The 137,472-nt window shown below is 43.4% G+C and overlaps 2 protein-coding genes, 1 long non-coding RNA gene and 1 other non-coding gene across 7 annotated transcripts; 1 reads left to right on the top strand and 3 right to left on the bottom strand.

Annotated features, from left to right (window-relative positions):
• Positions 1 to 72,307: 72,307 nt before the first annotated feature.
• Positions 72,308 to 86,573, bottom strand: LOC139182171 (uncharacterized). The gene is made up of 4 exons (XR_011565762.1): positions 85,867 to 86,573; positions 77,035 to 77,108; positions 75,524 to 75,572; positions 72,308 to 75,399 (listed from the first exon to the last, which is right to left on the bottom strand). It is a non-coding gene; the product is annotated as an uncharacterized lncRNA (long non-coding RNA).
• A 182-nt stretch (positions 86,574 to 86,755) lies between these two features.
• RBM15 (RNA binding motif protein 15) lies at positions 86,756 to 115,088 on the top strand. Of its 4 annotated transcripts, none has more exons than XM_070785954.1 (4): positions 86,756 to 89,813; positions 93,849 to 95,406; positions 102,225 to 102,384; positions 114,623 to 115,088. In XM_070785954.1, exons 1-2 carry the CDS (start codon positions 86,948 to 86,950, stop codon positions 93,869 to 93,871), a joined length of 2,889 nt encoding a protein of 962 aa, XP_070642055.1. In that variant the 5' UTR covers positions 86,756 to 86,947; the 3' UTR covers positions 93,872 to 95,406; positions 102,225 to 102,384; positions 114,623 to 115,088. The 4 variants fall into 4 exon arrangements, with proteins under 4 accessions (XP_070642055.1, XP_070642053.1, XP_070642054.1 ...); XM_070785952.1 differs by having other exon boundaries at positions 114,231 to 115,088; XM_070785953.1 differs by having other exon boundaries at positions 102,225 to 114,383.
• Positions 103,458 to 103,530, bottom strand: TRNAY-GUA (transfer RNA tyrosine (anticodon GUA)). The gene has a single exon. It is a non-coding gene; the product is annotated as a tRNA-Tyr (tRNA).
• SLC16A4 (solute carrier family 16 member 4) lies at positions 107,753 to 135,510 on the bottom strand. Its single transcript, XM_019956876.2, has 8 exons — positions 135,425 to 135,510; positions 123,710 to 123,842; positions 122,932 to 123,075; positions 122,590 to 122,751; positions 120,823 to 121,338; positions 117,834 to 118,045; positions 116,666 to 116,759; positions 107,753 to 107,913 (listed from the first exon to the last, which is right to left on the bottom strand). Exons 1-8 carry the CDS (start codon positions 135,503 to 135,505, stop codon positions 107,753 to 107,755), a joined length of 1,503 nt encoding a protein of 500 aa, XP_019812435.2. The 5' UTR covers positions 135,506 to 135,510.
• Between the last annotated feature and the right edge of the window lie 1,962 nt (positions 135,511 to 137,472).

Below are 137,472 nucleotides of genomic sequence, written 5' to 3'. Positions count from 1 at the left end.
AGTTCTTGGTTCTTCATACTCTCCATGCCTGTTCCAGCTGCCCCTATCCTTGTCTGACCCGCCTCTTGTGAGAGTGAGAGACAGCATCTTATAGCAGGCCCATCAAACTCTCTGGGCTTCTCAGATGTAAGTGAATGTTGCTCAGTTCAGTTCAGTCACTCAGTCGTGTCTGACTCTGCGAGCCCATGAATCGCAGCACGCCAGGCCTCCCTGTCCATCACCGACTCCCGGAGCTTACCCAAACTCATGTCCATTGAGTTGGTGATGCCAGCCATCTCATCCTCTGCGTCCCCTCTGCTCCTGCCCTCAATCCCTCCCAGCATCAGGGTCTTTTCCAATGAGTCAACTCTTCGCATGAGGTGGCCAAAGTATTGGAGTTTCAGCTTTAACATCAGTCCTTCCAAAGAACACCCAGGGCTGATCTCCTTTAGAATGGACTGATTGGATCTCCTTGCAGTCCAAGGGACTCTCAAGAGTCTTCTCCAACACCACAGTTCAAAAGCATCAATTCTTTGGCACTCAGCTTTCTTTATAGTCCAACTCTCATATGTATACACGACCACTGGAAAAACCGTAGCCTTGACTAGACGGACCTTTGTTGGCAAAGTAATGTCTCTGCTTTTGAATATGCTATCTAGGTTGGTCATAACTTTCCTTCCAAGGAGTAAGCGTCTTTTAATTTCATGGCTGCAATCACCATCTGCAGTGATTTTGGAGCCCCAAAAAATAAAGTCAGCCACTGTTTCCACTATTTCCCCATCTATTTCCCATGAAGTGATGGGACCAGATGCCATGATCTTGGTTTTCTGAATGTTGAGCCTTAAGCCAACTTTTTCACTCTCCACTTTCATTTTCATCAAGAGGCTTTTTAGTTCCTCTTCACTTTCTGCCATAAGTGTGGTGTCATCTGCATATCTGAGGTTATTGATATTTCTCCTGGCAATCTTGATTCCAGCTTGTGCTTCTTCCAGCCCAGAGTTTCTCATGATGTACTCTGCATAGAAGTTAAATAAGCAGGGTGACAATATACAGCCTTGATGTACTCCTTTTCCTATTTGGAACCAGTCTGTTTTTCCATGTCCAGTTCTAACTGTTGTTTCCTGACCTGCATATAGGTTTCTCAAGAGGGAGGTCAGGTGGTCTGGTATTCCCATCTCTTTCAGAATTTTCCACAGTTTATTATGTCGCTCAGTTGTGTCCAAATCTTTGTGACCCCATGGACTGTACATCCATGTAATTCTCCAGGCCAGAATACTGAAGTGGGTAGCCTTTCCCTTCTCCAGGAGATCTTCCCAACCCAGGGATTGAACCCAGGACTTCTGTGTTACAGGCAGATTCTTTACCAGCTGATCTACAAGGGAAGCCCTCTCAGATGTAAAGGGCAAGAGAAATCAAAGCCAGCTCTTTCTCCATCCAAATGATGGGAATCAAGCCCGTGCCCTCTCTTGCCTCAGTTGGCCAGTGGCTGAGTTAATTCCAGGCTGAGATTTCTCTTACCTTGTACTATGGAGAAGTAAATGGCAAGCCACTCCAGTGTTCTTGCCTTGAGAATCCCAGGGACGGGGGAGACTGGTGGGCTGCCGTCTATGGGGTCGTACAGAGTCGGACACAACTGAAGTGATTTGGGCCCAAAGACTATTAAAGTGTCTGCAAGTAAGTCACCAATCCATAAAAATCATCTTGCAGCCTTCCTCAGACCCAGAGGCATTTTTGCTGCATCCCTGCCCCCCTTACCAATGCTTTCTTCACTCTGGATTTGGGCATCACATCTGGAACTTGATATCTAGGAAATATTTTTGGCTACCAACTATGACTTCTTCCCTATTCACAACTGGGGCAAATGGAGAAGATTCTGCCAGCCACAGGGCCAGAAGCTCCTTGATGTGTCTTTCTAAAAGATGAATCTGGACATGTCCCTTCTTTTCTGAAAACCCTTCTATGGCACCTTGTTGGATAGAGGTAAGATGCCCAAGACCCTTGATTAAGCCTGGCCTAACTTGAAGCTCATTCCTTGCCCTCCCTGCTTACACACCCAAGCAGAAGGGTTCTTTGACCTTATACACTGTCCTGCTCTTGGCTACATTCTTCCCTTTGCTTGGAGTGAAGCCCACTCATCCTTTATGAAGTCTTTTCTGATTCATCCCATCCCGCTAACAAAACTAAGGGCCCTCACGGCCCCCATACAGTTGTCCAAGACCGTTTGTCACAATGGATGGTTATACGGCTGCCTTTTAAGAGTCACTGTTTGGACTCACCTTTCCTTTACCCCTGCCAACTAGGTCACAGGTACTGTAAGTAGGTATGTTAGGGAAAATTATCTGAAATTTAGAGGCCAAGAGGATGACTGTATTTTCCTTCAGTGTCATACTGAAGCTTTGTTTAACAGACCTATGGGAAGATCATTTAATTCTCTGTAACTGTGCTATCAACACATGGCTATTGAGCCCTTGAAATGTGGCTAATGCCACATGTCAAACTGACACTGTCTTGGACATACTTAGTTTCACCTGTTTGTTTTTAGGGTGGCTACTAGAAACACTTAAGTTACACACCTGACTCATGTTACATACTACCAGATGGCACTACTCTAGGAGGCAAGTTCATTGTCTGACTTTGTCATTTGATATTATTAATGAAGGACTCAGACTGTGAAATACGTTTTAACTTGCAGATTTTTTCTGGTAGAGATTCAGATGGTTTCTGTCCAGTAGGAGAGATAATCCCTGTTTTATTACCCTGTAGGATATTTACCAGATTTGTCTCTAACTTGAAAACATTATTTTGGTGTGCTTTTCCTTTAAATCTCTGTCCTTAAATGCTCTTTGAACCAGCTTTGTCATCTTATTGGTTCCCTGGTTAATTAGTGAGTTCAAGAAAGTCTTTGATATATGTTCATTCCATATCTGTATGAGAGTCATGCTTTTAACTTTTGGGAAATTTTACTTAGATCTCTTATCTGGTATACAGCTTAAGTACAGAGACTGTATCATTGACATGTCTGGTATTAAGTAGGGGCTCAATAAATGTTTGTTGAATTAATGAAAAGCACTTGCATGGAATTGGGACCTTATGTTTAAACTGTTTACACTTTGCAGTGGGGGTCTCCATCTGCCATATGCCAGGAAACTGAGGATATATGAAAGATGAGATCCTCATTCTAGGAACTTGAAATAGTTGGGTGATCTCCATGAAGATTTTTGATTCTTGAGAGCCTGAGATCTCAAGGGGTTGCTGACCAAGGCAAGTCCCTTCAATCAGCTCAAGGGGAGGTCCTCCCGGCCACACCCACCCAGGGGGCTGCAGGAAGCAGGGCCCCCAGTAGGTTTCCCTTCTGTTGCTGCTTCATGGCCTGGGCTTTTACCAGCCTTGGCAGTGTGATGATCCTCCCTAAACATCTCTGACTACTCCTTAGGGTCTGGACACAGAGGACATGACTTCTAAGCTCAGGAGCCAGGTCTTTAGAAAAATCTGAGACTGCTGGAAAAATCTCTGAGCCCGAGTCCAGGAAGAAAATTGCAAAGCGGCATGTCTTTCCTCTTGCCCTCCTTGCCATCTCTACAGTGGGGAAGGCCAGCTGGCAGGTAAAGGTGGAAACTGTGAATTCCTTGAGGGCAGAAGCTTGTCATTTGTATGCCTGGCACCTGCTAAGCGCTCTGCCCAGCGCACAGTGGACACTCCATGAATGCTAATCTGCATCCTCTCCTTTTGCCCGACTTTAGGCAGGTTCCTTCCAGTGAGTCTGATCTGTAGACTCCTCAGCCTTCACTGAACACTGATTCATCAGTCCCTACTCTGGGAGTCTGGGCAGGATCCCCTGAGAATTAGGCTTCAGGTGACCTTCCAGAAGTGTCACACCACGCCTGTCCTAGTCCTCTTTTCTTAAAAAGAGAAGAGAAACTGGTAAAGGTTCTGCTGCTGGAGAAGAAGAATAAAAGCAACATGGCTCTTTTAAAAATTGTAATAAAATATGCATAACAAAATTTATTATTTAAGTGTGTTGTTCAGTGGCATTAAGTACATATGCATTGTTGTACAGCCATCACCACCATCCATCTTCAGAACTTTTCCATTACCCCGAACTGAAACTCTGTACCCGTTAAACAACTCTCCATTCCCCCTTCCCTCCAGTCCTGGCAAACACCATCCTTTCTGTTTCCATAAATTTGACTATTCATGTTACCTCATATAATGGAATTATGCGGTATATGTCCTTTTGTGATTATCTTAATGTAATGTCCTCAAAGTTTATCTGTATTGTAGCCTTTGTCAGAATTTCCTTCTTTTCTAAGGCCGAAAAAATTCCATTGTGGTATGTGTGTGGGGGTGGGTGGGTGGGTGTCGCACACGTGATATCTCTCACATTTTGTTTCATTCTGTTTATCCCTTCATCCGCTGGAGAACACTTGGGTTGCTTCCACCTTCTGGCTCTTGTGAATAATAAGTGTACAAATATCTCTTCAACTTTCAGTTCTTCTGGGTATATGCCCAGAAGCAGAATTGCTGGATCATATGGTAATTCTGTATTTAACTTTTGGAGGTAAAAGCAAGATTTCTGAGCACCTGTGTTGCGCTGGCTCTGAGCTAGGCCCTTTCCATGTGACATCTCATTTAACCCACAAAACAACCCTGTGGGGTGGAGATTATTGTCTCCACTTTATAGAAAGTGAAGGTTCCAGAAACTAAATGACTTGCTTAAGATTATAGGTAGTAACTGCACTCAAATTCTGAGCCTAAGTTGGCTCAATTCTAAGGCCACAGCTTCCCAGGCAGTAGGTGATGAAAACAAATACAGTTCTCGAAAGGAGTGTGTGTGCATGCTCAGTCGCTTCAGTCGTGTCTGACTCTTTGCAACCCTATGGACTGTAGCCCACCAGGCTTCTCAGTTCATGAGATTCTCCAAGCCAGGACCCTAGACTGGGTTGCTGTGCTCTCCTCCAGAGGGTCTGACCCAGAGATTGAGCCTGAATGTCAATTGCAGGTGGATTCTCTACTTACTGCTGAGCCACTGGGAAGTTCTCTGCACCTCCCACCCCCTACCCCCGCCAAAGTGCGAGGCCCACACCTTAAAGCTTAATTCACAATTATGCCTTTAATTAACATTTAACACTTTCTGTAATGAGCAATTAGCACCTTTGGAGGAATCAGTTGCTGACAGAAGAATGGGTCATCACTCCCCCTTTTGTCATGTGAAATGAAACACTGGCTTGCAGATAGATGGTTGCCAAACACAGCTCCTTTTTCCCTGGTCTCACCCTTCCCCCTCCCACATCACTAGACAGCCCTCATTCATTGCCTAGGCCCACACGACCCCCCAACCCAAGTCTCTTCTTGAAAGTCTTTCCAGATACACCCCCAGGAGGGGTCTCTCCTCCTTACTTCCCTAGACTTCTGGGCCTCCCTGGAGTGGGCAGCCCTGCACTTTGCTCTGTTCGTTTACAGAAAGACTCCTTCCTGGCCGCACAGTCTACTTGGTCCCTTTGCATAACCTGCACCTACCAGTGCCTGGTGCTCTGCAACTGAATCAGTGATTCCAAGAGTGACTCACTCAATCAACGACAGTGGGGAAGACAGGAATGAAGAAAGGGAAAGCCAGAATCATCCTCCCCTACTTCACTATTTGTGTAAGACCAGGCTGTGAGTTGCTCAGAATAATTTTTGTGCCACATTTGGCACCACTGCGCAAGCCTGAGCCATTTTGGGGTTGGAAACTCCCAGGAAAAGCAATGGAATTATCCTCTTGGAGAAGAAGGCCCACGTGGCCGGCCCGAGGAAGGGGAGGAGGGACTTTCTGCGTTGGTAGGGATTTCACGTCGGAGGAAAACCTAATCCCAAGGGGGAGGAGATTTCTTTGTGAGGTGCATGCGTGCTCAGTCATGTCCGACTCTTTGCAATCCTATGGACTGTAGCCATAGGATACACAGGACTGTAGCTCCTCTGTCCATGGGATTTCCCAGGCAAGAATACTGGAGTGGGCTGCCATTTCCTCCTCCAGGGCCTTTGTGAGAACTTCAGCCCAATTATTCATTCACCTACTCATCCCACAGACACACACTTCCTCTGAGTGAGGTACCCAGCTGGGCACCCTACTCAAACCTGAGGAGAAGGAGGAAGGTAAGACACACTCCTGAGGGTCTGTGTGCTCAGACACAGCTGTGTGGCCAGAGAAGAGAAGCCATGTCCTCTGGGAGGAACCCAGGGCTTCTCTTGGGAGGATGGGGGGAGGCTCAGCCCAGCCTCCAGGCAGAGGCAGGTGGCTGCTCCTGAGGCCAAGTTCCTGGACTGTCAGGACACACTGGCCTCACTTGCAGGCCTGGCTAACACTCCAGCCTTTGAGGTCAGGACAAGTGGACGATTAGCACGCACAGCAGGCAGAGAGGGGAGGCGGGGCGGTGAGCAAGGAGAGAGAAAGATCCATGTATCTGGGGTAGCAGCTGCCCACAGCCAGAGGGGGGGGGGGAGTGCCAGCAGGTAGGGGAGCCCAGGCCAGGCAGGACCTCCACGTGAAGCCATGCCCACCCACCACCCTCAACTGTGCACTAGTCTAGCTTGGCTTAGAGGACTATTTGTAGAGAGCTTCAAGCTCCACAGGCCACGAATTTGAAAATGTGTTGCAGAAAGAGAGACAGGATTCAAATTTGATCAGTGGGCTAGGATTTGGGATTATTTGCCCAAGAGAGAAGGAAGCACTTAGGTGACTTGGTCATTCATGATTACTTGTAAGGTGTTAGGATGACAGATGGAGAAGGCAATGGCAACCCATTCCAGTACTCTTGCCTGGAAAATCCATGGATGGAGGAGCCTGGTAGGCTGCAGTCCATGGGGTCGCGAAGAGTCGGACACGACTGAGCAACTTCACTTTCACTTTTCATTTTCATGCATTGGAGAAGGAAATGGCAACCCACTCCAATGTTCTTGCCTGGAGAATCCCAGGGACGGGGGAGCCTGGTGGGCTGCTGTCTATGGGGTCTCACAGAGTCAGACATGACTGAAGCGACTTAGCAGCAGCAGCAGCAGCAGGATGACAGACGGGCTTCCCCAGTAGCTCAGCAGTAAAGAATACACCTGCTATGCCGGAGATGCAGGTTCAACTGCTGGGTGGAGAAGATCCCCTGGAAGAGGTCAAGGCAACCCACTCCAGTATTCCTGCCTGGAGAATGCTATGTAGCCTGGTGGGCTACAGTCCATGGGATCGAAAAGAGTCAGACATGACTGGAGTGGCTGAGCATGCAGGCAGGATGACAGACAGCATTAACCCAAACGGTCTCCATATCAACCGCATGAGATGAGCAGTGAGGGACAGCATCCCATAGCACAGGCAAAGAAAACACGGCGCTGAAAGGTTAAGGCTCTCACTGGCAACTCCATATTTCATCAGTAAAGGAGATTCGAGATCAGCGTTTCTGGGTTCAGGGTCCTTATTCTCCTCATGCTGCCTTGCAGACCCCATGGGTGAAGGGTGGGCCCTATTAGGGGGACCTTGAGACCAAGCCCACTATGGTGAGCTGTCTGGCTACTCTGGGTAGGTCTCTGAGGACTGGTCACAGGAAGGAGCGGAGGGTCTCAGGGCAGGCTCTGCATCAACCTGGGGCCCGTGCAACCCACTGCACCCACCCTTGCTCTTGGTCCAGGTGGCCAGAGCCCCGTGGCCCCAACAGCTTGAGTGCACTGCCTTTCCCAGGCCTCAGTGGGGGCGTATGGTGAGCCCAGCGTCTTCACTGCTGGGAAAGGCTTCCAGGTTCTGTGATTCAGTGTGGTGGCAAGCAAATAAATCCACCGAAATGATTCCTTTTTTTCTTCCAACAAAGAAATGAGGCTTGCAATCCACCAGACACTGCCAGAGGACAGCCCTCTCTGGATTCTTTTCCTGCCTTGGTTACAGTCATTAAATTGGTCATTTGAGTTCGGGGATAAAAGTCCGCTCTGTAGGTCTAAGGCTGACCTGGTTAACTCGCTGGCTTAAGCCTGGGAGGGGGTGTAGAGAAGCTCTGCTCCCCACTGGGCTCTTCCTCTTGGGTATATGGAGTACTCAGAAGTGCTCTCCTGGAGTCCAGTATACAGAGTAAAGTAAGTCAGAAAGAGAAAAAAAAATGTCGTATACTAACACATATATATGGAATCTAGAAAGATGTTACTGATGGACCTATTTGCTGGGCAGCAATGGAAACGAAGACATGGAGATCAGACTTGTGGACACACTGGGGAAAGAAGAGGGTGGGATTAATTGAGAGAGTAGCATGGAAACATATATATTACCATATGTAAAATAGACAGCCAGTGGGAGTTTGCCTTATGACGCAGGGGACTCAAATCCGGTCCTCTGAGACAACCTAGAGAGGTGGGAGGTTCAAGAGGGAGGGGACATATGTATACCTCTGGCTGATTCATGTTGATGTATGGCATAAACCAAAACAACACTGTAAGGCAGTCATCCTCCAACTAAAATAAAAGCAAAAAAAGAAAAAGAAAGAAACGCTCTCCATGGGTAAGAGGGGAGAGGGCAGACAGCTCAGTTCAAAAAACTCTGCTTTCAAAAAACTTCCCAATAGCCCACCTCCCTGGAATGGATCTGACATATCATCATATTCACTGGGCATTTACTCTGCCAAATATTTCATGGCATTAGCTCCTTTAGTCCTAACACCACCCTTTGGAGGAGGTGTGATCCCTTCTCTAAAAACCAGAAGTCAGGTTCAGAGAAGTGATCTTGTGTGGGTCAGACAGCTAGTGAGCTGCGGCCTGGCTCTAATATACTCCTCACACTGGTCATTTCAGGCAGGTATTGTTATCAACCTTTTCATAAGTCAAGAAACTGAGACTAAGGCTAATTAAGCTCGTCTAAGACAAGTGACTGCTGATGGACAGACCTGAAATCAGAGCCAAAGCCCAGCCATTATAGTCTGCTGAGCAGGCTGTCCTCCCTCACAGCACCCTTACCTCTGCTCACCAGGTCCCTCCACCCTCAGCATCCTTGCCCACCCACATCCTCTCAGCCAGCTCTCTGAAGCCAACACTGAGTATCTCCACAGTCCAGCTTCAAGCCAGTTTCTCCACAGAATATTCCTTGATGTATTGGGCCATGTCCATCTCCCCCTTCCTCTTGCAATTTCCCAATGTTTTTATTAAACATAAGGGCACTTCATTATGGCTTTGGTTTTCTTCACATATGTAGGCCTTCTTCCTACCCCATCTTGGCTTCCCTAAATGATAAGGATAGAGTAGGATAATAAAATAGTCAGTTTAGAAATCCCAGTAGGGAGTTAAGGACAGAAAGGGAATTTTAAGGGAGCTTAAGTGTCTTACATTAATGTAAGCTAATGACCACTCAAGAAAAGAATCCAGTAACCTAGCAACAATCTATAGTACCTTGAAGGAAGACCGGGCACATCCAAGCTCCAGACACACTCAAGCCACCAACACTGAGAGTTGAGACACAAGACAAAAGATATGGTGTCTGAATCTTTCTTTATGACATGACAGATTTAATAGCCCTTGAAGAGCTGCATTTCTGCATGTAGCCAGAACAGAAATATAGGTGAAAGGGGACATTATACCAAAACCTGAGATGAATTACCATATTTTAGTTTACATCACCACACTGTTGCTAACTCATGTGCATGCTAAATCACTTCAGTCATGTCCAAATCTGTGTGACCCTGTGGACTATAGCCTGCCAGGCTCCTCTGTCCATGGGATTCTCCAGGCAAGAATACTGGATTGGACTGCCATATACTCTTCCAGGGAGTCTTCCCAACAGGGATCGAATGTGAGTCTCTTACGTTTCCTGCACTGGGAGGTGGGTTCTTTACCACTAGCACCACTTGGGAAGCCCACTTTTGCTAATAAACTAAGATCATGGCATCCAGTCCCAATATGTCATGGCAAATAGATGGGGGGAAAAGGAAACAGTGACAGACTTTATTTTTTTGGGCTCCAAAATCACTGCAGATCATGACTGCAGCCATGAAATTAAAAGACGTTTGCTCCTTGGGAAAAAAGCTATGACAAACCTAGACAGCGTATTAAAAAGCAGAGATATCACTTTACCAACAAAGGCCCATATAGTCAAAGCTATGGTTTTTCCAGTAGTCATGTACAGATGTGAGAGTTGGACCAAAAAGAAGGGTGAGTGCCAAAGAATAGATAACTTTCTAACTCTGGTGCTGGAGAATACTCTTGAGAGTTCCTTGGACAGCAAGATCAAACCAATCAATCCTAAAGGAAATCAACCCTGAATGTTCATTGGAAGGACTGGTGCTGAAGCTGAAGCTCCAATACTTTGGCCACCTGAAGTGAAGAGCTGACTCATTGGAAAAGACCCTGATGCTGGGAAAGATTGAGGGCAAGAGGAGAAGGGAGTGAGAGGATAAGATGGTTGGATGGCATGACAGACTCAATGGACATGAGTTTGAACAAACTCAGGGAGATAGTGCAGCAAAGGGAAGCCTGGAGTGCTGCAGCCCACGGGGCTGCAAAGAGTCGGACAGGACTGAGCAACTGAACAACAGCAAAATGACAGTCCTAATTAAACCACGCAGGGTCCAAGGAGGAGCCAATGATGTAAGCCTCGACATCTGCCCAAGGATGAGGAAGAAGGTGGTCCTCCCCACTGCCTGCTTTTCATTTGTTTATACAAATAAATTCCTCTTAGTACTTGGGGCAGAGCCTTCTCACCTGCCTGTTTGTATTTCTCATGAGCATCCTATTCTAATAAATTCACTCTTCACTTGCCTCTTTGCCTTTTGCTGTTCTTTCTGTACTGAGACAAAAGAACCCGAGCTTCAGTAAGTCCCAACAGGGGAACTGTTTCAATTAAAAAAGACAGTGGGTTTGCATCTCCTAAGTCGGGGATGGTGGTTTCAAGGAGTGCAGTTTCATAAAGAGCAACAGCCAATCATCTGAGATGTCATGCTGCTTGCAGACGTGAGATGTTAACTCTAGATATTACAAATATCTGCCATATCATCCAGCCAACCACATCCAACTACAAAGCAGGTATTGAATAAATGCCACACATTTGCGTGTTCTTGTTCACAGTAATTGGATAGCCATTGTCTTGATGAATCTTCCTGAGAACCTTGCAAGGTGTGTATACAGGTTCTGAGGGACTAGCCATAGCTCAGGTGACTAGCTGGCTAGTTGAAGAGCGAGCTGGATTGGGACCTGGATTTTCTCTTCCCATGTGGAAGGCTCTTTCCTCTGCCAGGCCACAGACACAGGATCATCTGTTTCCTGGAGTGGTATCCTGGGTCAGCTGAGGTTTCTCTACTGTTTCTTTCTGCACCCCAGGAGCCCCAGCCATGAGAAGGGTCCTGCTAATGTCTTGCTGAGGGTGTCATTAGACTGGCTCTGAGGGCAGCTTGAGTCAAAAGTGGGAACTAGCTGGCTAGTTGAAGAGCTGGATTGGGACCTGGATTTTCTCTTCCCATGTGGAAGGCTCTTTCCTCTGTCAGGCCACAGACACAGGATCATCTGTTTCCTGGAGTGGTATCCTGGGTCAGCTGAGGTTTCTCTACTGTTTCTTTCTGCATCCCAAGAGCCCCAGCCATGAGAAGGGTCCTGCTAATGTCTTGCTGAGGGTGTCATCAGACTGGCTCTGAGGGCATCTTGGTAAGAAGCAGCTCAAGTGAAGCCCCCAGTGAATCCAACAAAAGGCAGGCTGAGGTCCTGGTCTAAGATGGGACACTCCCTACAGCCCTCAAGCGTTCATGCCAGGTCTTGCTCTGCAGAACCCTGTGCCACCTCCCTGCAGGGAGGTACCAGAAGAGGCAAGTGATCAGTTCTAGACCAGTCCCCAGGGAGCCACAGGATCCTTCCTTCAGCAAGAGGGGAAAGGAAAACCATCTGAGACCTGCTCTCGCCAAATACCAAGGCAGAAGGAGATGCCTTGGCAGCTTTGCCCCTGGAATTGCAGCAGGGAACCAGGAGCACAGCTGCCTCAGGCAGTGGGTGCTTCCACTGGGCATATCCAGAGCGGCTTTGCCAGAAAAAGAGAATTAAGTTACACGGTTACTTTTTCAGCCAGACAGCCCGAAGGATGTGGCCGAGGGTAGGAGGTGGGGAGGGCACCCAGGAGCCCCGCCCCTTCTCTCTGCTCCAAGCCAACCAATCAGCTGCCAGATCTGACCCCCTGAGGCTCAGGAGGGCGGTCAGGGTTATGGCGGCATCCTCACATGACCTGGTGCATCTCTTGTGGGCTCTTCATGTCCCTGCTTAGCACCTACTGTATATCCAAGAACAGCCCCCAAAGAGTGTGGTCACTTTCCATTTCTCCCTCCCTCTGAGGCTTATCTGCCTTGTGGAGGGGCCCGGTGTTGGAGCTGGGACCGTGAGCTGAGTGTGTGACACCTGCTTTTTAAGAGCAGCCCTGGCATGAACTGCTTGCTCTAAACACTATACAGCTTCCTGCTTTGGGAAATGCAGGAAATTAACTGAGTGACATGTGCAGCGATTACGGGAAAGAAGTGGGGTGAGGGGCCAAGCAGACCAGGAATGAGTGTCATTTGCACTGAGCTCCCTTAGCAGGCGACAGTGGCGCAGTCCACCTCCTCTGTCCCCAGCACAGGGCCTCACAGCCTGAGCACAGGCTGCAGACCTGGCCAGCGCCTTGGGGAAGCCCACGACGAGGGCTGTTGCAATCCGGCAGAACAGGCCATAGTTGTGGCATCAGCGCCGTCACATTCCATCCTGTTACATTTGGTCCAGTATTAGCTCACCATCTACTATATTGCTGGGAACACTGCCAAGGTTACGTGTAACACAGTCTTCAAGTTGAAGAAGCTCACTGCATGGTAGAGAGGGCATCCGGGTGTATATGGAGTATGTCTGCACTTTCCAGGATAATTTCAAAACATTCTGTAAATTCTGCTAAAAGCAGGGAACATATGCATTCTTTTTCACACCTGTAAGCCCTGTGCCTGGCACAGAGTCTGGAACAGAGTGTGACTTAATGTATGCTTGTTGAATGAACAGAAGAACAAATGCCTGACTCATCTGAGTCAGACCAGCAAGTTCACCAGCGCTTTGCAGAGTCAGGATTCAGTGTGCTCTGCTGGCTGTCCCTCTCCAACCCTTTGGTTTCCTCTCAGGAGATCCTTCTTCTCACTCCTTTACCTTTTTTACTTCAACATAACCCCTCCTTCAGACCTGCGCTCAGCACTTTTACATTCAAAGCTCCACTCTAGGTCTCCCAAGCCCAAGTTACCAAAGATAACCAATATTAGCAGGTCAGAGTCAGCACAGACTCACTTTAAGATGCTTAGCCTGGCTGGAGAGCCCTAGACAGAGCCAGATGTATTTTTAGCTCTTTGGGTATCTGGAAAGGTATTGAGAAGCAGTCGTGGTTACAGACACCCTGGCAAATCAGTATTCTGCTACTGGCCTCCCCACACCAGCAGTTTCCATTCAGTGTCTCAAAAGCAAGGGTTGCCATGGAGATTGAGCGCCAGGGCAAATGAACTTCCTGTTGGAAAACAACGGCACAGGTAGAGCTCTGGGCCAATGGGAATCAAGGAACTCCATGGATGGCCACAGCTTCCTCTCCTGAAGGCAAATGATGGCAGAGTTCCTGGTATCCTCAAAAGGGGTCAGCCGGGAGATGCAGGATGCTGTGTCTGGAACTTCACTCAGGCAGGGATTGATATTGATTCTATTTCTTCCTCACACTTGTCATAGGACTGATTTAGTTTTCTCTCTGTTCCTTCACCCAAGGACTTTGGCTATCCAAAAAGCTGCTTGGGGAGAACGGTGGCAGGGCCATTTTGTAGTAGAGGCCAGTCTTGGCAAATGCCTCAACCAAAAGCTCTGCTTGGGGCTGGGGGAAGACAAGTTAACCCAGTCCTGGATCCAGCTGAATCATAGCAACCCACTCTTCGAGTTGGCACTGTGTAGGATTATCTTACTATATCCTTGCTATCGCGCAGGGAGGCAGCCAAGATAGGTAGCATGGTCCCCTATTTTCCCATTGATTCAGCAAATATTTCCTGTGAACCTGATATGCTAGGCAACTGAGATGAAAAGCTTGAGGCTCCAAGAGGAGAGATGACCCACCAACAGTTACAAAGCTGGTAAGAGGTAGAACCAGAGAACACCCAGTTCTGTCCAATCCATAGATTCAGAAGGATAAAAGCCCAAAGAAGGTGAGAGCATTTAACCTGACACTCAAACTTCACAGAAAATAAACTGAGGCCCAGAGAGAGCATGAAGCTTGGTCTCTCAGAGAGCTGATGATAGAGCAAGGGTCAGGATTCTTTGCCCACCCTTTTCATCACCAGAAGTTCTTTCTAAGTTTCTCTAAGCTCTTTCTAAGCTATCCCAAACTTTTACAGGACACTTACACTGTGTCAGGCACTGGAGCAGCTAAGAATCTCTTTTAGTTGTTAACAGAGATGTGACCACAGACATGACTTACACAAACTCGGGGTTTATCTTTTTTCACAGAAGAAGTCCAGAGGCAGTTATTTCAGGGCTGTATGATATCTTGACAAGTTATCAGGCATGCAGGTTCTCTCTAGCTTTCTGCATCACTGTTGTTAGCACACAGTTCAACCCTAAAATATCCAAGATGGCTGCTGGAGTGATAGCCATCACATCCACATTCCAGGCAGGAAAAGGGGGATCAGAAAGGAAAAAAAGAGCATGCGTGCAAGCCCTGTCTGCCCTCCTCTCTCCTTTAAGGGTCTTCCTGAAAGTTCGTCTAATTCCCACATATAATCTGTTTAGTTCAGGTCAGTCACTCAGTTGTGTCCGACTCTTTGCGACCCCATGAATCGCAGCACGCCAGGCCTCCCTGTCCATCACCAACTCCCGGAGTTCACTCAGACTCATGTCCATTGAGTCAGTGATGTCATCCAGCCATCTCATCCTCTGTCATCCTCTTCTCCTCCTGCCCCCAATCCCTCTCAGCATCAGAGTCTTTTCCAATGAGTCAACTCTTCGCATGAGGTGGCCAAAGTACTGGAGTTTCAGCTTTAGCATCATTCCTTCCAAAGAAATCCCAGGGCTGATCTCCTTCAGAATGGACTGGTTGGATCTCCTTGCAGTCCAAGGGACTCTCAAGAGTAGCGCTTGCTAATTGCAAGGAATGTTACAAAACGTCATCTTTTATCTGGTTCACTACCTTAAATAACATTGAAGTGACTGTAGGAATTAAGAATGGGAGAATGATACTGGGAACAGAATTTTTCTAGGCACTGTATAGGGATAAAATGTACACACAAACATATGCAAACAGCATATCATATATACACACATATATATGGATATACATATGTGTATATACAAGATACATATGAGTCCTAAGATTTATAAAGGGTTTTTATTTCCTGCTTCTCAAAACTTTTCTGTATTTTCTAAAGTTTTAACAGTGTGTATATATTTATTTGACAATGAGAAAAGCACAAAACTACTCATCCACCCCTCTTCTAATCATCCACAGAAGTGATTATTAGCCCTGCTCAGAGTCACCTATGTTATGCCACTTTCATGAGAATGGAGCAAAAATTCTTAAAACAGTGTTTGAGCAAACTTAATATCAATTCAGTTCAGTTAGAGCAAAATCTACAGATCTTATAGTTAGTTATCACTCTTGGAAGGGGCTTGGAGTAGAAGTGTTGATCCACCAAGAAACTGGAGAAAATCATAGCTTTATGCAAAGCTAGGTCCTCAGTCCTAAGCCTCCCACTGCCAGCTTATCTTGTCTGGGAGCACCTCCCACACACAGTCTCTGGCTGCTGAAACCTAATGCCCTTCGGGGCTGCTGGGCTGCAAGCCTGCCTGGAGTCTGCCGAATAGCAGGGGTGAACACTGTTGGTTCGCCAGCGAGGCTCAGCCTTTGCCCAGCCTCTTGCAGATGGCTCCTGTTATTTATGAATTGGAGCCATCCTCCTCAAGAACTCGCAAGGTAGGTCAAGGACATGGAGGAGCCCCACAGTAAACTGACGTCTGGGCCCAGGCAACCTGACTCCTGCCACCCTGAAAAAACTATTTTAGGAGTGATTCAGGGGCCAGCACAGGGGCATGACTGGGCACATGGGGAGCCCACTGCAAGACTTTCTCCTCATGTAGTGCTTCCTGACAATATTTTAAAGTCATATGTTGGGGACTTCCCTGGTGAGAATCTGCCTGCCAACACAGGGGACATGGGTTTGAAGCCTGGTCTGGGAACTAAGATCTCACATGCAGCAAGGCAATCAAGTCCATGTGCCATGACTACTGAAGCCTGCGAGCCTTAGAGCCTCTGCTCTGCAACAAGAGAAGCCCCTGCAATGAGAAGCTTGTGCTTGGCAGCTAGAGATACTCTCTAGCCCCTGCTCATCACAACTAGAGGAAGTCTGTACACAGCAACAAAGAGCCCATGTGCTGCAACAAAGACCCAGTGCAGCCAAAAGTAAATAAAGTAATAGGTTGTCCGAGGCATGCTGAAAAGGATTTTGAAAGGGGACTGTGACAAAGCAAGTGTTGGTTTATTCAACATGAAACTGAAGCATGGGTGGTTCACTCATGAAATAGCCCAGACTCTAGAATTCTTTCTCCCCTTAATCTTTGGTAAATGAACACCAATTTTATTTGGTGGCAGTGCTCAGTTGAAATATCTGATCTCTCAGGCTTACTTGCAGATTTACACAGGGACAGCTAGTAAAATACAGGTAAACATCCCTGGGAAGGCTGTCCATCCCTTAATAAAAGGCAAATGCCCAAGAGGAGAAGACTGCATGTGGGCCTCACCCCTCCCTTTCTTCCTGCCTGGGAAGAGGAGATGAGTGGGAATGGAGCAGCCGGCTCATGACTCTGGGAAGAAAAGCCTCATGCTTGAACGGAGAGCAGGAAGCTAGAATGCTCTAAGGTACTTCAAGACTTTGTTAACAATATCACTGGACTCCCTACCTCCTGACTTCTTGTTATATGACAAAAAATTAAAAATTATTCAATTGGGTAAGCCAACATAAGTTTCTGTTACACGGGAAGGCAAATGTAATCCTAAATGATGCCTAAAGATTGCCGGAGGGCTATGACATTTTGCGCATTCAAAACTTTGTCAAGCTATATGCAGTTCCTGTCTTGGTTCTGTCCCCAGGATCACTTCCTCTGCACTTAGAACCCAGCCAGCTCAGATCAGCTCACCACATTTGTCAGGGAAGAAAACTACAGCTGAATTCTCCCAGCAGAATTCCCAACTGGCTTGGGCGTGCATCTCGAACTCTGCTGAGCTCTTCCTCCATTGTTCACCTTGTATATGTCACTCAGGGGAAATGTGAAGAATTAAGTTCCATGAACTGCTTTTATTCTTCCCAAGGGAGAATGGGGCATCCAGGAAAATGCTTCTAGGCTAAAAAGTCCCTGAGAATTAAAAACTTGATGTTCCTAAACCCAGGGATAGAATTTTGTCCCTCCCTGTTTCAAACCATTGAAGGCATGAGATTGTTCCCCACTGATGAGTCCCTAGATCATGAATCTCAACATCTTGGGATCTGTAGGTACTTAAGATTTTTTAAGGAGGAAACGATGACTTCATGATTGTATCATCTGTCAGATTTTTCTCAGTTCGACCACCATCTGAGTGTTTACTATGTATCTATATAATATTCACAAAATGAGCAAATGCTTTAAAAAAGATCTGCAAAGAAACCTGCTTAGAGATACTATCAATAAAGCAAATGTAACTTGAGTTTGGTTGAACTCCAAGAGTTGGTGATGGACAGGGAGGCCTGGCGTGCTGCAATTCATGGGGTCACAAAGAGTCGGACATGACTGAGTGACTGAACTGAACTGAACTGAACTGAAGAAACAATAAGAAAATATCTGGAATGGCCTTTCTCCTCCTGGTTAAGCTCTTTATTTGTTATATTATAAGGCAAAAGCAGGGACAACTAATTGGATATGAAACAATAAATCCCCGAAATATGGTTGACATTATTGGTAATGAGGTTACTGACCTAAGTTTTTGCCTTGAGATATTAACTAATGATAGAAGAAAGCTTTCCAATCAGTAAGATATTTAAAAAATGAACCATCTAGACCATGAATACAAGCTTCCTTAAATATTTCACTGATGCTCAAAGTTATTACAATACTTACTCCAGTACTTAACAAAATTTATTTAAACGTAATGATTAACATATATAAGAGTCTTTTGGTCTTTCTCAGTAATTGCAAAACACAAAAATCCACATGCCCTTAAGGAAACCCTTGCTTTTTCTACCATGAAAAAATTGACTGAAATCATGCACAAAATACAGCACGGCAACAAAAAAATGCAATCTTTAGTCAGGCATTATTGAAAGATGCATAGATAGCAGTAACATTTTTAACAAATAAATATTAAGGCAAAATATATCATCTAAGAAGTTTGCTTTATGTTTGATTAAAAGTATAGAGATTTCTGGGACTTCTTGGTGGTTCAGAGGTTAAGACTCTCAACTTCCAATCCAGGGCTGTGGATTTGGTCCCTGGTCAGGGAACTATGTGCTTCCCTGGTGGCTCAGACGGTAAAGCGTCTGTCTACGATGCGGGAGACCCGGGTTTGATCCCTGGGTTGGGAAAATCGCTTGGAAAAGGACACGGCAATCCACTCCAGTACTATTGCCTGGAAAATCCCATGAACAGAGGAGCCTGGTAGACTACAGTCCATGGGGTTGCAGAGAGTCGGACACAACTGAGTGACTTCACTTTCACGCACTGGAGAAGGAAAAGGCAACCCACTCCAGTGTTCTTGCCTGGAGAATCCCAGGGACGGCGGAGCCTGGTGGGCTGCCGTCTATGGGATTTCACAGAGTCGGACACGACTGAAGCGACTTAACAGCAGCAGCAGCAGGGAACTATAAGAATCCCACTGGCCACGCACACACACAAAAAAAAGTAGGCTTAGTCAAATCCACTTTGACTATGATTGGTGTGCCTCACAATTCAGAGTAACTTTAAACCCACCTCATTCAGGTTGTGTGAGGTAGACAGTGCTCAGGGACTTTCACAGAACCACAGAGATTTCTAAACTCTCAATTAATGGTATTTGCTAGATTTTGTTTAAAAACTATTAATAGAAATACAGGAGAAAGAACTAATTTCAAACCACTAAGGGAAAGATGTGGGAGAGTAAATGACTTCCTTTAAAAATGTTTTACTAACTATTGTTAGTAATAATAACTATTAACTGGAATAAAAAGAGGAACTTGGGGCATTGTTACAAAGATAGAAATACACATGATATTCATTTACTCGACAGCAAAGAAATTAAAGCCAGATGTGCACAGAACTTTTCTAACTTGTTTGAAGATCTTTTAAATGAGAAATTGCCATAGGTTTTGACTTCATGCTATTAAAATTATTGCCTGTGTGCATGTTCAGTCACTCAGTCATGTTTGATTCTTTTGCAATTTCACGGACTATAGCCCACCAGCCTCCTCTTTTCATGGGATTTCCCAGGCAAGAATACTGGAGTGGGTTGCCATTTCCTTCTTCAGGGGATCTTCCTGACCCAGGGATCTAACCCGCATCCCCTGCATTGGCAGGCTGATTCTTTACCACTGAGCCGTGTGGGAAGGACAATTAAAATTATTAAAGTGTAATAATTATGTAATATATAACAAATAATTTAGATAATGTTTCTGTTTGCTTAAAAGAACAGACTGTGAGTGTTAGAGCAATTATGTGATGCTTTTTGAATACTGCCTTATACTGATGATTGTCTTATCCCACGGAAGTGTTCTTTGTCTTCTGACCTAAGTAAAAGCTCGGTGTTTCTTATTCTTTCCTGGCCCCTCCTCTCCCTTGACTCCTTCTGCCTTGCCCTGGTGCCTACCAGTGTTCTGCAGGTGCCTTCTCTGTAAATGTGAATGTCAAGTTCAGGCCAGCAGGGACTGCTTCACTCTTGCAGCCTACATTGTGAGGCCTGTGTATTTAAGTCACTCTGGCGCCCTGATGGCCACAGGATAAACTCTTAGCTTCCAAGAAGCAATTCTGTGCTTCTGCCTCACTTGGTCTTTATCAAATTCAACATCCCCGCCTCTCCTGATTCTGCTTGAGGCACTTTCCTCCGCCTGCTTATTTGAGGTTTAGGTTTGCACCAGGACCCCACTCAGATCCCATTTCTTTCTTGCACCTCACTGGCCCTGCCCCCCCGCAGTCCTCCGTGGACTGCCCCTCCTCTGAGAGCTTTTCTCCAGCACTGCTCTGCACAGTCGGGCACTGTCAGCTCTTATTGTGACGAGGATGTCTGGCCTCTTCAACTGGACCGGCAGACCTGCGAGCCCTGGACCGTGAGCTTTCGTGGAGCCTCAGTGCCGAGAGCAGAGCCCTGGGAACAGCGGCAGGTACAGTACCCAGGCCTCACGACTCACTGTGCGTGGCTGCTGCTGTATGCAGTAAGTGCACACTGGTGACAGTGTACCATCCGGGGTCTGTGCAGAGACCTGTCTGCCTCTGTCACTTGTACATTCGTCTAAGATGGAAGGAGTGGCTGTGTGCTGTGACTTGAGAATCGCTGCCTGTCTGGGGGCAGAGGGGACATGTGGGGTCAGGAGACGTGAGCTGCTCAATCAGGTTTGGGGACAGCTGCCTGCCCTGAGGCCAAGGAACCGAGGGCTGGATGCTGGCTCGTTCCTTGGGTCAGAGTTATGGTAATAACTGGTGTTTGGGCCAAAACACATTTAGTGACACCCTGGGAGGTTTTGGGTGCAGGCATCATGCTTTAAAAATACATGAGAACTTAAGGGTTTTTTTTCCCCCACACCTGTTGGGGAAACATGTCCACGTGTCTGGGCTAATATTAGGGCTGTTTATTTTCCAAGGCTGACGCTTTCTTGTCCATCTAGCATTGCTTCTGGAGATAGAATGAATGATATTTACTCTGGCACCCTTGGTCCAGAAAGGATTACCAAGGGTACGTAGGAGCACGTTTGGGCAACACAGACAGACAGACAGACAGACGCCCTGAAATATGCAGGCTATGCCAACCAGGCCATCATCTAACCCACAGTTGCTTCTGGGGTTCAAAGTGCCCCTACACAAAGGAGATTAGAGGAGGACATTTCAGGAGGGGGACTGATAGGTTCAAAATCTCATTTTAGATGTAAAAGAAAAAGCAGCTCTTTCAGTGGGGAGGGCTATTCTTGGGGAAAAAAGGAGGTCGGTAAGGGAACAGTCTCTCTTCCTAAAACAAAACCAAACTCTTACAAGCTTTGACTGAGGGGAGGTGAGGAGGGGGGAGGTTCGGGGTTTTATTTTTATTTATTTATTTATTTTTTTGAGATTCGGGGTTTTAAAGCATCTCTTTACCTCTGGGCTTTGCTGCCCTTTTGAGTACAAAGCTCACCCATTCTTCTGGTCAAATGAATTTGACTCAGTACAACGAGGCTGGAATTCTAAAAGGGATTCGACAAAAAAAAAAAAAAAAAAAAGTAGAAGAGAAAAAGAATAAGTACAGAAACAGTTGCAATATCCAAATATAATTTATTGATGCTATATTAGAATTTCTTCTACCCAGCACCTTCCTCCCCGGTCCCGCCCCGCCGGCCCCCCCACTCATTGAAAATCCCTAGAAAAATCTCTCCTTTGTAGTGTTTAGGCTCTTCCTAATCTGGAAGCCTTGGAAAACTGATTTGCAAGTGGCCAATGAGTAAACAGGAGTATGGCCAGGTTTGATGGGTCTCCAGCAGAAGGGAAAAGAAAAAAAGGCATCCCACCCAGAGGACAGCCCTTAGCCAATAGGACTGAAGGCTGTTGGAAAAGTCCAAGGGGCTTTTTTTTTCAATATACAAAAATCTATTTTATTTTTATAATACCAGTAACCAACAATAGCAATAAAATTATTTAAAGATGATACCACTTACAACAGCTTCCATTATGACTACAGTCAGTAAAGAATCCACCTGCAATGCAGGAGACCTGGGTTTGATCCCTGAGCCAGGAAGATCCCCTGGAGAAGGAAATGGCAACCCACTCCAGTGTATTTGCCTGGAGAGTCCCATGGACAGAGGAACCTCGTGGGCTACAGTCTACAAGGTCACAAGAGTTGTATACAACTTAGCGACTAAACCACCACCACCACCACTACTTACAAAATAAACGTTATATAAGTAAGGATCTATCTGGAAGTGATGTAACCTGTGGATATTTCTGGTGAGTACCTAGCAAAAGATATGCACATTCTCTACAAAGACTACTGCTGCTACTGCTAAGTCGCGTTATTCGTGTCTGACTCTGTGCGACCCCATAGATGGCAGCCTACCAGGCTCCCCTGTCCCTGGGATTCTCCAGGAAAGAACACTGGAGTGGGTTGCCATTTCCTTCTCCAACGTGTGAAAGTGAAGTCGTTCAGTTGTGTCCGACTCTTAGCGACCCCTGGACTGCAGCCTACCAGGCTCCCCCGTCCATGGAATTTTACAGGCAAGAGTACTGGAGTGGCAAGACAGTATTTAGAAAAAGCCCTGGATATGACAGGGCTGCCCAAGAGGCTCATCCCGGCCCCTCTCCCTAGGCAGCACTAGGCATGATCACTCCACACTGTTGTGGATGCTCGAAGCCCTTTGGATTACAATATGCTTATGTCAAAATGTTAACCTTCACAGTTTTAGGGAGAGAGTCCAAGGAGACATCATTTTCCCAATGAGCACCAAGGAGCCTATCATTGTTGTTGTTCGGTCACTAAGTCATGTCCAACTCTTTGCAACCCTGAAGCACACCAGGCTTCCCTGACCTTCTCTATCTCCCTGAGTTTGCACAAACTCATGAACATTGAGTCACTGATACCATCCAACCATCTCATCCTCTGTCGTCCCCTTCTCTTACCTCCATCTTTCCTAGCGTGAGGGTCTTTTCCAATGAGTCAACTCTTTGCATCAGGTGGCCAAGGTATTGGAGTTTCAGCTTTGGCACCGATCCTTCCAATGAATATTCAGGGTTGATTTCCTTTAGGATTGACTGGTTTGGTCTCCTTGCTGTCCAAGGGACTCGCACAAGTCTTCTATAGTACCACAGTTTGAAAGCATCAATTCTTTGGTGCTCAGCCTTCTTTATAGTTCAACTCTCACATCCATACATGACTACTGGAAAAATCATATTTTTTACTTTCTCGACAAAGTGATGTCTCTGCTTTTTAATACACTATCTCGTTTGTCATAGCATTTCTTCCAAGAGCAAGTGTCTTTTAATTTTGTGGCTGCATCACCATCTGCATTGATTTTGGAGACCAAGAAAATGAAATCTGACACTGTTTCCAAATTTTCCACATCTATTTGCTATGAAGTGATAGGACTGGAAGCCATGATCTTTGTTTTCTTAATGTTGAGTTTTAACCCAGCTTTTTCACTCTCCTCTTTCACTTTCATCAAAAGGCTCTTTAGTTCTTCTTCTAGCCTGTGCTAGGCCCCCCAAAATAACTCAGAGCAAGGAGAGATGCCCTGGCAGGTGGGTAGGACAGGTTAGGTCCTGCCCAGACCTAGACCCACTCCTGCTGAACACATAGCAGTGCCAGGCTGTGGTATAGGGGTATTAGCTAGGGACAGAATGGGGACTGGCTACTGAGCTCTGCATGAAGAAAGAAGGAGCACCGATGAGCGAGTACTCTTATGGTACACATGGACATCACCAGATGGTCAACACCGAAATCAGATTGATTATATTCTTTGCAGCCAAAGATGGAGAAGCTCTATACAGTCAACAAAAACAAGACCAGGAGCTGACTGTGGCTCAGATCATGAACTCCTTATTACCAAATTCAGACTTAAATTGAAGAAAGTAGGGAAAACCACTAGACCATTCAGGTATGACCTAAATCAAATCCCTTATGATTATACAGTGGAAGTGAGAAATAGATTTAAGGGCCTAGATCTGATAGATAGAGTGCCTGATGAACTATGGAATGAGGTTCGTGACATTGTACAGGAGACAGGGATCAAGACCATCCCCATGGAAAAGAAATGCAAAAAAGAAAAATGGCTGTCTGGGGAGGCCTTACAAATAGCTGTGAAAAGAAGAGAAGCAAAAAGCAAAGGAGAAAAGGAAAGATATAAGCATCTGAATGCAGAGTTCCAAAGAAGAGCAAGAAGAGATAAGAAAGCCTTCCTCAGCCATCAATGCAAAGAAATAGAGGAAAACAACAGAATGGGAAAGACTAGAGATCTCTTCAAGAAAATTAGAGATACCAAGGGAACATTTTATGCAAAGATGGGCTCAATAAAGGACAGAAATTGTATGGACCTAACAGAAGCATAAGATATCAAGAAGAGGTGGCAAGAATACACAGAAGAAGTGTACAAAAAAGATCTTCACGTCCCAGATAATCAGGATGGTGTGATCACTGACCTAGAGCCAGACATCCTGGAATGTGAAGTCAAGTGGGCCTTAGAAAGCATCACTACGAACAAAGCTAGTGGAGGTGCTGGAATTCCAGTTGAGCTATTTCAAATCCTGGAAGATGATGCTGTGAAAGTGCTGCACTCAATATGCCAGCAAATTTGGAAAACTCAGCAGTGGTCACAGGACTGGAAAAGGTCAGTTTTTATTCCAATCCCAAAGAAAGGCAATGCCAAAGAATACTCAAACTACTGCACAATTGCACTCATCTCACATGCTGGTAAAGTAATGCTCAAAATTCTCCAAGCCAGGCTTTGGCAATATGTGAACCATGAACTTCCTGATGTTCAAGCTGGTTTTAGAAAAGGCAGAGGAACCAGAGATCAAATTGCCAACAACTACTGGATCATGGAAAAAGCAAGAGAGTTCCAGAAAAACATCTATTTCTGCTTTATTGACTATGTCAAAGCCTTTGACTGTGTGAATCACAATAATCTGTGGGAAATTCTGAAAGAGATGGGAATGCCAGACCACCTGACCTGCCTCTTGAGAAATCTGTATGCAGGTCAGGAAGCAACAGTTAGAACTGGACATGGAACAACACACTGGCTCCAAATAGGAAAAGGAGTACGGCAAGGCTGTATATTGTCACCCTGTTTATTTAACTTATATGCAGAGTACATCATGAGAAACGCTGGACTGGAAGAAGCACAAGCTGGAATCAAGATTGCCAGGAGAAATATCAATAACCTCAGATATGCAGATGACACCACCCTTATGGCAGAAAGTGAAGAGAAACTCATAAGCCTCTTGATGAAAGTGAAAGTGGAGAGTGAAAAAGTTGGCTTAAAGCTCAACATTCAGAAAACGAAGATCACGGCATCTGGTTCCATCACTTCATGTGAAATAGATGGGGAAACAGTGGAAACAGTGTCAGACTTTATTTTTTTCGGCTCCAAAATCACTGCAGATGGTGACTGCAGCCATGAAATTAAAAGACACTTACTCCTTGGAAGGAAAGTTATGTCCAACCTAGATAGCATATTGAAAAGCAGAGACATTACTTTGCCAACAAAGGTCCGTCTAGTCAAGGCTATGGTTTTTCCTGTGGTCATGTATGGATGTGAGAGTTGGACTGTGAAGAAGGCTGATCACTGAAGAATTGATGCTTTTGAACTGTGGTGTTGGAGAAGACTTGAGAGTCCCTTGGACAGCAAGGAGATCCAACCAGTCCATGCTGAAGGAGATCAGCCCTGGGATTTCTTTGGAAGGAATGATGCTAAAGCTGAAACTCCAGTACTTTGGCCACCTTATGTGAAGAGTTGACTCATTGGAAAAGACTCTGAAGCTGGGAGGGATTGAGGGCAGGAGGAGAAGGAGACGACAGAGGATGAGATGGCTGGATGGTACCACTGACTAGATAAACGTGAGTCTGAGTGAACTCCAGGAGTTGGTGATGGACAGGGAGGCCTGGTGTGCTGCGATTCATGGGATCACAAATAGTTGGACATGACTGAGCGACCGAACTGAACTGAACTGAAGTGCAATTCACTTGATTCCCCTACCAGCCTCTGGAATAGGGGAGAAATAACAAGCTGAGAAAGTTGCTTTGGTCTTCCCTGGTGGTCCTGTGGTTAAGAATCCACCTGCTAATGCAGGAGACACAGGGTTCAGTCCCTAGCCCAGGAAGACCCCACATGCCACGGAGCAACTAAGCCTGTGTGCCACAACCACTGAGCCTGTGCTCTAGAGCCTGTGCTTTGCAATAAAAGAAGCCACTGCAATCAGAAGCCCGTGTTCCACAACGAGGAGTAGCACCCACTCTCTGCAACTGGAGAAAAGTCCACACAGCTACAAAGACCCAGAATAGCCAAAAATGAAATAAATAAATAGTTTTTAAAATAATGGAGACTCAGAAATGTTAAACAACTTGCCTAGGGACATTAGGGGCACAGAAACCATAAAGGGCAGGGCTGGGGGTTGAACTCAAGCAACCTAGCTCCAGTCTGCTCTCAGCTATGACTTCCACAGCTGTGGCTTCTATTTCTTGGCCTGATTGGCCCCTTTGCTAAAATTCACTCTTGGTGACGGGCCCCAGTTCTTCCCTTGAAATCCTTGGCATTTGTACCCCCAAAGGACCTCACTACCAGAAGATACCTGACATTGCGGGTTCCCTCAGCCCCTGAGGGCCCCAGGCCTTGTTGCACTGTTGTCCATGAGGGCATCTGCTCCTTTTTAGGTCCCCTCACCATCGTCTGCTTAGTTTCTGCGGAGCACCCCACTTTCTCTTCTTGGCTCACTAGGCAGGCTAAGCAAACAGCATCCGCCAAGGGGATTGCAGCAAAACAAACGGCAGCAGCCCCAGGGGCCCCTGAAGCTTCCATTTAGCAAGCAGCCTGCAAGCCTCCGCAGGCAGTGCCCTTGGGGAGTGTTGCTGTTCATCACTTGTTTGGCTGCAGTTGGTTCAGGTGCCATGTGGACTGGACTCTGCTTGGAAAAGAGGATAGCTTTCTGGGAGCTGAGGGGGCAATTTGCGGGGGGCGTGTTGGGGAGGAGTGGGGATGGCTGCTCTTGGACCCCTTCAGCCTGCCTCAGGGCCAACATCTTTGCTGCATTCTGATGTGGAAGAATGTGTTTGCTTGTTTGTTATTTAGACTGCAGTTGCTGTCCAGGGGTTTTCTTTGAAGCACTAAATTCTGAGGCTCGTAAGTACATTCCTGGCTCAGTGCTGTGCTCACAACACATGGGTTCAGCTGATCCAAGGCCGATCCTTAGCCCCCCACCCCACCCCCGACTGCTTATAGACATGCTGCTGCTTAGTCGTGTCAGTCTTGTCTGACTCTGTGTGACCCCACAGACGGCAGCCCACCAGGCTCCTCTGTCCCTGGGATTCTCTAGGCAAGAATACTGGAGTGGGTTGCCATTTATAGACATGGGTCCTTCCCAAATCTGTACATTCCAGATACTACCACTGTCCCCACACCCCCACAGAAACACATTCCTATATACATTTAGGGGACTTCCCTGGTTGTCCAGTGGCTAAGACTCCATGCTACCAATGGTCAGGGAACTATTGGTTTGGCCAAAAAATTCATTTGGATCTTGCGTACCATTTTATGGAAAAACTGGAATGAACTTTTTGGCCAATCTAGTCCATCCACGTGTCTCAACTAGGAGTTCGCATGCCGCAGCTGAAGCTCCCACATGCTGCAATGAGGATCGAAGATCCTATGTGCCGCAGCTGAGACCCAGTGCAGCCACATAAATCCGTAAATCATTTAAAAAATAAATACATTTAGAATCTGGGTCCCTATTCTTTTCCTGAACAGGGAAACTTCATTTCAGCCTCTCAGGCTGGCCATGCCCTTAGCCATTGCCTTGTTCTCTTCCTTTTAGTGGGATGTGACCCTCTAAATTCAGTCACCATTTTTCATCCCCATTACCATGCTTCCCATCTACCTCACCTCCAGGACAGGGCCACCTTCTGAGGAAGCAAATACCCTGTAGACCTTTCTACGCATAGTATCTAAACCACATCATATTTTTTTTCTAGTCAGTTTTATTGGTATGTAATTTACACGGAGTAAAATACACCCTTTTTAGAGTACAGTTGTATGATTTTTGGCAAACACAAACAATTGTGTAAACACCAACACAATCAAGATACAAAACAGTTCCATCGCCCCCAAATGTTCTCTCATACACCTTTGTAGTCTGCTACGCTGCCCACCCCCAGCCTCTCACAACCGCCAGTTTGGGCAGGTGTTTTTTCCCTTCTAGTTTGCCTTTTCCAGAATGTCCCATGAATGGACCCTGGAGCCTGACTTCTTTCATTCGCGTAACCTTTTTGAGATTCATCCATGTTGTTGCATGTATCTGAAACCCTTTCTTTTTTAATGCTAGGTCGTATTCCAAGGTATGCATGTGCCACCGTTTATGTGTCCATTCGCCAGTTGAAGAACATTTGGGTTGTTTCCAGGTTTAGACAATTATGAATAAAGCTGCTATAAACATTCAAGTAGAGATTTTTACGTGGACATATGTTTTCATTTTTTCTGGGGTATATACCTAGGAAAGGGATTTCTGAGTTGTAAGGTAAGCATATATTTAACTTTTCAGAAACTGCCAAACTGTCTTCCAAAATGGCTGTAATATTTTGCATTTCTACCAGCAGTGCGTGAAAGAGTCAGTTGCTTCACACTCTCACAAGTGTTAGGCATCTCTAGTTTTCCCAATCCACCCTCCCTCCATTCTAAAGATGTGCTTCATGATACTTTAATGATCTATTTCTGTGTTTCTTTACTTCAAGTGGCAGCCTAGATGGCAGGAGATGGGATTTCTTTATTTCAATATTGCCTACACAAAAATACATCAGGGCAGGAGCTTAGGAAATCTTGAATGAATGAGTGAACACTTTCCAGGATGCCTGTAAGTTTCTAGAGGGCAGAGCTATTGATGCTCCACCACTCTCACCTGGAAACACCATGATTAGACCACCTTCCCACCAGTGATGGGGCCATATCTGGCTCACCCCTTCCTCACCTCTTCTTGAAGTCATGCCATCCACAGTCTCCTCCTGCTCCCTTTCTCTTAGGATACTCTGCCCACACATTAGCCTCATTCCTTGATAATAAACTGAATGTAGACAGGCCCTCCCCTCTAGTCCCAGGTATGACCAGTGAGCTCCCCAGAAGGCAAGCTACTGGGGAGATCGAGGATTATGGAATTAACAGGGAATTATAATGAAGGACAGACACTTCTGCCTGAAAAGTTCAAACCAAAGCCAAGAAGTTGGGTGAGGATATACTGATATCTCAGTGTGGACTGAGCGAGAGGCAGCCCAACAACCTGATAACCCCAAATCCACACATTCCTGTGAGTCATCCCATAGTGTGGCTACCAGACTTCTTTAGTGAGTCAAGCTGATAGTTGACGGATCTGAGCACAAACTGTGAGCATGAGCAAATTAATTCCCAGAGAAACAAGAAGACAAGCAGAAACATTATGTGAAGAGGGTTCCAAGGCTGCAAGGTGGGGAGGGATTGCCTGCCAGAGTTGGCTTAGAGGTGAAGAATCTGAGGTCCAGGGTGGGGAAGGGACCTGCCCCTGGTCACACAGCTAACATAATAGCAATCACACTGGAACCTAGGTTTCTGGACTTTTTAGAGACAGTTTTGAATCCAGAAACCTGGCTGTTGGTCAGGAAAGTCTAGTCTAGAAAACTTATCTTTAAAGAGCAAAAAGCTATAAATAGGAAGCAAATCTCATCTGAGCTCAAATCTGTTTGGACTGTCTCATTCCTACCCCAAATACCTGTACTTGCCCTGTCTCGGGCTGCTTGGGTTTAACCCTGGGAGTGTGGAGCAAGAGGGTGGTTTCTCCTTTAGAGGCAGACATTGCAGCAAAAAGAGGGCTAGCTGTTCCTGGAAATATTTAGGCTCAGTTTTGCCAGAAGGCAGACAACCATGTGGGGTTGTTTCTAGTTTAGGATATGGCAGAAGGGGGGTGGGTTATGGGGTGGGGGAGGACACTGTCCCTGCCACATGCTTCAGGAATCTTCCCTCTTGCTGACAGTTGTACAGTGACTCAGGCAGGCAGCTGGTGGTGGAGGAGGAGGCTCTGAACACACGTAAAAGTCTAAGAGTGACCTGGAGCCAAACCACACAATCACTCACAATTACCTTACATTTCTTTAAATTATTAACACCACGACCTGGACACATCCCCTCTTCTGCCACGAATTTCCCCAGAGTTGTTAACTTTGATGACCTCAAAACTGATCTAACATATAGTAACTTTTTTTTGGAGACCTCCCCCCTGCCCGCCACCAATCCCCTTTCTCCAAAATCTTTCTTGATCTGAACTAAACCCTACTGAAGGAACAGGCTCAAGCTGTCCTATTTGTTTAATGTGACATCCCCCGCCCCCCCTGCAGCCGACTGGACTAGAATCAGATCCTGTCTCAATGCTGAACTATGAGTAAAACTTTCCCCTTTTTCCCTTCTTGGTTCTTTGACTAGCATGTTAGTTAAATTGATACAATGACTGGCATGTTGGTTAAATTGATACAAGATAGATGAACAGGAGAAAAAACCCACTACAGTTTTGTGTATATAGGAGCTCACAGAAATATGAGACTCAAAGAAGTGACCAAAACAGGCAGCTTTTATACCTTTTAGACAAAGAAACAATACATTTGAGAGGAATTGCCAAGACAAAGAAGTTGGAGTTTGGGGTAGTAAAACTGGTGAAGAAGAAGCAAAGTTTGCTCATATAGGCTCCCCTGCTATCCAAAGGTAGAACATTCCTGTGAAATCTTTCACAAGCTGAACTGGTATAAAGCAAAGAAACCATTACCTAAGGAAACATCTTGCTAATGGATACACAAAATAAATGGAGATACAGCACAGGTGCTCACAGACACAGTTCAAAGCTGTGGGGGCTTGATGCTGAGATGTTGAGTTTTTGTGGGGAGGAGCTTGGCGGGGCCACTCCTGCCACATGGGGTGCACGCTGTCTCTAAAACAGCACTCTGCAAAACAATTGCTGAATGCTATTTTTGCTTTTCACACATTTTTATAAACCTCTTCAGATTTCTTTCAGTTAGCAAAAACAGGTGCAAATGTAGGTTTTTTGTATAAGTGAAGCGGCACAAAGCAAACTTTCCAAAAGTGGAAGATACCTGTACATCCTTCTCAGCTCTAAATTCCCTATCTCTGGTGATAAGGATGCTTTCTGTCTCCTGGCACAGGGACGGTACCTTTCATGTGGGAGATTTATTTCTGCTTTCAGGGAGCAAAGGAAGGTCAGGGTATTGTTCTTGCATTGGCTGCTTAAGGTAATTTTGTTTTTAAGATTTTTTTTATGTGAACCATTTTAAAAGTCTTTATTGACTTTGTTACCATATCACTTTTGTTTTATGTTTTGGTTTTCTTGGCCATGAGGCATGTGGGATCTTAGTTCCCCAACCAGGGACCAGGCCTTCTCTGGTGGCTCAGACAGTAAAGAATCCGCCTGAAATTTGGGAGACTTGGGTTCTATCCCTGGGTTGGGAAGATCCCCTGGAAGAGGGCATGGCACTCCACTCCAGTATTCTTGCCTTGAGAATCCCCATGGACAGAGGAGCCTGGTGAGCTACAGTCCATGGGGTCACAGAGACCTGGACACAACTGAGTGACTAAGCACAGCACCAGGGACCAGACCTGCGACCCTTGCATTGGAAGGTGAAGTCTTAACCACTGGACCCCACCAGGGAAGTCCCCTAAGATAACTTTAACTCAAAATAATCCATGCGTCAAAGTGGCATATGTGGGGCAGCTTGCCCTGAACCTCATTGCTTGTCAATAACCAATCAGTCACCCTCTCAATAATTTAAAACACAGAGCCAGAACTCAATCAGAACTCAAAGATTATTGCAAGGACTTCACCCACAAACCACAGGCTGAAGTTATCAGGAAGCAGAGAAGCTTCTTGAGAAGATGAAGAGAGGAAAATGACACCACATGTAAATAAACAAGACATCATGGAGGCTTAAGAGAATCAAAGAGAGTGTCTACCTTGAACTCTTATGTATTCAAATTTTCCAGATTCAGTTTGCAAGAAACTGGGCTGTACTTTATTTCCATGAGCTGCACTGTAACTTTATAATGTTTTTGTTTGTTTTAGTCCCTCAGTCATGACTGACTCATTTGTGAACCCATTGACTATAGCCCACCAAGTTCCTCTGCCTATGAGATTTTCCAGGCAAGAAAATGAGTGGGTTACCATTTCCTTCTCCAAGGGATCTTCCCGACCCAGGGAATGAACCCTGGTCTCCTGCATGGCAGGCAGATTCTTTACCACTAAAGCCACTGGGGAAGCCTCAACATTGCAATAATTTCCTTCTTTATTTTGGCTTGCATGAATGCTTTTCTATTCTTTGCATCTAGTAAACCTATCCTAAGATGCCTCCATCTTCGTGTTATCTGGTTTCACGTATTATAAAAATGATCATTCCCAAATCTCCAAGGGAGGGCCCTGGAATTGGTAGTGGTGTCTAAGTCTCTACAGTTCCCATGACAATTGGCTTGGCAGAGTGAAAGCCCATTAAGAAGCCAAGCAAGGAGAGAAAGAAGGAAAGTTCCACTTCTATAACTGCATAAAAAGTTTCCTAGAGAAAATGAGCCTGGAAGCCAAAAAAGGGCATCTAGTTAATGATGGAAAGTGTCTTCCACCGACTTGGCTTGGTCCCTAGATGGGAAGTGTTCCGTGTTTCTTAAGCCGGTTCCTTCATTCATTCTGTAAACATTTACTATGCACATATGTGTGCCTGATCCTGGGCTTGGTGCTGAAGAAACAGAGAAATAAAGACACAGTTTCCTCTCAATTTAGTGAGAGAGACGAACACGCTAGTGCTTTGTTGGTTAGTTCTACAACTAAGCCTTTATTAGGGTCTACCTTCTCTGAGAGTTACTTATCTCTGTGTCCGTCTCATCTATGAGGTGAAGAGTACAGAAAGAACAGGGACCCCTGGTTATCATGCAGAGTCTGGCAACGAGGAAGTGATTGGAGAATTGATTAGTTCAATTCTAGTTAAAATTGTGGGTTTGAATTGTGTTGTTGCTCCATGTCTACTGACGGTGATCCTGGCCCTGACATGTTACTCTTGGGAATATGTACTCCTGGGTCACAAAAGGAGACCTCAGAGGGGTGAGGAAGATGGTTAAAATCACTCAAAACCATGAACTCAAAACACATGCCCTCTGGGTGTGGGTGAATGGTGTTGTAGAGAAGTCCCTCAGGATGCACAGATAAAGCCATTCATCTGGGAGATAAAGGTAGTACAAAACCAGTTGTTTCAAAGTTTATTGGCTGCCCTAAGAGTTCTAAGGGAGTCACCAGGCTTTAGAAGCTAGTGGGTTATAGGGAGGACCCGAGATACTCCTAGGACTAAAATGTCATTAGGACCTGAATGTATACTTTATAACCTGTTCATGCAAAGAGTGAGTTGATAGAAATGGAGTAGCTTTCATGGTGTCCAGGCAAAAAAGAGCCAGTGAACATGAGTGTTTCTAACTCTGTTAGAATGTGAGGGAGCCCTGACCAGCCCCCATGGGTACCTGGACTCCTTGGTGGGAATTCTTCTAGAGCAGAGATGTAGGTACCTGGCTCCCATGGCATGTATGTTAACCATTAAAAGTATAAGCCAACCTCTTGCCCCCACATTCTGCCTTAATACCATCCAGACAACTCCTGACTCCAAGCTGTTTGGGAACAACATTTCTCAAGACAATTCTGAGTTACCATCCACCTCTTAGGAGGTTAGTTAGCATGAGTTAGTCCTTCAGTGCATCTAAATCCAACAGCATCATCTTCAGGCAGAGAGAGCAAGACATTTTGTATTCAACACAGCATGAAAACAACAGCCCTACAATCTCATGCAGACATGGTGCATCATGTCACTGCACCAAAAACAAACTCAGGACTGACAAACATGGAAAGGCAGGGGAAAAGCTGCAATAGTGAGTTGATAATAGGCAGTTCCCCCAATAAGCTCTCAGTGGTGCTGAGACCTGGGTCATGTGTATTTACCAAAACAGCTCACACATTTTTAATTAGTAAGAGACTCAAGTTTAACTAAATTGCTGAGGACCTGTAAACTGTCCTTTCCTTCTGAAGCGTTTGCTTTCAGCACCACCTACCACCCCACACAGTGGCAGAATTTTAATTTAGCCATCTCCTTCAACTATTTCAATAATCACAGGGGCTAGACTCACTTGATAGGGGTGATATTACAAGTGAAGTCAAGAAAGAACACATCATTAAAAATGTTCAGGCCTAGTGGAATGCCTTTGAAATTGCTTGCTTTTTAGCTGGAAATGTGAAACAGCATAGCCGCGTGATGCCTGCATTAGGAAGATAATAGAAATGTAATGCTATTCCCTGTGCCACTTTTAAAGCCGTGGGCAACTCTGTGCTCTAACAAATTAACAGAGGCATGTTCTTTTCTTTAAGAAAATAAGATTTATTGGTGAAACGGACAGCCTGCCACATTTCCTATTCAGTCACCTCATCTGCCCCTGAAACAGCTCATCCACTACTAACCTTGGGGTTCTTCCTTTCTGATGAAATCTAGGTCCTTTTCTGTCCTTTAATACCAAGACCTATAGACTGACATTCAAGCCAGGAGCACTGCCATGGGAGCTGAGAGTGACAGTGTTTCCATCCCTAAAGCCTGGTACATTTTGTTCTAAACCAGATTCCATAAAGGTCTGGGTAGGAAGCCATATTGTGAACAGTGCAGCCCTAGGACCCCCAGGAGAGGATACGGGAGCAGGGCCCACCTCTGATTAAATCTAAGTGAAAGTCACTCAGTTGTGTCCAACTCTTTGCAACCCCCATGGACTCATGGAATTCTCCATGCCAGAATACTAGAGTGGGTAGCCTTTCCTTTCTCCAGGGGATCTTCCCAACCCAGGGATCAAACCCAGGTCTCCTGCATTGCAGGCATTCTTTACCAGGTGAGCCACAAGGGAAGCTCAAATGTAGGCTCACCCTAAAAAATGTGATATGGTTGTATTAGAGTTATGGGCTTCCCAGGTGGCTCAGTGGTAAATAATCTGCCTGCCAACCAGGGGAGGAGAGTTTGACCCCTGGGTGGTGAAGATCCCTTGGAGAAGGAAACGGCAACCCACTCCAGTATTGTTGCCTGGGAAATCCCATGGACAGAGGAGCCTGGCAGGCTAAAGTCCATGGAGTCTCAAAGAGTTGAACATGATATATCCTACAACTATAATGATAGGATCACACTATGTGCCTATTTACAATACCCTTTCTTTGTGTGAGAAGTATAAAGAATTCTCCAGAGAGACTCATCAAAGAATAAATCAAAGTTTCCTTCGGAAGGTCACCTCTCTAGACCTTGATTTCTTTATTCGTAAACTGAGATGATTTTGAGTCTGTGGTTTTCCACCAGGGATGACTTTGCTCCCCTGGAGTCATTTGGCAGCACCTGGAGATATTTTTGATTGTAACAATGTGAAATATGTGGTGTTACTGGCTTCTAAGGATGCTGCCAAACAGTGTACAATTCACAGAACATAGCCTCACAGCAAAAAAAGTTATTTGGCTAAAATGTCAATAGTGTCAAGGTTTAGAAATCCTGGGGTAAATGATCTCTAAGTTACAGTCAAGCTATAAGACTATCTACCCATCTGTATGAATATTAAAAACATACATGAGCATGTGTAATTAGGACCTTCTGAGTTTTGATGGCAAGGCCCAAGGCATTTATCTCAGGTATCAGGAGGGCTTCCTGTTTCTGTCCTTACCTTCTGGGGCTGCCTTCCAGACTAAGCAGACCCAGGGCCACCTGCTGCCATCTTATCTGTCACTCCCAACATCAACAGAACATTCATCATCAAAGAAGGCATTTTCAGGGCTTCCCTGGTGGCACAGTGGATAGGAATCTGCCTGCCGATGCAGAGGACACAGGTTGGATCCTTGGTCCAGGAAGATTCCACATGCTGGGGAGCAAATAAGCCCGTCCGCCACAACTACTGAGCCTGTGTGCTACAACGACTGAAGCCTGGGGGCCTAATGACCTGTGCTCTGCAACAAGAGAAGCCACTGCAATGGGAAGCCCGCGCACCACAATTAAGAGAAGCCCCTGCTCACTGCAACTAGAAAAAGCCTGCACACAGCAATGAAGACCTAGTGCAGCCAAAAGTAAATAAATTTTTAAAAGAAAGCATTTTCAGTTAGAGAAGCTTGATGGGGTAGGGATAGGGTCCATGATGGTATCACTCTGTCGATCTGCTAGGTTATCACTCATCACTGGACTGTTCTCACTGTCAAATTTCTCTCATTGTCTGGTCAACTCTGTTCCTGTCTGTCAGCCATGTCTTCCAGGGAACCAGGAGTGCAATCTTACTTCTCTGTGTCATGTCCATTTCTTTCCTCCTTTGGGACTTAGATCTGCCAGTTCTGAAGAGTTACCTTTGGCTGAGCGGGGGACTCAAGCTTCTCACTTCTCCCTGGAGACTTGAATTCACTGTCCTAAGACAGCATTGAGGTTCAAGCTGTGAGCTCTTCTACTGGGATTTAGAATACAAGAAAATGTTTGATGTGAATACCAATGGCACATGTGGTACCACTTCTCCCTCCTGCACCCATGGCAGACATCACTAATCAATCACAAAACTTTTCCCGTTTGAACTGGAGCATTGCTAAATACACTAAAGCCAGTTCTGACTCATCAGAACTGGCATGGTCGTTTAATCAATTTGCCATCCCGGTCTTTAAATTATTCAGGAGAAGGTGGCAGTAGCTGTTGAGAGAGGTAAGGGGTGAGACCTTCAACTAGACGGTAAGTTCCATGAGGGCAAGGACAGGGTCTGTTTGATTCATTAGTCTATCCTCAGTATACACAGGAGTGGCTTAATACAAGTGTGTTGAATGAATGAAGAGCCTCCCACCTTATGGTCTCCCTAAGATACACACTGCCTGCTTGGCTTCAGGGGGTGAAAGAACTGTAATCTACAGCTCATGTTCTGAACTAATGCTGGAGAAAGCAGCCTTGGGGAAGGACGGGACAGAAGGAGGAGAGGTGATTTAGTGAGTGCTACTCTCCTGTAAGAAAAGGGACTGTGGAAATGATGGTTTCCATTATTTCTAAAAGAGGGATAATGGCTGTGAGTGAGAGCTTTGAAAGACCTGGTACTGTGTACTTCCCTGCATTTATTATTTTTTATTATCCCTTTCCTGTGGTGATTAGAGGGTGTTAGGTATTTTAAGCTATCATTTAGTGAGTGCTGTGATCTAACAGCTTTATAAACATTAACCCACTAGACAATGACAAAAGGTTGATTCTCTTTTTACCCCCATTTCTCAGAAATGGAGGCTCAGAGTGGTTAATTACATGCCCAGGTGCACGGCCAGTGGGGGACTCAGCTCAGATTCACATGCAGGCCAGTGTGCGTGCAAAGCCAATACCATAAATCCTCTAACAGAAACAGCCCGAGTGCTTGTGTTTGGTGGCTGCCCTAGGGTGGGAGGAGAGGGTGTTCTAGCTCTCTGCCAAGTTTTAAGAGCTTATTGGGGGAACCGCTTGTTATCAACTCACTTTTGCCGCTTTCCCCCAGCCATTCCGTGTTTGTCAGTTTGAAGATCTGAGGTCCTGGGCACTCTCTATATTTCTGGTCTACTGCCCCATCATTCCCATCACGCCCTGCTTACTGCCCACCACCCCCTATTCTACTGGCTATCATCCTCTGGTCCTCTGTCCCACCATCTCTTCGTTGTCCCCCCCACCATTAGGGCTGCCCAATGTAGTGAATAAAACACAGGATGGTTTTTATTTTAACAGTTAACCTTGAGATTCAAATCACAACAAATAATGTTTTAGTATAAGTATGACACATTGACTATTTGGGATATACTTATAGTAGGAAATTATTCATTGTTTATCCAAAACTCAAATTTAATCGGCCATCTTATGTTTTGTGGAGCGATTCTATCTACTAGATAGCATTGTCGCTGCTGGCGTCCTCATCATCCACGGTCCCCTGTTCCATTGCCCAACTACCCCCAGTGGAACTCCTGGGTAACTGTCACCTGTACCCTGCACAGAGCTGCCCAGTGATCTTTCCCCAGTTTAGCCTCTCCTGGAACCCTCCTTGAAGCACTCAGCTGCAGCCCTGAGGACAGAACCCTAAGCATACCTTCCCATATCACTCAGATCCTCCCAGGGGCATGGGATTCAGAGGCGGCAGACTCGGGCTTCCTGTAGGGGTGATGAGGGGGCTCCTAGTCGGCAAAGTAATCAAGCTGATGAGCCAAGAAACATTGCTTTAAGGTTTGGAAAACATCACTTCTCCGGTTCTGGACCAAAACAATCATTTTGAGGTGTCTAGAGGATGGGGGTGGGGGATTGAGAGGACGGAGGAATTGTTTCTCCCCCAGACTTGCCAACTGCAGACAGCATAGGTTAATGAGCCGTCGAAGTAGAATTCACTGAGGAAATGATGTGCAGCCACCCCCTGAAGGCTGTAAAGCTCTGGGCTTGGAGCGAGTGGGACCTAGAAGCTCACTGCCTGTTGAGGGTGGGTGGTGGGGGTCCGGCCCCCCCCAACTTCAGACATAACTAGAGGCAGGAAAGGATTTGACCTACATCAGGAACCCATAAATTGAGGAAGACAGGAAGCAGGGCGGGAGCAGAAATTAGAAAATCTGTGCTTTCTATATCCTCCGACCCTTGTTGTCATATTGCCCAATACAGCCATACATGCACATTCGCACACGTGCGCTCGTGCATCCTTGTACCCGCGCATGCTCACAGTACAGGAGCTGGGAGCTGCTTATCATCCCTCTTCTCTTTGCGGTGAGCCAGTTTCTTCCAATGTCTAGGTCTCCGTGTGTTCATCTGTCAGACTTAGGAGAAGGACTCGAATCTGTCAGACTTAGGAGAAGGACTCGAATCTCTCAACCTTTTCTGTGAAGGCCCTAGAGTTTAGTATCCCCTCCTGACTATAAACTCCCTGAGGGCAAGGACTTGGCTTCAATCCCTGGGTGACTGAGCACCCAGAAATCTCAGGAGAAGCCTCAGGAGGGCCCAGCAGCACCAGCTTCTGTAGCGGCCACTGTGTCTTGAGTTGGACGCTGCCTACAGAGCCAGAGGCTTTTCTCAAATGAGAGCCAGGACTCACCCGGGATGCTCTGGCAGAGGCTGCAGGAGGAACCTGCCTCGGAAGTTGGGACTCTGAATTCACAAGCGAGTCACCCCTGGTACCTGCACTGCAGTGCCTTGGGTCGAACCAGGAGACTGAAGGTGAGAATACACATCTGGCAGGTCTCACCTGGAGTCCTTCACACACTCACAGCCACTGTAGTTGCCTTTTGATTTAGCTTAATTAAGCCATCTGCCCACATTAAATGGTAAATTATCTCCATCACTCCCCTAATCCCAGAGGGAAGAAAGAGATAAAAGAAACTGTCATCCCTGGAGTGGAGCTGAAGGACCCTGCCCTGCTGGCGTCACTTCTCCCCTTTCATGAGAGACAACCTCCAGTATTTACAAAATCTTCTTTTTTTGTCTCCAAAACTGAGTCCATCTGTTGCCTCATTGCTTCCTTTTCCTTTTTCTATTTTTTAGAGTTAGGAGAGGAGCAGGGCTCACGCATGTCTGACCACAGATAAGCAGAAGATTAGAGCTTTTCTTTGTTTTTCCTCTGCCTTGGGTATTTGCCTGTGACACCATTCTCTTCCAATAAGCCTGTGCTCTTTTGGCCCTCCCTTAGCTCTTGGTTCTGCTGAAGGAGCCCTGTGCAGCTGCAGGTGGAGGGACTCCAGCAAAGCATCTTTGAAGTGACCTGCGAACCTCACCCAAGGTATGAGGATCAAGGGAGACCATAAAGTATTGCATCTCAATCATGTATTGGAATGGACTGTGTCCTTATGATTCTGACACCAATTCCTATATGTTGGTGGTTTTCCCATGCCTCCAAGCAATTCTCAGACACCAACTGGGTGTCCCACAGTTTAACTCAATGCTGACACTATTTACCTGAGATGGGATCCCACATGACAAGGGCTCAGTCCCTCGAGACTGCCCCAGAGCCCCCACTTCAGATGCCAATCATAAGTCCGGGTTGTCACCTGTTCTTCTGACCACACTGCTATAGATTGGAGGTCCCAATGACCCCCTCCTTGGGTTCAGTTAATTTGCTAGACTGGTTCACAGAACTCAGAGAAGTATTTTACTTACTAGATAACTGGTTTATTGTCAAACGATATAACTCGACCCACCAGATGGAAGAGAAATGCAGCTTGAGGTGTGCGGAAAGGCTCGGAGCTTCCGTGCCCTCTGAGGCAGCCACCCTCCAAACCCTATCCTTTAGAATTTTTACGGAAGTTTCATTATGTAAGCAGGCTTGATTAAATCACTGCCTATTGGTGATTGAACTCAATCTCCAGTCCCTCTCTTCCCCTTCCCCCAGGTGAGGGGGGCAAAGGGACTAAAGGTTCCAACCCTGTAATCACAAGCATGGTTGACTTCCCAGCCAATCAGCTTCCTTTCCTTGAGTGTTTTCCAAAAATCACCTCTTTGACATAGCAAAAGACACCTTTATTGCTCTCGTCACAGGAAATTCCAAGAGTTTTAGCTTTGTGCCAGGAAATGGAACAAAGACCAAATGTGTGTTTCTTATTATAGATCAGAATATCACAGCTCTCCTTATGGTGACTGTCATCAGTCAGGAGCCTGAAAGGAGGTCTTCCCAAACCAAATATGCTTACCTCATTCCTTCAAAAAAAGCATTTATCAAGTACCTACTATGTGACAAGCACCATACTCACCCTGATAGAAACGATTTTCTTAAATGTTGAAAATAACTATTTTACTGTGGGAAGTGAGGATAGCATATTGATAACTAATATTGGGAATTCACTGTAGGCCACACAGAGTACTGGTTGCAAGCATCTTTTTATGTAATCCAATGAGTGGATTATTATGAGGTAAATATTTTTGTTATCCCATTTTGCAGATTAGCACACTGAGGCTCAGAGAAATTAATCAAACTCCTTAAGGTCATATGGCTCAGCTGTGGTGTATTTGGAGCCCAAACGTGAATAGCTACGATGATCCCCCTCTTAACCACAGCTTCAGAGAGCTATAGATTACAAATGCAAAATCAAGATTTGTAGAAATTACATCCCCTTGTACTGTATGTGTGATTCTCTTGCTTGGTTATTACATTTAATGTTGTATTCAAACATGATTGTAGGTTGAGGCTACAATGGTTTGGGTGGGTGGGAAGAGAGAGGATCTCCCCCAGTAGGGTGAAAGTCATGAAGGAATCTGTCATGAAGACAAAGAAGATTCTCAGACCAGAACTCAGAAGACAGACCCTAGGTCTATGCAAAGGGAATTCCCCCATCTGGACACTGGGGCGGTAGGGGTAAGGGTGGGCTCCAGGAAGGTAGGTGTGAAGATGGCATCCACCATTTTGAAGTATCTGAGAACTAGGAAATGGGGTAGTGAACCCGGAAAACTTACTATCTACCTTAATACAATTTTAGACCTTCAAAGCTAGTAGTAAGGAGGCCAGACCTCACTGCATCTGACCCCAGGGTTGTTCAAATAATTACTGCTACTTCTACTTTTGAGATTTCCCTGGTGGCTTGCCTGCCAATACAGGAGATGTGGGTTCAATCCCTGGCTCAGGAAGATCCCCTGAAGAAGGAAATGGCAAACTACTCCAGTATTCTTGCCTGGGAAATTTATGGACAGAGGAGTCTGGCAGGCTACAGCCCATGGGGTCACAAAGATTTGGACATGACTTAGTGACTGAGCACACTTCTACTTTTACCTTTGGGCTTTTACTTCCAAAGGTCCAGCTAGAGAGAAGACACAAAGCCCTGTCTTTGAACGCCATCCCCGAGTGGGCAGGGTATCCTAAAGTCATTTTCCATGGTCCTGTTTCGCTTCATTTATTTTTCATTTGTTATTCCTTGAGATCAAATTGCCAACATCTGTTGAATCATAGAAAAAGCAAGAGAATACCAGAAAAACATCTGCTTCATCGACTATGCTAAAGCCTTTGATTGTGTGGACCACAACAACTGTGGAAAATTTATAAAGAGATGGGAATATCAGACTACCTTACCAGCCTCCTGAGAAACCTGTATGAGGTCAAGAAGAAACAGTTGGAACCGGACATGAAACAACAGACTCATGCAAAATTGGAAAAGGAGTACATCAAGGCTCTATATTGTCACTCTGCTTATTTAACTTATATGCAGAATACATCATGAGAAACGCTGGGCTGGAAGAAGCACAAGCTGGAATCATGATTGCTGGGAAAAATATCAATAACCTCAGATATGCAGATGATACCACCCTTATGGCCGAAAGCAAAGAGGAACTAAAGAGCTTCTTGATGAAGGTGAAAGAGGAGAGTGAAAAGGCTGGCTTAAAACTCAACATTCAAAAGACTAAAATCATGGCATCTGGTCCCATCACTTCATGGCAAATAGATGGGGAAACAATGGAAACAGTCACAGACTTTATTTTTTTGGTCTCCAAAATCACTGCAGATGGTGATTGCAGCCATGAAATTTAAAAAAAAAAAAAAAAAAAAAACTTGCTCCTTGGAAAAAAGCTATGACAAACCTAGACAGCATATTAAAAAGCAGAGACATTATATTGCTGACAAATGTCCATATAGTCAAAGCTATGGTTTTTCCAGTAGTCATGTATGGATGTGAGAGTTGGACCATCAAGAAGGCTGAATGCTGAAGAATCGATGCTTTTGAACTATGGTGTTGGAGAAGACTCTCGAGAGGAGACCAAGGAGACCAAACCAGTCAATCCTAAAGGAAATCCTGAATGTTTGTTGGAAGGACTGATGCTGAAGCTGAAACTCCAATACTTTGGCCACCTGATGCAAAGAACTGACTGATTGGAAAAGACCCTGATGCTGGGAAAGACTGAAGGCAGAAGAAGGGGATGACAGAAGACGAGATGGTTGGATGGCATCACTGACTCAATGGACATAAGTTTGAGCAAGCTTCTGGGTGTTGGTGAAGGACAAGAAGCCTGATGTGCTGCAGTCCATGGGGTCGCAAAGAGTCAGACACAAATGAGCAGCTGAACAACAAAAAAATCCAAAACTGTATTCTCTTTCTAGTCCAACCCCTATTCTCCTCAGGATTAAGGAGTATCAAAGAAAAGGAGGGATTGAAACTGAGCAGGATCCTGTGGGGCCTTCCTGGGTACAAGGCCCTCCATTTCTGTCCCCTGTTTCTTGCTTGACCTTCCCCAAGTTCCAAAGAGCAGACTCAAGTAGCTAATGATTGGAGCAATAGAGTCACAGGACTCCTAGTTCCTCCTCAACAAATATATATAATAACCTGCTGGTGGCCCTAGGGGTACAGAATCCACCTGCCAATGCAGGAGATGCAGGAGACAGGTTCAGTCCCTCGGTCAGAAAGATGCCCTGGAGGAGGGCATGGCAACTCACTCCAATATTCTTGCCTGGAAATCCCATGGACAGAGGAACCTGGTAGACTGCAGTCCATAGGGTCATACAGATTCAGACATGACTGAAGCGACTTAGCATGCAAGCACACCTATCTTCTGGATTTTCTGCAGAAACTAAGACTCCCACCTGGAGGACCATGGTGACTACATGCTGACCACCAGCACGGAGACCTCACACTAGTTGGAACCAGAAAGTTGACGATTAAGATTCCCAAAGCATCACCCTGTTACCTCACCACCAACCAATCAGAACAGTGTTCATGAGCTGATCATACACCCTATAATCCTCACACTTAAGTGTAAGTCGCTCAGTCGTGTCCTACTCTTTGCGACCCCATGGACTATACAGTCCATGGAATTCTCCAGGCCAGAATACTGGAGTGGGTAGCCTTTCCCTTCTCCAGGGGATCTTCCCAACCCAGGGATCGAACCCAGGTCTCCCGCATTGCAGGTGGATTCTTTACCAGCTGAGCCACAGGGAAGCCCAAGAATACTGCTGTGGGTAGCCTATCCCTTCTCCAGGGGATCTTCCTGACCCAGGATTCAAACCAGGATCTCCTGCATTGCAGGTGGATTCTTTACCAACTGAGCTATCAGGGAAGCCTCACACCTAATATTGCCTTTAAAAACTCTTGCCTGAAACTCATCTGGGAGTTCAGGTCTTTGAGCACCAGCTGCCTGTTCTCCTTGCTCAGTTCAGTTCAGTTCAGTTCAGTCGCTCAGTCATGTCCAGCTATTTGGGACCCCATGAATCGCAGCACGCCAGGCCTCCCTGTCCATCATCAACTCCCAGAGTTCACTCAAACTCATGTCCATTGAGTCAGTGATGTCATCCAGCCATCTCATCCTCTGTCGTCCCCTTCTCCTCCTGCCCTCAATCCCTCCCAGCATCGGGGTCTTTTCCAATGAGTCAACTCGTCGCATGAGGTGGCCAAAGTACTGGAGTTTCAGCTTTAGCATCATTCCTTCCAATGAACACCCAGGACTGATCTCCTTTAGAATGGACTGGTTGGATCTCCTTGCAGTCCAAGGGACTCTCAAGAGTCTTCTCCAACACCACAGTTCAAAAGCATCAATTCTTCGGTGCTCAGCTTTCTTTACAGTCCAACTCTCACATCCATACATGACCACAGGAAAAACCATAGCCTTGACTAGATGGATCTTTGTTGGCAAAGTAATGTCTCTGCTTTAGAATGTGCTATCTAGGTTGGTCATAACTTTCCTTCCAAGGAGTAAGCGTCTTTTAATTTCATGGCTGCAGTCACCATCTGCAGTAATTTTGGAGCCCCAAAAAATGAAGTCAGCCACTGTTTCCATTGTTTCCCCATCTATTTCCCATGAAGAGATGGGACCAGATGCCATGATCTTAGTTTTCTGAATGTTGAGCTTTAAGCCAACTTTTTCACTCTCCTCTTTCACTTTCATCAAGAGGCTTTTTAGTTCCTCTTCACTTTCTGCCATAAGGGTGGTGTCATCTGCATATCTGAGGTTATTGATATTTCTCCTGGCAATCTTGATTCCAGCTTGTGCTTCTTCCAGTCCAGTGTTTCTCATGATGTACTCTGAATGTAAGTTAAATAAGCAGGGTGACAATATACAGCCTTGACGTACTCCTTTTCCTATTTGGAACCAGTGTGTTGTTCCATGTCCAGTTCTAACTGTTGCTTCCTGACCTGCATGTAGGTTTCTCAAGAGGCAGGTCAGGTGGTCTGGTATTCCCATCTCCTTGCTCAGGGTCCAGTAATAAGTAAACACTGCACTTTCCTTCCCCACAGCTGTGGGGTAAATAGATTGGCTTTGCTGTGTGGCCAGTGAGTGGGTTTGCATCCGACTTGGTAATAAAAAAGGAAGGAGCCACTGAGCACTCTGGCTCCTTTGCAGCCAGTGGAGTGGATAGGAAACTCTCAAGGATGAGAGTAGGTGGTGGAACCTTTAAAAAGAAAATCCCAGGACTTCCCTGGTGGGTCCAGTGGTTAAGACTCTGCCTGCCAATGCAGGGAACATGGGTTTGATCCCTGGTCTGAGAAGATTTCACGTGCCACGGGGCACCTGGGCCTGTTCAGTACAATTATTCAGCCCTCATGCCCTAGAGCCCATGCTTTGCACCAAAAGAAGCCACTGCAATGAGAAGCCCATGCGCCATAATGAAGAGTAGCCCCACCCCCACTCACTGCAACTAGAGAAAGCCCATGCACATCAGTGAAGACCCAGCACAGCCCAAAATAAATAAATCTTTAAAAAAAAATTATGTTATTTTGTAAAAAAAGATGCAATCCCATTGGTGGAGGGTCACTGGGCCTGAGGCAATGATTGGGGGGTGTCTGGATGAGATGTGATCCTGAGGCATAAAAGCAGGCCTGGGCTGGTCCCCAGAACTCCTTTGTCAGAAGAGAGAAATGGCCAAACTTCGGGGACGCTCCTTGGCCAGGGTGGAGACAGCAAGAGTGGCCTGGGTGAGTGTCTTTCCCAGGTCCTCAGCTTGGGGCAGGGTGGGCACCTAGTGGTTCTAGGTGCTCAGATGGCCCAATGGTCCCCTGCTCTTGGGGGCCTTGAAAGGGGTCCTATAGGACCCACAGAGCTGGGTGAGAACAACATGCTTTAGTTTCAAAGGCAGGACTCTCCTGGAGAAGACTAACCACAGGTTGTTATTCGTGAATAATGCTAACAACTTCACAAACCACATAATATTTTGGACATTTCAAAGCTGCCTTAAGGCAGCCTGATGTAGTAGTGGAAAGAGACGAAAACTGAAGTCTGTAAAAAAAAAAAAAAGGCAAGAAAAAAACAGGGAAAACTAAAAGCCAAATGACTTTGCCCTTCTTGAGCTTCAGTTTTTGTTTTTTCACCTGAAGATGGGGAGAATAATAACCAAGGAGACCCCTGCTCACTGGTTTAGGGGGGATTAAATGGTACCTAGGTATGAAAGATGAAGGGCTTTGCTATGGAAATGAAAAGCTGTTTTCTCTGAGCATTTTTATCTCCTGTGTTAGTTCCCTAGGTCTGGGGTAACAAAATGCAATAAACAGAGTCGCTTGAAGAACAGAATTTTTTTAGACAATAGAAATGTATCTTCTCACAGTTCTGGAGGCTAGACGTCCCAGATCAGGGCCACCTCTGTGTTGGTTCCTTCTGAAGCTGGGAGGAGAGTCTCTTCCATGCCCCTGACTGAGCTCCTGGCAGTTTTCCAGCAGTCTTTGGTGTGGCATGGCATGAACAAGCTTCACATTGATCTCTGCCTTCAACTTCGCAAGGCATCCCCCCCGCCCCATCCCATGTGTGCATTTGTGTCCAGATGTTTCCCTTTTGTAGAGTCTCCTGTTGTCTGGGATTAGGGACACACCCTGCTCCAGAATGACCTCATCTTAACTAATTACATCTTCAAAGATTCTATTTCTAAATAAAGTCATATTCTAGCTACCAAGAGTCCTTCAATGTACGAATTTGGAGGGAGCACAATTCAACTCCTAACACATGTGAACCTCCATGGCAGTGGGCAGCCCAGGAGAATGCACAGTGGGGTCAGGTGCAGGGGATGGGGTGAGGCGGGTGAGGTTCTAACTCTTTTAGGTAGGTTCAGTGCTCAGCTGAATTGAGATTTCCACCATCTCTTTTATGAAAAACTTAAACATTTATTAAAATATATTCTGGATACAGAGGATATAAAAATGGATATAGAAATGAATAGATAAAAATGAGTGAATGTAGTCCTTGACTACAAGGGAAAAGAGAAACAGACATGTAAACAAATCATTGAAAGGCAATATAATTCATGCAGTAAGAATTCTATATGACAAGAAAAAGGGGGTCTGGGACAGGATTGTCCTGGAAGTTTCCTGGGAGGCGGTAGCATTAGCATGGAATCTTTGAAGATGGCTAGTGCTCCAGGCAGACAGGAGGCAGGGGCATATCAGTCAGAGGACAAGCACCACAGCATACAAGTGTGTGCCCAGCTTGATCCGGCTAGATGTGTAAGCTAGGGAGACAGACGTCAAAGGTAAGTTGGGTCACATTATTAAGGGGGTTATCCACAACCTAAGAAATTGCACTTTTTATCCTATAGCTAAGCCATGGGAAGCTCTTTCTCTACTATTAACCTCTGACCAGACAATGATTTCACTGGTGTAGAAAATGAGGCCAGAGGGGTGGCAGGAGCTAGTATAATGGCTGGCAGATATCAGGCGCTTGATAAATACGTGAATGAATGAATGGCTTTTAAGAAGCAGAGTGGAATGAGAGGAGAGACAAGAGTAGGATGAATGAGAAAGCAGAAAAACACAGTCGGGATAATTTACCATAGACCAGGTATAGAGTTGTGAAAGTCTGAATGAACCTCAAAGAAGAGGAGGAATATCTAGGGCCTTAAATGGGTTGAAGGAAGGTGGGAAAGGTGAAAGATGGCCCTAGGGCTGGAAGTCAAGGGAGTTCCTGCCCACTGAGCTCCACTGTCTCTCTGCAGTCTGGCTCCTGAGGGAAAGGAGAGACGAGGCTGTGGAAGCAAGCAGTGAGGTGTGGGAGGAGCTAAGAGCTGGGCATAGCAGCCTCAAGGTCAAAGGGAGATGCTGAGGTCATGAGCCAAGCATGGGGATTTGGAAGGCAGGTATAGAAGGAAAAGGGGGTCTGTAGTAGGTATAGTAGTGTCCTCCCCAAATTCATGTCCACCAAGAACCTAAGAATGTGAACTTGTTTGGATATAGGGTCTTTGTAGATGTAATTAGGTAAGGATTGAGATGAAGTCATACTAGATTGAAAAGTGAAAGGAGGTGTTCGTTGCTCAGTTGTGTCCTTCTCTTTGTGACCCCATGGATTGTAGCCCACCAGGATCTTCAGTCCATGGAATTCTCCAGGCAAAGAATACTGGATTAGGTAGCCATTCCCTTCTCCAGAGGATCTTATCAGCCCAGAGATCAAACCTGGGTCTCCTGCATTGCAGGCAGATTCTTAACTATCTGAGCCACCACAGAAGCCCATTCACTCTAATGGGCCTTAGATTCAATGACTGGTGTTGTAAGAGACAGAAATGGACCCACAGGGACAAAAGCCATGTGAAGATGAGGCAGAGATTGGAGTGATGCTGCCACAAGCCAAGAGATGCCAGGAACCACCAAGAGTTGGAAGAGGCAAGCATTTTCCCCTAGAGCTTTCAGAGGGAGCGCAGCACTGCCAACACTTGGATTTTGGACTTCTAGCCACTAGAACTGTGAGACAATAAATTTCCCATTCTTTTAAGACCCCATCCCCACCCCCAGCTCATGGTACTTTGTTACAGCAGCCATAGGACACTAACACAGGGCCAGATCACAAGAGGCTGGGCCAAACAGTCAACCAAGAAAAGGACACCTAGTCAGGGAAGGGGTGAGTTCAGGAGGGGCTGACACACTTAGCGGGGTTGAGAGCTGAAGGTCTCGAGGAAGAATGAGGGGTATGGGGAAAAGCTGAAAGGACAAGATTTGCAGCCAGAGGGTGGCATATTTGAAATTAAGGGTTCAGAGGAATGAAGCGGCTCCAGGTACTGTCAGATCAATCTCTCTCAGAGAATGAAAACTCCCTGGTAAACAAACTCACCCTAAACAGGCAAGGTGGTTTTATCCTACCTTGACTTGCATTTTATTTTATTTTTATTAGTGTTACTTTGAATTTCAATTTTATTTATTTTTGGCCGCGTTGGGTCTTAGTTGCTGCATGCAGGATGTTTTGTTGCAGGGTATGCGGGCACAAATGGTTGTGTTGCGAGAGTTGCCCTGCTGCATGTGTGATCTTAGTTCCCCAATTAGGGATCCAACCCATGTCCCCTGCATTGGAAGCTGAATTCTTAACCACTGGACCACTGGGGAAGTCCCTCAAGTCTGCATTTTTAAATCCAAGCCAAAAGAGGAGCCTACAATTTCTTCCGAAGAATTACTATCAGCCGTCTCCATTTTGTGACATTTCAGACACTGTCTGAGAGTCTGTGCTCTAGGAAGGAGGGTATGTGGATGGGGGAGGGGGCAAGGTACCCGAATCACAACCCATGCATGGGTGTCCCCAGACTTTCAGAGGGAGGCTCACCCTGGGACTTACAGAAAGGTGTGCAGCTCCTGGGGACTGCTGGGACACTAAGTTGCAGAGAAAACAAAACGCACTAAGATGGCAGTCAGGGTAAACCTAGACTATTTGGAGAAATTCAGAAGGAAAAACCCCAAGCAGAATCTGAAGGCAATTAAGTGACATCTTTAGTGCGTGCTAGAGAAGAGCTGTGTTGCTCTGGGGCCAGGAATCACTCAATTAAATAGCAAAAGCCCAAAGGGAAACAGAGGCCCAGTGCCTCCCCTTCTCAGAAATGAAGCGCAGCTCCCCCGCCTGTCCCCGCCGTGTGCCCTCTGCCCCCAGCTCTGGCACCACCAGCTGCCTGCAGTGCAGCCCTCCTCTCCCTCCTCACCCTAGGCCCCAACATGGATGGGTCCTCTCTCCTCTGCTGCTCTCTGGCCCTGCTCCAGGCTGCTCCCTGTCGCTCCCCTCCAGGACTTCCTAGCCAAGATGCAAGGGGCTCCCTTCTCCACCTCCTCCCGACATGACCCTAATGTGTGAACAACGGGAAGGAGCCTTTGTTGAGTGGGAAGTGCAGAGGCAGTGCTGGAGCATCAGTGTCTTTCGTGGACAGCAGCTGGGCTGAGAGGGCTCTGATCTTGGGCCCAGCTCCTAAGTCCCTGCTCAGTCCTGCGTGGGCCCTTCTATTTGCCCCCAGAAGTGCCAGGGACATAGCCCCACACCACCATGTCTTCACATGCTCTATCTCCAGCCCACCCTTCATTCCCTGCCACATACTGGGCCCCCTTCCTCCTCAACCTCTCCCCAGCTCTTTCTCCAAATGCTCCATGTGGGAGGAATGAGTTGGGGCAGAAGTAATTTAGTTTTCATAGCCCAGTGCCAGAATCAGCCAAGCACTATTCCAAGGCCATGTTTTCCAGATGGGAATATACTCAATGGAGACATCTCTTGCTCAGGAGACAGCAGATCTCCTAGAGCATCACATTCATCTTCTCTTGGTACTCATAGCAGTGGGGAGAGAGCAGGCTTCTTCCCCTCTCACTGGGCTTCTCCCCTTTCGGATCTGGTTTTCAGCCAGCTCTCCCATGTGAGAAGAGCCAGAGGCTGGGGACCTGGTAGGGCAAAGTGGAAGAATACGTCAAAGAGCAGTGAATTTCTAGGTCATAAGCTGTCTGGATGGCATGGAGGGGTGATTATTTTGAGTCACCATTAGTGAAATATTTATTGAGCTGTGAAGGGAAATGCTGCAGAGTAAAGCAGAGAACTAACAACTGAATTAAAAGCCAGGAATTCTTGTCCTCACACCATTGCCTCGCTGTAAGGGATGGGTAAGTCCTTTGCCCTCCAGTTAAGACAGAACCTGTAGTTGAACCTCACATCCTGAAGAGGAGGAAGTGGAAAGTCTGCACTACCCCCCATCTGCAGTTCCAGACAGACTGAGGCAAGGATGACATCAGGGACCTGCCCAGGGCCTGCCCACTGTCTTGCCCAGCACTAATTGGTTTGGGAAACCTTGGACCTGTTGGCCCACAGAGAAGCCACTGGCTTTCCTTCCAAGTAGCCCTAAGAGGGGCAGCCTCAGGTGGACATTAGGAGACTTGGTCAACCCCGAGCAGGAAACAGAAAGACAGCTGAGATGATTAAGGGACCATCTGCAGGGGTGGGACAAGAAGTACTGAGGCAGCTAGAGCAACAGCAGAAAGCTGTTCCCACCACAGGCCTGAGAGGGTGTTCTCAGGACCCAGGGAGAGTGAGTGGAACAAATACCCCATACTCTCTCTGAAGGCTTCTGATCTCCTCCTGAAGCTTCCTGTTCATCCAACCCAAACTGAAAGGCAGAGGACAAGGAGCCTTGTGATAGAGGTGAGTCTCCTGAAGCACAGAGGGAGCCTTGGGTTGGGAACAAAGTGAAGTCACAAGCCAGCGGAGGGGGCATTGTGGACTGTACACTCCAGCAAAAAGAGCAAGCCCTCCAGAGCCAGTAGTGAAGATGGTTCCTTATTTTCTTGCTTATAGCTCTGTGATCTTGGGCAAGTCACTGCATTGTCTGGGCTTGATTTTCTCCTTGGGACTAAGTATACCTTCTTATTAGAGTGTTTGTGGGGATTAAATGAGGTGCTGATGTAAAAGCATCAGCAATATACTGGGTGTTTATTGTTTATCAAGGTCAGTTTCCCTTCTCAGAGTCCCCCTTCCAAGCTTTGATGAACAAGAGGCACTGGGGTAGAATGGGATGGAGAAAATATATAAACTTCAGATTTGGACACTGGCTCCACAGCTCTTAGCTGTATGACCTTGGGCAAATCATATATCCTCTCTAATTTGTTTTCTTAGTAGTTAAAAAGAAATATCCAGCTCATAAAGTTGTTGTGAGGATTAGAAATTATTTAAGGCATCTAGTAAGGTATTGGGTTCATCATGGTACATGGGCCCTTAAGTCAGATTAACTCAAATCCAAAGTTCCTACTTGTTAACTATGTGACCGTGCACAAGTTTTTGGATCTGTCTGAGCCTCAGTTTCTTTATCTATAAAACCGGGATAATAGAGCACCTTTCTCTTAGAGTCATAATAATGAAATGAAGTAACGGGCATACAATCTACCAGGCAAACAGTCCACCCTCAAAAGTTTGCTACTGTTATTGATTGTTATTGATATCACTTTTGCAATATTTCTTTCCCCAATCAACCATCCAACCTATCTGTCTGTTCAGATACCAGTGTCTTCACTGGAGAAAAGCAAGTAGGGCTTGGGAGGAGGTTAGACAGACAGCTCAGCTAGAGGTTTCAGGGCAGGAAATGGCTCAGTCTAATTGATAAATGCCTTGTCCAGCACACATATACAGACAAGAGGTTCGGTTCAGCCTGCAATTCTCCTTGACAGGTCACCCAGGCAACAGGAAGGACTGTCCTGCTATCCCATCCTCACCCCCCACCCCCGCCCCAGATTGCCTGATTCCTTGATGTGACTCTGATTGGCTTTAAGCTAGATGAAAACAGAGGGAAAGGGGTTGTATGGTACAATGAACCTGGAACTGTATTACCCCAATAAAAATTTGCTGAACAGTTATCTGGTACAAGGCACCATTGGAGACTTAATATAACTAGCCCTCATCAATTTCAACAATTTTATGAAATTAGTGTTGTTGGAATAGTAACATTAGTAATATTGGAAGTTGGAGCCCAGAGAGGTTAGGGAACTTGGCCAGCATCACACCAATGATAATTGATGAAGTCCTCCTTTGAAATCAGGTCTGATTGTTCCCAAAGCATGACCCATGTGTTGAACATCAGTGGAGGGGGATGGAAAGACAGGGGTAAGGAATAATCCTGAAACAGATGTGAGCAGTGTGGTCTGCCTACCCTGGTCATTTCCCTAGGAGGGCTGGATACAGAGGACCTCTGGGGTCCTTCCCCTCTGATACCTTGTGAACCAGACCCTCACTCCCTGGACTGTGGAGGGGAGAGAGAACCATCCTCTGTTTCCCAGGCTCCAGAAATTCACCTTCTTTCCTCTTCCCCTTCTCAGTCCCTTGAGCCCTTGATCGCTTTTCCTACCCTGAGTCTCAGAAAGCCTCATAGCTAATAATTTCCTATGCTAATTATCTTCAAGCTGTGTCCCAGAGGATGCCTGGAGAGCAAGGGTGGGCTTTCAGACAGAACCGAGGGGAAACTTTCTTTCATCACGCACCCACATTCTTTGGGCACTTAATCTGCCAGCCTATCAGGCTGGTTTGTGGTCTCGGGTGCTGGCTGAAGGATAAAGTGTTGTGAGGAGGGGTAACCAGACCCCTACAACCCCAGTCAACCTCTTCAGAGCAAGGGTGCTCTTCTTGGAATCTCTGTAGCCAGGACAAAACCGGAGGAGCAGGGGGCCCCGCATGGAGTTGCATGGGAGGGGAAGTATATGGCCCTGTGCCCCTCAGAACTGGACCCCAAGGCTGTGTTCTAAGTTTTTTCACTGATTCCACAATCAACTATGGAGAACTTCTTCTGTGTAAGGGCCAAATCTGACAGCGTCCTGCCTTCAAATTGCTTCAGTCTAGTAGGAGTGATAAAACATGTATATGCCCCAAAATGCCGAGGCATGAAAGTTATCCAGACCTGTCTGTGGCATTCATGAGAGTTACAAAGGATCAGAGGAGGGAGAGATGGCTGGCTGGCAGTGGGAGGAGGGGGCTGCTCACGTAGTGCTCACCCTGGGCCAGCCAGTGTTCTCAGTGCTTTGCATACAGTCACTCTTTTAATCCGCACAACTGCGCTGCCATTTTACAGAAGAGAAAACAGGCAGGGAGAGGCTGATGACTTTCCCAAGGGCCCAAAACTGGTAAGTGGATTTGATCAGGTTGGGTGGTGCTCTTAACCCCTAGGTTATTCTGCCTGCTTCTGCCCTGTCCTCATGTTTCACTGCCTAATTGTCAACACGCAGTTATAGAAATGAGCACTAATGTCTTCACTGCCGCTCTTATATTCAGTGTTAAAAAAAAACCCACTGTATCTGCAGGCATGTTCCTATGTGTTATTGCTGGATTATAAGCTACAAAGAATCTCATTCAGCTACACTTATTGAGTGTCTGCCAAGAGCCAGACACTGTTGTAGCTGCTTTTGCATATTCTAGGTCAATTTACTTCTTGCAACAGCCGTGGGAAATAATGCCAATTTCCCCTATTTTTGAGAGGAGGAAAATGGAAGACAGACAGGAAAGAGACTTGCTACACCAATACTTGTGGAACTAAGCTTTGGACACCCTTCTTCTAACACCAACTTACTACTTTAAATTTTAAAGATTAACATTAATACTGTTGATCTTTACACTATGGAACCCCATTCAGCACAGCCTAGAATGAGTATCCTTTTCATCGGCTTTTGTTTGTTTGTTTTTGCATGTAAGACAGGCTTTTTTTTTTTTAGAACTAGCATCTTAACTCAATATTAAAGAGCATGGAACATGAGCATCTTAACTTAACATTAAAGAACATGAAACATTTGGCTCTGAGTTTAAGTTTTCTATTACTGTAGATATGTAAACTTGGGAGACTCTCCTCAAATCTTTGAACCTCAGTGTCCTCATCTAGTAAATGGAGATTATAATAACAGACCCCATAATGGTACTGTGAGGCTTACATTCAACAGCATACAGAAAGTGCCAAGAACTGTGCATGGCATCCAGCGAATGGTAGCTATTCTTTATGGAGAGCCGCAGAGCGTGGATGTAGTAAACACATATTGGGGTAAGGGCTTTTACACAGTAACCTAACACATATCATTTCATCCCATCAGTAAACCTGTGAGATAGATGTTCCCATTTAGGAGATAGATTGCTCACAAATAGTAACTGACACAGCAAACTTTCACATGCATGACTCAGGACTGTCCATCCTAGGGCCCTTCCATCACCTATACCAAGGGCCATGTTGGTCCTACCATCCAGGGAAAGGTTGGGAGATTCCTATGATGGGACAGATGCCTAGAGGTGCTTTATAAACAAAAGGACCACAAAACACCAGTGGTGATCGTGTGGAGCTTCCTGCCTGTTGTGAAGACAGAGTAATCCCTCTAAGACACACTTACCAAGGTGTTCCCAGACACATCAACCCCATGAGATGTTTTAGGAAAAAAAAAAGAGGGAGTCAGCTCTTGACCAAATTTATTTGGCTGTAGCCTGTCCAGCCTCATAGAAAGCCACTTGTTTTGCTTATAAGTTCTGGCTTAGAAAACTCCTAGATCTTCAGCTTCGGATAAGACAATGGCAACCCACTCCAGTACTCTTGCCTGGAAAATCCCAGGGACGGCGGAGCCTGGTGGGCTGCCGTCCATGGGGTTGCACAGAGTCAGACACGACTGAAACGACTTAGCAGCAGCAGCAGCAGATCTTCAGCTTGGTTAGAAATTCTCTATCTGGAATCTAGCCATTGGGTTCAGGTGTATGGTGGTTTTGAGTGAGGGTTTATTGGTTAAGCTATTGATGACAGCCTACCCACCCCACCCGCCAGAGGGGCTGGGGGGAGATAAGACCATGAAGTGAGGAGGTTCCTGCTTCACCTAATGGGAGCTGTATCTGGCATTAACTGTGTGAGCCCTGTGGTCCAGAGTGCATCTTTGTGAGGTTGGCTTTACTTGCTGACCTTCTCCTAGTCAGTGCCCTTACCAGTTGCCTTCTATCCTTTACCTGGTATAGTAGATGTTCTCTGCCATCCTGAGTACCTGTCTTGGGGTCCTAGGTCCATGGGGATCCTCATGCATGGAGATCCTAGACTCCCACATCCTTTAACTTGGAGAATTACAATGTACATAATATTTTAGTTGATCATGCATCTCTTTATCCTATAATACCTATAAATATCCTAAAACTCACCTTGGGAAACATTGTCTTCGTGAAAGAAATCCGAAGTACCATTGTCTTAATGGAAGAGATCCCAAGTTTCAAAAACCTCTTAATGAGCCTCCATTTCTGAGTAATCAATAAAAAGGCATTAAGGCTTACCATGGGCAAGGTCCCATGGGAGAACGTGGAGCGTGTGGGAGGCTGCAGAGCTGTACTTAGCCCCAGAGCCTGCCCTCAAGGAATCCACAGCCTGATGGAGGGAGAGAACGCACCACTGAGGCTCAAGGAGGACAAGTGTGGTGTGGTGCCAAAGGTCAGGTCAGAAGGGCCCTGGCGGTGTTCTAGGAGATGTACCCAGGGGAAGGCCAGAAGAGAAAAGTAGTTGGGTGGCAGACTGGTGGTGAAGGTCCAGGCACCAAGGGTGTTCCTTCAAAGAAGAAGAGGAAAGGCAACCCAGTTTGGAACCAAAGAAAGCAATCCCAAGTGAGGCTGAGAACTCAGCCAGGTATGCCATCAGGTGTGGAGGAGGAAACTTGGCAGGGTCCTGCTGAGCGAGTGGCAGAGTGGTGGAAGAGCAGCCACCACCAAAGCCCCGCACAGAAGGAGCATCCATGAATAAGACGTCTTGGCTGCTCCCAGGGACGGGGGAGGCTGTGGGAAGCTGGTCCCAAGAGAGCAGTCTGGGGGAGAGCTGGCTAGGCCCAGCTCAGAAAGCTCTGACTCTAGAATCATAAAGCAGTGGGTAGGAAGAAGTGGCTTACATTGGTTGTCCCTAACACTGTCCTGTGCACTTCCCTGTGGACCAGAAAACAAAACAAAACAAAACTCAATCTGAACTTCGCTTCATTCTGAGAGTTAAACACTGGAGTTAGTCATCCAATAAATATTTATGAAGCACCTGCTCTGTGAAAGACAGTACACCGGCCTCCCCTGGGTCTCCATCCTTCAGAGGAGAGAAGGCTGGGGTCAAGGCCATGCATGGGTCACAACAGCTTTTAGTGCCGGTCAATGCTTGAGGAGCACTGGATGAACTGTATCAGCTACAGGGCCTGAATTCATCTTCTCATTTGTCCATTCCAAGCCAGGAGCTGCAATCTGACTTCAGGCAGGGAGAAAGTCTCTCTGGTGGTCAGGGTGGGCTTCATTCCATTCTGCCAGCTGATACGAAGGTGCATGATGGACAAGGAAATTAAAACTATAAAACCTCATGTATGTGCTTTTGACAGAACCGAGGACCACTGCCACCTGTCGGGTGTTAGGAGACAGAGAATACGTTACAGAGGTGGTGTGCGGAGCAGATGTGAATGGTGATGGAGAGGGAGGGTGTTTCTTGAGTAGAAGAGAAATGAGTGGGTTTAGCGCTAGCTCACAGCGCACTGTGAATAATCTTGGCTATATGCAGAGGTACAAGCCTTTCATAGGCCCATCACATGTCATATGTGAGCTAGAGGGAAAAAAGGTGAGTAGCCTGGGCTTGAGAAGCCTGGGCTGGAGAAGAGGAAGAGGTTGTAACACACCCAAGTCCTGCTAAGGAGTCTGGCCCTTACTGGGGAGTCATTGAGGGTCCACTAGAAGATGCTACCCAGAGCAGGATACCTGACCTTTGCCCTTTAGGAAGAGCTTGCTGGTGTCCATTCTAAGAAGGCCTGGGAGGCCTAGTGAGACCAGAGGCAGGGACTCAGGCTGGGCTCAAACCAAGACTTGAGGATGGCTTAGTTCAGGCCTATGGAGACTGGGGCATCCTTCAGGGGTGGAAGAAAAATTTGGTTTTGATGAAAAAGTGACTTTGTGTTTGGGGGCCAAAAATAGACCAGGCCCACCTGGACTCCAGTCTCTGGGACCCTAGCCACACAGTACTCCATCTCTTTCCTATAAACTCTCTCTCAGTACTTTCAAATACTATTTTGGGGAGCAGCCAATCTTGGATCCTGTAAAGAGGAGGAAAAGCAGCCCTTCCAGAGGGGAGGAGAATAAAGGAAAAGAGAGGAGAAAAAGCTGCTGAGAGAGGAGGAGGAGGAATCAGTGGAGTCTGCCCCTCCAGATTTGCTCCTGGGCCAAGAGCAGGGTGTGGCTCAGTATAAATTGTAGAACAGACTCTGGGACTGGAGCGTTGTCCAGAGCACTTTGCCAGTGCTCAGGCAGCCCTGAGCCTGGGGGTCCCTCGGGCTCAGAGACAGACAGTCACGTCTGTTGATCGTGTTTGGAGTGATGGGAGGATGGCAGACAGTGACAATAGCCTTGGAAGCAGAGCTAGTTCAGCTGGACTGGGAACCAGGGGAGGGATGTGCTAGAAAAGAATGAAGTACTGATGATTCAAAATGAAGTTAGGGGGATGGTTGGGGGAGTGAGCAGGGGTGGCGGGTGGATAGCTGGCTTCAAAGCACTTACCGCGCAGACAGTCTGGGCACGGACCAGATGAGTGGCAGATGCAATTACATTTCCCATCCGCGAGCTGTGAGCTGCCCCGCGGAGTGCCTTGCAGATGCATCGACTGGGACTCAATGGGTCAGACCCTTCTGTTGACAAACAAGCTAGGATCAAAGCCCAGTGCTTTGAAATCGAGGGTGGAGAATGCAGGTTTCAAGCCCCTTCTGCTCAGGCACGAGGACCATGTAAATTCGGCAGTGCTTCCCAGCTGCTCAGCACTTAGACTGATCTCTCTTCCCAGACCCACAGGGATGAGAGCAAATGAGAATTTCAGAAGCCCCCAGTCCGCCCAGACCTGAGGGTAGAACTAGACCCACCATCTACCCAGAGCTCTTCATAAGCAAAAGCTGGGACGGATCGAGGGCCTGGGAGCAGTGACAGGCAGGGCTTGAGGAGCCTCAGCCACAGTTTCCCATGCCCTACTTGCCCTGGGCTGCAACTCTGCTCCTGCAGCCCAACTAGTAGCTGCTAGCTGCATGTGGTTATTTCCACTTAAATTAATTAAAATTGAATACTGCCATTCAAAATTTAGTTCCTCGGTCAGGCTAGCCACGTTTCAGGTGCCCAATAACCACATGGTTACCATGTTGGACAACCAGCTAGAGAACACTTTCACCATGGCAGAAAGTTCCATTGGATAAGCTGGTGACATCTAAAAGTAACGACATCAGCATAAGAATGAACGCCACATCTCTTATACCCTGCACAGAATGGCTCATGTGGTCCCCTTTCTCCAGTAGAACCCTTCCTCCTCACTCTGGGCCCCTTCTCCTCAGACTCTGGGCACCCTCCTTTCCCATTCTCGCCAATGGTTCCTGAGCAGTGATAAGATACCGCTTGCCTGCTGACCTCCAGGTGGCCCCCCGCCCCTCCTTGGCCCTGGCCCTGAGGCTCTTCTTCCATGAAAGTGGGGCACAGGAGAATTGTGTGTAACAATAATTGTAACAAGTATGGTTTCCCGGTGGCTCAGCTGTAAAGAACCCACCTGCCAATGCAGGAGACCCAGGTTTGAGCCCTAGGTCAGGAAGATCCTCTGGAGGAGGAAATGGCAACCCACTCCAGTATTCTTGCCTGGAGAATCCCATGAACAGAGGAGCCTGGTGGGCTACAGTCCATGAGGTCTCAAAAAAGTCAAACACGACTGAGCAACTAAACAACAAATCGCAATGTAGGGTGTATGTCCTGGGCGTCTGCCTTTGTTCTTACCCTGGTGACCTGGGCTGGACCTAAGGCTCCCTGTACCCACCTCATCTGAGCCCAGACCTTGTCCTGAGTGACCAGACCCTTGTCCTCTCCTCAGAGCATTCCCCAGGCCCCTGGAGCACCTCTCCCCTAGGCCAAGAGCTTCCACAGTTCTCCTAGCGCTCCAAGTCAGACCTTATTTGACTCCCCCTTCCAGATGTCTTCCCCACACAGCCCCCTGCTCCTAAGGCTAAGGAAGGGGCAGGTATGAAGGCTAAACCAAGGTGGGATGTTGTCCTAAGCCTTTCAGTTCTCATCAGTTGGTTTATTTCTCAGGTGGCTCTTTCCCATCCTCTATCAAATGTTCTGGGTGACTGGGGGCACATGGCCTAGATTGTTGATGGATCACCAAATCCATTTCACCTCCTTCCTAGACACACAGCTACGCTTCACTTTCCAGCTTCCCTTGCAGTTTAGCTCATCCTTGGGAATGAGTTCTGGACAATGGTATGTGAGGCAGTGCGCATCACCTCCAACCCTGACCACAGAGATGTCCCAGGTCGGTTTCTGTCTGTGTTCTCTCCCTACCAGCAGATGCTGGGACACAGGACAACCTTGTGCTGAACATGGCAAAGCCAGGGCCACCTGGACCCTTGAGTAACTGTGTAGAACAGAACCCCTCCCCCACAACCTGGGCCTGTGTTAGAGTGAGAGGGACGTTCACACATGCACACATTTGTCCACGGGGGTGCTTCACATCTGACTAGAGGTGTTCCTCTGGGCTCCCAGCTCCCTGTGCTATTTCCGGTTAACTGGCAGGGCATGTCTGCCTCGAGGCTCTGTGGATGAAGGAATTTTTCAGTCCCCAGCCATTTCCCTGCCCATGTCACCTTTCAAGTGCGCCTATAAATTGCTTTGGACAATCTCTGTCCGGTCCTCAGGCTAGAAAGACCATTTCTGCTCCTGCAGGCTGGTTAATGACTTGGCTCCTGCCAATTGGCAAGCTTCTTCCTCTCTCACTGTTGAAAAATGAGCTGAGTGATGGGCAGGGGAGGGAGCAAGGACCTCAGTTGAGAGCAGCCCCCTGTCTCTAAAGTATGGAAAGAGGTCCCTAAATTCCTCCCTCCCAGCAATCCTTGCAGGTAGAAGCCTCTGGGTCAGCGATCTTTGATTTAAATTGCAGATTAGATTTGAAGCTCAGAAGGACCCTGTTTGATTTGACAAAGAAGCCCAATGCACTGCCAACAGAAGGCCTTCCTCCTACTGTCTGGCAACTTTCAGCTGCCCCACCCCAGGGCTGACAGCTGGTGACAGTCTCCATAGACCGTGTCGTGGGTCTGGGGTTTCCCCACTTCCACTGCTCTCTGCTTCCTCCTAGATGGGGTCTTCATCGAGGCATATGTTCCAACTAAAGACAGCTCAGTCCAAACGGCATTCAAAGGAGTTTCTTTAACTAAAAGGGCTTTGGTCAAGTGTTCATCAAGACATAAATGAACAGCTGCCTCCTGCCTTGAGCCTGATGCCTAGATTATTCATTCCTTTTGGCTTTCAGATCCTCCTTTTGGATCCAGTGGAAGCTGCTCCTTCCACAGCCACCTTAGACTGTAATGTCCTCCCAGCGGCATGCCCCCCAGCCTGGTCTCCCCAGTATTTTCCTTGTTTTGGCTGGGTAGGCGTGTCTCTCTCTTCTCCAGTCCCTTTCTTTCCTGTCCTCTGGACAGAGTCTCTGGAACACTACTTCAGGCTTCTCTCACTTCTAGTCAATTCCTTTCCCCTTCTTGTCCCAGCATCCTTAAACTCATTGTGTTGGCTCCTCTCCATTTTACTGAACTTTCCTTAAAATATCTCCTTCCTGTTTATCTCTCTCTATTCCACCATGCTCTAAAAAGTAAGCAGATTTTGTCTTTAGCAGCATCCCTGTTTCTGCGTGGCACCCAGGGCTACCTCTTTCTTTCCTTGCCACAGCATCCACCTTGTCCAGTCTCCAGCCCTCAGGAGTTATTGTACACATGATTTACTGACTGTGTAACACGTGCCAGGCACTGTGTTAATGCATCACCAGCATTTTTTCACTTCATCCTCACAACGCCTCATGATAGTAGCTACTATTATCCCATTTTAGAGGTGAGGACACTGAGGGAGGCCCAGGGAGATTGAGTCACTCGCCTAGGGTCACACACTTTCAGTGGGAATAGGGATTCCAATTAAACTCTGTCATGCTCTCTACTCAACTCCTCCTAACACACATCTCAAATCAACAAACATTTAGCAAAAGCTAGGTTTGGAGAGGGTGCTTGGAGAGGAAACAAAGAGAAATATAACAAGATTTTGTCCATGCCCTACAAGGGGTCCACTTAATGCCAGAAACAGATGTGTAAATACATGTAATGCTTGGAACCTGAAATGGATAAACATAACTGCAGTGTCCTGAGAACACAGGAGAAGGAGTAATTATTGTCATGACCCATATGAAGCCCTTTCAGGAAGGTCTTGTTTATCTAAACAAAAATCTAAAGATAGATGAGAGTATATTTCAGGGAAGGATCCTTCAGTCACAGCAGGAAAGCGGGAATTGTTGCAGAGCATCTTAGATGTTTAACTCTTGGGTTCTGGGTCAGATTCTTGATTTTGACCTTGGGTAAGTAACCTAATGTCTTGGAGCCTCAGTTTCTTTATTTGCAAAGTGAGGAGATACTCCCTGCTTCATAGGAGTGTTGGAAGGCTTAATTGTTCAAGTGAAGGATTGAACACAGTATCTGGAATGTTTTAAGTGTTCAAGGATTATAATTTCCACAATCTTTCTTCCTGCCAAAAGTCCCCCAATTCTGTCTCTTGATGAATATTATTTATTGAATATCTTCTTAGAGTCAGGTGGCTTCACAAGGTTAACTCATTTGGTTCTCAGAACTAGGCTATACATTTTGTCTGGCATGGTTGGTTGTCATTGTCTTAACAGACGAGGGAGCCCAGGCTCAGAAGGTCTGAAATTTGCTCAAGGTCATCAGAGAGACCTTCACCAGGACTCCAATGGGCTCTGCCAGGCTCTGCAAAGACCTTGCTTTTTCCTTTGCATGAGTCACCAAGAAGTCCTGGAATGGAGTTGCTGAGTGGAAGTGGAGGCATCAAGATCCCGGGGGACCTTGGATGACATTGGGTCCCAAGCTGAAGTATCTGTGGAAGGTGAAGGCCACTAGGCATTCTACTGGTAGCCCCACAAATACTGAGCTGTCTTGCTGCTTACAGTGGGGACAGGCAAGCAGAGCAGCTGATTTTCCTTGGAAATGTCTATGATTCTGGCAAAAACTGCCCTGCAGGTATTATCTATCCTTGCAATAAGGCAATGGGAAGGCAGTGGGAGTCAACATCTTATTGGAATGAATACAGAATTCAAAGATAGTTGGACACGCATTCAAATCCCAGCTCCAGGGACTCTCTTGGTGGCCCAGTGGCTAAGACTCTGCACTCCCAATGGAGGGGGCCTGGGTTCGACCCCTAGTCAGGGATCTAGAGCCCACATGCTACAACTAAGAGCTCTCATGCTTCAGTTAAAGATCCCACATGCCATAACTAAGACCTAGCGCAACCAAATGAAAAAAAGAAAAGAAAAACCCCAGCTCCAAGTCTCAAGCTGGGTAGCCTGGGTAAAGTACTTCCCAGTGGCCCTTGGTTTCTTGTCTGAAGACAAGGATGATCATAATCACCCAGCCTCCGGTGACTCCAGAGAGTGGTCACTAGAGCCAGTCAGTCAATGCATGGGGCTCAATTCAGAGTCAGGTAGACTTGGCATTTGTAGTTGTTGAACTGAACAAGGGGGTATTCGGATGATTCACTGCCCAAAGGAGGAAAACCAACCTAACATCCGCCTAACAGAGGACAGCAGCCTGCTCTGGGCCACTACTGGGGAGTTCTCCAGCTCCCCATCCCCTTCCCCCTCATCACTTGTTTGTGGTCTACACCACATACAATTTTCATGGATCATAAAATCCTCCAAGCTGGCCCCACGTGAGCCCTTTGATGACATCCTCACAGCTGTCACCCAGCACCACACACAAAGAACACATTAAGTCCCTGCTTATTGACTGAGTCAGTGTTGGGGTACCTGCTTTAGTCCCTGCTTTCTGGCCTTTACAGAGCTTCCACCTACTAATACTTGTCTTCTCACATGGAATCCACTGCTTACCCAGGCCTTTTCAAACACGGAACTTCTCCTGGGCCCCTGGCCATTATTTCTTTTCAGGCCTTCATCACTTCCCAGGTGGTTCAGGTTGTGGATTTCAAAGCAAGGCCACAGAATGTGAGCTCTAGACTGTTTTTTTCATGGCTTCTGCCAGCGCTGCTCTTTCTCATCCATCCCTGAAAAGCTCTGGCTGGAACCAGATGCCAATAGGCCAAAGTCCCTGTTGCCTGGCCCTTCACAGCATCCAAACCAGGAAACCAGGGGCTTTCCTGGGCCTGAAGGACCTCCTCTGGGCAGGGGACCAGAGCCCAGCAAAGCGCTGCTTCTTTAGCTGCTGTGGCTGCGTGAGGCCTGGGCTGCATCCCAGAGAATGAGGGCTCAACTCTGCTGATGGGAATCTCAGGGGTGCAGGGCTACACAGACCTTAAGAGGTCACCAAGCTCAACCCTTCTGTTGTCCAGAGCAGGACAGTAAGTGCCGAAGAGGCACAGCAACCAGAATAGAGTCACTCTGCAATCTAGGGACAAAAGTATGCTGGGCCACAGCCCTGTTCCCCAGCCCTGGGTTATTTTCTCCCCAGAGTTCCCAGTAACTAGACTAGAAGATTCCAAAGTCTGGCTCCCACCTCTTTCTTTCAGGGTCCTGCTCTTTGGCTTTTTCAGGGGAAAAGAAAGCTATTTAGTTTGTTCTTGTTTCCAATTTCATATTAAGAGACTGGAAAGAATAGTATCTATAAGGAAAACACTATTATGGTGCCCATTTGATAGATGAGGAAACGGACGCTCCGAGATAGGAAGTGTCTTGCCCCAGGTCTCCCAGCTAGTGCTGGGATTCCAACTCAGGCAACTGCTTTATCACATCACATCCCTAAACCTCAGATGCACTGGCTGCTCCTTGGAGCCCCAGAAGCCAGGGTAGGGCTAGGAGAAGTCAGCCCGTCTCACACCTGAGATTGGGTAATATAAGCATGGCCAGAGGTGAAGCTGGGAGGATGTGGGCAAAGAGAAATCCCCAAGGAGGGGGGATACTCCTAGGTTTGGGCAGCTCACTGTAGGGATCCAATCACTGTCTTCAACAGTCATGGATGAAGATTCTAGAAGCAACTGAAAAGGACAGGAAACTTCCTTTCTCTGGTCCCACTGTTCTCTGAGCCTCAGTTTTTATGTTTTTGTTGTTTTTAATCAGTAAAACTGGGGGCTCAGATTAGTTCTCCAAGATTCCTCCCTTACTAACAGCCAACAAGGAAAACACGACAAGGAGCACTGTGCTAAATCCTCATGCAGAAGCATCAGTGACCACCATCCCTCTCCTGGAGATGAGGGCCTGCATGGTCCCAGCTTCAAGGGCTTAAATGAGTGGAGAAAACACACAGTCTGGAAGAATACATAAGCAGGTTCTTGACTTCCCATGCAGGTTAGAAGGGCCCTTCTAACCTTTATAGGGTCCATGGGAGGAACTGGAATTTCAGGAGTGGCTTTTTCCCCATTCCATCCTCCAGATCCCCTCTCATTCCAGGTCTGTTCCACCTCCCTGATTTCTCAGCCCTCAAAGACTTCAAGGAACCACTGTTTGAAGGTGGAGAGACCCGCTTTCCCCAGATCCTGGTGCCAAGGGATGGAGAAGGGTGTGAGGAGACGCCCCCTCCCCCACCTTCCATGGCAGCGTCCCTGCGGGACCGGTTCACAGAGCCCAGACTAACAGCACAGTGGACCTCCCCTCCTCACTGCCATGTGCAGAAGGCCTCTCTTCCACTGCTGTGCCGGGAGGATGTGCCCACCAGGTTGGGAGGAGCTGAGAAGGGCAATGCTCTGACTCCCCTCATCCCTCCACTTCATCTGTATAACCGCACCACCAGTTTACAGAAAAGGAAGCCAAGAGGGAAAATGACTCACCCAAGATCTTATAAGATACAGGCAGCAAAACCAGGACACAAAAGCAAATCAGACTCCAGACTTGCCACCTCTCCACTGAGCGACCAGGTTTAGCATCTGCTGACTCGTGGCCAGCCACGGAGCCCTTCCCCCTCCCCGGAGGGAGGTTTCCACCGGCCCTGAGAGCCTCAGCCCTTACTGAGGTCACAGTTCTCTCTGAAACAAAGCACCGCACTAGGCCCTGCCGTGGCCAGCCTTCTTCTCTAATACACGGCCTGGGATGTGTCCAGCTGGAGGACACCTTTTGATGGAACGAGTTCCCTTCAGCTTTCCGCCAGCCCCAGCTATTATCCCGGGTTATCAATCTCATCCCTCCTTCTGCCAGTCCAGAAGATCTGGGGACTTCGATGACACTGCCAAGTAGCATCTGGAATCTCACAGCCCTTGCTGGGAGGCCCAAGGTGCCACTCCTCCCTTCCCCACCCCCAACCCCACCCCCCCGGAATGCTTGCGGCTTGAAAGGACCGAGTGACCCAGTTTACTCAGCAGCGAAGCTTTGCTAGCGAGCTGCGCAGTTCGGCATCTGTACGTCTCTCCTGCCCCCTGCCGGTCGTCGGGCAGGAGGTTAGCAAGCGCTGGCGATCCCACTTGGGGCCGTGGTGAGGACTGAGTCTCAGGCCTGCAAATGTTTGCTGAATTGACTGAGTGAGTGGATTGTTTACAGTTCCAGGCTCTGGGGTCTAAACTGACCAAAGAGACGGGGACTGCCCTTGGCAAACAGTGAACTCACGGAGCTGAGCCTGGGCTCCTTGGCGGTCCTTTTCTTCCTTTCTGCCTGCCCCTCCTGTCACCTCCCTCACCTCCAGGCTGCATTCCTAGGAAGAACTAGAATGCCCCAGGCTCAGGCCCACTGGATTCTCTCCTCCTACCTCATTACAATTTCCTCTATCCCTTTGAGGGGTCCCTGTTCTCTATTTGAATGCCTCCACTGCCAGCACACTCACTACGAGAGTACCCTTCCCCACATTCTGAGAGGAATAATCAAAAGAATTGTTTTCCTTTCTTCTAGACACTAAATCTGAGTCTTGTTACTTCCACTCAGAGACCCAGTTGTTTTGTTGCCTCTTGGGTGAGCCAATCCCAAGTCTGACCTGTCCAGCCTATGACAACCATTTGGCTTCTTGAAGACGGCAGTCACATCCCTGAGACTCTTCCTCTCTCCTTCCAAACACACTGGGTCTTCACTTCCTGAGACTTCTTAAAAAAGGGGAGTCTTGAAAATCAGAAAGCCTGGGACACTGACAGTGACTCTCCAGCAGTGGAAGTCTAGTTTTTTAGTCTAAAGACCTCGTGAAATGTACCTATCTGCTGATCCTAGGAGAAGCCCTAAATAACAAAGTGGGATGATTCTTTAGTCACTACTTCACTGTGTTTTAGAGTCAGAATTCACAAAGCTCTTTTACAAGCATGCTATGTCAGTTGAGAGAAATTATTTTCATACCCATTTTGGGGATGAGAAAAGTGAGGACTCAGAGAGGAAAAATGTTGTACTCATGATCATACAGTAAACAGAACATAGCTGACACTCACACTTGATCTTCTGATTCCAAGTCTAACATTCTTTCTATAAAAGCATTTGTTGTAGCTTCTGCCTCCTGAGAATGTAAAAAGATCAAAAAAGGCAGAAAAAAAGGATTGAGTACTTACCGTTTGTCATATACTGTTCTAAGTGCTTGTGTGTGTGCATGCTTAGTCACGTCTAACTCTCTGCCTCCCCATGGACTGTAGCCCGCCAGGAGCCTCTGACCATGGAATTCTCTGGGCAAGAATACTAGAATGGGTTGCCAGTTCCTACTCCAGGGCATCTTCCCAATCCAGGGATCAAACTTGCGTCGCTTGAGTCTCCTGTGTTGGCAGGCGGATTCTTTACCACTGCACCACCTGGGAAGCCCTATTCTAAGTGTTTAATGTGTGTTAATGTTCAAAACAACTATATAAGACATGTATTATTGTTACTCCCATTTTACTTACCAGGGTTAGTAAATTGAAAACCAAGCATTCTAATCCACACAGTCCAGCTGTAGCGCTGGCTCTTTCAACCACCCCCCTCACAGCTCCACACTTGCCTGGGTTTCTGCTCATACCTTTGTTTCTCTCCATGCCTCTTAGCTGGTGAATGACACTGAGGAGAAAGTTTGAGGAGCATTCTCCAGGGGCAGGGTGGGGAGCCCTTCCTCCAGAGGCAGGGTAGTATTTGGGAATCCAGAGGCTCATTCAGACCCCAGCTCTGCACTCTCCAGCTGAGTGTCCTTGGGCAAGGCAGTCAACCTCTCCTCCCCTCAGTTTCATCATCTGTAAAATGGCAGTAACTCCAAGCACCTACCCCACTGGGTTTCTGTGGGTTATAAGTTAACTTTTTTGTGAGGTGCTTAGAGCAGTGCATTTTTATTATTAAATTGGAAACTGGCTATTTGAGCTGACTGGGGCAAAGCCCGGAGGATGGGTTAAAGCAGGGGACAAACTGTGGGGGCATAGGGAGAAGGGTGAGGGAGAGGAGGAAGGAATGATGGAGGATTTTAATAACTTTTGGTGGGAGCTGACCTTTTCAGGAAATCACCAGTTCTTTGAATTAAGAGGATCTTTCTTCAGCATCTAACCCAACTAGGCAGTATAGCAGGCAGGAGTCTCAGCCAAAAACCTCAGAAGACCAGGAATTCCCCATTTCCTGAGACCACAGGACATCGGCAATAAAATGAATGACACTCACGGAGGCTGGGATTGGGAGAGGTTCCCTTTGCCCCCTTAGAGGATCTTGACAGCAGGGATATTGAGTCCAGATGCCTTTACACCTGGCTTTAATTTGGTTTCATATCCTGGGAATTCTTAGAAATGACTCAAATCTGCTGCAGAATTGTATGAGTTCTAGGCTGATAGCTATGTTGATAATAAGAGCCAACATTTATGGATTCCCATGTACCAGGCACAATTCCGAACACTTGCTTGAGAACTCTTTTAATCTGTACATCATTGCTCTGACACTGGTTTCGCCCCACCTCACCTAGGAGGAAATGGACACACTGAGAAGTTTAAAATATTGGGCCATCATCAAACAATGAGTAGTGATCAGAGAATGAGAACCAGACCTTCTGACTTGAGAACCAGTATTCTCAACACAAGGGAAAGCCACTCATTTCAAAAATTATTGAAACTGTATATTGAAAAATTCTTTATTCTGTCTGAAAATGGAAGTGGGTCTTGAAAGATTTTAGAGAAGCTGGTTCCTCTTACAGTTTGTGGCAGCATTTTTTCAGAACCAAATGGTGCCATGGATAACATCCCTTACTCCTCCAGCAGGATCTGGGTGCCTGTTTCACGCCAGGCATTGCACCAGACCCTGGGGATGTTGCATGGAGCAACACAGACTCAGCCACTGCCTCGTGGTGTTTACAGTCTGGTGAGGCAGAGACACTGGACACGTAGTTGTGCCAGCATATAATCCTGTACCATGATGGGTGTTCTGAAGGAAAAGTTCAGCATACCCTGAGAGTACATGACGGGCATGGGCACTGCCCTAGACTGCTGGGGAAAGGGCACACGGCAGGGAAAATTTTGCATCTACGTGTGTAAATGTAAACGTGTATCACATGGAAAAACATCTTTTTCTAAGATTATTTCTCAGTAAGCGTAAATAATGGACACGGACTCAAATTTCACTCAAAGAAAAGACGTTCAATATTTACTTCCAACCTCTTTTAAGAGGCTCAGAGTTCTGGACTCAAGAAGGCTTCTGAAACTGCATAGCCCCTGAATGGGTAAAGAGGGTGAGAAATGATTCTTGGGTGTCCAGTGAGCTCGCGTGGGAGTACCTTCATGATCCCAGGACCTTATAGTGTCCTGGTTTTCCTTTAGAAAATGACAGTTCATACACACTGACGATGTGCCTTAGCTTTTAGTAATGGAGTCATCTTGTTAGGAGCCCTAGCTTTGGTGTCAGACTGACATGGGATAAGTTACTTCTTTCCTGTAGGCCTTAGTTTCCACTCTATAAAGTGGATCAATAACAGCATCTACTCGCAGGGTTAATACGAGAAGTAAATGAGTTAACACCTAAGAAACACCTTAGAATCAAGCTGGACACATGGCAACGGTTCAACCAGTGTGAACTAGTATTTGCCTAAGACTTCAACTAGCAAGGTTAGGATATTGGGATGAACCTGTTTTTATCTCAAGACATGACATAATTGAATTTCTTTTCTTTTTTTGGCTACACTGTACGGCAGGTGGGATCTTAGTTCTCTGACCAGGGATCAAACCCAGGCCCCTTCTTTGGGAGAATGGAGTCTTAACCACTGGACTTCCAGGGAAGTCCCTTGAATTTCTTTAAATAAATACTTTCCTTAAGTTGTCTCCATATAGTCTTTTCTCTTTTCTTCCTTTCATATTTACCTTTTTATGTGCATTATCTAATTTTATGGACTTTCAGAGAGAAAGGTGACAAGAAAGAAACTTGCTTGGAGTTTCTTATGTGAAAAGAGAAGCAGATATGGAAATTCTCTCCAGCATTCCCTGGTTATTTATAAAATCTACCCAGAGGGAGAAACAGAACTCTAAATATAAAAACCATGTGAAAAACTTCCATTTAGGGAGCTCCAAAGTGCTTTATTTTTAATTTATTGTTATGATTGTGGAAGCTATTGTTAGATTTCAGACACTGTGGGGTGATGGGAAATTCCCAAGTGAATTTTGCCTACGGCCTTTCTGGGTCCACGGGTGGAGGGGTTGCTGTGAGTGGCCTTCAGAGCCCAAGCCCACACAAAGCTGCTTGAGTGGGGCTTCCGGTGGTGCACTTGCCAGGGGTGGAGGAGTGGAGTGGGGAGGAGAATGTCCTTCCCACTGCCCAAAGCAGTAATGAATCTACAAACAGAAAGATGCTCCTCTGGGGGATTCCTGCCCAGGTGTGCCCTGGGTGTAAGAAAGCTATATCTGGGTTCCTGATCCTCTGAGGGCAGGAAAATAGCTCATGTTCCCACAGGATCTCAGAGGACACAGACATTTATCTCCCTCCCTTGACAGTGGCTGGAATGCTGCCTCTTCAGGCAAAAATAATTGCTCACTATAATTACACTTGGCATTTGGGCAACACTTGATGGCCACTCATTAGTTAAATGTACACAGCACCCCATGAGACCAAAGGATCTCTGGCTCTGCTTTGTGGGTGGGAAGAAAGGGATTAGGAGTAACTTCCAACTGTGTCTCAACTTGGAGTGAGCTCCTGCCCAGCGCCTGCTCCCACACAAGACCCAGCTCAGTAACTCTGCACAATCAGTAAGGGTTAGTTTTCGTATTCCCCAGAAGGACCAGGAGGTGGTGGTTTCCTACACCATTCATTCTGCTATGGTATTGGATATTGGAAACAGTACCCTCTGAGCAATCTCAGCAGTAACCAGGGGCTCTGGTTAATCTATCTGCAAGTGTTTCTTGAGCTCCAGCTGTATGTATGTGGAATACTTATCTCTGTGCTGAATTTAAGCCGTGCTGATGTCGTGGGGAAAAGGCACACCTCCTTTCCTCTCTCGAACAGTGCATACCCTAACCTGGGGGCATCTGTGCAAGCTCGATTGCTTCAGTCATGTTCGAAGGTTTGTGACCCTGTGGACTGTAGCTGGCCAGGCTCCTCTGTCCATGGGATTTTTCAGGAAAGAATACTGAAGTTGGTTGCCATGCCCTCCTCCAAGGGATCTTTCTGACCCAGGAATCTAACCTGCGTCTCTTTACTGCTGAGCCACCAGGGAAGCCCAACTCAGGTGGAATGAGGCAAAATAACCTACAGGAAATAATCAGCACGAAAGCCAAAGTAGAGAGAGTGATATGGAATGGAGCTTGCTGAAGATTAGATGGAAAAGGGACTTCAAGTTGAGCCTGGGAGCACCAAGGATAAGGTGAGCTGTGGTGAGCTATGTGATTGAAAGGACAGGGCACCGGGGAATGCGGAGAGTGTGGGGAACTCTGCTGCCCCAGCCCCTGGGAAGGGACACCGGGAGCTGTCAGCCACTTCAGGCTTTCTTCACCTGCAGAGGGCTGCCTTACCCAAGGTCATGATCCTTTCCACAGTGGCCATGACTGAACAATGCAGAAATATAAAAGGCCCTGCCATCTCAGCTCATTGTGGGACAACTCTGAAGGCCACAATTAGTGGAACTTTCTAACTCCACCACTCACCGTGGGGTCAGCTGGAGCTGTGGTTGGGTCTGACTACAAGTCCACTTTTTCTTCCTCCCAATCCAAGTTCTTTCCCTTTCCTTCCATGGGTGTCAGTCTCAAAGTCACTATTTAAGAAACACCCTGCATGCTAAACTCTTTTCCGGGAACCCACTATCAGAGTTTGGTAAATGGACCATTGGTAAACTTTCCATTAGGAGCCCACCCCAGAATGTTGATCAGTAAAATGGGAAGTGCGCTTTGGGGAAGACTAGCCAGGCTACAGCATGTAAAATGGTGACAGCAAGGGACAGGGTTGGAGGCGTGATCAGCTAGGGGACCAAAGGGTGAGGAGGAGCTGGCCTGACCAAAGGCAATGAGGAGAGTCCAAGAATCAGTAATGAAGAAGAAGAAGAAAGTTCAGGATTTGGTAGCAGATTATTTTTCAGAGAAAGAAAAGTCGGGACCTCCTGGTGGTCCAGTGGTTAAGAACTGCCTGCCAATGCAGGGAACACAGGTTCGATCCCTGGTCCAGGAAGATCCCATATGCTGTGGGACAACTAAGCACCACAACTACTGAAGCCCATGCACACTAGAGCCTGTGCTTTGCAACAAGAGAAGCCACCACAATGAGAAGCCCATGCACCGCGGGCTTAGAGAGTAGCTTCTAGAGAGCATCCCCTGCTCACCACAGCTAGACAAAGTCCACACGCAGCAATGAAGACCCAGCACAGCCATATATAAATAAATAATTGATTTTTTTAAAAAAGAGAGAGAAAAGTCAGAGATAAAAGGGTTAGTCTATTTTTTTTTTAAGTTTTAAGTATTACCGAAATAATAAGATTATGGGATGAAGGATTGTTGTCATAAATTCTGTTTTAGACTTGAGTTTGAGTTGACAACAAGACTTCCCAATAAGATATCTTGTGGGCAATTGTGTATCTAAAACAGGAGAGTAGATAAGAGGTCAGGATTGGAAATCTTGATTTGAGAGCTATATAAGTCGATATCTTTCAAAGATGTCAGAACAATATCTCCCATTGCACAGGCTGTTCTACTTTGCGACCGGGCTACTGGCCCCATTGAGAAGTGGAGTCTAATTCCCTTGTCCTTGAACCTGGGCAGGCTAGTGGAAGCTTTGATTCATAGAGTAGAGTGGAAGTTCTGCTGGTCAGAAAAGGCCATGCAGCTTCTGCCTGGTTGTCTTGAAATGAAGCCAGATGCCTTGTGAAAAGTCTGACTACCCGAGACTACTCTGCCAAGGAGGTCGTGTGTAGCAGATGACGGCCAATGTCAACCGCCAACCAAGTGAATGACTCATCTTGGACATCCAGCCCAGATGAGATGACTAAAGCCCCAGCCAGCATCTGACTGCAACAACATGGGACATCTCAAGCTTGAACTGTGCAGTGGAGCCCTTCTCAAATTCCTGATCCAAGACTCTTTTTAGCTGCTAAATGAAGTGAAAGTCACTCAGGCGTGTCGGACACTTTGCAACCCCAGGGACCATACAGTCTGTGGAATTCTCCAGGCCAGAATACTGGAGTGGGTAGAGCTGTTCCCTTCTCCAGGGGATCCTCCCAACCCAGGGATCAAATCCAGGTCTCCCAAATTGCAGGTGGATTCATTACCAGCTGAGCCACAAGGTAAGCCCAAGCTATGGGTTAATTTGTTACATAGCAATGAAACAGGGGTCATTAGCATAGGGGAGAGCAGGACCTCATCACTGTGTCCTGTGTAATAAGCTCCCTATCTGTTACATGACACTGCATCCTGCCTCATCTTCCCTACCCCACAAGCATTCACCGTCCATGGAACTGCCAGGGTTCCTTCTTAAGTGGTTCCCAGATAATCTGATCAAATTGCCTCTCTTCTTGAAAACCTTCCACTGTTTCGAATGGCCTGCAAAGGTCCTCAAAATTCAGCATGCACTTAAAGTGCTAGGATGATCAACTGTAATGACCATGGGGGTGACAGACATTTGGTCAAATGTATTCTGGATGTGTCTGTGAGGGTGTTTCTGGATGAGATTAACATTTGAATTGGCAGACTGAATAAAGTCAATCGACTTTACTGGCCCCTCAGTTGGGGGTCAGCCTCATCCAATCCAAGATCTAAACAGAATAAAAAGGCTGTGTAAAAAGCAACTCCTGCTGCCTGATTGAACTGGGACTATGGGCTTCCCTGGTTGCTCAGATGGTAAAGAATCCACCTGTAATGAGGGAGAACTGGGTTCGATCCCTGGGTTGGGAAGATCCCCTGGAGAAGGGCATGGCAACCCACTCCAGTATTCTTGCCTGGAGAATTCCATGGACAGAGGAGCCTGGCAAGCTACAGTCCATGGGGTTGCAAGAGTCAGACACAATTGAGCAACTTTCACTAAGGAGATGGTCTTTTCCTGCCTTTGGACTCAAAACTGAAAAATTCTCTTCTTGGGTCTTGAAAGCCTGTTGGCTTTTGGACTAGAACTTACACCATTGGCTCTCCCGGTTCTCAGACATTTGGATTCGAACTGAAATTTATACTGTCACCTCTTCTGGGTCCCCAGCTTGCCACCTGCAGGTCATAGGACATAGCTGTATCTATCTGTATTTATATCTATCTTTACATCCTCCTGGATCTGTTTCTCTGGAGCTGCTGCTGTTGCTGCTAAGTTGCTTCAGTCGTGTCCGACTCTGTGCAACCCCACAGACGGTAGCCCACCAGGCTCCCCCATCCCTGGGATTCTCTAGGCAAGAACACTGGAGTGTGTTGCCATTTCCTTCTCCAATGCATGAAAGTGAAAAGTGAAAGTGAAGTCACTCAGTCGTGTCCGACTCTTAGCGACCCCCATGGACTTCAGCCTACCAGGATCCTCCGCCCATGGGATTTTCCAGGCAAGAGTACTGGAGTGGGTTGCCATTGCCTTCTCCAGTTTCTCTGGAGAACCCTAATACAGGTGGAACCTGGAAATTTGCTTTATAAAAGGAGATCTCCCAGGTGATTTTGATTCTGACACCATTTGACAAACCCTCACTTACAGGATACAGTCCTTTCAGCCCAATATTCTGCTCCCACTTTTGTTAAATATCTCACCACTACCCTCAAGAAGACAATGGCTTTGCTGTAGAACCTCTGTATTCTCTATTTATATACCAGCTTTTATAGTTTGAGCTTTAATTTCTGTCATTTGTATTGTGAAAACAATAATTGTATTCTTATTCTTGGTATAAAATATATTAAAAATCTGTAAATTAATAATTTATGTAATGTGCTTTTAATATGCATGTGCATAAAATTTATAAATTAAATAGCAACAGTAGGAAAAAACATTTCTTTCAGATCAACATCCCCATCACCACCCCTGCCATGCTTCCAGAGAAGCTGGTCCTCTGTCCCAGGCTGGGCTCCCTGAAGATGCCCTAATCATGCTAGTCTCTCTGCCTGGAAGGCTTTTTGTTCTTTTAACGTGTATTTATTGACGATTCAGCCTGTGCCAGGCACTGTGCTATGCAACGTATCCCTCCCTCCCAGAGAAAAGCAATTGATTCTTTCTCTGAGGGCCACAGCCCCTGAGTCTGTATTTGTATCATAGCCTCCTGCCATGATGTGCTAGTTGTCTACTTTCCTAGGCTGTGAAGCTTCTCAGATCCAGGATTGTATCTTGTTCATCTTTGTATCTCAATCACTGGCACAGTGCCTGATATCCAGTAGGAACTCAATGAATGTTGATGAATGAGTTCATAAATGAATGATGATAGTCCAGTGTCTGGTACATCACAGGTGATCAATAAATATTGGTTGAAATGCCATTGAATTGAAAGTGCAGGTCACAAAACAAGTGCAGGAAGAATTTCAAGAAGGGTTTCTTGAAAACAGTCAAAAAGATGCCAAATGATCAAGGAGGATGAACACTGAGGGGAAAAATAAAACATTGGATTTGACAAAAAAGGAAGTTAATGTTAAATCCCAGAAAAAAATAACAATTGACAAAATGTTTATCACAAAACCAAGAAGCAAAAATCAGTATTTACTTGCCTTCAGAGTGTCAGCGTTGCCTCTTTAAATCCTGTGACTGGGTAAGTTCCTGTGTTAAAGTAAGTACCTAGTTAAAATGCCCGTACATTAACCATCATAGCTTCAAAAGCTTTCACAGCTTTTGAACCATCATAGTGGTTCAAAACCATCATAGTGGTTCAGTGGTGGAAGCTCACACTTGAACTTAACTATAGTTATCTTTCCTAAGATGGGACCACTCACTAGCTGCAGGATTATCACCACAGTTATTTTCTCTCTCCATTCATTCTTTGAACACATATTTATTCTGCTACAAACTGTGCTGAGGAGAGTCCATCCTTCAGCTCATGAAGCAGATTGTATTCATAGAGCTTGTTTGTACTTGTGGCTCCATTTTTCAAATTCTAAATCCTACATCTGCCTGGATTCCCAGAGCAATTTAACTACTGGGAAATTCCTCTCAGGAAACAAAACACTTCTTACCATTTGCTGAACCAAAAACATCAGCACGGGCAGCTAGGTTACCTCCCTTGAGTGGAAACACTAGGGAACTCTGGTTTACATTCTGTGGTCGAATTAAGATGAATCCTTCTTTACTGTAGGATTTGCTACAGTCTTTTTTTTTTTTTTCTTGTTTGCTAGAGTATTTTATATGCAAAGATACATGGGGGCAGGGGTGGAGCCTTGGACGATACAGTATAAAGTGTTTTCTAAACTCATTTGACTCTTTATCTCGGGACCATTTTATAGGATATTGGGAAATACTGATATAGATTATGTTCATTCATTCATTCATCAAACAAAAACTTAGTCAATTGTGTGCCTGATGGTATGCTAACAACTGCGGATAAAATGGTAAGTAACCAGACACACACAGTGCTGTCCTTATGAAAACTTGGGGGAAGAAAGACATAAATAAAATGCACTAAATTGTAAATAAAATAATTACAACAAATGTAAAATTGCAACTGTGACAGGTGCAATGAAGGAGACGCACGTCACATGGTAAATGAGAGCCTGTAATAGGGGACTTCAGTCTAGTCAGGGAAGGCTGCCCTGAGGAGGTAACCTGGAAATGATCCCTGAAGTATGAATAGTTCACATGGTGATGAGGGTAGAGAAGAGCATACGCCCTGGGAAGGGAGGGAGTTCAATGAGTGTGTGGGACAGAAAGAAGGCCAGGGGAAATGCAGAGCAAGAAGAGGCAAGAATGGTAGAAAGGCCAAACCATATAGGGCCTTGTAGGGCGTATTAAGAATTCTTATCTTTATCTGCGGAGCAATGGAAACTCTCAGATTTGTATTTTGGAAAGATCGTTCAGGAAATTCAGTAAGGAAATTTAGGGTCAGAACCGTTATAAAACATTGCTTGGACTTAGAATTCTACCCTGTGCATTCTTTATGGTCTGGAATCTACATAACTCCCCTGACTACCCCAGCCCACACTGAGTTCTCTTATCACTAAACTTCTCTACTTGACTTAATTAAATTTTTTTTTCATTTTAATAATTCAGTGACAAATTTTAAATGTACCTGATTTTTGTTCTCATCCAAGCAAATTCTTGGTAAGGTTCATGTCATACAATTTCTCTCTGTACTTTACTATGCTGGGTACATAGAACATAGTTTGAAAAAGATTGATTAGTTAAAGGCACTCATAATTTTTAAAATGTCACAGAAATACTGTCCATGGTCATGGACAAACATATGCAAACATTTGTAGAAGTCTTCTTTTGTTTCCAGTAGGCTGTGTCGAGGGGCTGGGTTTCCCCAAAGCTGGTTTCTTCTTGCTAATAGTGGGCTCACAGAGATGGCTCATGAGATCTCAGAACTTTATTGCATTTCTGTAAGAAAATTTATGTACTAAACACCCCAGGAAATATAGAATCTACAACTTTTTGTCCAATTGAAACACAGTTGGTGACAGAAGCACTCACACTCTATCAGCTTTATAACCTCAGTGTTTATAGGTGGATGGAATTTGACATGAAAGATATAGGAAGACACACAGGATATACCATCCAGAGCTCTTTAAACTGGAATCTCCACCTGACATAGGAGCAGCAAGAGGATTTTGCCTAATACTCAAAAAGGAGCAGCAAATAAAGCTTTTATTGCCTCTGACTTTAGAAGTTTCATCCAATAACTGAGAATCTGTGAATTCCCATGTCCATTGCAAGACAGCTAATTTTCACCTCTAAACTGCCTACAATCAAATGAAATACTTTCTTCCTGTTGTTATAAACGACTGAGGTTAAAGTACCATTCTTCAAGTAGGCAGATACTAACACAGTTACTATATATATTCTATGTTAGTGACTAAAAGAATTGTTTATATCATTTGTTATAATTTTTTGTTATAAAATGTTCCCTGTCAGAGTATTGTATCTGTTCATAACACAGAAAGGGAGAATAGATATGGGGGGCAATCTGCAGTGTCACCCTTAATACATAAGAATGACTTCAAATCAAATGCTTTCACAGACTTGGGAAAAAAACCAAACCTACACATATTATTCTTCTTAAATATTTGTAAAATAAATTGGATCTCTAAGCCTCAGTTTCCTTTACCTGATAAAGAAGCTGGGGTGGGGGGGTGGGCGGTGTACTTCCCTGGTGGCCCAGTGGTTGAAAAGCCACCTGCCAGTGCAGGGGAAATGGGCTTAATCCCTGGTCCAGGAAGATCCCACATGCTGTGGGGCAACTAAACTTGTGGGCCACAGCTACTGAGCCTGTGCCCTAGAGCCTGTGATTCACAGCAAGAGAAGCCATTGCAATAAGTCCACTTGCCACCAAAAGTTGTTTAAAAAAGGCTTTAAAATAAAAGGGAGGATTATAAGCCTGCCTATCTCCTTGGGTTGTTGTGAGAGTGAAGCAAGCCAATGGGAGAAAAGTTTGAGCAGAATACCTGGTATGTAGTTTGTGCTCAAAAAAGTCTGGCTTTGATTTTTATTATCTATTTGTCAATTATGTAATCTGATTTGTTTGTTCAGGCTTCACCCTGCTGGAGAGCCATTTCATTTCCAACAACCTGGTTCATACGGGATTCAGTGGAAAGTGTCCCACAGGGGGGACTTAGTAGATTTAAGTTCCATCCCACACCTTGCAGATTTACATGCCAAGTTCAGTAAATCAGAGAACATAGAATTACAAGGTTTTTATGAAAGGTAGAGTTTTTCCAGAGAAGCCAGGACTCCAGAATTGGCCTATGGTTCCTTTCCCTTGGACTCTTTCTTTAAAATGAAATAAACAAACACTACCACCACCACCAGCAACTGCAATTAGCCTCTCGAACCTGTCTCCCAACCTGCAATTAAGATAATCACATTTACCCTAACTCATATAATTACTATGAGGATCAAATTGGATAATATAAGAGAAATCATGAAATGACAGTTTTCATTGAAGCTTGCTAAGTACCTTGAGCTTTCCATGCATTGTGTCATGTAATTCACCCAGTACATAGTTGTGGAAGAGACTGTTGGTGGCCCCATTGCCTGTTCTCCCTCTTTCTCCTTAGAAATAAGACCCCTGATTCTTATCTGGCCTAAAGTATACAGAGTATACTTCCCAGTCTTCTTTTCTAAGTGTGGCCAGAGGTTTATGTTTTGGCAGATGAGATAGAAGCAGAATTTTAGTGAGTTACTTCCAGGTGGTCTTAAGAGGAGGACATGCAGTTGTTCCTCCCATCATCTGCCCTTCTGGGTGCCTGCAATGCTTATTTGATGGCTGGAATTTGCAAAGCCATATTATTAATATAATACATCCTGTGGTAGCATAAGGATTGCAGGACATCAAAATAGAAGAAAATAATCCATTCCTCGAAAGTTTTCTGATAACATGGAAGAGTCATAGTAACATTATGAATGAAAAATGCAAGCCTCAGGAAGATTACAGATACAAATTAGTATAAAGTTACAAAACAAGGCAAACTAAAATAATATACTTTTAAGGTGATATATGTGCATGTGCATGAGTGCATGCACATGCACATATATTAATGAATTTTTAAAAATCCACTTTTATATATATTTTCCCCAAACTTCATGATAGGGACTTTAAAATTCCTTAAAATTTTTTTTTAAGTTCTCAAAACAAGTGGTAGCTAAATACCAGATTCAGGATAGTAGCTATCTATGAGGGTAGGCAATGGATAAGGGAGGAACATTTATATAAGGAGTATGTCTATATAAGGAGTAGACATATGTCTACATAAGTAGTCTACATAAGTAGACTCCTTATGTCTATATAAAGAGTAGACATAAAATACTGGTAACTCTCTATTTCTTGGATTGAGTGATAGGTTCATGGGTATGTACTATGTTTTGATAAGTAAATTAAAAGTTTAAAGACCCATGAATGGACCATTAATGATTATGTCTCAGGAACTGAGGATTATGATAAATTCAATTCTATATACTAAAGTTCAAAGAGAAAATATACTAGTTAACAGCAATGCATGCTTACTGTGTGCCACGCACTCTTCTAAGCTCTTTATACAATCAGATGAGCCATGGTTGGTTGAATCCAAGGACACAGAACCCGTGATACTGAGGGTCAAACTGTATGTTTTAACCCATTTAATCCTCCTGGTAAAGAGGTTTTATGATTATTCTCATCTTATAGATGAGAAAATAAAGGCCCAGAGAAATTAATAGTAATTCTTTTGAGACCTACAGCAAAGCTGGCATTTAATCCAGGCTGGCTGGTTCCAAAGTTCATGCTCTTAGCCAATGCCCTATAAAATGTCTAAATAAATGAAAGAGATAATTATATTAGGGCTTAGTCATGTAGAAAAAAATTATAGCAGAGTCTTTCTGTAACAGTGTTAAAGGGTGAACCACATGCATAGCTTATGTATGCTAAAACCCACTGAATTGTATGCTTTAAGTGGGTGAACTTTATGGTATGTAAATTATATCTTAATAAAGCTGTTTTTAAAAAACCATACAAACCACAAACAAGTGACTTTATAGTGCAAACTGTGTCCTAAATGATTATTTGCTATTTTAGGGATTTCATATATGTCTATGGGTAAAACACACACTTTTTCTGCAGAGCAAACAAAACAAATCTTACTGTCAGGCCACTCATTTCACAAAAGAAAATGAAACAGAGAAATTTAATTCACAACTGTGAGTGGGAAATTTTTTAAAAAATTTCCAGCTTCAGGCCTCTTTGCATCTGCCAGGAAATCAAAGGGCTCTCAGCTCCCAAGCTAAATTTCATATTGCAGTCATAATTGTCTCTGTGTGTATTGAGGATACACAAACAATAAAACCTAGGAAGGAAGAGGGTGGAAAGAACACATTTGACAGGAAACATACTGATATCTTTTAATTGCCAAGCTTTCTTCCTTGAATGTAACTTTCATTTTTGCTTTTCCTTTTTAATCCAAAACTGATTCTAAAGGAGATGGAGAAAGCACTTTATTTAGACAGCTAGGGGCTTTGAGTTGTACAGCTGCAAGGGGTCAACACTGAAGCCACAATGGGCAATGGCAGCTTTTCCTCAACACTATTTTTTGGTTTTTGACAAGGCACTAAAAGGAGAGATCATCCTGCTGCTATGATGCTCAGGGAATCTGTTGGTAGCTTAACTCTGTTTCCATGACCGCTGAAAGATCCTCCTCACCCAGGTCAGTTATCCTCACAAATCTGGCCATAGACCACAAGGAGAGCAGATGAAAGCCTGGACTGGACCTCAACAACTCCATCACCAACAGTAGAAAAAGTGTTCAAAGTCTTGCCCCTCTAAACCGTGGGTCACTTTTATCCTCTCAGCCCTCTCAAAAGCACATGTGTGAACACAGGCTGGTATAACTTCAATAAGCCACTTCATACTTTAAAGAACACAAAGGAAATGAAACCAGAATAAACCACTTAACTACAGCTTGGATCAACATGTCATGTCACTCATTATTCAGTTCTGTCATACACACACACACACACACAGGTGGTATTTTGGCTCTGTTACTGATAATGGAATCCAGGCCTTTTCATACCTATCCATTAAACTTACCAGTCCTCTTTATATCAGACAGGCTATCACCTCCCCTCTGGTGCCCCCCACCCCCACCCCAGATGAGCCTTCCTACCATAGCCACTTGTAGGCAATATCTTACATCAAGTTCCTTGGTGTTTCAAACAGCAAGCCACTAAGCCTCACAGAGCCTCAGGCACGGCAGTATCATTCTCCCTATTCTCTCCCTCAATTCTTGTGCTCCTTCAGACCCTACGAGATTTGGGATACTATACTTATTTGGTCATTATTTTTACTTTTTTTAAAAAAAAATCAGTGAGTCACCTAAGCAGGTCAATTTAGGCCAAAAACAGTCGCCCTGGAGACCGATTTATTTAGGTTAGCTATTGCTGTTGTTGTTCAGTCAGTTGCTCAGTCGTGTCCCACATGTGAACCCATGGACTGCAGCACACCAGTCTTCCCTGTCCTTCACCAACTCCCGGAGTTTGCTCAAACTAATGTCCATTGAGTCGATGATGCCCTTCAACTATCTCATCCTGTGGTCCCCTTCCCCTCCTGCCTTTAATCTTTTCTAGGTTAGCTGTAACAGATAATGCTTAATCAGGTAATGGCTTAACTTCAATTTTGTGTTGTGTTCTATGAAAATCCCCTATGTAAAGTCGTTTTTCTTTTGAATAATTTTTTTTTAAATTGGCCTAAATTAAAAAAAAAAATTCTATCTTTAAGGATCATTTCCCACTAAAGGAACCAGAATTACTTGGAGAAATGGTTTATTTTATTTCCGGAGCCAATAAGCTTGGAACAAAATAATCAAGAGGGGGAAGAATAAGAGGACAATGTAGATGAAACAAGACTGACATGATCTGAAAATGGCTGAAATGTTGGGTACAAGAGAGTTCTTTAAAGCTTTGTACTTTTGTACATTTTTTAGTTTTTCCATAAAAAGTTTTTTAAGGAAAGCTAAAAATAATTGCTATTTTGAAAAACACAAATAACAATATCATGCACATGGTAAAACAAGTATTAATAACACATAAAGCTATATAATGAAAATTTGAGTCGTTCTCCCACCCAGACCCTCAGCTCCCCTCTCCTCAGCATCTCAATAACCTAAGTAGTCTCAACTGTTTCTATGAATATATATATATATATATATACACACACAAAATGTACAAACACATAAACAGGCATATCATTTTTTAAGACTACAAATGGTAGCATATTATACATACCATACTATGCCTTATGAAGTTATTTTAACAGTTTTAATACAATGACTATGTCCACACATTACAGTATCATAGAAATGCTTTTGCATATTTGGTTTCTTTTAAGCTTTTATAGTCTACTCCAGATAAAAGGCTCACATCTTCACCTCCAAATTTCTTAAAAAGCCAGGGCTAAACAGTTTTCTGGAGAAGGCAATGGCAACCCACCCCAGTACTCTTGCCTGGAGAATCCCATGGACGGAGGAGCCTGTAGGCTACAGACCATAGGGTCGCTAAGAGTCGGACACGACTGAGCGACTTCACTTTCACTTTTCACTTTCATGCATTGGAGAAGGAAATGGCAACTCACTCCAGTATTCTTGTCTGGAGAATCCCAGGGATAGAGGAGCCTGTTGGGCTGCCATCTATGGGGTCACACAGAGTCGGACACGACTGACGCGACTTAGCAGCAGCAGCAAACAGTTTTGAGTTTCTAAAAGTTTCAAAGTTTAGGTTTCAGTTTGGGGGACATAGTTACCTCAAAAGTTGTCATGTTTAAAAACATCTCACATTGTCTCCTACAGATAGAATCTTAAGAGATGTAGTTGAAGAGAGTATCAATACAAGAATTCCCTTTCCTCTGCCCAGAGGACATGAGGAGGAATGTATAAAAGCTTAGCCCTACAAATTGTGAAATTATTTGTTCTAGCTCTGTGAAGAATACTGTTGGTAGCTTGATAGGGATTGCATTGAATCTATAAATTGCTTTGGGTAGTATACTCATTTTCACTATATTGATTCTTCCAATCCATGAACATGGTATATTCCTCCATCTGTTAGTGTCCTCTTTGATTTCTTTCACCAGTGTTTTATAGTTTTCTATATATAGGTCTTTAGTTTCTTTAGGTAGATATATTCCTAAGTATTTTATTCTTTCCATTGCAATGGTGAATGGAATTGTTTCCTTAATTTCTCTGTTTTCTCATTATTCGTGTATAGGAATGCAAGGGATTTCTGTGTGTTGATTTTATATCCTGCAACTTTACTATAGTCATTGATTAGTTCTAGTAATTTTCTGGTGGAGTCTCTAGGGTTTTCTATGTAGAGGATCATGTCATCTGCAAATAGTGAGAGTTTTACTTCTTCTTTTCCAATTTGGATTCCTTTTATTTCTTTTTCTGCTCTGATTGCTGTGGCCAAAACTTCCAAAACTGTGTTGAATAGTAATGGTGAAAGTGGGCACCCTTGTCTTGTTCCTGACTTTAGAGGAAATGCTTTCAATTTTTCACCATTGAGGATAATGTTTGCTGTGGGTTTGTCATATATAGCTTTTATTATGTTGAGGTATGTTCCTTCTATTCCTGCTTTCTGGAGAGTTTTTATCATAAATGGGTGTTGAATTTTGTCAAAGGCTTTCTCTGCATCTATTGAGATAATCATATGGTTTTTATTTTTATGACCCACCTCCCAGAATATTGGAAATAAAAGCAAAAATAAAGAAATGGGACCTAATTAACCTTAAAAGCTTCTGCACATCAAAGGAAACTATTAGCAAGGTCAAAAGACAGCCTTCAGAATGGGAGAAAATAATAGCAAATGAAGCAACTGACAAACAACTAATCTCAAAAATATACAAGCAATTCCTACAGCTCAACCCCAGAAAAATAAATGACCCAATCAAAAAATGGGCCCAAGAACTAAATAGACATTTCTCCAAAGAAGACATACAGATGGCTAACAAACACATGAAAAGATGCTCAACATCACTCATTATCAGAGAAATGCAAATCAAAACCACTATGAGGTACCATTTCACACCAGTCAGAATGGCTGCCATCCAAAAGTCTACAAATAATAAATGCTGGAGAGGGTGTGGAGAAAAGGGAACCCTCTTACACTGTTGCTGGGAATGCAAACTAGTACAGCCACTATGGAGAACAGTGTGGAGATTCCTTAAAAAACTGGAAATAGAACTGCCATACTACCCAGCAATTCCACTGCTGGGCATACACACTGAGGAAACCAGAAGGGAAAGAGACACGTGTACCCCAATGTTCATCGCAGCACTGTTTATAATAGCCAGGACATGGAAGCAACCTAGATGTCCATCAGCAGATGAATGGATAAGAAAGCTATGGTACATATACACAATGGAGTATTACTCAGCCATTAAAAAGAAAACATTTGAATCCGTTCTAATGAGGTGGATGAAACTGGAGCCTATTATACAGAGTGAAGTAAGCCAGAAGGAAAAACACCAATACAGTATACTAACGCATATATATGGAATTTAGAAAGATGGTAACAATAACCCTGTGTACGAGACAGCAAAAGAGACACTGATGTATAGAACAGTCTTATGGACTCTGTGGGAGAGGGAGAGGGTGGGAAGATTTGGGAGAATGGCATTGAAACATGTAAAATATCATGTATGAAACGAGATGCCAGTCCAGGTTCGATGCACGATACTGGATGCTTGGGGCTAGTGCACTGGGACGACCCAGAGGGATGGTATGGGGAGGGAGGAGGGAGGAGGGTTCAGGATGGGGAACACATGTATACCTGCGGTGGATTCATTTTGATATATGGCAAAACTAATACAATTATGTAAAGTTTAAAAATAAAATAAAATTAAAAAAAAAAAAAAGCTTAGCCCTGTGATGAACTCAGCACTAGCTCCCTTCATCGGATAGAAACTGTACCTGTTTTCACCTCGGTATCACCAGCACCCCACACAAGTGCTTTACTGTCTGACACAATGAAGGTCTATGGAAAGAAAGTTGGGTTTTAAAGCGGCGAATAATTGTAAGAGTCAAAAGAGATGGACTTAGATGGCAAGGTGGCTGTTCTACCCGGTTCTAGCATAAACTAACTGAAGGTGGGGGCACGTACAAGAAGCCACAGGTAAAAACGCGACACATCTGCAGGGAGCAAAGTACATTCATTTCACTCGATTATTTACCAGAGAAGGTTATTAACATATAAAAATCAAACGCAGCTATATTATCGGACGACAAAACCCCAAATCTACGTGAATTTGCAACATAAATCATGAAGCCTGGACTCGTCCGCCGTGGCCCGAGAGTCCCCACCCCGACTACAAGAGTCGAAACTGGAAGCTTCAGTCTCTCTGTCCTAGGTTACCCCAGGACACTCCGGCGAGAATGAAACGCACCGAGCAGTGCCGGCTTCCAGCCTGGGCTAAGCACCGACTCCAGCGCTGCGGGGCCCCAAGGGCCTGCGGTCGGCTTACGACCCGCCCGGACCCGGGAGTTAGTGTGACCCCGCGCTTCGTGAACTGTGAACCCGGCCCCGCCTGTTCCGCGGGCCCCAGAGCGCTTTCTTGCGTACGGTGGGTGGGGCTTTTAAAGGCCTTTCACGCAAAGGCCAACGGGGCTAAGATGGTGTCGGCTGGGCGCCCCTGGACGGTTTCCTGAGGGATTCGTGGGCCCAACAGTGAGAGGGGAGAGACAGAAGCCCAGCTCCTTGTCCCACACAGGTAGGAGGTAGGGCGCCTAGAAGTTCTGAGGTCCGAGGGCCAAACCCCAACCAAGTACGCCGTGGGAGCGAACAAATGTTGGAAAGGAAAACGCCGAACGCGGGGAGGAGGAACTGTTTTATGGTCACCATTTCGCGACGTCTAAGTGACGTCGCACAGCAAGCACGTATTCTACTCTTTCACCTTCAGGCAGCCTCCTCATTGTAAGAGCCTACGCCTTTAAGCGAGTGATGGACAGTTATTTCGGCCTATCAACTTCATCGTTAACATCCAATCAGATTTAAACTTCTTTCAGCCGCCGGAGGAGTTGGAAGAAAGGCGTTGAAAGAGAGAGCTTTCTCTCTCGCGAGATCGCTGTGAGCCGCCCTCTCAGAAAAAAAAAAAAAAATGCTAGAACATATGGCCTGACTTCCCAAATAGTAGGTTAAAGGACGGGGTCATAAGCCAATGAAAGTTATGAGGAGGCGGGATCACTGCTTTCGCCCCGCAAGAAGTACCGTTAGAGGGCAGACTTTTTGTCCAATCAACGCCTCAAGACTTTGGGTCAGGTGACCGTCGAGTACGCGGGGCGGAGCTACAGTCTGGCGCGAGGAACCGTTAAGATGGACAACGAATATAACCAATGAGGTACTCTGACTAGGGCGTTGGGCGCCCAATAACAGTGGTTGGGCGGGCTCCTTCCCGGAGCGCGGGGAGATGTAAAGACAGACAAATAGTTTTCCCAATGAGACTGTAGAAGAGCGGAACTAATTGACCAATGAAGACTGCGGGGCGGGACCCTCTGCCGCGGCAGAGTCCAAGATGGCGGCGTGCGGTTCCGCTGTGTGAAACGAGCGCGGGGCGGCGGGTTAGTCAGTTCCGCGGAGAAGATCTCCGACGCCCCGCTACCATGAAGGGAAAAGAGCGCTCTCCGGTCAAGCCGAAACGCTCCCGTGGTGGTGAGGATTCGACTTCCCGCGGGGAGCGGAGCAAGAAGTTAGGGGGCTCTGGTGGCAGCAATGGGAGCAGCAGCGGAAAGACAGACGGCGGCGGCGGGTCGCGGCGCAGCCTTCATCTGGACAAGTCTAGCAGCCGAGGTGGTAGCCGCGAGTACGACACCGGAGGGGGCAGCTCCAGTAGCCGCTTGCATAGTTACAGCTCCCCAAGCACCAAAAATTCCTCGGGCGGGGGCGAGTCGCGCAGCAGCTCCCGGGGTGGAGGCGGGGAGTCACGTTCCTCTGGGGCCGCCTCTTCAGCTCCTGGCGGCGGAGATGGCGGGGAATACAAGACACTGAAGATAAGCGAGTTGGGGTCCCAGCTGAGTGACGAAGCAGTGGAGGACGGATTGTTTCACGAGTTTAAACGCTTCGGTGATGTAAGTGTCAAAATCAGTCATCTCTCGGGTTCTGGCAGCGGGGATGAGCGAGTAGCCTTTGTGAACTTCCGGCGGCCAGAGGACGCGCGGGCGGCCAAGCATGCCAGAGGCCGCCTAGTGCTCTATGACCGGCCTCTGAAGATAGAAGCCGTGTATGTGAGCCGGCGCCGCAGCCGCTCCCCTTTAGACAAAGATTCCTATCCTCCTTCAGCCAGTGTGGTCGGGTCCTCTGTAAGTGGTCACCGGCACCCCCCTGGAGGAGGTGGTGGAGGCCAGAGATCACTTTCCCCTGGTGGTGCAGCCTTGGGATACAGAGACTACCGCTTGCAGCAGTTGGCCCTCGGCCGCCTGCCCCCTCCACCTCCGCCGCCACTGCCCCGAGACCTGGAGAGAGAGCGAGACTACTCGTTCTATGAGAGAGTGCGCCCAGCCTACAGTCTTGAGCCAAGGGTGGGAACTGGAGCAGGTGCTGCTCCTTTCAGAGAAGTAGATGAGATCTCACCCGAGGATGATCAGCGAGCTAACCGGACGCTTTTCTTGGGCAACCTAGACATCACTGTGACAGAGAGTGATCTAAGAAGGGCTTTTGACCGTTTCGGAGTCATCACAGAGGTAGACATCAAGAGGCCTTCTCGGGGCCAGACCAGTACCTATGGCTTTCTCAAATTTGAAAACCTAGATATGTCTCACCGGGCCAAACTAGCGATGTCTGGCAAAATTATCATTCGGAATCCTATCAAAATTGGCTATGGCAAAGCTACACCCACCACCCGCCTTTGGGTAGGTGGCCTGGGTCCTTGGGTGCCTCTTGCTGCCCTGGCACGGGAGTTTGACCGATTTGGCACCATACGCACCATTGACTACCGCAAAGGTGATAGTTGGGCGTATATCCAGTACGAAAGCCTGGATGCAGCTCATGCTGCTTGGACCCATATGAGGGGCTTCCCACTTGGTGGCCCAGATCGTCGCCTTAGAGTAGACTTTGCAGACACAGAACATCGTTACCAGCAGCAATATCTGCAGCCTCTGCCGTTAACTCATTATGAACTGGTGACAGATGCTTTTGGACACCGGGCACCCGACCCTTTGAGGGGTGCTCGGGATAGGACACCACCCATACTGTACAGAGATCGTGATAGGGACCTTTATCCTGACTCTGATTGGGTTCCGCCCCCACCCCCAGTCCGTGAACGCAGCACTCGGACTGCAGCTACTGCTGTGCCTGCTTATGAGCCACTGGATAGCCTGGATCGTAGGCGGGATGGCTGGTCGTTGGACCGGGACAGAGGTGATCGAGATCTGCCCAGCAGCAGAGACCAACCTAGGAAGCGAAGGCTGCCTGAGGAGAGTGGGGGTCGGCATCTGGATAAGTCCCCAGAGAGTGACCGTCCACGAAAACGTCATTGCGCGCCTTCTCCTGACCGCAGTCCAGAATTGGGCAGTAGCCGGGATCGCTACAACAGCGACAACGATCGATCTTCCCGTCTTCTCTTGGAAAGGCCCTCTCCAATCAGAGACCGACGAGGTAGTTTGGAGAAGAGCCAGGGTGACAAACGAGACCGTAAAAACTCTGCATCAGCTGAACGGGATAAGAAGCACCGGACAACTGCTTCCACGGAGGGTAAAAGCCCTCTGAAAAAAGAAGATCGGCCTGATGGGAGTGCATCCAGCACCAGCACTGCTTCATCAAAGCTGAAGTCCCCTTCCCAGAAACAGGATGGGGGGACCGCCCCTGCAGCAGCAGCATCTCCCAAACTCTGTTTGGCCTGGCAGGGCATGCTTCTGTTGAAGAACAGCAACTTTCCTTCCAACATGCATCTGTTGCAGGGTGACCTCCAGGTGGCTAGTAGTCTTCTTGTGGAGGGCTCAACTGGGGGCAAAGTGGCCCAGCTCAAGATCACTCAGCGTCTTCGTTTGGACCAGCCCAAGTTGGATGAAGTAACGCGACGCATCAAAGTGGCAGGGCCCAATGGTTATGCTATTCTTCTGGCTGTGCCTGGAAGTTCTGATAGCAGGTCCTCTTCTTCCTCAGCCACATCAGACACTGCCACCTCTACTCAGAGGCCACTTAGGAACCTTGTGTCCTACTTAAAGCAAAAGCAGGCCGCTGGGGTGATCAGCCTCCCTGTGGGGGGCAACAAAGACAAGGAAAACACCGGAGTCCTTCATGCCTTTCCACCCTGTGAGTTCTCCCAGCAGTTCCTGGATTCCCCTGCCAAGGCACTGGCCAAATCTGAAGAAGATTACCTGGTCATGATCATTGTCCGTGGTGCGTCTTAAAGTCCATGTGTAACTTGTATTTAGTACTTTGACATGGTTCCTGTTTTGTGATGTGTAATGGGATACAGCGTCAGATGAAATTTTCTTTTTAATTAGTTGTTTAGTTTTAGGTATTTTCTTTTTTATATTTTTATAAACCTCTTTAAAATAGAAGTCAGGAGAGTTTAGCTATTATTTTAAGTGAAAGGACTCCCCTAAAGGTAGCAGGCAAGTGGATTTACTTTAATCAGGAGTTTCCACTCTTACGTATAACTGTTTTCCTCTTTTTCTGCGGATTTTTTTTTCTTTTTTAATCTTGAACTTAAAAAAATCCTCAAAGTTACAAAACCAGAAATTTGAAAAGTTAGAATTTGAAAAACAAAGAGCCCACTAGCTGTAAAAAGATAATACACCCCTAAAAATGGCTTTGATTGGTATGTAGGTAAATAATTCCTGTACCAGAAATGTTATTTGTGTGGCTGAAATTTGAGCAGGGATCTCAGGAGTATAAGCTGGTAAAGCATACATAAAACGTTGGCAATTACTTTAATCAGGTATTTGAGTATTTTTCTTAAAATACGTGGTGTGTTCCCAAGAGCTTGCTTTAACATATATGCTTTTACCATTAGTTTTTGAGTTCTGTATCCCATATATGCACTTTTGGTTTGTAGCTGTAGCTGTTCAGTAAAAATAGAGGAGTGTGTTACAAACCACGTTGTCTTTTGCTTACACTAGTATGCAGGAAGTGAGTAGGTGCTTTTAAAATCAGAGTTCTTTGGTCAGTTATTGGTGTGTGGTGGTGTTTTCACTGACTTTCTGAGGGGTATAGCAGGTACAGTTCTAATTGTTGAAAATTTCAAAACTTGTGTTTTTCATCAGAGGTGAGTTTTTATATTGTATTCACCCAAATTTCTGACTTCAGTAATAGAAAGAAGAGTTGTCTGCAGGCTCATAAGTCATCCTTTTATTTCAATGGGCATTAATCACCCATATCTGGATTGCAGAATTTTTTTTAAGTCATTTTGAAATACTTTTGACATACTCTCAAAATATTGCTTGGATTTTTATTTTCATATTTAAACAGCGATGACTTCACATTATTGAAAGTATTTTGAGTATCTTTGAAATTTTGTGTTTATATTTTCATTGGTGTCCAGCCACAGAGAATTGAAATAATCAGTTTAGGAAAACCGTTTTTTAGTGGTTTATTTTCTCAGACACCTGGAATTAGTATAAAATAATTTAGCCCACCTCCACAGTTTTTTCCCAAACTGAAGATTATCAATTTCTGGTTCTTAACAAGAGCTTTTGCTGCTTAACAACAATTCATGGTTTCCTTGTCTTTTATTTTCCTCCTCCACCCCCAATCCCTAGTTTCTCAGGTCATTTGTAAGTGTATTTTCCCCTGTGGTTTAAATGTTGAGGACTTTAGCTAAAGCCCTTGATATTTAATTATGATTAGAAACTTGAGGACCTTTGGATCATGGTCATGTTTCTATGCTATGTAAGTGACTTACTGAAAGCCTGGCAGAACTCAACTGTTTTCTTTCTGTTATCAAAGCTGATAGTTTTGAAATAGCACCAATAATAACCCAGGGAAACGTCATGTAATTTTTAATTGTCCATTATGACAGGTGTCTAATGCATGTTAGCATGAAAGCCTCATCACTGCTGTGTCATCCTTTTTAGTTTTCACTATGCATTTATAAGTTTTCTTTGTAAGTTTGGAGACTTTTGTGGTTTTTTTTGTTTTTAAACTGGAAAAACTAGCCATTTTGAGAGAAGGAAGATAATAGGGTATGAGCACAGAGGTCCTTGGTGTGCCTGTAGGGAAAACACCTGGAAGTCCTACAATGAACACTTTTGGTCCTTTTGCTTTTAAAAAACTGCTTGACACGCTAATATGGAATAGACACCTGTTCAGAAACTTATGTCAGTGTGCAGTCTATGCATAAATAAATGGGGTCAAAGTACAATTTGTGGCTAGATACATTTTTTTCCAGTTTAAATAGTCTCACTAACCATTAACTTTTGAATACCTTTTGATAAGATGGCTGAACAAATGATTTTACTCTTTTAGAGAGTAAAGTCCTTGATATCTAATTTTACTCTAATCCAAAGTGTGTGTGGCTTTTTTTTTTTTAAGTTGATATGCCAGCTTATCGAAGAGTAGAGTACTATGGGTTTGCTCCATGTTTGTTTGATTCTTTATCTGACATCGTGGCTTTTGTTAGATCTGGGCAATTTGCACTTCAGTGCTTTTGAAACAATGGCTTGATACCATTTCTAAATGTATGTATTATAACAAAATTATGTTTAGTTTGGTGCTTACCTACAGAGTGCCATCATTCAGATGAATCTCTTATTTGTATTGTTCATTCTGTTGTTCAGGTTTATAACATTGGTAAACTATCTACCTAAACTTAAAAGTAGAATGAAAGCATTTGTCTAAAACAATCTGGTTCTAATTCTCACTAGCCAGAATTTGTAATCTCAACATTGAATGTTCTTTGTGACAGCCAGTTGTTTCTTTTGCTTTTATTTTTTTAAAAATGTATTTGTTTGATTGATTTTTCTGGAACTCAAGTTCAAATGAATGGAATTTCTTAAGTATATCATTAAATGACTCATTAAGTGTTACTGGTGAAAAAAAGAAGCATCAAGCTAATTTAGATTTTTAATCACAATTTCAAAGTTTATGAAAAATTAATCATTCAGCTCCTAGTCAATTTATTTTTAGTGTTATTTTGTTGGTTGTTACTGGGATTTCTATAAAGAGTTTTCCACGAAAAAATTTAAATTCCTGGTTTGAGATGTCTGTTTTGACTCTCACTCAAGAGTAAGCAGAGTTTTCCCTTTAAGGATTACGTCTTAAAACGTCCGTCCTTTGGCTGATATAAGCTTTTGTCACATTTTGAAGGTAATATGTTCTGGCCCTTAGCTCAGTTAGACCACTTGAGGTACAACAGTAAAAGTAAGGGGTGTGTTGCTTTCAGAGTCTAACACTTGTTTAGTTTATTTAAAAACTATTTCATGAGCAGATTTTCACTGACAGTTTTTGTTGTTGTTGTTTTGTCTTTTTAATTTCTTTTAATAGTTTCTTCAGACAGTGAAATTGCTCATTACGCAGGTACAACTTAAACTGCAGTTTGGGTCCATATAGGAACCATTCACCAAAAACTCTGTGGTAACAGAACTAGGAAATCCTCTTGAGAAGAGGGCCTTAATGACCTTTTTGTGAAAAAGTTTTTGGAGAGAATTTCTGGACTTTTTTTTCTGTCTCTGCCACAATATTTGCTTTGGAGATAGGAGTTAGGTATGAGAACAGGAAGAGAAATGGAGCTGACCCTGTTAACATTCTGGTTATAGTGATATGCCTAAAGGGAGAAAATGATTTCAGGTGACCACAGTGAACTGTCTAGCTTAATGAGGAGTTTTATATGTATGATTTAAACAGTTGGAAATTTAAAGTCCCACAGTGTTCTTTGGCTGTTTAGCAATTGTTTGTATGAGTGTTTTAAAGAAAATAACAGCTGCTGTCTTTGGTAACACAAATGAAGGTGGATTTTTAAAAGGTTTTGTATCTTGACCCCTTTCTACAATGATGGAGTAGGTCTGTATTGCTCCATATAAATTACAGAATGAAAATAGAGGGGGTATAAGTTTGACTAAATTCCACCTTTTTATAGTTTCATTTTTTTTAACTTATATAGAATATATTGATTATAAATTTGATTTTTTCTGAATTTTTTTGACATGTTTTACTCAGTTACATGAGTACAAAGGATATTTTCAGTCCTATAATCGTTAATTGCAGTCTTTAAAAAAAAAAATTCACCCTATTGTTCTACTTGTTGTCTGTTCACAGTAAGTTCATTTCAAGGTTTGTGCCAGTGGGTATTATTGGTGCTTTTTGAAGTCAAGGTGGATTGTCCAGGAAGGTCTTGTTAATGTTATGTTCATCTATAATGGCATAGGGGAAATATATATATTTTTAATATTGTAAACATTTGTACTGAATAACCTTTTTTTCCCCCCCTGCAAGCAAAACTGGTGAACAACGGATGAAGACATGGAATTCAAAGCTCTAATGGACCTTTTTGAAGAGAAGTTGTGGCTTATGTGAAGTTTACATGGGCCTCTTGATGGAAGAAAGCTAATCTGTTTAGTATTTGTGCATTTTACTAAAATGGCAGCTTAAAGTTGTGTATCTGCTATTGTGATGCCAATGCCGGTGTTTTAAGTGGAAAAAAAATGACCTTGCTTTGTGCTGTGTACACAAGATTTCTGGAAAAGAAAAACCCTTTTTATGGCTCACACAGCTTAAAAGTAGCTGTCACTCAAACGTGCGCTCACAGTTGAGCTGCTTTTGTTTTATTCTAAATAAATTGTTTCTTTTGAGGAAAATGTTTTTCTGCCTGGAAGTGAATTGACGGCAAACCTTTGACCCCTTTGTTTGCAGCTGAGGAGGTACTTGCTGCTGCTCAGATCTTGTATGTCTTGAGCAAGAAGCAGGGAGACCATCATTTTGACTATCACAGTGTGTCAATTCTGAAGGATCACTAGTGTTACTGTGACCCCCTTTGTTTGCAGTGAAGGGGATCATTTGCTTCTCAGTCCTCAACTTGATGAGGAAATGGTGCTGTTTGCTGGCACGCAAGAAGCCGGGGCAAGCACCGTAAGCCTCACCACAGTGCACAAGTCGGGGGCTTTGCTGGTTTGAAGAGCCGGAGTTGCTGAATTTTAAGTTTTGATTTATTTTGTCCACCCATCACGTTTGGCCTTAGTTTCATTTTTAATTTGAAGAAAAGTTTGAAATTGCTTTATCTTGCACTTAACATTTGCACCAAATTGCCAAAAGAAGGAGAAATGCTCCGCTTGCTTTTTAAATGTTAATGATGATGTTAATAAAGCCTTTCCTGACACACTTGAGGAGCTCCTCCATCTTCAGGGGCTTCTTACCAGAGTTATGCAGTGATGGGTTTAGTTCTGAATGGATGAAGAGTTCCTGAGAGCTAGCGTTTGTAATTAGAACCATTACTTGGTATCTGTGCCTTATTTGACCTGTGGTTCCACATGCCTTGGATGTGCATGCACCGTGACGGTTTCATAGGTACGAACGCACACTCAGGCCCAGTCACTTCGGTTGGTAGTACAGATTGTGAGGAAAAAATGGAGGCATCCTTAAGGAGGAAAAAGTGTTTGCCTTTAGTTCCTGCATTATCCTGTACAGGGGCTCCTGATGTTTGGAAGCTGTTTCCAGTACAGGAGAACAACTCCCCTGTTGGCCGCAGGAGACTTCGGTGCACAGTGACAACGCTGGAGTTCAAGAGGAAGCCAGCAGTGCTGCACCATTGGCTTCAGACACCACTGTTGTTTGCCAGTTTTAAACTTAATAGTTGCAGACGAAGACCACCTTGAAATGCAGGCTTGTTGGGCTTGTTTTGAATTTTAACCTCGGATGGAAGAGCCCTAGTGCTGTCTGTCTCCATGCGGGATGATGATTACTTAGGCAACAGGTGATTATCAACAAAGGATGCCACGCTTATACTCTGCAAGGTGGTGTTCCAGTGGCAAACAGCTGTATAAACTCTTATAAACAGGTAAGAGGGTTTTTAGAGGTCAAAAGCATTATAATTAACAGGGTGAGGGCTTTTAATGTTTGGGGATATATTTCTCTGATTTAGGCACTCTGCTGCTGTTACTAGCTTCTTCCCCTCACCAAAGTGTTATATATTAACAAAGTTGCAGACTAGAACTTTTGTTCTTGGTGTTTTGATGTTTTTAAGTTTTAAAGTTTATCTTAACATTTGAAAAAAGTCTTTTAAATGTGGGAGCCAAAGTGTTAAAATTCTGGTGATGAATTTGGACCTGTAAAAATTTGATGTTTTCTCTTAACTGTAGCATTCACTGTTATTGGTGATTCAGTGGTGCTGGAAGAACTCAACTGGTGTAAAAATGTTGCTTATTATAAACACTGATCTCTAAACCTCCAGGTTAAGAATATTTTACTATATGTAGCAAGAAGGTGTATTACTGGACTTTGAGTGATAGATAATTTAGCCAAAATGGTTAATTTTTTTCTTTTTCCTCAGGGAGATTTAATTGTAACATTAGGTAGCTGCAATAATCTTAGGGAAGTGAATGGGCAGTGTTGAGTAAAATCTCTTAACCATTTTCATTGTCCATTTAGTGCTGCTAGCCTTCTGAGTTCTTCCAGCCCCTTCCTCTGTTATTAATCAGATGTGAGGCTTTGGCAGCTGAATACAAGTACAGCTTTTTAAATGCATAATACAATTTAGGTTTTCTTTGCTGTATTTTAAATGGGATCAAAAATTTTGAAGAGGATTTTTCTTTTTCATTAGATTTTTGTTTTTCATCTCTTTCCAAATGGGGAAAGTGAAGTACAGCAGTTTTCAGGTTCTCAGTATGTTGTTTTCAAGAATTTGTAAAACATCTGCTTATGAATTGACTGCCATTTAAAGCTTTGCTAAATGATCTGTCATGTACATTTCTTTAAGCTGTTTATTCCTGTTGGAAATGTTAATTTCCGGTGTATTTTCTGTCTCTGACTAGTCCATACTGAAAGCTCATTAAGTAGTTTTCTAATTAGTTAAAAAAAAAGAAAATCCCTGGCAATTTGAGGAAAATTTTATTATACTCTCAACATATTTCTACATGTTTGGTATCTCTTAAGATCTCAGGCTTTATCTCAAGAAGAAAAAATATTGCAGACAGGGCATTTGTTTGGCATTTGTTTATTGCATATGTCATACAAAATGGAAAAGTACACTGTTTTTTGAAACCACTCAATGAAATCATTTTATTTCTACTTACACCATGAAGAAAAAAATATTAATTGGGTTGAGTGTTAAATCTAGAGTCCTGGTTTTATAAATTGGAAACTGCCCTTTTGAATTATACGTGTGGTTTCCCAGTGTCTTTTGTAGGATCTTGATTTAGGGTTCTGCTGTAAAGGAAATAGTTCCAAGAACATCTCTGAGTTCATTTTGAAAGATCTAGTTGTATTAAAATTGAAAATGGGGATTACTCTGACTAGTAAAACAGCCACTTCAGTAGCTTAAGTCACATTATTGTTTACAAGTTGTTTATCTGAGGCAATAAATTTAATACTTATGGTTTGTACAGCATTTATTTTTCTTGCAGTAGGATATATGATAATGGCTTATCTGACCATCACGTCTGTCTCCCATTTCACTTTGCTGTTTTTAAGCTTTCCTGGTTAAAAGAGCCTTTTACTTAAAAACTTCAATTATAACCTAGTTACAAGTTTTAAACAGAGTTGATTAATTTTATAAATTTAAGAAGAGTAAACAAAATTTCTTCAAACCTCAGACAAGCTTGTTGCTGAGAAGCAACCAAGATTTTAATCTTGAGGTAAAATTATTTAACATGCCTCTGTTCCCAAATACTATGTTATTAAGCATTCAGGTAGGATTCCTGTATAAATTAAATTCTGGCTGTACATTAAGTAAAATTGAGCATAAAGAAGAATGTATCCAATAGTCTCTACTCCTATCAGCAACTTGGACTCTGATTGGAGAAACTAGATAGAAACAGGGAAATAGTTAAATACTGGGGCAAGTTCATTGTTCAAGACAACCATGGGAAAAATGTCACAGGCCAATATTTGATTAATTGACTTCTTACTGGCGATATGGGTATATGATTATGTGAACTTTAAGCTGAGCTGATTATGAAAGGGTTTAAAAAATAATTTGTTAGAACCTAGAATGGTGGAGGGAGGTTGGAATTGAGATGTCAGTCCATCAAGCATGATTAATAATAATAGAGCAGCTTGTTGATACATGGGAAAGATGCAGGCTAAGTCTAGAAAACTAGTAATATGGTTGGGTCAGCAACAATAGGGAGTCCTGAAAGGCTAATTTTAGGCAGGTGGGGAGTGAGGATGGATAGTTAGTTGAGGGATATGGATGTAAAGCAACAGTACTAATAGCAGTCATTTTTATTAGATACTTGAGGCCAAGCATTCTGCCAAGTCCTCAACAAACGTTGTCTGATCTACTTTTCAGCATAGACCATACTCTGACAGTAAGTGATACAGCCAGGGTTCTAGCCAGGCTTTTGTTCTTGCTAGGGCTTGTGGTCACTGTCATAACTCACTGTTTTCAGGAGGCTGGGATGGGATTAAAGCTGCAAACCTGAGAAAATGTCTGGGTGGTAGATTTTAAACTATAGTGTGTCAGCATTTGAAGTTCTTGGGAAACATACAGGCTCTTGGCTCCAACCCCAGAAATTGTGGGATTTGTTAGGACCAGCATGCGTGGCCCAGGAGTTTCTGTTCTTTTACAAGCTCTCCAGGTAATTCTGATGTAGTAGTCTGTGTTCAGTGGTCGTGGGTTGAGCAGCATTGGTTAGAGAGTAAGAGTGTTGAAGTGTAAACTTGGGGTAGTATCATATTAAGGCATGGGAAGAGAAAATGATGCCAGAAAAGAGTCTCAGGTTGGAGAACCAGAATGGTATTCAGATTGTGAAGCTGAGAGGAGCTTCCAGAAGATAAATTCAGAGCTATTGAAAGGACAAGCAGAATGAAGCGGCAAATGCCATGGAATTTAGCACTTAACATTGTCAAAGTAGTAGTCATGTAATTATTTCCCCCAGAAATTCAGTCTAACTTAGTGTTTAATTTTACCTTATAACTGTCTGTGAAGAAGGGCTGCTGTTTAGTTTATGAAATGCTAAAGGGATACCAGAAAAATTTTATGGCTTAGCTAAGGGGTATATTGTCAGGAATTGATTGAGATATCCTTGAGTTTTCAGTTAATCTAAAAAATAATGTAATTGTAGTCTGTCTTAAAATTGAAAGTGATTTTGGGATTGAGTGTGTATGTATACATGTAAGTAATTTCTGTGAATGAACCATTTATTACTTCTGTCTACTAACTTCTAACTAGGTTACTAATAGGCTTGAGTGGGGTACAATGGAGTAATAGGTAAAATTGAGTGTATCTTTGGCTTGTAAATTGTTGAAAGATTTCCCATTTGGAATTGTTACTGGGTTTATCTTCGATTGGTGTAGCTAATTATTTAATACTTCAAATATTTAGGTACTTCTTATGTATCAAGCAGTATTCTAGGTCTTAAGATTATATTGGTGAGGAAAACAGACAAGTTCCTTATATCTCATGGAGCTTATAATCAAAGAAAGTGAAGTGAAAGTCACTCAGTCCTGTTAGACTCTTTGTGACCCCATGGACTGTACAGTTCGTGGAATTCTCCAGGCCAGAATACTGGAGTGTGTAGCCTTTCCCTTCTCCAAGGGATCTTCCCAACCCAGGGATCCAACCCAGGTCTCCCGCATTACAGGCAGATTCTTTACCAGCTGAGCCACAAGGGAAGCCCAAGAATATAGGAGTGGGTACCCTATTCCTTCTCCAGCTGATCTTCCTGACCCAGGAATCCAACCGGGGTCTCCTGCGTTGCAGGCGGATTCTTTACCAACTGAGCTATCAAGGAAGGGAGGTCATAAACTAAGTGAGCCTTGTTGCCAAGGACCAAGGGTTTAGATTGTGTTCTAAAGCTGAATGCAGAGGTTTTAAGCAAGGGGGTCAAGTGATTTGATCAAGATTTGGCTACGTATCTCAGGAAAGGAACAAATGTCTTTCAGATTTCTTTGTTATTCCCAAGATCTAGAACAGTGCCTGGTATATAGTAGATACCAAAATATTCGAAGAATTAGTTAATTAGCTATACAAATTGAAGACAAAGGCAGTATAAGTAGTTCAAAATGGGAAATCTTTCAACCATTAACACATCAAAGATAATATTTCCTTCAAAGATAGATTAGCATTTCAAATTCTCTGCAAGACTGTGAATATGTTCTTGCTTAGAGATAAGTATTGTCCTTTTATTTAAATATTATAATAGAGATTTTATTTCTTCTTCATTCTCACAATTGTTGGCCATCCTGAGGTCTTCCTCATATAGCCTCATTTTCTCAGCATGTCAGTTTTCTCTGCTTTCAGCAAGTTGTCACAACAGTTTACACTGTAGTCACATATAGTTTCTGCTGTAACTCCAAACAAGAGGCTAAATGAAAAACTTCCATACATATCCTTTTATTGCATTAATGTTCAGAGTAGAACTATTATTACAGGTAAAATGAACACTTTGAGGCACATATACATATATATTTTATTTCATGTTTTTAAGGAATTTGGGGGAAATTGTTTCATAAAATTTTTATTTTAGCATATAGAAACTGACTCAGTTTTGCCTTGCTCCCAAGATAAGTGTATAGTTTATGTGTATTCTCTTATAGAGAAACACTTCAATAAACTGCATTCTTTAGAATTCTTTGTACCAGAGGTCTCAAACCTGGCTATGCATTAAAATCATGTGAGGAATTTTAATACCAGTAGCCGGGAGACTCATCTAGGTCCAGTGGGGTTCTGCCAAGGTGCTAGTGTTAAGTGCTCACCTGATTCTAGTGTGTAGCCAAGGTTGAGAATCACTGCTTGAGAGTCAAATCGTAAACATACTGACCAACACATGCACAATCAGCCTCTTAAAAATTGTTCAGACATCAAAACCAAAAACTTTCAGAGTGAATTTGGATTCACTGCAGTGTGTATATTGTTTAGCCTTGTAGAATTTCTGCTGTTGAAAGCGCAATCCTCAGACCAGCAGTAATAGCATCACATAGAAGCTTGTTAAGAAATGTAGAACTGGAAGCCCTCACACAAACCTATTGAATGAACTCAGATAAACCAAGTTATTCCTCTACTGGAAAGTTTGATAAGTACTTACTAATATGTAGATATATAAATGTTTAGGGTAGTAAAATTTTGTGATTGGCATCTTTTTTTTTTTTGGTTTTAATTTTATTTTATTTTTAAACTTTACAATATTGTATTAGTCCCTCATGCATAAGATTCTCATTTTTGTGCATTAGTCAAGGACATTTACTTTAAGGATTAAAAAAATACATATTTTCATTAAGAAAAGTTGGTACAAGAGTTCATAGGTAGTGAACTCTAGTGACCAGAAAATTACCAGAGGTCTCTGCCACCAAGACAGGGGAGGGCTATCTGTTGTCTGTCCTAGTTGGTTTACTTGCTGAGTCACTTCAGTTGTGTCCGACTCTCTGTGACCCTTTGGACTGCTGCCTGCCAGGCTCCTCTGTCCCTGGGATTCTCCAGGCAAGAATACTGGGGTGGATTGCCCTGCCCTCCTCCAGGCAAGAATACTGGAGTGGATTGCCCTGCCCTCCTCCAGGGGATCTTCCTGACCCAGGAATCGAACCCATGTCTCTTGCATTGGCAGGTGGGGTTCTTTACCAGTAGTACCACCTGGGAAGCCCATCCTACTTAGTTGGGTCTTGCTTATTTTGTTACATTTAAATATATTTTTTCTCTCCCTCCTATTCTGTTCTAGTCCACTCTTTTCATTGTAAGAGCATGTTCTTTTTTTATAGATACAGGTGAGGATATTTGAGACTGTACTGATAGGTGCCCCATAATTTAGAAAATTTGGTAGAGATGGATTCAGAGCTTTCTATGGAGAGCATAGGTATGGACAGGATTGAGGAGTGGTTCCTGATTGCTTTTGTTGTTTAATCATAGTACATAAGTAACTTCATTAAGAAACTGATTTTCCTCACATAGCAATAAGAATCTAATTTATGTTAAAGCTCACAGTGACAAGTAGTAAAGATTCATATATATTGAAGAGAATGGACTAATGTGAATAAAAATACTGTGACTTGCATGGTATCAATTTATTAAAGAAATGCTCTTTTTTAATGCCTAAGTTTTTTAAGGTAAAAGATTCTAAAGTACATTAACCAAGCAGCCTTGTTGATACCAAATGAGAAATTGCAGCCAGATTATTCTCATGTCTCACGGTTTTTCAATTGGCATGTATGTTTTAGAGGGATTTTTCATCAAGCACAGCAATGTCAGCATCTTTAGAAAACTTCTTTAGGGTTCATTTATGATTTATAGATGCCTCCTGAGACATGAGAAGTGTTTTTTTATTTTTCAGTGGAAATTTACCTGTATCATTTATTTCTCCCAACAAATTTTACTTATGAAGTTTACCCTCTGCAGTGTTAAAAATCTTACTGCAAATTCCACAGAAAGGATGAAATTCATCTGAACTTTAAGGTTTGGTGGTTGAAAAAACTTTGTCTGTGATACACGAGTGTTCTTTAATACATTGGCTTAGAGGTATTGTGAACCTTCAAAGACCCCTTTTCTTCTATTTGCTGCTTTTTAAGTGTAGAAGTGTCTGAAGCCCTAATTTAAAAAAAAATTTAACACATGGTGTTAGATCTACCCTCTTCTATTTTCTTTTAATAGCCAAGTTTAAAGGAGGGAGCATTTCTAAGTATAGTAATTGGTTAAATGTCTTTTTTTCCTCCTGGGTTTCTTTTTAGGAACTACTGACAATCAAAAACCTATAGCCGACTTTGGGATATGGCTTTATTATTCAGCAACTAAAAGATGAGTTCTAATTGGCAGACTTCTGGCATTGGCACTTGTCCTTCTGTTTCTATAGAAACTGGGTTGGAAGTCAGAGCTGCACAAAGGGAAAGGGTAAGTTTCTTTTAAACTCCATATTTATAAACCCATATCTTATTAACTGTGGCATGGTATCAGTTTTCACATAAGGATATATATATGTTCGTGAACTAGAACTCAAATATGAACTACTGATTTTTACTTGAGTGGAAACTGACATCAAGTCATTAAATGTAATAGGAGGGTTTAAATATGGATTTAATATTCTCATGACTCTGACTTCACATATCTTGAAGCAATGAACTCAGTATGATAATTCTCACTTTTCAGCTATATTTAATTTTGGGGTGATAAAGTTGGTTTTTATCCTCTTAGATCACTCTGTTGTACTTTTCTGGTAAGTGAAAATTGGGGTATAATGCATACAGAGGACATTTTAAAAGTCTGCATGAATTACAAGTCTCTGGGACAAAGTCTGATTCTTTCCATTATAAAGCAGGTGCTGTACTACTGACCAGTTTTTTTAGCCTCTCTCTTCTCTTAGCCAAACAGGATGAGATCGTCTGTTGGGCACATACATATGTTCTCATCCAGGCAGACACCCATTAATCGTAGAACCTAAGACACCTGCCACTTGGTGAGTCATCTTATTACTGTGGCTTCAGAGGACTGTGCTGCATAGCTGGGCATTTAGGCTTGAAATGGCTTAATCAAGTGTGGTAAAGTCCTCTGTTCTAGAGGTTGGTATATGTAAATAATTTATACTGAACTCTGACTAGCTTTGAGATATTGAAGGAAGGTTATGTTAGCTCTAACTCTTTAAAACTTATCTGTCATTTCCGTGGTCCTGAAATACTACTCTTAAAGGATGGATTTCTCTTTTCCTTGCTAAAAGAATGTTGATGTGTTAACACCAACCAAAGAAAGGGACATCTTGGCTTTCTTTTGGCTCAGTTTGTCAGTTTTGTAAAAATAGTGTAAAAGTGAAAATTGGAACTTTTTTGGGTGTGTGTGTTTGTTTAAGTCATGTCTGATTCTTGCGACCCCATGGACTATAGCCTGCCGGGCTTCTCTGTCCATGGGATTCTCCAAGCAAGAATACTGGGGTGGGTTGCCATTCACTCCAGGAGTTGCCATCTCCAGGAGATCTTCCCAACCTAGGGATTGAACCCAGGTCTCCTGCATTACAGGCAGACGCTTTACCATCTGAGCCACCAGGAAAGTTAATTCAGTTTTTGAAATTTCACTTCACAAGTCATTGATCAGTTAATGCCTGAAAGTGGATTTTCATTAAGAAGTGTATGCCTCTATTCCTTAAGTATTGCCGTGTATCCTATTTGTTTCCCTTGAATGGTATAAAAGAAATTGAATTTGTGATTCTTGGTAAATGTGGCTAGAAGTATCCAGACATCCACATGTGTTATTTATTACTCCTTGGTAAGAGTGGCCAACTTGTCCTAGTTTTAAAACAGAGTCCTAGGTCCCAGGAACTCCCTGATTTCCAGGCAAGCCAGACAGTTGGCTCTGTCTGGAGCCCCGTCTTATCCTCTGCATCTCTGAAGCAGCCTCACTAGGTTGTTACTGATCATTGTTTTGGATGAAAGTAGATTTTTATGATGTGTTAGTCAGAATGTACAAGAGAGTAAGTTCTTTTTAGGAAATGATTGTTTTTATTTGTCTCAGTGATCCTAGGTAATGCCAGCTTCCCTCTCATAGAAATAAAACATGAATTTTAAACTGATTTATTTAAAAGATGATTTCAAGGCCTTTTTTTGTTTGTTTTTCATTTGTTTGTATATATGAAGATTATGGGTAATAAATTTGAGACATTTAGGTAGATGCTTGTGGTGCATGAGTAGCCAAATGAGGTAAATATATGGACATAAAGCCTCATACAAGCTTTTTCTATCTTAATGACTCAAGGCTTTTAAAAAGTATTGGGCTTTGGTTTTAAATTTGGGTCCTCAGGTTTGGATTCTCTTTCTTTTAAAAATTACATCTAAATTCAAATATTAATACACTGCTTTTTTTTTTTTTTTTTTTTTTACTCTCATGGAAAAAGCTAATTTTACAACTAGGCAAGTTTACTAAAGGAGCTGATTTTTTGCAGATAAACAGATAGCATCACATATATTAATGTCCCTAGATTATTTGAAAAATATCACAGATTATTTCAGTCCATTTAAATATAATTGTTGCTTTTATTAAATTTTAAACTCATCATCAAAGAAGAAAAGCCAGGGACTATGATCTAATCAGCATTGTTAATTAGTATTCACAATTAGCTCCCTTAGGATTAGCTTTGTAACTTTAGACAAATAACTTGGTCTTAATTTGCTTTTGTTCCTAGGTATAAGATAGGAATATTAATAATTATCCATCTTCCTCACAGGATTGACATGATGCTGAGGAAGTAATAGGTGGGAAAGAATGTTTAAAACTTAAAAGTACTATAAGGTAGAGTTTTAGTACCAGAAACAGTATTTCATGAACAGCATATATAGAAATTCCTTTTACATTAATGGTATGGCATTTCTTAGAGTTAGAACCGCTGGAAATGGTTATCTTAATAATTTTAAATAACTCAGTAAGTGTGAAGAAAGTATTGTTTTGTGATCATTGTTTGATCATTGTTTCATCCAAAACAATGATCAAACTTTTGTGTTGAAAAGTTCCAACTGAACTTTTATGTTCAGATTATCATGGCTCTACTAAATATATATCTATTTATAGGTAATTCTTATACTTTATAAACATTTCAACTAACATTTTGTATTAAGGAATTATAAGTGGCCCATACTTAAGCATTACCTTCTTTGGTCAGGGTTGGTGAATATTGGAAGACTTTAAAATGTTCATTATTTTTTAATAACTACATTCTTACTGTATTATAACATGTTTTGTGACTTTATTGGAAGACTTTAAAATGTTCATTATTTTTTAATAACTACATTCTTACTGTATTATAACATGTTTTGTGACTTTGTTTGTTTTGATTCTTAGGTATTTTGCATCTTCTTTTTCATTTCAACCTAGATAGTAAAATGATGCCAATTTGAGTTAGAACAAATTTATTATAAGATGACTGCTTGCAGTTAAATTAACTCCATAATCTTGTATACTGCCAAGAAGCCAGGATTGTCTAAAGGGGAAAGTGTAGGGTTTTCTGTTAGTTTGTGTTTGAGTTAGGACTCCTCTACATACTGGATGTTTAATATCTTTGACCTTAGTTTTATTTATTTGTAAAATGGTCATCATAGTAGTTTCTTCTAAGGGTTCTGAAGATTAAATATAAAATATGTCTGCCTCAGTGACTGGTATGTATTAGATGTTGATACAAGGTTATTCACCAGCCTACTTCTGCACACACATGTGAAGTCTACTGTTTGTTTCCTCTTTGTCCCATGGGATATCTTTTTTTTTTTGGCTGTACCCCATAGCATGTGGGATCTTAGTTCCCAGATCAGAGATCAAATCTGTGCCTACTGCATTGGAAGGCAGAGTTGTAACCATTGGACCACTAGGGACCCTACCCCCACCCCTCCTCCCACTTGGGATATCTTGAGAAAGGTGTACTCTTTTGCTTTTCTTGAAACCCTATATGTGTCTGAGATAATATTTCTAGATTATGGTTACTTAAAAATGTGTTGACATCGTATAATATTGTGTTCAAGGGCAGAAGTAAATAGGAACATTTTAAGTTAATTGTCAGTACAATGAGTACATTAGTTATGAAGTCTTTAGCTTCCTGTGGTCTGGGGATTCACCCTTTCTTGATCCACACCACCCAGGGGCCTATTACCACTGAGTAGCATGAAGAACTACTCAGTTGTGTATGAGTCACGAAGCCTGGGTAAATTAGAGTTCAACTTGGAGTTCATTAGTTGGTTCTACTTTTACTGTTTTGTTATGTTTTTTGTTTTTGGCTGCACGGTGTGCAGGATCTCAGTTCTCCAACCTGGGATTAAACCCAGGCCATGGTGATGAAAGCCCAGAATCCTAACCACTAGTCCACCAGGGAACTCTGTTTAGTTGGTTCTACTTACAATGTATAGTTTGCTTTCATTGGAGAAAAGAATCTAGTTGTCCTAGGCAGTCAGTCTTTTGAGAACTATTATTGCTCAATAGGGAAGCTGGGACAGATTAGAGTGGTTCCTAGTAAGTCACTGATTTTTTAAATCTTGTGTTTTGATGTAGACAGAAAGGAAATTAGTGGCTACTCTCTCTGAAGAGTTTTTTGCTTGGTACAAGTATATTTTTATTTAATCCTCATAGTGAAGTAGGTTGGTGGTATCCTCATATTACAGAGGAGGAAATTGGGACTCAAGAGCAGTTGAGTAACTTTCATGAAGTTACATAGTAACAAGTAGCAGAGCTTGGATTTATTATTATTGCTGTTTGTGTGAGGGGGTACTGTTGCTGACTATTCATATTGTCTTACATCTAAAATGTAAAAAGAATATTAGACATTAACGTCTGTGTGTAAAACCTATACATTTTAAACATGACCAACTACAGTTTTTAAGATAACCTAGACTTGAACTCAGATAAATTTGGTTCCAAAATTGGTGCTGGGCCTGTTGATCTTGTAGATTGATGCCAAAGATTGACATATCAGCTCATATAGTGCTCTGTTAAAAGTCAGATGAGATTCCAGAGGAGAGAATGACTTCATGCTGCGAGAGGTTTTCCAGAAGCCTTTGGTGAGTCAGATTGTGAAGGATAAGCGAGACTGTCTGGTGGACAATGGCAAACCATTGGGATTTAACTGGTGGCACAAAGGTACATGTAGAGAGTGAGAGAATGCCACATTTTGGAGCTAAAACCAGGCTTTCATTTTGGGATTTTTCTCTGTAGGGAATTAATAGATATTTTAAAGCAGAGAGGAATGGAAAGATGGAATAATAATAGTAATAACAGAAGCCAAAGGAGATTCTAGAGAGACTGGTATTGCAGAGAACACTAGGATGGTTTTTAAGAAAACATCTTAGTTTGTCTCCCATTAAGAGCCACCTATTCAACTTTCATATAAAACTTGTTCTAAAGTTATGTCTACATAATGAGCTTGACCATTTCAGATAATTAAATATAGTGAAAAAATAACATTGGATGGATAGAAATAGTATTCAGAAATGATCTTGAAATAAAGGTTTCTTGTTTGGGTTTTTAGCAGTTCTTATTTATGTTTTATTGCACAGCAAAACATGTTTATTATAGAAAATTTAAGAAACAAAATAATGAAAAGAAAACAAAGATTATCTCTAGTTAAGAAGCAAACTGTTCAGTTGCTATTACTCTTTACTTAACACCAGTTAGACATTCTTCAGAATGCTAAGGCAAAAAAGAACCTTAAAAAACTATGTGATTCACCTTCTCATTTTATAAATGAGGGTACTTCTCTTCCATGCTTTTTCTTCCAGTGACTTTTAGTTTAGATTTTCTTTTAAGCTCTCACATGACTGCAGTCTTCTCTCTTTGTTCTCAGACTGTTTTTCCATCTTTCAGCTAATGGTATGAAGAAAAGGGAAACCGAAGAGAGGAGATAGCATGTGCCCGAGAAGTAGTAGGAGCCGGTGTATGTCTGGGTATAATCGTATAACCAGCCTATAAGGAAGGAAAGATTTCTATTAATGATGTAAACCGTGCCATTAGTAGTTCTCAGCCATGAACCATTGAAGGAAGGAGCCTCCTGTAATTAGTCTGTATTGTGACCCATTAGAAAGTTAGTCAAGCTGCTTACCTGTCTTATTTTCTGTTGAAGCTGAATCAATTCCATCTGAGTTAGTGGTTTAAACCTTGGCAAAAAAGTAATTTTGGACCCAGAGCCCATCTCCAGTGTTATAATGGAAGTTGGAGAAAATTGGGAACACATACCATTTCATTTTACAATTATTCTTACAAAGAAAAAAAAAACAACTATTTTCCAAGGAAAAGGAAAAAAGTGAAAACTGATTATTATCTTTTTTCCTTCACTGAACAAACATTTGAGTTCTTACTATGTTCCCAGCGATGTGCTAGGTGTTGATACCATAATGAGCCAAACTAGACATGGCCCCTGCACTCATAGTTTAGCGGGGCTTTAGGTATTACACCTGTAATAAGGGCTATGCAGGGATGGTTTAGGTGAGAACAAGTGAAAAGGAACTGACTTGGCCAAATGGGTTAAACAATGACAGTATTTCTCCCTGAAATCAAAGTGTTCTTTTAAAACAAGAATTGAAAGGTTCTCAGAATCATTTGGTTGATGGCACATACTTGAATCACCCTGGTAGCTCAGATGATAAAGAATCCACCTGCAGTGCAGGAGACCCAGGTTTGATCCTTGGGTTAGGAAGATCTGGAGAAGGGCATGGCAACCCACTCCAGTATTCTTGCCAGGAGAATTCCATGGACAGAGAGGTCTGGCAGGCTACAGTCCATTGGATCACAGAGTCAGAAATGACTGAGCGAAACAGACTTTGACATACTAGAACTTCTTAAGTGAAATGCCTTTTTTTTTTTAAGTGAGTTTGGTGGCAAGGAATATTAGTACAAGGCACCAACATTTATACATTACTGCAAAAGTCATTCCTATGAAAAAGGCAAAAGTATCAAAATTATTGAAAGGGCTTCCCAGATGGTGCTAGTGGTAAAGTCCCTGCCTGCCAGTGCTAGAGACACAAGAGATGCAGGTTCAATCCCTGAGGATCAGGAAGATCCCCTGGAGAAGACAGTGGCAACACATTCCAGTATTCTTGCCTGGAGAATCCCATGGACAGAGGATCCTGGTGGGCTACAGTCCATAGGGTTGCAAAGAGTCGGACATGACTGAAGTGACTTAGCACATTGTTAGGAAAATAATTTTGACCTGAGATTCCCTAAAAAGGGCTCAGGACCTCTAGGGGTTCACAATCTTTTCTAGATTATTGTATGCATATTATGTTTGTAGATGCAAACTTATAATAATATGAGTTTTATAAGTGTTTATATTTAAAATCCTAAAAAAACCTTAAGACAAGGCTATTATTCTGATCATTTATTCAAAAAATTTTGGTACCGTATACAAGCACAGTTCTGGGTACTAAGACTATATCTGTGGATAAAAATGGATGAAAAAACCTGGCTGCATGAAGCTGACGTCATGTCTTTTGATTTTCACTTATGTCTTGGAACATGATTTCTCACTGGATGGGTCTGATTAAAATAAAATTTTTATCTGATTGTGTATGTCTTTATCTCCTATCCTGTCCTCTATTCTCTTAATTGGCTCTGATAAATACTTTTAATTTTTGTTTCTTTGCTTTATTAGCTTTTTGTTTCCTTTTCTTAATGTAATGAATAAATGGAATGTTTTATTTAAATTCAGCTAACTTTAAGTTGCTTTTTACTTACTAACTCTTTGCTTGATCAGTGACCTCAATTAAATGTTTCTTGGAGATAAGCATAATAGTGAAACCTACTCACACGTTTTTGTATTATGTTGATTGACCTTTAGGTATCTAAGAAACAGGTGACCATTCTATTAACTTTTCTAGAAATGCCTATAAAGGAGAAGCTGGATATCAGCAGCACCCTCTTTTATCCTTTGTTACTCCTCCCTTAGTCCTTTAGTAAAGCAATTGCTCTACTAGAGTATATGTACATAACAGGGGTATTAGAAGTTATACTCTGGGAAAACACTAGAAGTTCTTGGACAAGGAGGTAGCTAGTGCTGCTGAAGGGTCAGGAGGATAAAGCTAAAAACAGTGAAAATGAGTTGTTTTATAAATCCTAGAGGGACTTAAACAGTTTGAGAGAAAACTGCTTATAAGGCCATTCATTTCACACACATTTAAAGTCAGAATCTTGCTTCTGAAACATTAAAGATTAAGATATATTTAGTATATTTTCTTAGCAGGGCAGGGAATTATTTAGCATCCTATAGAACTGCTTCCATGCAAAAGTTGTATTTCCATTCAAAGATTTTTTTTTTAATTATTATTACTATTTTTTTGCTGTATTATGTGGCTTATAGGATCTTAGTTCCCCAACCAAGGATTGAACCCAGGTCCTTGGCAGTGAGAGCATCAAGTCCTAACCACTGGACTGCCTGGGAATTCCCAGTGCAGTTTAATGAAACAGATTGTTTTAAATCTATTTCTCCCGTTCATGCTTGAGAATTGAGAGATTTGCATATTTTAAAATTCTTTCTCTAAGATCTAATTGCCATTCACTAGGATATTAATGTGCAGTTGAGTAGTTAGTTTTATGATGCTGTTTATAATAGCAAATAGGTGAAAAGTGAGATAGACGACTAAATGGTATTATTATTAATTAGTTGTCCTGTGAAAGTATTAGCTTCATAATCAAGCTAAATGTGGGGCTTCCCTGCTGACTTGGGGGTAAAAAATCTGCCTGCCAACACAGGAGATGCAGGTTTGATCCCCTGGAGAAGGAAATGGCAACCCACTTCAGTATTCTTGCTTGGGTGATTCCATGGACAGGAGGGCCTGGTGGGCTATCATCCATGGGTTTGCAGAGTCAGATGTGAGTTAGCGGCTAAACAACAACTAGCTGAGTTAAATTTATAGCTTCATTGTTCTAACCAACATCTATCTTTTGTTGGAATGATTAGCTTTTCCCCACCACTGAAAGTAAAAAAAGACTGTATAGGGAATTCCCTGGTAGTTCAGTGGTTGGATTCCGTGCTTCCCCTATAAAGTGCAAGGGAAATAAGATCTTGCATGCTGGCAGGCACAGCTAAAAACAAACAAAAAGATGGTATATTTGGTTTGATTTTATTAGATCTTTGTACTTTTTTAATAATAGCATGAAATAGCTATATACAAATGTACTTTCAACCCTAATGAGTTTCAAGATTACTGTTGGTAGTTTGGAAACCTCTGCGCTCTAATCATTTTTAAAAGGAAATACACACATAAATTGACATTTAAGTCTGGGTTCCTCTGTGGTCATAGCAAAAACATTGTGAATGGCAGAGAATATCAGCTACAGTCTAGGAAAGCATGCATGGATCTGAGCCTCCACTCCACACTAGGGAATACTCTATGTAGTCAACATTCTGAGAAGTACACTGGCTACTGGTGCAGATTTCCTAAGCTGAAGTGCCCTCTAAGCATTTCCTTAATGTCTCCAGACTACCTGCGCCAGATACACTTAAGATGCATGTTAATTGTGCAAATTCATTGGCTCCTAAGCATCTTCCTCCTAGGTGGCACCCAATTGATTCTTACGTACAATGACGTTGGGGTCCAAATTACTTCCTTTTATCTATAACTGTGTAACCTTTGTTCTGGATAGAAATGTCAAATAATGTTTCCTGTGATAATTTAAAACAACTGGGGAGATAGGACTCAGCTTCCTTAAACAGTTTTGAAAACCAGTTTTCTTATAGGCAAAAAGGATTAGAGTCTTTGAAGTTTGGTGTTTAATATAGTATTCTAAATTCATTTTTTAAAATGTCATCATTTTAAAACTACTCTCTATCATTTTATGGGTTAAACCATACACGTTTAAAAATGACTATGACATCTTGCCTAAAAAGTATTCATGTCTGTGATAGCTCAGAAGGTGATTTTTTTAGCTGGGTTTATAAATCCTGTACAGTAGGATTACTACTGTAAGTTTATTATTGGTCATTTTGTTAAGATTTAAAATACTCCTAAAAGGCCCTTAATTCCAAAGTTTCTTGATAGTAGTTCAAACCAGTTGAGAAGTCTGTAAGTGATTTGCTGTTGTTGAACTAGAGCTCCTACTTAGCTATTGGACTGTAGCATAGTGCCAGACTTCTGAGGTACAGAGATAATGATCTTTTCACATTCCTGGGGTCCTGGCTATTAGCAGCCTTGTCAGTTTACTTTGGGTGTGCTGTACAAATATTTCCTATATATGCCATGAGGGTAGACAGTCTTGGGAAACATGGTTTAGCAGATATAAACCTTAGTGTCTTTTAAGATAGGAACTCCCTAAAGACCCTGTGATAGAAGTTTGCTGAAAGATTTACTGGTAGTGCTTTAATTATTGGTTCTGTGTTGTAAATTTTATTAAGAGGATTTTGGTCTGTGTTGGGATGTTGAAACTTGATTTCTTAGCCTTGCAAGGGAAGGACTACCTCCTCTTTTTTTAAACCACAGTAGAGAGCTGTTTGGAATTTGTTTTTGATGTTTTTGTAGGGATTCATTAATCTTAGGGATACTTAATCAAAGTAAAATTCTGTGAGGTGTGTTGTTTATGGGGAAAATAACCACTGGATAAATAAATGATTTAAATCATAAATCATAAATAAATGATTTGTTTTCTTTTGCCTCTTCAGAGTATAATATATTCTTCAGGATTTAAGGGACAAGGAGCTTTGTTCTGCCTTCTTACTTGTTCCCCATACCCCTAATATCCAAAAGGGATTTATAGCAGACCAAAAGGTTGTTTGTGTGTTTGTTTTCCAAATAAAATTTTAGGCCATAGAGAAATTCTCAACTGATAGGCTAAGATGACTGGTAAAACTGTAGAGGCATGGTTGATGAAAGTTTGAGTGAGGACTGGGTAGAATATTTGTTTAACATTGTATCTGAAATAAGGATGGAATAGAGGTAGGAAATGATCTCTCATTTCATGAAGAGATGCACTTTTTTGCATTAATAGGAGAGAAACAGGCTTAGCTGGATGAATTTCCATTTTAGTCATTGTCTTCTCTTGTAAAACACAGATAAAATGTTAATACAAAATTAACCAGTTTTGCTCCATGGTATTTCTGATGAATTTTGAGGTTGAAAAATGATGGCAAGAGAGAGAGAGACATTCTAGACTAAGTCCTAGTGTTAAGTCCTAGCTGTGATTTATGAAACAAACAAAAATAAATGAACAAACCAAACAAACATGTAGATGCAGAGATCAGAGTAGTGGTTATCATAGGGGAAGGTGCAAGAGGGGAGGGCTAAATGGATAAGAGAGATCTCAACTGTATGGATGGAAAATAAATTGTTGGTGGTGAAAACAAAAAACAGTTATCTATGACATTTTAAGTGAGTTTTCAGACATTTATTATTGATTCAAATATATATTAAAATATATTTTAGCTTAATATATGCATTTATCATTTGGGAAATGGAGGGATATGTGGAAGAAGGGAACTATACTCAGTTTGTCTTATAGGCAGCTAATATGGGCTATTGGTGTTTTTATTTTTAAATGAAACTGAACAGTGCATAGCATTTTAAGCTCACATGTCAAATGCGTAGGGTACAAGATTAGTAATTTCACGTAAGTAATGTATATCTGTCTTGTATTGATATATTGGAGAATATGATTATATACTTGCTTTTTGCCAAAGCACTATTTTTCTACTTATATCACTAACAGGGGTCGATTAGAAATGTATATTATGTTTTAAAAATATTAATATTTTTAATTTTTTCACAACCTTTCAAACTTCTGTCTTGGTGTTAGTGTATAGTTCTGGATGCCATCTACCAGCAAAAAAATAGAATTTGGGTTTGGATGAACAGTGACGTTTGACCTACACTTGGGTCAGCTGGCCCATTCTGAAGCTGGTCATGTTGTTAACTAAAATTGAATTTGTTGCTGAGTAGTGACAAGAATAGGGAGGGCTGTGAGGTGGAGAGGGCAGAGTGGTCCCTTGTGGGGAATGTGTTTGTGTGTGTGTGAGGGGATTAATTTTTGAACTAATTTATTTCAATCCCTGTCAGTTTTAGCCAAGATCTGATAAAGAATTTTGTTGCTACCGTAGTTCTTAACAATTACCTGTTACAAAAAGTGTATATATAATTTTCTTACTTCTTTAAACATCCTTTTTTCTTAAAACATTTTTTTAGAGAAAATAGGTTCCTTGGGTATCCTATGCTTTCCTCCCCCCCCACCCCCTTCCCTTGAGTTATTAAAATATGCTGTATAGGACTAACTTGTTTTTCTTTTTCATTTCCATACAGGAAGGAGAAAATTATTGTTCATGTACCATTTTTAACTAGTCTTTTGACTGAGGATTATTGTGAAACATTTTACTCTTTGCTCGATTGCTCGTTTGTAATACCTGTAATTTTTATAGGAATTTCAACTTTCTAATTTGATAGTAACAAATCTAGGTAAGTATAAAATGAGGATCTCATACATTTCAGAAGATCTGAGTTTGGTTTAGAAAAATATTTTGTAACCAGTAAGCCTTTCAATTTATTTAAAGCTAAAGACAAAAATGTAACTGTCCATACCAGTTGAGAGATAAGTGGATCTGCAGATCACTATTTCTGATGTTCTTAAGTAGTTGCTGCTGGAAGTTAGGGACAAATATAACAGCCTTTGTAAAATCCTCTTTGTCATTTCACAGAACAGTGACTTACAGGAGCAAGGACTATCCTGAAATCTCCCTTCAACAGGATGCGTAGAGCAACATTGTAGTCAATGAGAGATCATTATACAGAGAAGGAAACTTAACTGAATTATATATCAATTATCATAGTCTTGTTTAAGAAACTCTAAGAAACTCCCATACTAAGAATCTATACTTAAGCTTTTAGCAACAGCCTTATCACTTCCTTTAACTTTTTTTGTAGAACTTATAAAATTTATGATTGCCTACATAGTATTCTGAGAGTTAGCAGGTAAAAATTCTACCATGAGCTCTATCTTTATCCTTACATATGGTGCTAGGATATTGTGGATATTGGGTAACAAAAGGCTTGTAACTTTTCTTTTGACTCACAATAAGAAATGTATTTATATCATATATATATATTTTCTATTACATAGGTGTAAATAAATTTCACAATAAAGTGATGCACTCTGTTTTCTCATCTGCTCTGTGGTCCTTTTTTATTAAAAATTTTTTTTTAAAGACCAACAAATTAGTTTTGAAACCCACACGTACATCTATAGCTTTTTCCTTTTAAGTAATACTCCTCACAAAGCTTGTGTTGTCTTCCCATACATTGAACTGTTTAAACATTTTAAGTGTATACAAAAATGTGTATCTCTAAACATGTAGTTTTATTACTTGCTTTTATCATTTGAATAATATATTCTGTGCCCTGGTATTTGTTACCTCTGATGTTTTTGGCTTAACAGGCTTAGAAAGTTCCAAAGTGTCTTTGGCACAGTGAGTGAAGAAAGGTTAAGATTGAAAAAATTCATCAGCAAACTGTATTTGAACTCTGTTTTCCTCTATTTCACTGACCTGGATACAAGACATAGAGTAACTCTGCTTGGAGCCTCTAGTGTTTGGTCTTTTTTTACCACTCCCTGTTATATAATTCTGGGCTATAAAATTCTCGCCTGTTTTCCAGTTATGAAGTATTGGCCAAGTTAGACCTCATGGAAAGAGGTGTGTTCATAAATTCAAATCAGGATTTAGTTGTATATTTGTGTACATTTTTTCTTTAGATAGATATACTGAAATTGAACCTCAGATTAGTGGTACTTTTTTTTTTTTTTACCTTCAGTAATAATTTCTTAAGTTTTTATATTTTTTCTTTTGATATTTGCCTTTCTCAGTCTCAAGTTTATAGAGGTGCAAATCTTATTATAAAACTTAGTTTAAAAAAATGGGCAAAATCAGACCCTTTTTCTGTCTTACTTCAGGACTGAGGGAAGCAAAAGTAATTTTTAGATTAGATTCCTTATTGTGGATGATTAGAAATGCTGTAGTAATTTGTAATTCTGCATACTATAATTTTTACTAATGTCTTACATAGTATATTCTATATACTGTAATTCTTGTAGACTCTCAGTAGTTGTATATAAGATACTCAGTAGTCATAGTATATGATACTAAGGCTTAAGTCTGTTTCCTAAAAATATTTGTGTGTAGTGGTTAGTCTTTTAATAGTCTTATGTTCCAGTAGGTAAAAAGTGAATGTAAAACAATGCTTCGGTCTTAAAGTTTATTTAAAAACAGAACTTCCAAAGTTTTACTATACTTATACTTAATGAGTCTTTAGTGGCCCCACATGTCCTCTGCACAGATTCTGGCATTTAGTCTTACAGCACGTCTGAAGAGCAAAGGGATCAGGCCTGTGGTTTTCAAGCTCTGTAATGACTGCTGTTTGGATAAAAGGTGTTGGTAGTTTTTATTTTTTTGTTTTTAAGCATCATATATCTTTGGGCATCTGATAAAACTCTAGATTTTCTCTCCAGAGAAATAGATAGATACACAGCCCCTGCTACAATACTCAAATCTGCTTAGTGCACATCTGGTGAATTAACCCTCAGATTCTCCTGGTTTCATACTGGAGTTGTGCGAGTTGGTACAGGAACAGCAGAGACGATCATCAGTTTCTTGTAACTATCTAATATTGTCATTCCATGTTACCATTCATCATGGATCAACATTTTGGTTCATTGTGATTGAAGTTTACTAAGGCTAAGCTGTTACCTGCTAAAGGTGGTCCAGAAAGGACAGCCATCCCAGCAAAGAAACTTGCAAGTCCCAGAAAGCTTTGAACTGTAGAATTCCCAGACAGATCAACCTGTAGGGATTAGAATCCAGTGTTAACCATACTGAGGGTGGTATTCTACAGAGACTTTTACCTACAGAGGGATAAAATACTGTGTATGTTGTCTCAAGCTATGAACAGTTGGCCTCTGAGGTGGTTTGGATGATAAGAAATCAGATATCACAGGAAATTGATTTAAGTGTTAGAAACTTTTAATTTTTGCTTAAGCCTCGTAATACTCTTCACCACTTATGCTAATATTGATACCAGGCCCAAAGATTCCTGGGGATTATGTTCCAGCGCACTGGGGACCTAGTTCTAAGGACCCATGGGGTTCCAAGACAAACTCAGTATTTCTACAACTCCATTCCATTCAGCTCTAGGATTTTATGTCGGTTTGGGATAAAGATGGAGAGGAGTTAAAAGCACAATATCCCTGTTAAAGTATACAGAACTTCTCTCAACAAGAGAGAGGTCATCACTTGTCAGGAAGCTCCTCTTTCTTTTAAGGAACTCTTCCCAGATGTATCCTAGAACCAAAGAAATTTCTGGAGCTGAAGTAAAGAATAGAAGCCTAACCTGGGAGACTGATAAAGTAGAATCCTTCTGTTCCCTACTTTGCTTTTCTTTCTTTCCTGTTCCACATGGCTAGTCCTTGGCACCCCACTCCAGTACTCTTGCCTGGAAAATCCCATGGGCAGAGGAGGCTGGTAGGCTGCAGTCCATGGGGTCGCTAAGAGTTGGACACGACTGAGCGACTTCCCTCTCACTTTTCACTTTCATGCATTGGAGAAGGAAATGGCAACCCACTCCAGTGTTCTTGCCTGGAGAATCCCAGGGACGGGGGAGCCTGGTGGGCTGCTGTCTATGGGGTCGCACAGAGTCGGACACGACTGAAGTGACTTAGCAATAGCAGTCCTCTCATCATCCCTCCTTACAAGATAAGATGAATAGCTGGATAGGATGTAGCTACAAGGTTTCTGAGGCCTTGGGTATGTTGTTTTTGTTATTATAAAAGTAATACAAAGTATGTTTTCTCTTTGGGGGCGATGATGATTCATACTTTTACTAAATGGTGTAAGAACATTAACGAGTGTGTCTACTCACCAGTACAGGAAGTATCAATGCCAGGTAACCACCGGAAAAGACAGCAAAGGAGATGGTATAGGTCATAAGTAATGGAAATGTGGTGGCTAAAGGAGCAAGCAGGTTAGTGATGCCACAGAGGATGAGGTAAGACTTGTGGTAATGATACTTCTTGATCCAGTTTTGATCAGCAACCCATCCAGAGATAATCTGACTGACTGTTTCAATGATACCTGGAACAGTATTGAAAAGGTCTTATGAAATCCCAATTGCATTTTTCTAGCCCTTTTGAAAAATGTAAATGGATAAGGCATCTTTTCCTATGTCATAAGACTTCATTCACCCTGTGGCTAGGACATATGAGGGAAAAAATGGTTTAATTTGTATCAGTTCAGTTCTGTTGCTCAGCTCAGTCATGTCTGACTCTTTGCGACCCCATGTACTGTAGCAGGCCAGGCCTCCCTGTCCATCACCAACTCCTAGAGTTTACTCAAACTCATGTCCATTGAGTCGGTGATGCCATCCAACCATCTCCTCCTCTGTTGTCCCCTTCTCCTGCCTTCAGTCTTTCCCAGCATCAGGGTCTTTTCCATGAGTCAGTTCTTTATATCAGGCGGCCAAAGTACTGGAGTTTCAGCCTCAGTCCTTCCAGTGAATATTCAGGGCTGATTTCCTTTGTATCAGTAGATTGTATTATTTTTGTACCTATTCTAAACATTTAATGAAATACTGAAAAAACTCCTCCAGATTTGGGTTGGAGTCGTCATCAAGTGTTTATTCTGATTGTGTTTGGAAACCTTATACCACCAAACTGGGAATACCAGGTTATAGAAGACCCTGGGCTCAGTAGGCCTCCCTTGAAGAGGTCCTACGGGTGAGGAAGTGAGATTTCTTGAGGATTAGTAGACCCACAGGTTAGTGTCTTAGGGAAGTCAAATGGTGAATGACTGGAGTATAAATAATAAAGTCTTAAACTGGAAAAAACAATAGATGTTGAGACACTTTCTTAAAATTGCATATGAGGTATTGCATATGAGGTTTTGGTAGTTAAGTCCTCCAAAGGTTATTATGGTTAACTTGAAAATATGTAGGAAGTCTGGAAATGGGAAATCATGTTTTGAATGGTGACGCTGTGGTGTAATTTGAATAAAATTTAAGATTAACATTTTTTACTGAGTTTCATGGTAGTAGAACCTTCTTATCCTTTATCCTATTATATGTAATGTACCAGTTAAATACTGAAAGAGATTTTCACGAAGAGAAGCTTGAACTGTGGTTGTTTTTACTTAAAATTCTTCCTATGGTTCAAATGCAGATTGCTCCACAAAAAGGTATTTAAAATGCATACTGCCATCTCCATATCTGTTTTTACAGTTTTTTTCCTAGAATGCATATTGAAACTATTATATTCTGGCCTTGTTGTAAAACCCTGTGTGTGTGTGTGTGTGTGTGTGTGTGTGTGTGTGTGTGTAAGTTTCTTCAGTCTTGTCCAGCTCTTTGTGACCCTGTGCACCATACCCTGCCACACTCAGCTGTCCATGGGTTTCTCCAGGCAAGAATATTGGACTGGGTTGCCATGCCTTCCTCCAGGGGATCTTCCCAACCCAAGGATCAAACCTGAGTCTTCTATGTCTCCTGCATTTGCAGACAGGTTCTTTACTACCATTAGCACCACCTGGGAAGCCCTGTAAGACCCTGCTGCTGCTGCTGCTAAGTCGCTTCAGTCATGTCCGACTCTGTGCAACCCCGGAGACAGTAGCCCACCAGGCTCCCCCGTCCCTGGGATTCTCCAGGCAAGAATACTGGAGTGGGTTGCCATTTCCTTCTCCAATGCATGAAAGTGAAAATGAAGTCACTCAGTCGTGTCCGACTCTTCGAGACCCCATGGACTGCAGCCCACCAGGCTCCTTCATCCATAGGATTTTCCAGGCAAGAGTACTGGAGTGGGGTGCCATCGCCTTCTCCGCTGTAAGGCCCTAATCTGATCTAAATTGATACCACCAGACATTTCAGTAGAAAACATCAATTTAGCTATGTATCTTTTTCTTGGGCACACAAGTTTTATGACCGAAGCAGTTGGAAATGGGGTGCTGTAAGTTTTGCAAGGACTTAGTAAAAGTCTTTTCCAGAAATTGGCGAAAGAGAAGTTAATGTTGTGCTACTGAGAATTTCCAGGTAGCGCAAAGCAATTCTGTTTCCTTCATTTTCACTTTTTTAGATTCCCTGTTTTGTCAGCTGACAGAATCCATATTTTCTGGATCAAGCATTCTGTTTCCATTTATTTTTATAAATACTCAACTAAAATGATTGGTTTTATTTTTTATTCTAGTTCAATTTAAATGTTAGCCAATTCATTAATGACTAGCCTAAGTACACATATTTATCTTATCCCTTTACTATGAGTTAAAAGGGGAAATTTGTTAGCTACAAATATTACTAAAACATTATTGAATGCTAACGATAGTTCAGGTACTATTTTAAACTTTACATGCATTACCTGTTTAATCCTAATAACCTTACGAGAGTAGATACTATTATTCATATATTGCAGATAAGGAAATCAAGACACAGAGGTGGCAAGTGACTTGCCCAAGGTCATAATGGTCATACCCTGCAAAAACTTGAACCTGGAAAATCTAGCTCTAGAATCAGTTCTTTCAACCACTGCACAGTCCTGTCTACATCAGATTTTTTTTGCTTCCTAAAATGACTGTTTCCACTACGATCCAGTAAGGTTCAGTATCTAGCAAATACTTAGCTACTGATATGAAAATAAGACTTGGTTTGGGGTCCACTGTCTTGTAGGGAGAGCCTGTGTGCAAGATGCAGTGACAGATCTGTGAAAGGGAAGGCTTGCTGCTCCCATCAGCTTCAAAAAACTTGCTTTTCTGGCCCTCCCAAAACTCCTTTTTAAAAATATTATTTTTCTTCAACTTTTTAATAAAATGTAACCAATTTTTGTAGAATATATTTTTCCTTTTGAGGGTGAGGTAGAAGTAGGCTTTCTTACCAGCTACAGAAACAAGGTAGGAGGCATCCATGATGTTTATCCCCAATGTTTTGGCTCTGGCTACCAGGTGAAAGGTAGGGATGAAATATGCCAGCTGACTGAGAACAAAAGACCACGTAAATATGTAGAAAAAAGGATTCTTAAAGAGAGAAAAGTCAAAGAGTTTTTGTTTACAGCTCCGTGAAGTAGTTTTTTTCCAATAAGTTTCTTCATTAGTTTTTCGGAAAAGTCCATTTCTGTTATATTCATTGTTGAACTCTTTGCTTTGATTTTGTGAGACCGTTAAACTTATACCTGGTCGTCGTTCCTTCTGCATAATACTGTCCCCGATGGCCGACTCTTGTATCTCATTGCAGCATGATGTTTCTGTTCCACATGCAGCCTCTGGACCAGTTGGAGACAAACTACTTTCATCTTTAATATCAGAATCGCTCGTGCTTTTGATATGAATGGGTCGCAAGAGCATACTAGAAGGAACCAGATGCAATATGATAGCTCCAAGTAATATAAGAGCACCTAAACAGGAGAGAAAAATTGAGAAGTTAAACTAAAATTACCTCTTTGATTTCACAATACTCTGTATCCTTAGACTCAGAAGAGGCCCCACCACGAAATATTCAGTCATAGTACAATAATTTCTGAAAGCACTGCTTTGTCTTTGAATTTAGCTGAAAGTATTTAAATCCATTGACTTAACTGTTAGCTGTATACACTGCTGTATCCTTGTGAAAACAGGGAGACCTTTGGAGATAGCCAGAAAGCCATACCAAAGGTGGCATGGGAGGAGTTATTTGTACTAAAGGAAAAAAATGTTTTGGTGTGTGGGGGTAGAGAGGGGGAGTCATATTTCAAATGATAGAAAATTACAATGTGTTTTAAATCCTGATTTGAGGCTTTAGATTTAGGTACAGAAAATACAGAATTGGGCAATGGGAATTATTTGGAAACTGCTTTAGAAGAGGAGATAGCCATTTCATCTCATGATGTTTTAAATTCCTTGAAAGAAGACAGATGCCATTGTTGCCCTTGAAACTGAGTAGTTGCTTGACTTCAGCATGTCCTGACCAAAGCTGTGACTCGTGTGTATTGCTTCTAGAGATAGAATTGGCTGTAGGTTCTACCATCTGGCTATCTTGTCTTAGGGATTTGTCAACTGGTCTTGTTCACCATATTAGTGATTTTTTAAATCAGGAATGGAAAAGGGAAAGTTCAACAAAACTGCTCTGTAGGTAGGAATAGTCATGTATATTTACATATACATAGTTTTTTTCGCCAATAACTTGAGGTTATTTTAAACCAATTGTTTCAGGTATGAGAAAAAGTATAGAGTGAATGATTTTTATTCATGAAAATTTTATATATGACAGTATATAAATATTATTAAGGAACATAATCCTCTTTTTGCCTAATTCCATCCTTTTTAGTGAATCTAATGGAGGAGTCTTTTATTTTTATCTTTTTTAATGCAGATGTTTTTCTTAAAGAAAAAATGTGAAAAGAGAAGGCTTTGAGGAAGGGATTCTTGCTTCCCAGGAGTACTGCTATCCCTGCAAAGGTGTGCTCCCTCAGCCATACAAATTGCTTTCCATCCCCTCAGACTTGAATTCTGAGTTGCCTGTGTAGGCTGGCAAGGCCTTGAAGGAATTCAGAGTCTGTTTTGCTATCTGTTCTCCAGGGAAGAATCATGATCACCTCCTCTCTAGTCATCAAAGGGAGAGGGCTCAACATTAAATCTTGCAGAATTGATTCTGCAGGTTCAGGACTCACCTGTCCAGTCATACAGATCTATTAGGACTTTGGTAAAGGGTGCTAACAGAAATGTCAGTCCCATCCCTGAACGGGCAATAGCTGTAGAAAGAGCTAATCGTTTTTTGAAGTATTTGGTAGTGACCACAGCAGCAACTTGGTACAAGAAAGCAGAGCCCAAACCTAAAAGAAAAATATAATGTTAATAGCTAGGAGTCACTTTCACATTAAGTGGTTTGGTACTGGATGAGATATTCTCCCAAACCTGAGATAATATAAGTAGGCCTTTGAACTCACAGTAAAAGGAAAGTTTCATGGTTCCTTTTTTTTTTTTTTAAAGTCTTATTTTCACAGTGGACTCACCAGGTAAAAATCCCATAGTCACACAAAGAAAGGGAATGCTTGTAGCCCAGCTGCTGATCAGATATCCACCAGCAACAAGGAAAGCCCCAAGACTGGAGGCAGTTTTCTCTCCAGTTATGTCACAAATAACAGCAACTAGGGGACCTTGGGAAAAGAAACAAATACAAGTTACATATGCCCCGGCATCCCTTCTCTTCTGGTGTACAGTTTAAATGGGCAACTGAAGAAAAATAAAAGGACTTTACTTTTGTGTATCCTTCAAAAGGGTGTCTGTATTGGGTTTCTTAATATTCCTAGTTCCACACTATTTTGCTTTTTTAGAAGAAGAGTTTTTGTTGTTTTTTGTTTGTTTTGAAGAAAAGATGATATAAATAAGATTTGGAATGGAAGCTTACTGAAAAGGTATTATAAAACTTCTGCAAGAAAAGGTTGTGTCTAGTGACCTATAACTAGAACAAAGCTCAGTTATTTATCTACACTGTGATGAGTATACTTAGATGATCAGGTCAGAGCTTTATGGTCTGACTTCCCAGTTGAGAGACTGACTCACTGAACCTATGATGTTAAATAGATTCTTCAACGTCATTTGTTTGAACCCTAATTTTTCCAGTTTTGCCAAATCAAGTGGAGGTAAAGTCCTTTTCTCAGCTTTACATATTGATAAATGAACCTGAGTTTTAGTAATGCTTCTGTCTTGAATGACTGACAGATGAGTCTTCTTGAAATTGCCCTTTGTGTTCCTTCTCCTTGGACAACAAGCTTATTGTCGACTTTATACCTGCAAAAAAACGAAGTGATGACATGATAGATCCAATCCAACCGGTTTGCTCTGAGGTGCCTTCAAACTCTTCTTGAAAAACCACAAAGAAAATTGCAAAAGTCTTGGTCATCCCCATCACAAATACATTTACCTAAATCAAAGCAGAACAGAGTCCAAGTCAGGTGGTGAGTAAGCCATTATAGGGGAGGTTAGAACTGCTGGCAGCTGTGATTCTCTGGCTCACCTGTATTTTACCAGTTTGTTTGTCAGTTCCTTTTTGTACCATGTTATATTTTATGGGGCGGTTGTCCCATTAGAGTGTCTAATCACATTACATGAAAGCATCTCATTTAATCCTCATTACGGAGCATGGAATAGGTATGTCAATATTGTATTAGAAATTCAGGGAACTTCCTTCCACGCTCCCAGTGCAGGGGGGTCCAGATTTGATCCCTGGTCAGAAAACTAGATTTCACATGCCACAGTTAAGAGTTAGCATGCTGCAACTAAAGATTCTCTGTGCTGCAATGAAGATCCTATGTGTCGCAAGAAAGATCCAGCACAGCCTGATAGATAGGAAGAAATACAGGAAGTTAAGGTTTAGAGAGCTTAAAGGTCATATATTGACCAACCACTGTACCATTCTGTTAACAACAGCATCTGTTCAAAATAGCTAATTCTAGGTACCTCTGTGAGAGAGATGTGTTGGTCCAAAAGAATTGTTCTGGGAGACTTTAGGTTAGCTAGACTAACCTAAGAGTTTGCTTTAACTCTGCTTTTCAGCTGAATATGCCTGGACAGCAAGGGTAATGAGGATGTATGGTCACCTTATGTTTGGGTCATGTGCCCCAACTCTTTGGTCCCACCTTACCCTCCTTGCCCGCACCATCCTTCTCCTCTCCACTAGGGGGAGCACCCTCTTTGAGGTCAGGTTTTCTTTCAGTGCAGTACTCACATTTTGGAATTCTGATTAGAAGGGGGGCAGTGAGGAGCAAGGTTCTGAGGGGAACTGGAAGGGAGACTTAGCCAGTCTCTGTAGTCAAAAAGCCCAGAAACCACTCCTACTCACTCTGTCTCCAGGGGCTTCCTAGTGGCCCCTTTCTTTTCCTTTGTTCAGTGGCCTTGTTTGAAGGCTACTTTCTCTGCTTTGAAGTTGGCCATGGTGGAGAGATTCCCTGGTGGCTCAGACGGTAAAGTGTCTGCCTACAATGTGGGAGACCCGGGTTCAATCCCTGGGTCAGGAAGATCTGGAGTAGGAAATGGCAACCCACTCTAGTATACTTGCCTGGAAAATCACATGGATGGAGGAAACTGGTAGGCTACAGTCCATGGGGTCGCGAAGAGTCAGGCACAACTGAGCGACTTCACTTCCTATGCTTTGTGGAAGGACCACAGGTCCTGGGTTCCTTATCACTGATTCTTTCTCTCTGGTTCTGCACTCATCTCAATTTATAGTGAGATAGACATAGACAGTCATTCACTATAATTGACTGTCCATGGGATTTTCCAGGCAAGAATACTGGCGTGGGTTGCTATTTCTTTCTCCAGGGGATCTTCGGACCCAGGAATCAAAACTTGGTGTTCTGCATTGCAGGCAGATTCCTGCATTGAAGGCAGATCCTTTACTGACTGAGCTATGAGGGAACTCACGGTGTAGTTGTGAATACTGTGTTCTGCCTGCAGTCAGCCTGCCTCTGCTGGAATCTTGGCTCTGCTTTGTACTAGGGGTGTGAACTTGGGTGAACTACAAAAGTTACACTTCCTCTTTTGTAAAGTGGAGATAAAGGACTAGTTCATAGTTCATAGTTCCACCTAGTTCATGGGACTGTGAAGACAAAATTCTGGTAAATAATAACCTATTAACTATGTTTTTATCATTTTGTATAACCATTCTGCTTTCCTAAGAGCTCGAGACTCATATTACTGTCTGCGATATCTTTCTAACTCAGGTTAACTTACCCAGAACTAAATTCATCTTTCTCTTACCCCATGCCTGTGTTTCCTTTTCATTTCTCTTGATTGGTACCATCTACTGACTCATCCAAATCAGAGACCTGCCTCCATTTAGAAACTTCCTTTCCTCAGCTTCTACCTGCTAAATAAAGTAATCAAGACGTTCTGCTCCATCCTCACCAATAGACTCTTCAGATAAGTATTATTTCTTGCCTGGAGTGAGGGACTAGGAATCAGTGTTGGCTCAAAGGCTTCAAAAGATGGGATAGGGAGGAGGAAGTCCTTTAATGTATTCTTCCCATTCTGACTTGATAGAAACTATAAGACTTTACTTATTTAGAGTGAACAATGCTATGGGTACCAGGGCTATATATTAAAAAATGAAAAGTCATTTTATTTTATCAAGCACTTTGTAATCATAATGTTCCTCAAAGGTGCCTTTATCAGGAAATGAGGTTAGAGAATATACACGAACTTTAAATGACACAGACTTGTTTCTTCTGGTTCAGAATACAAAGTGGTGATTGCGTCCTCTAATGAGCAAGGAGCAATACAATGGGTCCTCATTCTATAAAATTACCCTTCCTCCTCTTCTGTGGTCATGGACTCCATGCTGGCATCTGCAGGATGCTGGCTTCTAGGTTCTTAGCCACCTGAATTTGGCGAACTACTGGTCCCCAAAAAAGAACCTTTTGTCTCTGGTCTTTCCTTGATGTCTGGGCATAGCAGCAGTAAGTAGATGTGACTTGTCTCTACTAACTGGGACTGTACCTTCCACTGTGTATATCAAAAAGACCAAGGACACAGCCTTTGTATCTACTCTGCCTCCCTCCCTTAACTTGTAACCTTCCAACTTTGTTCCTATTTGACTTAGATAGTAAAAGTCTATCTAGATTTTTAGTCTAGATCCCAAGGTCTAGATATTCCGTTAGTTAACTGAAGTCTGTAGTCTACTATTTCATCTCATGTTTTGGACTAAGGTTGATGGGTTTCAGTCCTGTTCCAGAGTCCACATCAGACATTATAAATGGTCTTCCCCCAAAATAAAAGCCCTTAGAAATTCTGCAGCCCTCTCATTTCCTTTTTATCTTTAAGAGCATGCCTTCCTCCTACCACCTTCCTCCCATAGTAAGAACTCCCTCACCAGACCATTCTAAGAATTGTCTTGGGAAAGGAGGCTGGATCACAGTGGCTCCTTTTTAACGCAGAACATAAGGCTTTGTCAGAGATTATTGTTTAATAACAATAGAGTTTTGCCCAGAGAACGCACTGGTCATAGCAAACACCCTCTGCCAGCAACACAAGAGAAGACTCTACACATGGACATCACCAGATGGTCAATACTGAAATCATTTTGATATATTCTTGGCAGCCAATGATGGAGAAGCTCTGTACAATCAGCAAAAACAAGACCGAGAGCTGACTGTGGTTCAGATCATGAACTCCTTACTGCCAAATTTGGACTTAAATTGAAGAAAGTAGGGAAAATCACTAGACCATTCAGGTGTGACCTAAATCAAATCCCTTACGATTATACAGTAGAAGTGAGAAATAGACTCAAGGGATTAGATCTGATAGAGTGCCTGAAGAACTATGGACAGAGGTTCGTGACATTGTACAAGAGAGAGTAATCGAGACCATCCCCAAGAAGAAGAAACAAAAAGGCAAAACGGCTGTCTGAGGAGGCCTTAAAAATAGCTCAGAAGAGAAGCTAAAGGCAAAGGAGAAAAGGAAAGATATACCTATTTGAATGCAGAGTTCCAAAGACTAGCAAGGAGAGATAAGAAAGCCTTCCTCAGTGATCAGTGCAAAGAAATAGAGGAAAACAATAGAATGGGAAAGACCAGAGATCGCTTCAAGAAAATTAGAGATACCAAGGGGGAACATTTCATGCAAAGAAATGTTTCATGGGCACAATAAAGGACAGAAATGGTATGGACCAAACATAAATAGAAGAAATTAAGACGAGGTGGCAAGAATACACAGAAGAACTATATAAAAAGGATCTTCATGACCCAGATAAACACAATGGTGTGATCACTCACCTAGAGCCAGACATCCTGGAATGCAAAGTCAAGTGGACTTTAGGAAGCATCACTACGAACAAAGCTATTGGAGGTGATGGAATTCCAGTTGAGCTATTTCAAATCCTAAAAGATGATGCTGTGAAAGTGTTGTACTCAATAATCCAGCAAATCTGGAAAACTCAGCAATGGCCACAGGACTGGAAAAGGTCAGTTTTCATTCCAATCCCAAGGAAAGGCAATGCCAAAGAATGTTCAAACTACCACACAATTGCACTCATCTCACAGGCTAGCAAAGCAATACTCAAAATTCTCCAAGTCAAGCTTCAATAGTACATGAACCATGAACTTTCAGATGTTCAAGCTGGATTTAGAAAAGGAACCAGAGATCAAATTGCCAACATCTGCTGGCATCTAAAAAACAAGAGTTCCAGAAAACCATCTACTCCTACTTTATTGACTACGCCAAAGCCTTTGTGTGGATCACAACAATCTGGAAAATTCTTCACGAGATGGGAATACCAGACCACCTGACCTGCCTCCTGAGAAATCTGTATGCAGTTCAAGAAGCAACAGTTAGAAATGGATGTGGAACATCAGACTGGTTACAAATTGGGGAAGGAGTGTGTCAAGGCTGTATATTGTCACCATGCTTATTTAGCTTATATGCAGGGTGCATCATGAGATACGCTGGGCTGGATGAAGCACAGGCTGGAATCAAGATTGCCAGGAGAAATATCATTAACCTCAGATATGCAGATGGCACCACCCATTTATGGCAGAAAGTGAAGAAAAACTAAAGAGCCTCTTGATGAAAGTAAAAGCATAAAAGCTGCCTTAAAACTCAACATTCAGAAAACCAAGATCTGGTCCCATCACTTCATGGCAAACAGATGGGGAAACAATGGAAACAGTGAGAGACTTTATTTTGGGGGGCTCAAAAATAACTGCAGATGGTGACTGCAGCCATGAAATTAAAAGACATTTGCTCCTTGGAAGAAAGACTATGACTAACCTAGACAGCATATTAAAAGCAGAGACATTGCTTTGCCAACAAAGGTCCAACTAGTCAAAGCTGTGGTTTTTCCAGTAGTCATGTATGGATGTGAGAGTTGGATTATAAAGAAAGCTGAGCACCAAAGAATTGATAGGCTTTTGAACTATGGTGTTGGAAAAGACTCTTTAGAGTCCTTTGGACTGCAAGAAGATGGAACCAGTCAATCCTAAAGGAAATCAGTCCTGAATATTCATTGAAAGGACTGATGTTGAAGCTGAAGCTCCAGTACTTTGGCCACCTGATGCGAAGAACTGACTCATGTGAAAAGACCCTGATGCTGGGAAAGATTGAGGGCGAGAGGAGGAGATGACAGAGGATGAGATGATTGATGGCATCACCGACTCGATGGACATGAGTTTGAGTAAGCTCTGGGAGTTGGTGATGGACAGGAAAGTCTTGCGTGGTGCAGTCCATGGGGTCTCAAAGAGTTGGACACAACTGAACTGAACAAAACTATGTTATTCTACTCCAGGTTCCTCTCTAGTATCACCCTAGCTCTTGACCTTCACAAACTTCTTTCATCAATGAGTAGTCTGTTAGGTTATCTCTGCTTCCTCTCATCTCACTCCAATGCATGCCTCTTATCAATGTTATTAGAGACTTCATTGTTGCTAAACCAATAGCTCATATCATTTTTATCATATCTGGTCTCTGCACCATCTGCTTCTGCACATTTCTGCCTTAGCTTTTGTGATGCTAACCGCTAACTGCTTCTCAGTTTCCTCTGAGCCACCCTCCGCCCATCCCCTAGGCATCACTTTCCTCAAGGTTCTTTCCCAGCTGCGCAGGCGCAGGAGGGCCAGGAGCTACTCCACGTTCAAGGTCAGGAGGGGCGGCCATGAGGAGATAGCCCTTGTCCAAGGTAAGGAGCAGCGGCTGCGCTTTGCTGGAGCAGCCGTGAAAAGATACCCCATGTCCAAGGTAAGAGAAACCCAAGTAAGACGGTAGGTGTTGCGAGAGGGCATCAGACGGCAGACACACTGAAACCATAATCACAGAAAACTAGTCAATCTAATCACATGGACCACAGCCTTGTCTAACTCAATGAAACTAAGCCATGCCATATGGGGCCACCCAAGATGGGCGGGTCATGGTGGAGAGGTCTGACAGAATGTGGTCCACTGGAGAAGGGAATGGCAAACCACTTCAGTATTCTTGCCTTGAGAACCCCATGAACAATATGAAACTGCAAAATGATAGGATACTGAACGAGGGACTCCCCAGGTCAGTAAATGCCCAATATGCTACTGGAGATCAGTGGAGAAATAACTCCAGAAAGAATGAAGGGATGGAGCCAAAGCAAAAATAATACCCAGTTGTGGATGTGACTGGTGATAGAAGCAAGGTCCGATGCTGTAAAGAGCAATATTGCATAGGAACTTGGAATGTTAGGTCCATGAATCCAGGCAAATTGGAATTGGTCAAACAGGAGATGGCAAGAGTGAACGTCAACATTCTAGGAATCAGCGAACTAAAATGGACTGGAATGGGTGAATTTAACTCAGATGACCATTATATCTACTACTGTGGGCAGGAATCCCTTAGAAGAAATGGAGTAGCCATCATAGTCAACAAAAGAGTCTGAAATGCAGTACTTGGATGCAGTCTCAAAAACGACAGAATGATCAAGGCAAACCATTCAATATCACAGTAATCCAAGTCTATGCCCCAACCAGTAACGCTGAAGAAGCTGAAGTTGAAGGGTTCTATGAAGACCTACAAGACGTTTTAGAACTAGTACCCCCCCAAAAATGTCTTTTTCATTATAGGGGACTGAAATGCAAAAGTAGGAAGTCAATTAACACCTGGAGTAACAGGCAAATTTGGCCTTGGAATATGGAATGAAGCAGGGCAAAGGCTAATAGAGTTCTGCCAAGAGAACGCACTGGTCATAGCAAACACCCTCTTCCAACAACACAAGAGAAGACTACACATGGACATCACCAGATGGTCGACACCGAAATCAGATTGATTATATTCTCTGCAGCCAAAGATGGAGAAGCTCTATACAGTCAGCAAATACAAGACCGGGAGCTGACTGTGGCTCAGATCATGAACTCCTTATTGCCAAATTCAGACTGAAATTGAAGAAAGTAGGGAAAACCACTAGACCATTCAGGTATGACCTAAATCAAATCCCTTATGATTATACAGTGAAAGTGAGAAATTGATTTAAGGGACTAGATCTGATAGATAGAATGCCTGATGAACTATGGACGGAGGTTCGTGACATTGTACAGGAGACCAGGACCAAGACCATCCCCATGGAAAAGAAATACGAAAAAACAAAATGGCTGTCTGGGAGGCCTTACAAATAGCTGTGAAAAGAAGAGAAGTGAAAAGCAAAAGAGAAAAGGAAAGATATAAGCATCTGAATACAGAGTTCCAAAGAATAGCAAGGAGAGATAAGAAAGCCTTCCTCAGAGATCAATGCAAGAATAGAGGAAAACAACAGAATGGGAAAGACTAGAGATCTCTTCAAGAAAATGAGAGATACCAAGGGAATATTTCATGCAAAGATGGGCTCGATAAGGGACAGAAATGATATGAGAAGATATTAAGAAGAGGTGGTAAGAATACACAGAACAACTGTACAGAAAATATCTTCACGACCCAGATAATCACGATGGTGTGATCACTCATCTAGAGCCAGACATCCTGGAATGTGAAGTCAAGTGGGCTTTAGAAAACATCACTACAAAGCTAGTGGAGGTGGTTGAATTTCAGTGGAGCTATTTCAAATCCTGAAAGATGATGCTGTTGAAGTGCTGCACTCAATATGTCAGCAAATTTGGAAAACTCAGCAGTGGCCACAGGACTGGAAAAGGTCAGTTTTCATTCCAGTCCCAAAGAAAGGCAATGCCAAAGAATGCTCAAACTACCGCACAATTGCACTCATCTCACATGCTAGTAAAGTAATGCTCAAAATTCTCCAAGCCAGGCTTCAGCAATATGTGAACCGTGAACTTCCAGCTGTTCAAGCTGGTTTTAGAAAAGGCAGAGGAACCAGAGATCAAATTGCCAACATCCACTGGATCATCGAAAAAGCAAGAGAGTTCCAGAAAAACATCTATTTTTGCTTTATTGACTATGCCAAAGCTTTTGACTGTGTGGGTCACAATAAACTGTGGAAAATTCTGAAAGAGATGGGAATACCAGACCACCTGACCTGCCTCTTGAGAAACCTATGTGCAGATCAGGAAGCAACAGTTAGAACTGGACATGGAACAACAGACTGGTTCCAAATAGGAAAAGAAGTACGTCAAGGCTGTATATTGTCACCCTGCTCATTTAACTTCTATGCAGAGTACATCATGAGAAACGCTGGGCTGGAAGAAGCACAAGCTGGAATCAAGATTGCCGGGAGACATATCAATAACCTCAGATATGCAGATGACACCACTCTTACGGCAGAAAGTGAAAAACTAAAACGCTTCTTGATGAAAGTGAAAGAGTGAAAAAGTTGGCTTAAAGCTCAACATTCAGAAAACTAAGATCATGGCATCTGATCTCATCACTTCATGGCAAATAGATGGGGAAACAGTGGAAATAGCGTCAGACTTTTATTTTGGGGGGCTCCAAAACCACTGCAGATTGTGATTGCAGCCATGAAGTTAAAAGATGCTTACTCCTTGGAAGGAAAGTTTTGACCAACCTATATAGCATATTCAAAAGCAGAGACATTACTTTTGCCAACAAAGGTCTGTCTAGTCAAGGCTATGGTTTTTCCAGTGGTCATGTATGGATGTGAGAGTTGGAGTGTGAAGAAAGCTGAGTGCTGAAGAATTGATGCTTTTGAACTGGGGGGTATTGGAGAAGACTGTTGAGAGTCCCTTGGACTGCAAGGAGATCCAACCAGTCCATTCTAAAGGAGATCAGTCCTGCATGTTCTTTGGAAGGGCTGATGCTAAAGCTCAAACTTCAATACTTTGGCCACCTGATGCAAAGAGTTGACTCATTGGAAAAGACTCTGATGCTGGGAAGGATTGGGGGCAGAAGGAAAAGGGCATGACAGAGGATGAGATGGCTGGATGGTATCACCAACTCGATGGGCGTGAGTTTGAGTGAACTCCGGGAGTTGGTGATGGACGGGGAGGCCTGGCGTGCTGCAGTTCATGGGGTCACAATGAGTCGGACACGACTGAGCGACTGAACTGAACTGAACTCCCTGGTGACTTGAATACACTGACTTATGGTTCAAGCCCCTTTGTGTGCTGCTAACTCACAATTCTCAGTATGCAGATCCTGGGCTCCAGGTACATGTAGACTTTACTGAACACATACATGACTGGTTATGTCACAAGTCCCCCAGACTCAGTGCCCAAAGATAAGCCCTTCAAGCCTTCTTTAGGTTTTGTCCCCTTCTCATGTTGTCCAACTCAGTGAAGGGCATATATTATTCTCCATGTTGTCCAAGCCAGCATCCTAGGACCCCATGATTCCCTGTCTCCCTGACATTCAATTACTCTACAGTCTTAACAATATGTCTTCAGTATTGCTCAGATCTGTATTTCTTCTCCACCCCGTTTGCTACTGTCATATTGTTTTCTCACCTGGATTACTGCAGCATCCTTCCAGTGGACCTCCCTGCTTCCAGGCCTATCCATCAGCAGCCCACTACCTGAGCTACTGTCCTGAAATACAAAACTGATTACATTACTCCCCTGCTTTTTTTTTTTTTAAGTCCTCCAAAGTCCCTGCCCATCTCTCCAACTTCATATTTATCACCTTGTTTATTCATAAATGTATCCATCAGTCCATCCATCCTCCCATCTGCCAGCAGGTATTTATTGAGTGTGTTCTGTGTTTTGGTTGCTGACTAGGGGACTTGGCTTATAGTGGTGAGCAAACAGACCCAGCAAATGGCCCTGTGCTCGTAGAACGTTCAGTCCAGAGAGACAGGCTGAATACAGAAAACAGTCATGCAGATGATGCAGTTATAAAGTATGGTAAGTTAGAATGAGACCTTTTTAAAAAAAAAAAAAAGTAAGGAGCTCCTGAAGGATATGTTGTTACCTGGGTTTTTCACTCACCTTTTCAGGAGATCATCTATTCTAGAAAAGCAGACTTATACAGACATGAAATCATCATCATCCAGGTACCCACAGTACTACTGTGGCTGATTGGCCTGAGTTAATTATTAACATTTTGAGGACCCAAAATGTTTTATGTGTGTGCTTAAGAGTAGCACCACACCCCCAAAAGTGTGCATGCTCAGTCACTTCAGTCATGTCCAACTCTTTGTGACCCTATGGACTGTAGCCTGCCACGCTCTGTCTCTGGGATTCTTCAGGCAAGAACACTGGAATGGATTGTCGTGCCCTCCTCCGGGGATCTTCCCAACCCAGCGATCAAACCCACGTCTCCTGTGTCTCCTGCATTGCAGGCAGATTCTTTATACACTGAGCCACCTGAGAAGCCCATAAAAAGTGAGAGATTGTTTACTAATCTCATTATTAGACAACTGTTCTTAGCGGCCACTAAATTAGATAACTTCCTGTCCTCAGAGCATAATGCAGGAAAAAGTGGGAGAACTCAAGATCCTTGCCAATAATGCCGGTTCTGCAAAGCCTGTGATGTGAGGAGGTGGCCCAGCCACAGGAAGGCTCTCAGACTTAGTGTGTCCTTGTTGTCCTTTTTAGTAACACTTCTGGGAGGAAGGAAAAGAGAGTCCATGTTCTTTAGTAATGAAGCTAATGTTTAACAAATAGTCCTCAGGTTGTGAGTTTTGTATTATGTAAATCCTGGCTGAGGGCCTCTGCCTCCCTCCTTTCCCATTCTCTGTCATGATGGAGGAGGTGTGGTCCTTCTATACTATGGGCTGCAGGTTAGTTAGAAGTCACCAGGACCTGCACTCCCCTCCTTGGAAGCTTCTTACTGTAGGACTGGGCTGAGGAGGAGGATCAGGAGGGAAGGATATCTCTGTTGAGGACATCTTAAAGTTGACTTACTTGGGAACACTTAAGAGGAATCGTGGAACTGGTGCCACACTCAGGGTTTAAGGTACAGCAGTGATGGGATTCATCAATCCCATCAGGATGACCATGCCGATTCAGATCACCACAGTCTCACGTAACAACCCCCAGAGCTTCTGGGAGGATGAGGGCAAAACGTTAATTAAAAAATGGAGTTGGGTTTGCTAATGAATGAAGGGAAGAAATCAGGCTCCAGTTTCAGGATTCACAACCCTGTCTTCCTTTCCAGACATGTCAGAAATATACATTGGGCCTAACTCTGGCATAAGTTGTGGTTGGTGGGGATGGGTTGGGAAGTGGACACCAGGCAGAACAGAAGAAAAGTCCCAGCCTCCTAGGAGAGAAGGAAGTTGCTTGCAGCAGTTACATGTTTGCTTGACTGAGTTGGGGAATCCCCTCCCTGCGCTATTTCTCGGATGGCTAAATGTGATTGTCCCCAAATCCTAACTGCCATGCAGCCAGGGCAGAGCTGCTAATGGTGGCTGGAGCATTCTGTAGGTTTAAGGAATGCTGAGGAGAAGTAGGAGACAGGATGGCAGTCTTTCTGGTTTCACTCAAGGAGAACATTTCCAACTTGAAGGTTCATTGGCAGTTCCTGGCTTTACTTGGATCCCCTTTCCATTCAAATGTCAAGGGTTTCATGTATGATCTTCTTGTTAGGCTGCTCTGAGCCTTTCCCCAGAAAACTTTCTTTCAGGCAGTGGGGAAGGAGAAAGTAAATTACCAGGAAGAAATGAAATATGACCATCCATCCCCAACCTCCATCCAGGGTTTTCTTGTAAGGTTGAACCTTCCTCTTCAGCATGATGATTCGTTTGTTTTAAATGCAGAAGATCCCTGTGACAAATCCAAGACGGACGTTGGCTTAGTTGACAAACTGATCTGAACTTTAATAAAAAAAATTTTTAAACCACTTGTAATTTTTTTCAGCCCACCCCTTTAAGAATAGATGATTTCTTGTCAGCAAATTGGCACTTGCCTGTAAACTAGAAATTGGCATTTTCCAAGAGCCTTTGCCAGCGACTGAACAGCAACAAGGGCATTTGCCATCTGCCTCTGGAGCTTGAACCCTGTGCTACTGCAGCTGTTAGCCTTCAACACACCCTGAAGGAATTCAAGGTGGAATGAGGCCTCTGTGCTCCAGAGAATCTGGTGGAGCAGGTCTTTAGATAGATATTTTTAGGAACTGATTTCATGATCCCAATCCTTAACATCTCTTCAGATCTAGAAAATCACTGAATCCCATCTTGGTGACTTCAGCCTCTTGTGACTAGCAGAAAACTTTTTATAAAGTAATCACTTGATTGCATTGAACTCCCGTCTTCACCAAAATCATATATTGACCTTCACTGACTGCCTCTTTGGAGCAGTCTCTCAGAGCTAGCTGAGGTGCTGTCTCCCAGGCTGCTGTCCTCATTTTGCCCCAGATAAAACTTGCAACTCTCAAGTTGTACATCTTTTTAGTTGACACTTCTCATGTCTAAAGTTGTTTTTAGGCTCTCTGATCTCAACCTCAAAAATACAGCAAGGCTTTGTACCATTTGAGGAATATTTGTGGAGGTCTGCTGCCTGACTTCCCCTGGAATTCCACAGTGCTGACTTCTCCTGGAGTATGTCCTTACTTAACATAAGTCTGCCCAACTAGACTCCCCTTAATCCTTGTTTATTCCATAATCACGATCCAGGCAGAACCATGGGAGAAAATAGAAAAAGGTAACAAAAGGCTGTGATATGAGGGACATCAAACGCCACCACAGAAATCTCTCTTACACCAGTGTGAATGGCCTCTAAAAGATGACCAGTTCACTTCAGGCAGGAATTGCAAAGCAGTTGACTGCAAAGCCTGACCTCATTGATTGCTGGGTGGTCACTCCTCACACTGTCCTCCCCCCACGTCTGAAGTCAAATCCTAGGGCAAATTGTGTACCACCCTCTGGTCCTCTGGGTAATAAGCTCTTAAAATTAGAGAAATTTTAAAAGGAATGGGGAACTTCAGGTTTGGATATTCCCTTTTACAGCAGTTGCTGAAATGAAAATATTCTTAGGGACTGAATAGACATGACAACAAAGGGCAATGACTTCCCTGAATGGATTCTAGGCCTGAAAAACGTTGGAAAGGACTTTGGGAACTGAGTTGGGGAAATTTGAATGAGGACTGTATAGTAGACCAGGTTAGATCTCTTGGTGGTGATTGTGGTCTCGTGGTTCTATCGGAGAATGTGCTTATTCTTAGGAGATGTGTGCTAAAACGCTCAGGAGTGAAATGTCTTCTACCTTCACACAAGTGGTTCAATAAAATAAATACATAAAAAGAGAAATAGCAAAAGGAAAATGTAAATATTCTGAGAGAGGGGGTAGCAGTCTTTATTTGCCACTGGCAGATAGGCAGGCAGTCTGTTTCTTCCTGGAAAGGAGAATCTGCCGGCAGGGTATGGGGCACGACAGTCTGTCTGGTGAGCAGGCTGTGCAGGGAGAGATGCTGGTCATTCAAAACATTATAAAGAACAAACCCCAACACACAACCCCATTTTCATCCTACCTTTGATGTGGCGTTCAGCAAGGGAATCCTCCACAGACTTGAAGCAATCTGGGAAGAAAAGTTATAGGTTTTCCAGAATGTTGTGCTTTTTCTAAAGCATTTCATTCGGCTGCCCTGTGAAAACAAGCAAGCATTGTAAGAGCTCAGGGCTAGAGCCAACTTAGGCACTCCTGCTGATGGACTTTACTTCCTGAGGGGAGGAGGGGAGACTGGGATTTGACATTATACTAGGC

The sequence above is a fragment of the Bos indicus genome, chromosome 3 (assembly GCF_029378745.1).
Source record: "Bos indicus isolate NIAB-ARS_2022 breed Sahiwal x Tharparkar chromosome 3, NIAB-ARS_B.indTharparkar_mat_pri_1.0, whole genome shotgun sequence".
Classification (NCBI taxonomy): Eukaryota; Metazoa; Chordata; class Mammalia; order Artiodactyla; family Bovidae; genus Bos; species Bos indicus.
The sequence above is the reverse complement of the archived record's forward strand: the minus strand, read 5'-3'. Positions and strand labels throughout refer to the sequence as shown.

Excerpts from the sequence above, each read along its gene's own strand:
- SLC16A4 (XM_019956876.2), bottom strand. The coding sequence starts at position 135,505 with ATGCTGAAGAGGAAGGTTCAACCTTACAAGAAAACCCTGGATGGAGGT. Across the intron at positions 123,843-135,424 it reads TCATATTTCATTTCTTCCTG|GTAAATGTATTTGTGATGGG; the intron begins GTAATTTACTTT and ends GCTTTGATTTAG. Across the intron at positions 107,914-116,665 it reads TTCTGGACCACCTTTAGCAG|GCTGGTTATACGATTATACC; the intron begins GTAACAGCTTAG and ends CCTTCCTTATAG.
- RBM15 (XM_019956875.2), top strand. The coding sequence starts at position 86,948 with ATGAAGACTGCGGGGCGGGACCCTCTGCCGCGGCAGAGTCCAAGATGG. Across the intron at positions 89,814-93,848 it reads GGTCATGATCATTGTCCGTG|CAAAACTGGTGAACAACGGA; the intron begins GTGCGTCTTAAA and ends CCCCCCTGCAAG.